This window comes from Mchenga conophoros, linkage group LG5, assembly GCF_057382185.1.
Source record: "Mchenga conophoros isolate Kocher_MC1m ecotype Shallow Benthic linkage group LG5, M_conophoros_male_GT1.1, whole genome shotgun sequence".
Taxonomy (NCBI): domain Eukaryota; kingdom Metazoa; phylum Chordata; class Actinopteri; order Cichliformes; family Cichlidae; genus Mchenga; species Mchenga conophoros.
The window spans coordinates 8732643-8865584 of record NC_140530.1 but is presented as its reverse complement, the minus strand read 5'-3'; the positions used below and the strand labels follow the sequence as shown (position 1 = coordinate 8865584).

General features: G+C 43.0%; 2 protein-coding genes across 3 annotated transcripts; one reads left to right on the top strand and one right to left on the bottom strand.

The window, feature by feature from the left end:
* Positions 1 to 2139: 2139 nt before the first annotated feature.
* ppp4r2b (protein phosphatase 4, regulatory subunit 2b) lies at positions 2140 to 9979 on the top strand. Its single transcript, XM_085273043.1, has 9 exons — positions 2140 to 2307; positions 2947 to 3028; positions 4804 to 4974; positions 5935 to 6028; positions 6110 to 6147; positions 6260 to 6334; positions 6424 to 6564; positions 6649 to 6950; positions 8537 to 9979. The coding sequence occupies exons 1-9, from the start codon at positions 2274 to 2276 to the stop codon at positions 8905 to 8907; spliced, it is 1308 nt and encodes a 435-aa protein (XP_085129169.1). The 5' UTR covers positions 2140 to 2273; the 3' UTR covers positions 8908 to 9979.
* A 16250-nt stretch (positions 9980 to 26229) lies between these two features.
* pdzrn3b (PDZ domain containing RING finger 3b) lies at positions 26230 to 126437 on the bottom strand. 2 transcript variants are annotated; one of them, XM_085273040.1, is made up of 10 exons: positions 125591 to 126437; positions 118744 to 118830; positions 116774 to 116881; positions 32478 to 32731; positions 31223 to 31307; positions 29618 to 29716; positions 29465 to 29527; positions 29260 to 29361; positions 28955 to 29071; positions 26230 to 28594 (listed from the first exon to the last, which is right to left on the bottom strand). In XM_085273040.1, the coding sequence occupies exons 1-10, from the start codon at positions 126302 to 126304 to the stop codon at positions 27089 to 27091; spliced, it is 3135 nt and encodes a 1044-aa protein (XP_085129166.1). In that variant the 5' UTR covers positions 126305 to 126437; the 3' UTR covers positions 26230 to 27088. The 2 variants fall into 2 exon arrangements, with proteins under 2 accessions (XP_085129166.1, XP_085129167.1); XM_085273041.1 differs by lacking the exon at positions 118744 to 118830.
* Positions 126438 to 132942: the final 6505 nt, after the last annotated feature.

The window sequence follows — 132942 nt, the reverse complement described above, 5'->3', positions numbered from 1 at the left end:
TATTATGGAGAGGAGACTTTCTCCTGCCAATCATTCCAAACAAACTCATTGCAGAAAAATTAGAAAAAAAAACTAAACAAGTGTTTTTTTCTAATTGTACTGCAATGAGCTTTAGTATTTAACATGCTAACTGAGGCCTGTAGAGATACAGCTTGGGTTTTTTTTAACTTCCTCCAAGCATTGCACATTCTGTTTTGGGGTGAATTTGGGATGTGCACTCAGTGGAAGACTGGTATTTGTAATGAATGTTTTCCACTGGTAAATAATCTTTCTTACAATTATTTGTAAATGGCCCCTTCCAAGACTGATGGAGAGCACCAATTGCTACTATAAGAACATTGCTGATCTCAGACCAGCAAACTGCCAAAACTTATATATAGGTTGCTGATGATCAATGATCAAATGCATTTCATTAGCAGCACCTGGCCACTAGAAAGCAGTAAGGGTGTCCTTAGTTTTTATACAGTGCGTCTACATTTTGGCCTTATTTTTGTTAATAACACGGTATAATAATATGTCATGTGTTGTTGTTCATCTCATTTTAAGACCTATTAAAGACCAGATAGTTTTAATTATGTCCTAATACAAATGTTTGTTGTTGCTTTTTTGTGTGTGTTTGTTTGTTTTCACCATGACTGCATAATAATCAATTGTGTTTTAATATGTTTGAAACAATAAACGGGGATGAATTATATTCTTTAAATGGTGACAGAGAGAGTACAGACGATGGTTACTGAAGATTTGTTTCAACAAGATCAGTAAGTATCTGATGTCAGTATATTTTGATCCAAATATGATAATACAGCCCAATCTTAGCGATTTGAAAGTGAAGCTAACACTCACCTAACTCTCTATCGTGTCTGTCAAACTCAAGGCCCGGAGACCTTTTAACCCACTTATCAGGGCTCCAGAAACCTGAAAAAAGTAGATTGTGATTTGTTGCTTATCATGTGCCTTTTTTCACACTTGAAGGCTATATTGAATATGTAAACAAGCGTCTACACGATGAAATATCTTTTTTCTTTTCTTTTTTAAAAGGCAGTTTCTCTTAAGAGTTGAGATGCCATGTCTGGGCCCTTAACAAATATGTAAAGAAATAAAGATTATTTTGTTTTTACATGAGGATATATTTCTTTACCTCCCATACTTTGTAAATGGTAACTGGTATTCTTGAATAAATCATATAATGGTAAGCAATATGTTGAAAATTATTTACAGAGGCCATTGTGTGCATAGACCAATTGGATGTAGGAAGAATATATGAGACAATAAACAATATTATCAAGGATTTCTTAAATTATGGACTTTTTCTCAGTCAGAGTATTGTTTCAAACCTTCCAGTGACTTATGAATCAGTAATCATCCAAGACCTCCCAGAATATGCAAAACATATTGCTGGAATATATTGTCATTGGCAGGGATGGTGTTAATTAAAGAATGTCAGCTGTCAAACTCACATATACACATCTGGTCCATGTGTTCACAGCTTCACAGTGGGTAAACCTAAATTTGACACCCCTCCTAAATTTAGTCTAAATTTAACTTAAGATACAAAATCTATATTTAGAATCGACATTTTAAATTGTCAGGTATCATAACTAATGATTCAGAAAAATATCTTTGTAAATATTCTCTGTATGCAAATGGTGATGAGTGCCTCTCAGTCCCAGATTGTATCTGTGCATAGCATCTTAATGTATCGATATTTCACATGCAGCATCTTTTTATGTTCAGTGTACTTTTATAGAAATCATTCTGATTCACTTGTTATTAAAAAATTATACAGCTGAGCTTGAATTTCCCACGTCTAAATGTGTATATCATAATGTTACATAACGCAAATAGATTGGCATTCAGCCAACCATGCCTTTTTTCACGAATAAAAAGAAATGCACATGCATTGTATTGGATAGCATAAATCCAAAACTTGTGCTGATAAAGACATTTAAATTACAAGTTTGGTTCACATTTTTCTGATATACTTTTTTATGTTTAAGATGAATTTGTTTTGGTATAAATTCTGTTTTAAGTCGATATTGTGTTAAAAGAATGTCTCATTTTCTCCGTCTGTTTGTGTAAATCCACCTCCATTCATAAGTGGAGCGCTTGTCTCCCCCCGTGTGTTTCAGCGAACAGGCAGTGACCTCACGGCGCCATATTAAAATGCTTCCTCCTCTTTGCCTGTCTGTGAGGTTGTAGCTTAGCAGCCGCAGCTAGCCGCCAGTCTGCTTTTTTTTTTTACATCTACAAGACTGACAGAGGGCAACGACGTGATGGAAATTGATTCGCTTCAAGAAGCTCTCAGAGGTTATACTCAGTTTATTCCTCTTGTTCTTTCATCGGCCGAGACCACACGATATTTGTGTCCGGCCCAGATTACTCTTTTGTAACAAATGATCGGATTGTATCTCTCACGCTAATGGCGCTAGCTAGCTGATACTCGAGGCTAGCGTTAGCTAAGGCTAGCATTATAAGCGGTTTCACGGAAATGGTTTAGTCATGAAAGAACGACGAGAAAATACAACTTATTCCTTTGGATTTACTGTAAAGTTCTTATGTATTTGCCCTCAGTAACTGATAATATTCTCACAGATATGTATTAAGTATATGACGACTGTCACCGGCTTTTTGTATAGTTATTTGCCGGCTATGGTCTTCTGGCTAACTTAACATGCTAAACTTAGGCTAGCCAGCGAATTAGCAACACTGGTTATGTAAATAGATAACTTTAACGAGATAGGGTGACTCCTCAGGGATCTGGTACCAGCTTTTTACGTGTCGGCTAGAGTAGATTATAACTGAAAGTAAACAAAATATCCAGGTTTATTGGCAGAGTTATCAAAACTGTTGGGAAAGCTGAGGTAAATCAAAGCCTGTGCACCTCCACTAGTTAAATGGTCATGTTAAGCCACTCAGGGTTTTTTATTTTATTTTTCATCTTAACAGATTTCGACAAGAAAGGAAAGAAGGAGCCATCTCCTCTACTGGAACAGTTTCTATGCCATATCGCCAAAACTGGCGATGCCATGTAGGTGAAAACTACAGACCTATTTATTGTATCCCTTTGCTCTCTCTCTCTCTCTCTCTCTCACGCACGCACACACACACACACACACACACAAATACACAAGTGTTATCATTTTAAATAGGCCCTGTATGATGACATTTTATAGACTTTTTGGACTTGAGATAACAGCCTAAAGTATGTGTGGCTCAAAGCTTTCATGACTATAAGTAATTTCAATTTGCTGTTATATTAGTTAACATGTGTTTTTATAATTGGATCATTTAAAATCATAAGGGTTTCTTACTGCAGTATCCTGTAGTAAGTACTGTTGAAATCTAAGTGAGTTATTCTTACATAAGGCATAAGATTAAAGAAAATGGGCCAAATAAACACGTGGGGTTGGGTGATTAAAAAGGAAATGGTAAACAGAACAATTATTAAAATATTGTAATGAGAAAAGTTTAAGGTACTAACAAAGACCTATGATGGGAATTCACCTGTATTTTGGGGATAGGAAGTGAGTTTGTTTGTGGTGGGTCAGCATTGACCTGCTACCAGAAATTCCACATGCTGGTGCAGACAGCAGCCCCTCAAGCCAGCAGGAGGAAACGGTGGAAAATGACAAGAGGTGTACACAAAATGACCACTAGCTTTCTTTTTGTAAGTGTTGTAAGAGCTTTTTCAAACGGAGGTGTCAGATGTCCAGGGCCCTCTGCAGGGATTTGAAGCAGCTAGTCAGTGTGTGTGGTTGTAGTTTTGGTGTCAAGCTAAAGATGTTTTGGAGTATCTAACTTTCATACATTTATAGTTAGTACAAACTGATTTGACACAACAGATAAACATCAACCACAGTGTTTGCCTAATGCCTTTTTTTTTTTTTTTTTTTTTTTTTTTTTTTTTGCAGCTAGACCTAACCTTGGAAAAATTGTACTACACACATAAACACATATTCAGTCTAGGGGTGACATGTTTTTAAGGCCATGTTAAAATTACTCTTTTCACAGAGTAATCAATAAAGTTTTGTTTTTTTTAACATTTTTTAAAATTGTTTATTTGACCCTTTTTTTTTTTTTGACCTTTTTTTTCCTTTTTTGGGCAGCACGGTGGCACGGTGGTTAGCACTGTTGCCTCACAGCAAGAAGGTCCTGAGTTCAATTCCACCATCAGGCCGGGGTCTTTCTGTGTGGAGTTTGCATGTTCTCTCCGTGTTTGCGTGGGTTCTCTCCGGGTACTCCGGCTTCCTCCCACCGTCCAAAGACATGCAGCTTGTGGGGATAGGTTAATTGGATAATCCAAATTGCCACTAGGTGTGAATGTGCGAGTGAATGTGAGTGTGAATGGTTGTCTGTCCCTATGTGTTAGCCCTGCGACAGACTGGCGACCTGTCCAGGGTGTACCCCGCCTTTCGCCCTATGACAGCTGGGATAGGCTCCAGCACCCCCTGCGACCCTGAAAAAGGATAAGCGGAAGCGAATGGATGGATGGATGGATGACCCTTTTTTTAATATTGCATTTGATTTCCAAAATGATTTGTGGTATCTGACATTACCTGGTCTTATTAGATAATCGCAAAAATACAAAAGTGTGGGGTAGATTTCAGACTGTAAAAATACAGTGGAAGGGTCCATTTCTTTCATATAGCATAGGTCTGTTAACTTTAACAACATTGCAGTTTCTAATTTATCTGCCATTTGTCACAGTGGTGGAAATGTTGAACTTTGACTTGTTTTAAGCTTCTAACATGTCTTCTGCCAGTGTGTTGACCTGTTTCTAATTATTCACTGTATTTCCTTTAGGGTTCAATGGTCTCAATTTAAGAACTACTTCCTGTTTAAATTGGAGAAAGTGATGGATGACTTCAGAGCCTCAGCACCTGAGCAAAGAGGTCCTGCAAATCCCAATGTGGAGTCAGTTCCATTTGAAGATATGAAAGAGAGAATTCTAAAGATTGTGAAGGGATACAATGGGTGGGTACTGAGCTGAAGTGGAACACGTGAGGCAGAAGTGGTATCAATAGAGAAGCCAAGCAAGGTTACCCTGTGTGTTATATGTGCACATATACACTTTTTCTTTCTTTTGTGTTTTTTTGCTTGTTGTGAAAGCATTTCCTATTGCCCAAGTCTTTTCAGGCCAGTCAGTTTGCACTTTCTTTCAGAATTTTGCATAATGTGTGTCAACAGTACTTTTATTCATCAATTTTGGATACATTTCAAGTTAATTTGTGGTTGGCAGCTTTAAATAAATGAGTGTACTGAGCAACTAGTTCAGTTATTTGCACAATTTTGCTGTTAAACCTATAGTTAAAGGAACCATGCTACTACTTATAACCTACTTTCAGAGTTGGGATTTAGCCCACCTCCAACCCTTCAGCACCATCTAGACCACATAAGACCAGTTCTAGATGAAAAACCATGCTGTAAAACTAGATTAAATTAGCAGAGTACAAAGATTGTTCAAAACCTGATTCAACTAGAGCTGTACCCAACTAAGTTTGTTTCTCTTCATCTCCTCTTCAACTGGTTGCCCAACTGGACCCTCTCTTAGCCTGGTTCTGCCACAGGTTTCTTCCTGTTTAAAGGGAGCTTTTCCTTCCTGCTGTTGCCATAAAACTTGCTCGTAAGGGGTTGCCTGATTGCTGGGGTTTTCTCTGTATTAGTGTAGGGTCTTTACTCTACAGTATGAAGCACCTTGAGGTGACTGTTGTGATTTGGGGGTATATCAATCAACACCGAGTTGAATCTCATTTCTTAAAGGGAGACTATTAGAGCTCAGAACAGTGTTTCTCAATATTATCTGTCCTTCCCTGTTGATTTTTATAACTGGTGACTTCCCACTTACGAACCACATAAAATAGATTCATGGACCTTCTGAAGGACACTTGTCCTGGTCACTGTATGGTGAATCTGTTGCTCTGCTTCCATTTGTAGAATCCCATTCACGATCCAGCGCCTGTGTGAGCTACTTACAGAACCTAAGAGGAACTATACAGGAACAGATAAGTTTCTTCGGGGGGTGGAGAAGGTAAGACGTGAACAGAAAAGTTAGGTATTTTTCAACTAATAATGTCTGTGATTAACTTTAGAAATTTTTATTTCCCTCTAGAACGTAATGGTGGTAAGCTGTGTCCATCCAATCTCAGAGTAAGTGATGTGTTCAAGTTTAGAGTTTAATAGAATATTTATCTGCATTCAGTGTCCATGCAGAGGGTTTTAATAATGCATTAATATTTTTTTCTCTTTCATGCTTTTGCAGAAAAAATGGATGCAGTGCTGTGAATAGAATGAATGGAGTAATGGCTCCTGGAAGCACATCTGCGTTTACAGAGAGGTTGTGTTGAGGACAGATTATTGACCTGATTTAAAAAAATAAATATGTATTTTCATTTATTTATTTGTTTTGGTTTGCTTTTGTGATAGGAAAGTGAATGGTCCAGGAACTCCACGACCACTGAACAGACCGAAAGTTTCTCTGGCCAGCTCACTAACAGCTAATGGTCTGCCAGACAGCACAGACAACAAAGACACTGACACGGACCCAGATGGCGACAAAGATTCCAGGTATGTCCGAATTCTTAACACACCAGGAGCGCAATCAAAGCTGCTGGTCTCACGTGTATCTCTGGTTTCTTATTTCATTTTTAGTGAGGTTTCGGCATCAGGCGGATCCCCGGGAAGCTCGGTAAAGAACAAACACGATGAAACAGAAGAGGACATGGAAGCTGAACAGCAAGAGGTGAAGAGACTTAAGTTCAGCAAGGATGAAGAGGAAGAAGATGAGGAGGAGGATGAAGAGGAGGAGCATGGGGTGGATGCATTGAGGCCTTCAGATGCCACCTGCCACTCAAAAGAAGCAGAAGCCATGGTCCAAGAAGAGGAAGAAGAAGAAAAGGTTGCATATAAGGAGGATGAAGCCTCTAGCAGTGCTGCTGCCACTGAAGACCAAGGTAGGTGTTCTTCAGTGCTGTTTGTTCATTGGTTGTGGACGTTAAGGCAATAAATTTAGTACTGAGCAGTTTGAGGCTACAAAGTCGAGCTGACTCTACAAACGTAGATAATGAAAAATACAAGCGATTGTGCAAATGTGCTGGCTGTATTGGCTGTTCAGGTTTCTAGCGTACTAAACCAACCCCAGTTAACAATCAGATTGCAGAGTTTAAAAACAGAAACAGCTCAGATGCTTTGTGATAGTTTACCTTGTTCAAAAACATGCTTCAGAACTTTACCATAGGGAACCTGGAGAACAAGTCGTGGTACGGCAAAACAGCTTGTCACTATTTTGGTTAAAAAGTAATTGTTTTTATGTTTTAAGAAAAGAAAAGCGAGACTACTCACTTTCTTACAAATGACATGCTTGCTCTGACTTTACACTGCAACATGAAGCATCAAAGTCAGAGTTGGCTTAAACTCTGACATATATAACTATAACACGTAAGGTGTGAACATCTGGTACTTTTTCTTTGATCTCAATAAAGGGACAACTTGTGGCTTTTAGATTTTCAAGGGTACTTTTCACAAACACGTTTTGGTGTCTCTTGTTGGTTGTTGAACAATTCAAGCAGTACTTTCTGTGTAAAGTGTGACTTTACTGCCCAATATTCAACATCATGACTGAGGAATTGATATAGATTGTAACCAGTTTCCAGTCCAGTTTCACAAATTGTCCCTACATTGATGTAAGCTGTAGTTTAACTAGTTAACTAAGGAATAGCGTTGAAAATAAAACTGACCCCATGTCCTATTAATACCATATAATTTGATGCACAGTGTGTGTAATTTGGGCAGCTGGCAGAAGAGAGGGACAGCCGAGCTGAGGGCCGAGTGGTGCTGGATTTGTTAACGATGAAGCAGGGATTACTCTGCACCCGCAAGTCTGCGAGTTCCACTGGTGTAAATGTCGTCATTACGCAGTTAGCAAAAGGATTCATGCAGACGTCTCTGTGCCTGTTGTTGTTGTTGTTGTTGTTTTTTTGTGGTGAACTTGCATTACAATCCAGGCATCGGACTTCAAGCAGATATCAAACGAGTATAATACGAATGACCACTTGGCCGTTGGGTCTCCAGCTGTATTCTCAGCACAATATAATCCAGGTTTAAGAGGCCAGGTCTGCTGATACCTGAAGATGCTGTCAGTACCTTTTACTGCAATGACAATGTGGTGGCTGTGGTTCTTGCATTACGTAGTTTAGACCAGAGTGGCCTACAAATACCTCTGCATGTGTACTCGTAGAGCAAGACCTGAACAGATGGTTAAGTAAAGTAAAAAGGAATTATTTGTAGGCACGAAAGGATAGTTTTAAATGATGTAAACCACATAAAGAGTTCATTTACTGATACAAAAGGTAACATTTCATTTATTATAATGCAGAAGCATTATTGGAGGTGAGAGTGAATTCTCAAGAATATATAATTTTCTTTCTGTAAATATCTTCATACTGTACTCGCCAGTGTAATGTTGGGATCGCGTGCATCCCTCCCCCTCTGGAGCTACTTTTGATTTAGTTTTTCCTCTGCTCTTTTTCACTTTTTACAGAACCAACTAGCAGCACGGCGGCCGATGCATGTGCAGACTCGGGCCAGGAGGCCGAGCAGGCCGAGAGGGAAGTGCCGTGTGGCTCAGAGGACGAGGGCAGCGACATGGATCAGACAGAGCAGCAGGCACCCACAGGCGACCTGGAAAGCCCCGAGACCAGCAGAGACAGTGAGGAGAGCAACAGTGACCCAGTCATCAGCAGCAGTAGCAGCAGCGATAGCAGCTGTAGCATAGAGGAGAGAGCAGAAGCGGCCAGTGAAGATGTAGCTCTCACTCCCTCCAGCAGTACAAGTGAACCTCCTACAGAGGGCGATATGGGAAGTGCCATCTTAAACACTGGGAACACCGAGGAGCCTATGGAGCAGGACTAGACTGAGAGCCTCCCCCTCCCTTTGCAGCCATGTGTGACCATAAACCAGCTTGTCCTTGACTCCAGCTTGACTGTCACTGGGAACGAGGACAGCACCTCAAACACAAGAAGAACGCCTCGTTACGCTTTGGACACTCCTCCAAAATGGCTACCTGGCACTGATGTGGGCATCCCAAAATTGTTTTTTTTTTTTTCCTTCTTTTTAACTGGAATATTTTATTGATCTTCCTCTCTTCTGTTTTTAAGTTTGCTTTTAAGTTTCCCCTAAAAGGGGTTGGTTTCTGCAGCTGTGTTTTTGTTTTTGTCTCTTTCACTGGGGTTGTTTGAGTTCTGTGGTGGTCTGGTTGTTTAATGCCACTCACTCCAGCCATTTTGACATTATTACAGGATTGGTAGTCTTTAACCGTAGTGTAGCACACTGCCAGGGTCAGAACAGAGCTGCATCAGATCTTCATTATTTAAGAATTTCACATGTAAGCTAAACAAACCAGCAAATCTGTTCCTGACCTAAACTATGGCAACCAACTAACCAACGTGTGTTCCACCAGAGATGTGAGATCCCCCCCCCCGTGTCCTGTTTAACCCACCCCACATTGATACACTACCAATCCTACTGAACAGTACTATGACGGTCTACCTTGTAGAGGCGTCCTTTGTAAAATGATATTTCGGATGCATAAAACCAACATAATTTATGATCATTTCAATGAGTTATTTTGACGTATATTTGTTTTTTGTTTAGTTTCGTCTGCCAGTTGTAGTTTCCAAATACCAGCTGTAAGTACAAAGATCAGATGCTTTCTTTGTATTGTGATGTCACCATGTTGTTTCACCAACCGATATCCAGAGCAGTTTTCTGGTTCCAGTTCTACACTTGTTTCTGCAGCTGTACTTTTTGATATTTAGAATTTTAAATTTCTGTAAAGTAGATTTTTTTGTAGATTGTAATACAGTATGTGTTCACTGCCTTTGTGAAACCATATCTAATTGTACAATTTCTGTGTATACTCTGAATGCTTTTGCTTTCAATGGGGTATTCAGAAACAGCAATAAATGTTAACATTTTTATGGTTGGTGGTCTTGCTCACTTAACCATTCATGTTGTGCATTAATTATTTAGGAATATGTAGATGATGTGAACAACAAGCATATATTTGATGGCTTTAGTTAATTTAGGGGCGAGTTCTTTCCAGGGTCCAGTTTGGGTGTGTGTGCGTGCTCATTTGTGAATGAGCAGGAAGTCCAGCCCACTAAATGGTTGTGTAATATTTGGACTTAACACTGTCCGTATATTATTTCTGTCTGAATCCTTGTCGGCTTTACAGCCCATTTAATAATGAAGTTGCTACCTATGGCTTAGATTGCCACAGAGTGTTGGTGATAAGTTGGTTAAGCAAATCCTGGCACATTTCCACTTGGGTTTTTTTTTTTTTTTTTTTTTTTTTTTTTTTCCCCCAAGCCTAGTTTTACTGGACATTTCTTCCTGGTAAAAGGGAGTTTTTCCTTCCCACTGTCACCAAGTGTAGTCATGTGATTGCTGATTTTCCTTTCCAATACTGTAGGTCAGGGGTGGGGGAACTCGGGCCTCAAGGGCCGGTGTCCTGCAGGTTTTAGATATGTCCCTGATCCAACACAGCAGATTTAAATGGCTAAATTAACTCTTCAACATGTTTTGAAGTTCACCAGAAGCCTGGTAATGAGCTAATCATCTGATTCCGGTGTCTTGATCCATGGTGAGATCTAAACTCTGCAGGACACCGGCCCTTGAGGCCTGGAGCTCCCCCACCCCTGCTGTAGGGTCTTTTCCCTACAATATAAAGTGCCTTGAGGCAAATGTTGTTCAGAATGTGTTTATACTTAAGATCAAAAAACAAAACAATTGTTTTTATACATAATATAAAAACACTTGATCAGACGTGTGGCCCTCGAACTAAAATGAGTGATGCACATGGATGCCTGGTTTTACAGTAGTTTCTGATTTGGAAATAATTTTCGTACCCTGGTTTTTCCTAGCCATACAAAGTTCTGCTGTACTCTAATTCTGCATCACACACACAATGGCATACCATAGTTCTAACACTAAAGGTAGGTGGATCAGTCCAGATGTTGATAGTTGGTTCCAACGGTGGTATTTGTATCAGATCGATACTTTCGTTCTGTCCTCTTATTTTATTTATAGCCTATATCACATTTAAACAACACAATGATCCAAACTGCTTTGGATCAGAACCCAGTTTTCAAAATATGTGGAAAGCTGAAAGGTGTGTTTTGTTGCGTTAACTAATTATTGAGGAAAGTCAAATTCATAAATCACAGCACACTCTCTCTACATAAGCTGCAATACTGGCCCTGTATTTACTTTGTATCAGATCAATACTAACTAAAGTATTACACAGCACTACTTAGTATTAAAGATAGTCATGTAATGATAACTTATGTAAATTCATCAGAACAAACGAGAAGAAAAAATCAAAATTGTTGTTTACCCTGCATTGTGACACAACTCTGTTCCCATTATTGCATGTTGACTGATGCAATTCAGCCTCAACACAGGCTGCACATGCAATAACATGCTGGGATCATGAAAAACAGCTGGTGCTAAGAACTTTAACAGAGCTTCTAATCCTTTTATGAGCCGAGGTAAAACGTGCCACGTAGCCTGCATGACAACAGCCTGTAATGAAATGCAGCTGTTCTGTTCCTCCAGCAGTTGCTTTGTTAGGTTTATTCCTCCGTTACATGCGCAGCGGTCGACTTTAATGTCCAGCTTTGATGCCATCATGCGCACATGGTGTACGAAGTGTAGTTTGTAGTTCTGTTAGGTTCCTCATAGGCCAAGTACAAGAATCATGTTTTCTGTTCACAGGTGTACCCTTCCTCTTTGCCCTGTGAGAGCAGGGACAGACTCCTGCCCCCACTGTAACGCTGAATTGGATAATGATGTTAAAAAATGGATGGAATTTTTCATTTTACATAAAAGAGGAAAAAAACATGATCTGTTTGACTTTGGAGATATTAAAGACATGTTTTCTGTTAAAGCTCACAAGCATTTCTGGGCCTATGGCTACAATGGAAATATAAAAAGGAGTAAACCTTTGACTTTTAAATAAAGATGACCTTTCACCTCTCTTTCTTCGGTAAACCCATAAGAATAAGAGATGCTTCTGCCTGTATGTCCATATTATCATCTTTTGCCGCTGCCTTCACTGCTGAAATTTACCCAGGCTCACAGAGGAAATAAAGAGCGGACTGCATTAATCTGTGCAGCTCTGATTAAACGGTGGGCTTTGAAGACTAGTCTCCAGGGAGACAAATGCCAGATCCGGAGGGATATTAAACACAGCTTTGACCCAAGATGATTTTTAATCTGACCCGAGATTCATGAATGGCAGGTGCTGTCCACAGAGGAAGATGGCAGTTTTCATAGGTTTTGTGGTTTTCATAACTACTCTTTAGTGCATATGTTATTCTCATAGACTGTATATAAATGTTGGAATAACCACCGTCATGTAACCCATTGGTTGTTGACAGTTTGAAACATCAATGTCAGCATTTTAAGATCTGCCGTTATGAGTTTTGGAGCTAAAAGTGAGACTGGAGCCTTTTATTGTTAGCAAATGCTGGTATTAGCAAATTGCATCAGTATTTATCTGGTAATTAATGTTAAGCAACACACTAATAAAATACTTGAACTTTACTCACCCCAAATGGCAACCTGCCCTTGAGCTCAGATATTAAGGGAATCATTTACCATGTTAAATTTCATGACAGTACAGAAAAATACAAAACAAGTACGGCTGCCAAGGGTTGCCAGCAGGAAGCGTCTTCTCCCCAGAGAATTTGGTCGCATGGTTTAAGCTTGCAAACTTGCATCTGAACAAGCCACAAGACCTCTGGAACAATACTGTCCGACCGTTGAGACTGAAGTGAAGCTGTTTGGTCATAATGAACAGCATCACATTTAGGATAAAGCAAAAGCATATCAACACAAAGACCTCATACCAACTGTCCTGCACGGTGGCGGAGGCCTGATGATTTGGGTTCATTTACTTGGGCGACTTGCAGTCATCGACTCAAACAAGAACTCCTCTGTATAACAAAGTATTCAAGTCAAATGTGAGGCCAAAAAACGATGAATGAAGATATAGCAGTCCAGCCCTTACTCTCAAATACTAGTGCTTCTACAGGCTATTGATTCATTTTATATGAATCACAAAGCCCCTGTAAAAACTTTGTCTCACATAATCAGCAATAATAGTCATAATAACAACAATAGTAGTAGTATTACCATTAGTGTTAGCATTATTTAAACTGCTGGAATAAAAGAAAAGAAAACACCTTTCAGATAAAAAATATATATTTCGAAACCCTTCGCATGGTGTAAATTGTCTCACTGCCGGCAGACTTGTTGTTAGCAAGTAATTATAAGAGTTTATGTAGAGGTTGGAGTGATAGGTGGAGCGAATAAAGTGGAGCCTTTGATCAAACTCCTCAGTAAAATAACTATGAAATTAAAATCCAACCCACTCTGCACCCCACTGGGGATTGGGGGTGTCTTTGGAAGTTTTTGTCAAATCATAATCGTTCCCTTGAGTCGTCATGTTAAGTGGAAGGAGTTCAGCGTTGGATACAGTCAGCGACAGAGACAGGATTAAAAGAAGAAATATACCGAGTCTTTTGAAAGTCATTATAACAGATTGGAGCATGCGAGTGGCTCAATAGGATTGAAAGTTCACAGATGGAGCAGCAGCAGTGTCAGCATCACTACGTCCTTCCTGACCAGTAAGAGACCGGCAGACGCAATCTCCGTCTCATCCAATAGAGGGTACTGTTTAGTTTCGCAGGCAGACCAAACATGCTTATATCCTCCTCTAAGATCAGAATGCAGCCCAGGTTTTCTTTCTCCCCCTCCTCCCCCTCGTCCTCTCGCTGCTGCTGCTCATGGTGACATAGTCAGTATGCCTCCTAATACACTGCCTTGAATCATCATGACCCCTTTCAGTTCCATCCAGTGCTGTCCGCACAATGAACCCTCGCCCGTCTAATTTTCTTTCTGTGGGTGCTCAGTCTGCGATTGCTTGTGAATGAAGATGACACAGCTGTCTTTTTCTTCACCGTCTAACAGCCAGACAGCGTGTTTGCTGCCTCCTTCTACCGATGCATTTATCACGCCTGTTTGAGAACCGCATCAGATCAACTCCCATGTGTTGATAGCAGCATATTCAAATATTTTATTTGAATATGCTGCTTGTAGCTAGTTCGGTGTCTTTTTGACTTTCTGTAAACAGTTAGTGTAGATTTTCTGGTCTGCAGGTTGGTGTCAATGTCAGGTTGCATTATTTGATGCACAGCAGGGTTTAACATTCTGAACCCCTCTGTCAAAACGGCATGCAGCAGCAGTGGTGGGACTCTGTTCAGTGTGTTGGCAGACTAGACAAGTCGCTGGGGAAAAAAAACATAAAGTCTCTCCGTATTTCAAGAACACGAGGCGTATCTAAAAATGGATTTGGTTCAACCACAGGAGGCCTCCAGACAGACTTCACAAGAAGCGCTTAGCAAAGTGCAGACACTGAGAAATACTATGTAATGTCCTGAATGGGTGTGCTGAAAAAGGTAGGGATTGATGCCCAGACTGGGGGTTTTTGCGGAGTGGAGTTTTATGCAACTCCTCGTGGAGGCGGTGCACTCTGAGGGCACCATCCTCAGGTGGCTGCTGTTTGAATTTCCACTTTGCTGTCAGAATGGCATCATCACAAAGCGACAGTATATGGGGTTAATGCTTTGATCTAGCCAGTCTATTTGTGTCAGCGCCTTTCAGCATCATCCTTCTGATCGGCTTCAAGTCCTGTCAAGAACGCCAAGGCAGGAAATTGTAGGACATTACACATTATGTGAAGTGGTGACATTTATGGCTGGTGATAAAATGCTGGCAGTGAGCCTGGCTGGGGAAAATCAGGTCAGTGTTAAAAAAGAGATTGTCGATTTGACTCGTACTGAAGCGCTTAACCTTATGTTTGAAAGCTGTGCGTCTTAGTCCCATAGACACTGCAATATTGAGAAATATTGAGCAACAATGATGCAGCTTCGCAAATCTTTTATGTAACACTTGAAACAGTCTGAAGGCCTGTGCCTGACGACCTGAGCTGTCTTCTACAATATTTGATAAGCAGTCCAGAGAGGCACTGCAGAGTAAGGTCACATGGGGTGTTACTGGCAAAAAGTCATAGAAACAAAACTGAAAACAATTTGTTGAAGAAAACTTGGGCCACTTGTTTAACTAAAGGGCGCCCTGGAGTGGCACAACCCCACAAAAAGACAGAAACATGGTGTGATGTATGGATGGTAAACCTTTCATGGGAAAAACGTTGGTCGTACACTGCAAGCTCACGAGAAGTCTACATAGAGGGGGCAACCCCCAAAACAGGAGTGGTTTTACAAGTGAAGGCCACTGACATGTCTTTGAATTCTGCCCTCTGTAGGTCGATCATTTTATTTTCTATTTGTTTGTTCCTAACACATTACTTAGTCTGTATATCAGTATATATATCCAGCATGACGTTTTTTCCTCATTCAGAGTGGATGTTTTCAAAGTTTTCCTTCACTTGCAACCAGGCTGTATTTTGTTAGCGCCATAACTACAAATCTATAATTTGCTTCCGTGCAACCACCATATTTGCTATGGGGCACCCATGTCTTATATGCATGTTTATAGAAGTGGAGGTCTGCCCACAATTAAAATCATCATCTAGGATGTGCTACATCCTGGTTAGATGGACATAGATAGAATTTTATGATTTTCTTATGACCCTGATGGGTTCTCGGTCCAATCTGTAGCACTTCAGCTAAGATGCCACCAGCTGACATCCAGTTCTTTACCTTAAAAAAGCATCACGGGCCATCCAGTGTAATAGAAAAAAGTTTCCTTGATAGCCTTTCTGCATGTGACACTCCTATGAAGTACACTTACTGACTTTACTCACCATGCTGGCAGCATAGGGCCTGCCTGCTTCCCTGAGCCACTCAGCCTAATGGCACTGGAGGGTCTTGTTTATAACAGTCCCGTGCTTTTAGAGGCCATTTCCAGAGATGCGACCTGCTCTTTGCGCCGGGTTGTAAAAAGTGTGAATGGGAGACTAATAAAGGTGCAATTATAGCGATTGTGTGTGTGTATGCGGTGATACTGCCTCTGAGTGGGTCTGTGCATGTGTGCGTCCTGTGGCTGAGGAGGCAGGTTGCCTGGATGCTTTATGAGGATGATAATGGATTGTTTGGCCACAGTGAAGAGGCACATGGGAGAGGATCTGCCTGAGATACCTGTCCATGCAAAAAAACAGACATATAGTAATTATTCTAATGGCCAAAAGCAAAAATAAGCAACAAACTGAGTGCGCGCTTCACTTCAGCTCTGAAAAATAAATACATTCAGCATTTCTCTGTCTGAAGCCTTCAAAAACAGCTAAATAACACAAGCTCCTCTGTTGTGGCCACTTAAGCTTTATTGCTTTAAGCTTCAGCTGGAAGAACATAAAGTTGAAATGTAGCTTGAGAGAACATGCTATGCATGGCTGAAAACTGCTGCTGTGGGAGGCCAGAAAAAAACAAAAATCCCGTGCCACAAGCAGCGTGCTTTCAACACAAGAATAGATCTCCTGTCACTATTTTAAATCAACAGGCAGGACTCACTGAGCTTGCTGGAAAGGTCTAGAGAGCTGCATTCTAACGTGTACGGGACATGAATTACTGAGACATGGCATATACATTATAAATGAATGCACAAGATGGAGGGTGCAAATATTAAAAGAATCAAACCTTTCTAAAGATGTGAACTTCAGGTTTACCTCATGCTTTCAGAGGAGATTAATAAAAGCTAACGGCCTATATAAGCAAACCACACACACACACACACACACACACACACACTTTTCTCTTTTTAGCTTATTTTCTGTTTGAGGTTGAATTTAAAATGTAAACTCAACAGTCTGAATTTAAAGTGATGTCTCGTCTCTCAATAACCACTCGTACCATGCTGAAATTCTTACTTGTTTTACTGCAGTGCTTCTTAATGTGGGAGGGGAAATGCTTTGAAAATGAAGAACAGATTAATTTTATTTTTTCCCGCCATTTCATTTAGTACAGTGGCGCTGTTGGTTTAGCTCGCAGATGTGCAGAATCAAAGCCAAATGCTAGCATAGTTCCTAAGAGAACAAAAACAACAGTGTTTAACGATGGAGAGTGGGGTGGATTTTAATTCCATCATTATTTCATCAATCATTTTGGGAGTTTGGAATATTTAAGGCTTTGTTTTTTCAAAGCTGTATGGTACTTGTGACTAAATTGTCTTTTGGCAAGACAAAGTTACTGTATCTGTGGACTCCTTCAAAGTGCACTTTCTGAACTGACCTGATCAAACAATGTTATTTGACATAACAAGACTGAAATTCTAAAGGCTTGCTAACAGCCTCTACAGACTACAGTGGCAAGACTGTGACACTGGAGTATTGGGGGTCTACTTTTCTACTTTTTAGTACAATAGACAGTGAAGTGGTTACACATCGATACCTACCCTGCTGAGCAATAGTTTGTACAGGGACAAACGTTTAGACAAACCTCCACCTGTAACCTGCATCAAACTGCTCGACCCAGGAGTAATATGAGGGCAGCTAGCTTAGCTAGCTTCATGAATAGCTGTTAGCTTAGCTAGCTTCATGAATAGCTGTTAGCTTAGCTAGTTTCATGAATCAGATTTGCTAATTTCTATTTCAGGGGCCGTAGCACTGCAAAGAATGTTAGTTCTTTGTAGAATTTTAGGAGGGTCGTATCTGAAGCTTTATAGCGCTCAAGAATAGCTGTTTAAATTAAATTTGGTTTTAAGGAAAATTGACAAAAATGAAAAAGAGTTTGCTGACTTTTGATAAATGCTTTTAGTTGTTTTTTTGGGTTTATTAGGGTTAGATGAAACTTTAAAGCCTCGGTGTCAAGTACAGAACTGCAGGGAGGTGGAACTGAGGCTAATTAGCTAGGTCAAGTTAAAAAAAAATACACTTACTGGCATCTCTAAACCTCACTAATTTGCACGTTCTTCCTTTTTTTCTTATCATTCAGGGCTAATCAGGTGTTCACCACCTGATGGCGAAAATGGCAAAAATGTCAACATTTCTCTATTGCAAATATAACTATTCCTAACTTCCTAACTATCACACAAAGTTTTTTGAACATCTAGAATGGAGTGGGGAGCATTAACACTTTAGTCACTGGACATTATACCCGCTTGTCCCCCATATAACATCAAGAACCACTGAAGAAGCTCCAGGGTCATGAAGAACCCCGGAGCTGCTGATGAATGATCTTGCATTTGTTACTACAATGTGCATGAAGATGATATCAGTAATGTTAGTGGGTGATAGAAGAAAAACACAAGTAGAGATTCTCTAACAAGTATGACTCAGGCAATGATCAAAAGCTCTGATTCCTTCCAAAGCCAAAACCTCACTGGCTGAGCCTGCAAACATCAGGCCCTGCTCAGGGGTGAGATGAGTCCTTCGGATCCAGTGGGTAATGTGGTGGACAGCTCGTCTTTCCCGTTCTTTCTCTTGATCCTTGCTCTTTTGCCGCCATCCTGTTGACCGAAGCCTATAATTTGGAATGTGTATAATGGATAAATTAGCTGTCAACCAATAAATCTGCAGAAAAGGGAGCCACAGAGGTTCATGCGATCTGACCCAGGAAACTGTGCGGAGAGAATAGTTTAGCGGCTGTGGGAGGACGGGCTGCAGTGAGTTACGGCTCTGCCGGGCCATAAACAAAACACAGGAAAAGGGGCCTTTGAAGCTAACAAGACCACGCAAGGGTCAAAAACGTACTCAGAGGAATTTAATGTGTCTTTAGTATTCAAAGAGTTGGCCCACATTTCGTATTCATTCAAAGGACAGAAGAGGAAAGGCTGTTAGATGGAAAGCAAAGATACATTTCACATTATAAAGCTCTCATTTGGCCAAAAGCTATAATACAGTGTTTCATTCTAAGTTCTGAATTTTTTCTTAAATGAAGAAATTATATTTCTAGGTTCATTGGCAACCCCTGATAGTAGATGTCACTTCTGAAAGTCAGTCCTGTTTCTGCCGGCCGTCTGTCTAATTAAAGAGAAGATTAGGTGGCACACCGGCTTTAGCAGACAGGGAACTTGCTGCCTTATTGCCCGTCCTGACCTTTTAGCAAAAGTGCAAAGAAATGACTTGAAGACAGAAGCAGGAGCAGCAGGCAGTGATGGTGCCACGGTGCAGCTGTATCAAACCCCGGTGAAGGTTTCTTAGAGTTAATTAAGAACCTTTCAAAATATTCTTCCTTCCCTCTTTGACTCAAACCATACAACTTACTTTTTATCTTTTCCTGTTTCTCTGCGAGTCTCTTGACAGCCCTGTCTTGCTGCTGGATTTTTATATAAGAATCCAGGGTTTTGCAAAATATTGCCTTCCATTCTCGTCAGCCTCTTTGACTTACTGTGTGAGTAAGTTAGTTTTCATTCCAAGCATGTAAAATTTATGGCTTTAAGTAATAGCAAGAGGATCTGTCACTCCTAAATCATTACATATGAACACTTGTTAATATATTTGTTTTTGGTAACACATTGGGTTAGTGTTATCTTTCCACATCCACTCTTCGTGCTGAGAAAGGAGCATATTTCAACCCAAACCACAATGTTTTCCTAAAGCTAACCAAGTAAAGTAAGAATTTGTTGAGGATTTTATACTAAACTAACATAATTTATATGTACAGACTTGGATGAAATTCCTTTGTCTTCACTGATGAATGCCTGGAGTCTGGAACCCATGGACATCCCAAAATGCTCCGTTTTCCATCCCTTGAGATGACCTGCTAAGGCTATAGCCACCTTCAGTTGCTGCTTGTTTATGGGACTTTCTGCATTGATTTTTGTCTTCAGTAGCTGGAAAGCATGCTGTACTGGGTTGAGATCAGGCGTCTGATTTGGTCATTGAAGAAAACCCATTTGTTTGCCTTGAGAAACTCCAGGTTGCTTTTACAGATTGCTTTGAATCAATATCCATCTACACTGTGACGCTGTGGCTGATCTGTTCTGCAGCATTTGGCTGAATCTGAGCAGAGTATAACTCTGTATACATCAGAATTCATCCTTCGATCTGTGTCATCCAGTTCCATGCAGCCATACATGACCAGTCCATAATAGTTTATTAACACCATGTTTGACAGATCATGTGTTGGGCCGTGAGTTGTTCCTTTCCTTTTCTACACATTTTCCCATCATTCTGGTACAAGATGACCTTGGTTTCATCCCTCCAAAGTATTTTTTTCATGACTGGATGGATTTGGTTTTCTGGCTAGATCTGATCTTATTTCCTAATCTTGAGTGTAACCAGCAGTTTGCAACTTGTTGCTCTTTTTAAGAAAGTACAACATTGCTGATTTGGCCACTTCTAACATTTTTGCTGTCTCTTTAGTAGGTTTATATTTTATTGTCTTATATTTTCAGTCTCAATACAGAGACAATTCCTTAGGTTTTCGTATGTAAAATAACACAAATTCAACAATTTGAACCAACTCCAGATTTATTATCTGCCCAGTTTGCCACTGAATGATGAGGGAGCTGGTCTCACCTGACCATGGAACTGCTTCTCTGTCAATTATCCAGGTCCCTTTGAGCCTCTAAAAGTGGGGGACTGCGATTCTTACTGCAGTGCTTTTCAACAGAGGTGGGTGGATCAATAAAACAAATATAGATAGATAATAAAATATAGATATGCATAGATAGGTTTATACTTTTTGTATGAACTTTTAGACACATTCTTTTGAACAAAACGAACATTTTATGTCACTTTAATGTAAATTTATTTTTTAAAGTCACATAATAAGAGATAAACCAATGATTACACTGGGAATAGATGATGTTTCTTCCAAATTCCCTACAAATGTCATTAGCATGGAGAACAAAAAGTGCATGTGTGTGTGGGAGTGATGGGGCGACTCACCTCACAGCTAGAAAATCCCGGGTTCAAAGAGCAGTTTGTGGGTTTTCTCTGGGTGCTCCAGTTTGTTAGGTTAATTGGTGATTCTAAATTGGCCATCAGTGTGGTTGTGAGCGTAAATGTTTGCCTATTTGCGTTTCCCCCGCAATGGATCGGCAACCTCTCCAGGGCGTCTTATAATTCAGTTTAATGAACTCATTATGAATTAACTTCACGTCTATGTTTGTAGTTAATAAAATGTAGGTGTTACTGCTTTGTGAGCACACATTCTAACATCCGTTCCCATATTTCAGTTCAGTTCCATTCAGTTTTATTCATATAGCGCCAGATCACAACAACGCTGACCTCAAAGCACTTTATATTGTAAAGTAAAGACCCTACACCATTACAGAGAAAACACAAGAATCAGACAGCTCTCTATGGCCAAGCTCTTGGCAACAGTGGGAAGGAAAAACTCCCTTTTAACCAGAGCCAGGCTCGGGGAGGGGGATGCATCTGCTGCCACCGGTTAGGGGTGAGGGGGGCAGGATACACTGTGGAAAAGAGCTCGAAATCAAACTGTCAGGTTCCTGGATGCTGTCTGAGCTCATATCCTGAGGAGGTAAATGACATACATCCTTGTGGATTTTATTATTCTTTTTATGTACCCGATCACTGTCCACCGTATGGAGAGTGATTCATCTCTCCTGACTGTCTCCTACTGCATGATTTCACAGCAGATGCGTTGCAGTGATAAAATGCATTTAAAAGCAACACACAAACACATGTCAAAAAAACTACATATGAGTTAATGGTAAAACAGGTCATTCCGTCAAAGTACATAGTAGCAATAACTAAAAAAGAACCCACATGAAACCATAAATCCACTTTTCTTAATATCTACCAGGGTTAGCGCGGTAATCTTAATGATCAGTCATGCAAGTCAAGGTCAGAACAATCGCTCTCAATACGGATGCCTACTTATTAATTTAAAAGAAAAGCACCAAAAAATGTTGCTGGGCTCCAGTTTCACATCTGCAGTACTTTTGGGGTTTTAGTTTTAAGTTTTATTGTGAAAAATCAAAGTCCCAGAGGGCACGATTCGACAATTGAGCGTTCCCTTTTTTCCACTGATGTTGAGACACAAACATGTGGTTCAGCGATTCTTCCTGTTTATCCAGCAGCTTGTTCTCTTTAATCCAACATGTGCAAACACAGTCTCAGCACATGCTGAACTCGCTGGAGCGATGCCGTGCCTCCGAGGATCGTCACACCGAGCAAAAAGATGGAAAAAGTTGGCCATGTTAATGTAGGTCAAGTACATGGTTTTTGTGTGTGTGTTCTTTTTTGGCAAGACGTGAATGAGATGAATTCTATTGTTATGTGTCAAATCTCATATAGAGGCAGTATCAGTCTGCTTGTAAATATTGGCAAGCTGAGGTGGAGTTTCCAGACTTATCGAGCAGGTATGACCATTTTCGTCTCCATAGTGAGACAGCATTGGGATCGGCAGCGCTCGCAGGAAGCAGAGGAGCTGCCTCCTTATCAGTTAATGGGTAAGTGCACTGGAATGTCGGCCTCTTCTCCACGCTGACATTTAAACTGATGAGTCCCTCAGTCCAAGCCAAACACTGGACTGTCAAACCATGTGGGGAGGGGAAGAGCAACACTTTCATCCCAACGATAATAAAAACACATGGAGGTAGCAAAACAGGTACGTGATCAGATAATCTCCAAGGAGTCTGTGATGCTGGTGGTGGGGCAACCCAGAATTGATGCTATATCTTATAGTTTGCCTTGCATGCCAGCCACATTGTTATCTCCTATTAAAAGAGTGTGCACGGAGATTTGTACCCAGACATAAATCACGAGGCTTGGGTTCGGTCAAGCGTAAAGAGCTTGGAGTCATCAATTATACTCTACCAGACACAGAGGGAGAGGCTGAGCTTGCACCCCTCATTATCATAATCATCCCTCATAAGTGATGCAGATAGAGAATGGAGACGAGAGAGATTCATGAACTATCCAGACTGACTAATAATACAAACTGAAGACAGCACTGCCAGTTCATAAAGGAATTTTAAGTCAGTCTTTTTGTGATAGGCTACAGAAGGGAGGAACATGTACACCGATAAGGCACAGCATTATGACCGCCTGTCTGCCCGCCCCTTTTTGCTGCCAAAACAACCCTGTAGCTGGCCTCCAAGATGATAGCAGTAAATCCTGTAAGTTGTGAGAGGGGCCTCTATGGATTGGACTCATTCGTCCAGCCCATCCCATCCCACAGAGGCTCGACTTGATTGAGATCTGGGGAATATGGAGGCCAAGTCAACACCTCAGGGTGAACTATCCTGCTGAAAGAGGCGACAACCATCAGGGAGTACCAATGGTAAATAGACTTGTTCCTTTATACTGCTTTTCTACTGTTCTCGAGCATTTCATACAAGCTTCATTCGCCCAATCCCTCCAAGCAATTTTTCTATACCTGAAGTCCTCACACACATTGATGCCTCCAATGAATGCATCAGAGAGCAACTTGTAGTTCAGTATCTTGCCCAAGTTTGGCGCTACTTTGGAGCTGCCAAGAATTGAACCACCAACCTTTGGTCCTTGTCAAACTTGTTCAAATCCTCACGTCTGCACATTTTTCTTGCTTTTAACATGAGATTTGAGGACAAAATGTTCATTTGCTCCCCCATATATTCCCCCACCTCCACCAACAGGGGTCATGATGTAGAGATAATCGGTATCATTAGGTTGTATCAGTATCACAGTGATGTGCATGTTTCTGTTAGCTTGACACACTGACTAAGCAGGGTTTGGCAGGACGTACTATGGGGTATATATGAAGTTTTGGAGCTTGACGAATATTTGATCCCCTAACAAAAAGAAGATATTACAACCTTTGTTTGCAGTTTTGAGCACTCTTTTATACATATTTGTTAAATCTCTTGGGACCAGCACAACAAGCTTAATGTTTGCATATCTAAACCCAAATGGAAGAAATTTCTTTAAGTTATTGTTTAGATGAAGTCTCCTCCAGCTGCTTTGACTGTGCCAGAGGTGTCATAGCTTTGGAAGAAACAGTGGCGAAAACACACATACTCAGTATTTTTTCTAAATCATGTAGTCTACGTTCATCAGACAAGACTGTATGTTTATTAGATACTTGCTGCACAAAACAGCTTACAACTGAATAAATATCTACATTTTAACAAAGCGAACAGAGTTCAAATGGCAGGAAAATGGGCTCTAGTATTCACTTTCAGACCCTACACAATAATTAATTGACCTGCTAAAGTAAAAATATCTACATATTGAATGTCCAAACCCTCAAATTGATCAGTCTTTAAATGGACTCATCTGTGAGTAAACACGTTAAATGCATGTTACTCCTGCCCTTGTTGTTGTCGTCTCATTAAAAAACAACGGTGCACTGAACAACTAAGGTGACGACAAAGTGGATCAGCAGAGGGTGAGCTGCTTTTGTCCTCGGTAACGAGGCGCTGAGCTGATAATTGAAGGATCATACGGGACTGAGGCGACAAGGTCTCTGTAACAGATGGTAGGAGTCCGGCGTCAGATAAATAAACCATCAGCCCAGCATGGGGACATCACCATAAGACAAAGCTTATTGCCAGCATTACAGACAGCGTGAAACGACCCATCAGATCTGAGCTACGAGCTGATGGACCACTTTTCTTTGGCTGAGGAAAAGATAATGGAGGGAAGCCACTGTGAGATATGTAGAAAAGGCTGTCAGTATGTAAATCTTTGTTGTCAACCTTGAGCCCTGTCAGACTTGGACAGCAGGGATCTCTACTGACTGGACTGTTTTATGTTAATGCCAGCCTGTCATGCTGTTGCCCTACTTGGGTTCTGATATGAAACGCAGACACAGCCAAAACACTTTTTGCCTCAGGACTTCTGCTATCATTACTACTGGCTGGCAGATGAATGGATGCTTCTGTGATACCAGTAAGACTTCATCCTAGATTGAAAAAAAAAATGTATTCCAAGAGAGGGAGGGTGCCTTTGATACCACATGCTAAAATCAAAAACGTGTTACTCGAGATATTGAAACGGACTAAGCAGCACAGCAAAGAAATCTATTTAAAGTTGGATTTGAACTGAATGAAATTCAGCAGCGTTGCAGCCTGAGAGATCTGATGGATTATTAAGCTCTCCAGCCTAAATGCACTGCTGTGTGCCGTGAAGTTGAAATGTCTCTGATACTCTTTGTATAAACATCAAAATGCTATCACTATCATCGCTAATATCACAAGGAAAAATGTAAATTACAGTTACTGACTAACAGACGCATTGTTCACAAATCATTAACAACTTTAGTGAAATAGCTACTCAAGCTTTTAGGAGCAGATTTGTAGCAACATCACTCTGTACTGGTGAGAAATTAGGTTGGGCTGAGATGTTTTAAATAAAATAAAAGTCATGTGCTGTTTAAACAAACTATTGTAGCCTTTGTAGGTTACAGTCTCCAAACCAAAAAACTCAACTAAACAAAGAACAAACGTAGTGCTGCCAGTCAGACTTCTAGCCGATGCATGTGTGGTATAAATCTGAAAATCCTACGTGACTTCCTTTAACACGATTTTTGGAAAATGCAACCTCTGACCTCGACGTCACTGAGATTCAAACCTGTCTGAGATTTTTAGTAGACTGATCTATGGTAGGATTTTCAAAATCCTACATCACCTTTTGTTGAGTTATTGTTTTCACAAACTTTGATCTCCACACCACCAACCTGTCCGCCCGTGTGGTGGGGTAACGACAATACCCCATCGGTAAAAACCTCAAAAACTAAAAAATAAATGAATAAAATTAACAAAACATTTCTTGTCAGAGTGTTTTTGCTATACGTTATTAATTAGTGGACCTTTTAATAAAGAATATCACCAAAACAAAAATTCTTTGCTTCCACAAAGAGAGCTGTGTAGAGAACTGGCTCTACACAGGAAAAAAAGAGGGGGAGACAAAAACGAGCATGAGGACGGGAACATCCAGGCTCTAGTTTGAGAAAAAAGATGCCTCGTTAATTTTTCCAAATGGTAACTTTTTATTGAAAGGCACCTGTAAGAGCCAGAAAGGGAGTAGCACGTACTGTTGTGTGGAAATGTCCCGTTTTCTTTCATGTCTTTGAACAAAAACACTTTCTGTGCATTTTCAAACTTGGTTCAAAAACCTTAATCGACATGAATATTTTGACTGGAGTCTTGCACCATCTACTTTGGTCCAACCTCCCCTTATTGAGTAAAAATACTTAAATGCTAAAATGCCAGAAGGAAATAAACAACATCTCTTATAAATGACAAAATTCTCACAAGTTTTCAAAGCTCGTCATATATAAAACAATAATTTATTATTTCTCTCATTTTACAAGACATCAAATTGGGTGGTTAACTAAAGATTTGCTTAAGCTGTTATTCTGACCAATACATGAAACCCTACCAAAGCAACTACAGTGTGTGCTTGAACAAACAGACATTTCAGTTTCAGCAACGTGAGAAATGTCTTTCTCTAAATATACGTACATACATGGTGATATCACGTTATGATGTTCTCTACATTATGTAACAGACGGTACATCGCTGGTGGCTTTAAACTTTGGGAGATCAGCACCATTCAAGGGAAAGCAAAACAACAAAGTGAATTTGATACAAAAGTTGGATTTTTTTTAATTTACAAAAAGTCCTTTTGAAAAGGTTAAGCGTTTCACCTCGCAGGAAAATATTGTTTTGGTAAAAGCATTACGTACACATTACAGCAAAAATACTGAAGAGATATATAGTACGAACAAAATAATGTAAAATAGTGTAAATGCTGGCTTTTTAATGTATGGCACACTGTCTTTACACACTTTCAAAACCTTCCAAAAAGTCAAATATTGTATTTGTGTTTCAAAAAAATCTTCAAAAAAGCAGGCACAAAGGTAGAAGAGATTATTGAATTATGCTTCCAAAATCTTCCTCATACACGGTCTCCTAATCCAACTCACTCGAGGTCTGTTTCAGGAGCCCTCTTTTCACTGCAGTGGGGAAAATGCTCACACAGAAAAGGTGTTTATTTCCTATTTACACGTGTTGCCACCTTGAACGAGGCAGGAATCTGTACCCCAGCTGTTAGAGTCCTATGTACAGACCATTACACTCAAGTCTCTTCTCCTCTAGCAGGCCTGAACAGGACTTAGACCGTAGTCACAGACAGGAGGGAGTTGTACACCCTCGTGCCATCTGGTGACTTGGTACCATGGGTGAGAAGTTCTTGAATGGTCATCCAGTTGTCAAATATTTTCTTATTCCTCTTTTTCATCATCTTTTTGTGGCTGAGTTCGATGATGTTCGGCTCCTTTTTGTCCTCCAGGGTGGCCTGCTCCTTCAGACAGTCGGCTCGGCTCTGCTTCATGAACTCGCGGCGCTGCCTCTGCTCCTTGGCACGCACCGCGTGCTGCTTCCTCTCTTCCTTGCTCCAGTAGCGGCCCATCTTCAGCTCGCTTATGGCGTCGTCATCTGTGGTCATACCGCTGCGCTCCTCGTGAATCCGGAGGGCGCGTTCCCTCAGCAGCTTGTCCCGGACGGGCCTCTTGGTGATGTAACGTGTGCCGTCGCTGCGGATCTTCACCTTCCACTCCATCTTAGGCTCCAGGTCGCTGGGGGTAATGGGATCCCGACACATGCTGACCAGGCTCATCTGGCTCTGAGCGTACTCTACGGCTGACTTCTGCTGGATCAGCTGCATGTAGCTCTGGTAGTGCTGGGCATGGGCGGGGATGTGAGCGTGCTTGTAAGGTGAGTGCGGCTGAGAGAAGCCTCGCCCGCTCTTACTAGACTCTCCGGGCTTTCTCTCTTTGCCCTCTGCCTGCAGTGCTCCATCTGGATCCTTGGATGAGCTTCTGCTCCGGCTCGGGCTGCAAGCTTCCTGCACAGGAGACAGGAGGGGCTTCAGCATCCTGCCGCTGGAGCCCGACGGCCCAGCTTGGTTTTCTGCTACTCTACGGAGCGAATTATCTGGAGACAGTTCCAGAGTCAGAGGGGTGCTGCGGCAGCTCTCACCAGTGTTATAGGCACTGGAGCTGTCCTTGTCAGACTTCTCTGGCAGCTCCGTGATGTCTGACAGCTCGTGGCGGCGAGCATCTATGCTAGTGTTATAGTTGCGGAAGCCGCTGTTGTGCAGCATCCAGGATTCACGGCACTGCTCCCTCAGCTGCTGCATCTTGTGGGCGCGGACGATGTTCAGGCACTCCAGCTCTATGGTGCGCAGCTCTTCATTGAGCATCTCAAGCTCCTTGTCCACACCCTCCTGGTCCTGACCCACCGCTCCACCGCCCTGCCCATAGAGGCCCTGGGCTCCACTGCTCCTCATCTGGCACTTGAGCTCCAGGAGTTCCCTGAAGCGCTCGCACTCGTCAACCGGAATGCCCAGGAAGTCGGCGTCGGCGTAGTCGACCGACATGAACGACTCGCTGCTGAAGGGCAGGTCGGTGCTACCGAGCGTGTCCTGGCTGTAGGTCAGCTTTCTGCAGCTGCCCAGCGTGTTGGAGGCCGTGGTCTGGTCATCGCCGAGGTTCTCCTGCTCAGAGCTCTCGTCGTTTCGCGTGCTCTCGTCCGTGCGGCCGACGCCGCTGTCCTTCTCGTGATGGTTAGAGAGCAGCGTGGCTGTATCTGTGGTGCCCCCATCCTCCTCGTGCTTCTTCTAAACAAAACAAGCAAACAGCCCGCACAGGGGGAAGAAATAAGCGTAACTGTTTCACAACTGTTTTTCACATTTGGACAAATATGTGCAAAACTGTTAATATCACATCTGCTTTAATTATGAGCATTCACTGCACTTTTAGTCACAAATGGACGAATAACAAAGGCTGTGTCGCTGAGCCTGAGGTTCTCCATAACAAAGACAATTTCTGTTAATGGAAAAAAACAGTTGGAAACCGCGGAGCATCTGTTCACCTCGCCAGAACGGGCTCGGCCGACATAATCTATTGATGGACATATGTGTTAGTGGAGATTGATTGTGCGTGCTCACGCTCTTCACGCTGCGCACATGTGCGCGTACCTGCTGCAGCATGCTGGCAGTGAACTGCATGGCCTGATGGTGCTGCTGCTCCAGCATATCCATGTGGAGGTCATCCAGGAAGTCGTTCCTGTCATCATCCATCCAGCCCTCATCCAGCTGAGACGCGGCGGAGAGAAGAGACGCCTCATTAGATGCAAAGTTTTACACACACACACAAAAAAGACCATCTGCTATTCAAAGTCCAAGTGCTGTTTTCAGATTTGAATCAATTTGATGTGAAATCACATTTGGTTCCAAACTAAAACCTTTATTGAGTTGACACCAATAACAGTTTGTGAAATTACCTGGATCTCTGGCCTGGCCACCAGCAGGGAGATGTTCTGGTTGCTCTCACTGGTTAGCAGTGCCACGGCATCCTCTCGATTTTGGATCTCAACACCGTTGATCTTATTGACACAGAAAGAGCCATTTAAATAAAAAAAAGCTGTTTTTGTTCACTGTCATGATATGAGATCACAGAAACATGCACACACACACACGAAATCATACCTGTATGATTTTGTCACCTTCTCTAATTCTGCCATCTTTTGCTGCAATGCTGTTTGGATCAATCTAAAGAGAGCACACATTACATTTGTGAGTTAAAGTGAGCGTTATTGACGCCGACAGGCAAAGAAATCGCTGTCCGCCTGCGCCACATACCTCACTAATGTAGATCCCAGCCTCATCCTCATCGTCAGTCCTGTAACAGATAGTCAGGCCGAGCTTGTCTTGAATGTTGTCTCTGTACAAATCCACCTCCTGGAAGGACACATGCACAGATTAATAACCTACATAGCTGGAATTATTTTGGCCCATAGAGCAGAGAAACACTGTATTTATACGTCTGTGTCCCAGGACTATCTAAATGGGATCAAAACTGGGACACCAGAGAAGGAGTGATCCATCAATCTCTGTAATGAATCTTTCAGCTGGAGGCAGCAAGGCCACAGGCTCCTGACAAAGCCCTCTGACAGAATGAGAGATGATGCAGTGGACTGCAGTTGCGGAGAGTGCCATTTTTCACTTGTCAACACGTGTAATCTCACAGATACAGATAAAGATATGAGCAGCGCTCGTTTTTGGGGGCAGAGGGCAGATTCTGAAAGGGGTTAGCACTCTAAAAAACTCGCAGCTAAAAAATGGAGACCATCTTTGAGGAAAAACCTCTGGAAAACACCAAGAATTAGATGACTATTCTTATTCAGTAAATATGATGCTATAGTGAGGTATGGTAAGCAGGGGTGATCCTCGTGAATGGCTGAAACCGACACTAGAAGTTTAGATTGTTGCTTCTAGCTGTTTGTAGCAGTCTTTCTTCTGGATTTATTAAATACCTGCAGCTTCTGCAGAGGTTTCTTCCTGTTTAAAGGGAGTTTTTCCTTCCCAATGTTGCCAAGCGCAACATAGTGGGTCGTATGACTGTTGGGGTCTTCATCTTACGATACAAAGTGCTTCGAGGTGACTGTTGCTGTGATTTAGTGCTAAATAAAACTGAACTGAATCACAGGGATACCTATAGGATTCATTAATTTGGATTATATTATACAGGATTCATAACACTGACTGTGTGAATCTATTATTTTAACTAGCAAAAAAACAACTAAACAAAACAATAAATATGATTTGGGAAGAAAAGTAAAGTAAACAAAAAAGCTTCTGGTATTAATATAAACAAATTAGCGGTCAACCTGTCGGATTTGATTTAATCGCTAATTTGCTGTTGTGTGAATTTAAACATTATGAAGCAGAGTCATTCTTCAAGAGCACCTCCACAGATATTATTAATATCAGGCAGGTGGTCCCTGAGGTTTAATAAGAGGGGGAGCGAGGGTTGGCAGAGGTCAACGAAGGTGCACGATGGAGGTTTGATCGTGGCCTCTTCCAGCCTCTGTTAGCATCGTCAGATTCATCACCGCAGCCCTATTATCTTGTGCCATCTAATTATCCGCTGGGCCTCATCTCCACTGCGTAGGAGCAGAGGAAGACTTATTAGGCCCTGTCACTAATAAGTAATGATGTCACCGTTGTGCATCTGCTGGAACAAACCAGCAACTCGATTCCTGTCTGGCATGCATCTCAGTGTCTCCGCATAGGGAGACTGCTCCATCAATAAGTGCAATATATCAGGGCTTGGGGTCGCTAACAAGGCCATTGGAGCGGAGACGCCGAGACGACCTCAGGTCTGCTTATGGAGCAATAATGCACTTCTGCCCAAAAGTAGAGCTTCATTGAGTGGACGACTAAGAACGGAGATGGTGTTTTTACCTCATATTCCAGCTCCTCCCGCTCTATGTCCTGCTGTATACCCTCAAGGAAATCAGGGTCAAAGTACACGTGCCCAGGAGGATGCCTGAGGAAAGGAAAAAAAGAGAATACGATAAATTGGAAAAGAGTGGAAGTCAAATTGAACACACACATTAGGAAAGGAAACAAGAAGTAGTGACGCGTTTGTCAATCTGGATTTAATTTTGCCCCAGAGTTGGAAAATTAAATGGAGAAGTAGTGGGAAAGTAATAAGAATTCAATGAAGAAATCACTCTTGAATCAGATTCATTGAAACTGCAGCCTGAAGCTAATCACAAATTAACGCCGTGTTATTAATTTGTCTCGGAAATCAATTAAATCGCTATTATTCATTAAAGGGCGACTCCTGCTGCCACAGAGTGGAAAGTATAGCCAGGCTCCAGGGCTCACACACACACACGGAGTCAGAAACAAAAGATGCATTTTGAGAATGTGCAAATGAGCACGGCCATCATTTTAATGTGGCTGCGTGCCCCGGAGGAGCTGTTATCTCCCGTGAGTGACAGGGACATTTTCCCTTCAAACTTCCACACTGGTGTTACACGATCGCAGCGGTGCATTCTGCAGAGCAAGATAAGCTCTTTCAATTAGCATTTGAGGTAAAACGTTGGACGGTGACCAAAACTGGCATGACCTTTCCAACACTGCCGAGTTCTAACAACAAAGATTTCGACACTCTTCTCCATTTGGCAAAAGGAATTTCTGAACAAGCAAGTTGTGAAAAAGGCGTGAGGGGTCTTTAGCAACTGAGGGTGAGTGTGCTTAACTGCAGCTGGCCTTGCTTTAAACTAAGGAAACAGGAGAAGCTTAAGAAGCTTTTAAGAAGATGAAGAAACGTGGTCCAGAAAGGCTGGCGACACATAAAGGCTTATGAGACCCTTTCAAATGTGTCCTTTTTTAAAACCACTGGTAGACGGTTTAATTAACCACCTCAAATTTGAGATTAGTTTAATGTGTAACTTGAACACTTTGAATCGGTGACAGGGGAAGAGATTGTTAGCAACACAGTTTCATTGACATGTACAGTTATTTAATGTTCAAATGTGTGTCCCACACATAATTTACAGAATAAACTGCCTTCTCTATATTTAAAACAAGAGTTCTCTGACTACTCTTGAAATAGTCTGCCTCCAGTTGTTCTTGTGCCGTTCTGTGCTCACTAACTTGCAAGGTTGAACTCCTTGAGTAAAAAAAAAAAAACCGAGCTGGTACTTACTCCTCTGGAAGCAGATACTCCTCCAGCTCTGAGATTGGGGGTGAAGAGGGGGGCAGATTGGTGAGGGCCATGATGTGCTGGAGGGTGATGTCCGTCTGGGTGCTGATGTCTGTGACTTGGGTGTCAACGGCAGGGTTGGCCACTTTGGGGTAAGGGGCCCGACGCAGAACCTGGACCACGATGGGCTCCTTGGCGGTGCGGAAGGCCTCCACCGCCTGGTCGTGTGTGGCCTTTGAGAGGTCCTTTCCATTGACCTGGAAGGAGGAAGGAGACACCAAGGTCAATAACCATGATAATAATGGAGAAGGTTATTTTTCTATTTGCTGAGCTCTCTCTGTGAAGCTCACGTCACACTATGCCCACACAAAATCAGAAGCAATGTTCTGTTTGAGAAATGACTCATTACCGCCTTCAGCTTGTTTTACAGGGTCACAGTTGGACCACGCAGAGTAAGACCTTAATTAGGAAGAGTCTCTCGTTAATTAATCGAGGTTATTATCCGTGGCTGCATGAAGAAGCCCTTGTTTAGCTAAGTAATTTCTTAGCAGAGGATAAATTTGACCTCCCGTCAGAGACAGTGGAGTGGGTGCCAGGCGCTAACCTGAGAAGATTAATTTGAGCAAAAAAGCTGCAGCGAGTCGCGAAGAAGAGGCTAATTAAGTGTGGCTGAGCCACTTAAAGTGTCTGAGTGCTGATGAGAGATGAGCACAGACCCTCAAAAGAACATGTCACCAGACCCAGTGTGACTTGCACGCAGATCTACGCTGTCCAAGAAGGTCACGGCTGGGTGTACAAATTAGATCCGTGGTTTATCGCTATAGGCTAAATCTTACAGGAAATTTACTGGAGGATCGACACTGGGAGCGAATCCAAAACAAGCGGCGGCTCGCTAAACTTTATTAACAGCTGAGGTTTCTTGCATGTAATCCGCAGCCTGGGTCAGTACACTTTATCGGGGTTTACACACAGCTGCCGTTCCGCTCTCAATCACCACGTCATGTGGAATTTTTTGGTCTGTGATTCCCGGATGTGTTGAGAGCTTTGATAGAATCTGAGCCTGAGGGTCTTCTCATTTCACAGGTCTCCTCCTCCTGCTTCTCTGCTGCGTTTGCACACACACGCACACACATGCTCATTTCTACCTAGAATGAAGGTACTTTCTCACATCAGTATCTAGTTTGCAGGTCATTAGGCATGTCATGAATCTCCAGCATCCCTTCTTCACTCTTCTTCACATCTGACACACGTGCAAGTCCCCGTCTGAGGATTAATTTTCTGATAAACATGTAGGTGGTTGCTGTGCCTGCCCCCAGCTATAGTAGTCTCATTCCAATTCATAGCACAGTTTGCAGACTTAACTGTAGTCCGACACATCAGAAGTAGCAGCAATATTAAAACACCTCCAGGGGGATAACGGTGGTATATACACACAACCCGACTTTGACCCACAGAACGTGAAAAGTGAAGGTATATTTTTATAAAAGGAGGACGTATACCAAAAAGCGCTAGGCTTGAGTATGTGCTGAAAGAGAAAGGCTGGAAAACGGAGGAAACGCTGTGGGGAGAGGCCATGTGCCTGCTAATAACCAGAGCAGATTAATGCTAATCCTGGGTTTGCAGGATAATTGGATCATCACAGTGGACTTTAAACTTTTTCTACATTAAAACTTGGCCAAAAAAAAATTTATAGCTAATTTGGGTTTGCTCGGAATAATTCAACAGTGAGAAAAGTTTTATCATAACAGAAAATGCTAATGTAAGAAATTCAATCAGTCCAGACCTGATGTCTGGACTGATCTTTGTTTCCCACAGCAGGCCACGATGTTGCACATCAGCTGAGGAAAACAAGCGCCTTTGTGCCTTCTCCCCTCTGCACGCAGGCTCCAGCAGTTAAACCTGGTTGCCAGGAATCCCGAGCCTACTTGAAGGCAGTGAACCAGAGACAAAGCCTTTAGTCCCCTTCTTGTTGTGCCTACAGCATTCTGCCTCAGTGCTCTCAATGGGGGAGGGGGGGGGGGGCAGAGTGTCCTCCCAACTGTGGAGGGGGTCCCACAGCCTCCATTCACTAGGCTCACCTCTGACACGGAGCGACCCTTTGCGGCACACTGGGAAAAAACCCACAACACTCTCCCGACACAATACACAATGCCTCGGCACCGCTGAGACCCCCAAACTGCGCCGTGTCAAGCCCCAACTCAGCCGCAGTTCAGAGCGCACAACTCCGTTTACACGCACAGCCAAACAAGCCAGACTTTAACAGGTTTAGCAGCTGCTCAGCTGCAACTGAAGGCCAAGTTCGCCTTGAGATGTGTTCTTCACGCTGACACCACGATGACTGACATGCAGAAATTACTCCGTCATCCTCCGGCGCATCCTCTGAGAGGCCTGGCTTAAATCCGTTTTAATGACAAGAGGGCGGCAAAGCCCCACTTAAAGGAATACTAATTAGTTTGAAATCAAACGACCGTTGCAGTGGTGGAATTTACACAGCTGTGGCTTTGTTATTCACCGATTTTCCTTCAATAAATGATCACATCTGAAGCAAAAGCAGAGCGGACGACCTGTATCACAGGACTTTCGTGCTCCGGAGCGCTCTTCCTCGGTGCTTCGTGTGGTAGCTGTGTCAGTCTTCAGCCTGCTGGGTAATAATAAGGGGCAGCAGGTGTGAGCCATCGAGCTCAGATGCTCTGGAAGGCAAATCAGGCTGGATTGAGATGTTGATGTGGGACTCTGTGTATTGTCTCTTCAGTGATTGGCAACCTGCTGCCAGAAATGCTTATCTGCCAGGCAGTGGGCTTCATCTCTTTGATTATTATATTCATATTACACTGCATGGAGCGAGGCGGCCTCTGTTTTCCATTTCTATTTAGTTTTTATTTAATCAGATATCCCCAGTGAAATCGAGCTTCTTTAAATACGAGAATGATTATGATGAAAAACAAGGGAAATAACTGTAATCAAGGATAATAAATGTAATAGACAGGACGGTTCTCTAAGCTCTGCTGTAACTCAAGCTTTTAGTTCATGCTTGCCACATGTGTACTGCACCACATCATCGCTCATAAGGTGAAATGGGTTATCTGCTAATTGAACGGTGGGTGCTTCTGCAGTCTAAGTGTTGCCGGGTAAGATACTAAACTCCAAACTTTCCCATATGCATCCATCAGTGAGGGGTGTGTGTGTGGGCTTAAAGACACAGAGTAAAAAGTGGCTTTATGAATTTTTGCTGTGGTGGAAAAAACATAAAGGGCACTCCACCGCAAATTATAGTCGTAGTTTTGAATCGGACACTGTTATCACTCATAATTTCAACTCGCCAATCATGTTGATGTGATGTCATAGCTCTGCAATTCAGGGAAAAGGCTGGAAAAATACTAAATGCTTGCTTGTCAGCGTTGCCTTCAGGGGTTTTCGCTTTAGGGGAGTCAGCTCAGGGAGTTTAAAGAGTGTCAAAGTTTGCATAAGGAAGAGGGCAAGGTGGATAAATATGTCAATAATAATATTAATGAGCAGCTTGCTCTAAGTGGCTGGTTGCAATGACATAAATACTGATGTTGTAGGAATGACACCAGTAGTGATGCTTTTTTTCCCCCTTCCTGCAGGCTCACATTACATTCAGCCGATTTGAGTTTGTATGTGGGAGGAGGAAATTGATATTATTATTATTTTTATTGCACAAAAGAACAGGAGTGTGATGCTAACTGCAACCTGCATCCAAGATAGAAACAACCGCATTAAGATGCTAACACGACTTTGGCTCTTTGCAAGCTTCTGCACAAACAGCATGCTAACACTTTGTTACTTTTAATAAAAGTAACAAGAAATGTATAATACATTACTTTTTTTGAATAATAATCCCAACACTGGACACCAGCATGGCAAAGTCTACTGCAGCTAATGATAAATGGAAACGCTATGCTAACAGTATGCTAACAGGAGCATTTTGAATCAGCTAAAATGAGACTAAACCAGCCCGATACACTACAATGCCAGTAAGACAGCCCCCCTCCCACCAGTTCTAATCATCATCATACAGGAAAGGCTTTGCAGGATATTAAGTGAATGTAGCATTAGTCTTTGATATGGCTATTGAATCACCACATAATCCTTTAATAAAGAGGACAGCCAGTGTTTCTGTTCCTCGGGGAGATGCGGCGAGGTGAGCAGAGTGGAAACTCTGCCAGACACACGGTGCCTTTGACAGTGTGGCAGAGGAAACCCTGGGAACTTCACTCTATAGTCGAGCATTTTCAAGCAGTTTGAAAGCCGGAGCACTCGTCTTTCTGGTTGGGTACACTTCTTAGACAAATTCTTCCAAATCTCTATTTCCCAACAGAAAGGAGCGCTGACATTATAGAGAGCATGAAGGCTTATATTCAGTGGGGCCTATGCTACGTTTGAGTGGCAGCCTGAATGTAGGTCATTCTACTCATAAAGCACAGCTAATTCCTCTTTTATTTCACTTTAAAGCATCTTCATAATAATAATAATAATAATAATAAATTTTATTTATGAGCGCCTTTCAAGTCACCCAAGGACACTTTACAATAGAATAAAACACTTAGTAAAACAATGGCAGAATTAGAACAATAAAATAAAGCACAAGATAAAATGAACAAACAGTGGATTCACAGTGAATATGCAGATTTGAACAGATGAGTTTTGAGTTGGGATTTAAACTGGGGGAGAGAACCAATATTTCTTATTTCAGGGGGCAGAGAGTTCCACAGCCTGGGAGCAGAGCAGCTGAAAGCTCTGCTTCCCATGGTGGTGAGGCGGAAGGAAGGTACAGTAAGCTGGACAGAAGAAGAAGAACGAAGTGAACGGGCAGAACAAGTGGTGGTTAACAGGTCAGAAAGGTAAGAAGGAGCGAGGTTATGAATGGCCTTGAAGGTGAGCAGGAGAAGTTTGAAAATTATCCGGAATTTCACAGGGAGCCAGTGAAGTTCCTGAAGAACAGGGGTGATGTGCTGGTAGGAGGGGGTTCTGGTGATAATGCGAGCAGCAGAGTTCTGAACCAGTTGAAGCTTATGGAGGGATTTTTGGGGGAGACCATGCAGAAGAGAATTGCAGTAGTTAATACGGGAGGTAACAAGACTATGTACAAGAATGGACGTAGACTGGGTGGAAAGAGAAGGAAGCAATCTGTTAATGTTACGTAGATGGAAGTAGGCAGAACGGGTGAGGTTATTGATGTGTGATTTATAAGAAAGTGTACTGTCTAGGATGACACCAAGGCTCTTAACCTGAGGAGAAGGGAAAACTGTGGAGTTATCGATGGTAAGTGAGAAATGGTTTGCCTTCAAAAGGTTGGATTTGGTGCCAATAAGGAGGATCTCAGTTTTATCCTCATTGAGCTTTAGAAAATTAGGGGTAAACCAGGATTTTAACTCGGATAGACATTCTGTAAGGGAAGAAGGTGGGAGGGAGGAATCAGGTTTGCAAGAGAGATATAACTGGGTGTCATCAGCAAAACAGTGAAACTGAAGATCAAATTTGCGGAAGATGGTACCTAGAGGGAGGATGTATATTATAAAGAGAAGAGGGCCTAAAACTGAACCTTGGGGTACACCAGAGGTGACGGGGAATAGGCGAGAGCGGAATGATCTTAGTTGAATAAACTGGGAACGGTCGAGGAGATATGATTGAAACCAGGCGAGGGGTGTGTCAGAGATGCCGAGAGAGGAAAGTCTGCTTAGAAGGACAGAGTGAGACATGGTGTCAAAGGCAGAGCTCAGATCTAAAAGGACGAGAATGGTGAGAAGACCAGAGTCAGCTCCGATTAAGAGATCGTTAGTGACTTTAAGTAGAGCAGGTTCGGTACTGTGACATGAGCGAAAACCAGATTGAAATCTCTCATAGATGTTATTATTAACCAGGTGTAAATGAAGTTGAGCTGCAACCACTTTTTCGAGTATCTTAGAAATGAAGGGTAGATTAACAACCTCCGTCCGATTTCCAAAGTTGTTAGGATCTAAAGAAGGTTTTTTCAGTATAGGAGTGACTAGAGCAGTCTTCAATAAGGAGGGAACGATACCGGTGGTGAGAGAAGAGTGAATGATAGCACAGATGAGTGGGAGTAAAGAAGAGAGGCGGGATTTCACAAGCCCCGTGGGCATGGGGTCAAGATGACATGTGGCAGGCTTTGATTTACATATTAACTCGGAAATATCAGATAAATCAGGAAGATGAAAAGTGGAAAACGGCTCAAAAAGGAGAAAAGGTTCTGGAGAGGGCGTAGACACAACATTCGATCTGAGTTGCTGGTGGATGTTATCGATTTTCGTAGTCCAGAACAGCATCAAGGAGTTGCATGTTTCAGAGGAATAGAAGTGCGGTGGTAAAGCGTTGGGGGGTTGAATTAGTTTGTTGAAAACTGAAAACAGAGTCCTAGCATTACCCTCACAAGAACTGATAATACCAGAGTAGAAGCTTTGTTTGGCCTTGTTAATGGAGTTTTTATACTGAAGTACATGGTATTTATAGATTTCTGAATCAACAGTTAAACCAGATTTCTTATATTTACGCTCTAGCTGCCGAGCTTTGGCCTTCAGAGCTCGGAGGTCAGAGGTAAACCAGGGAGCAGAGCGAGTGAAGGAAACAGAGTGGGTTTTTACAGGAGCCAGAGAATCAAGGACAGTGCGTAGACAATTATTATAATATAACAACAAATCATCAGGAGTAGAATAGAAGTCCGGAATCTGAACATTGTCCAAACTGGTAGTGAGAATGTCCATATCAATGTTCTTGATGTTGCGGAACGAGATGAGACGGGTTGGCTTGGTAGAAGAGCAGCAGAGAGTGAGGTTAAATGAAAGGAGGAAGTGGTCAGTTATGGGGATTTCAGTAGCAGAAAGATTCAAGGGAGTAAGACCAGAACAGCAGACCAAGTCCAGGGTGTGTCCTTTAGAGTGAGTGGGGAAGTCGATAAATTGTTTAAATTCAGAGCCTTCGAGACAGGAGGAAAAGTCTCTGGTGAGCAGAAGGTCATTATTGTCCATGTGAATGTTGAAATCTCCCACCAAGATCACATTTGGGGAGAGAGATGAAAGATGGGTTAGTAGATTAGCAAAGTCACTGAGGAAGACAGGGTTAGGTTTGGGGGGGCGGTATACAGTAGCTATGATAGTGGGAATGGGTCCAGTCAGCTCACATGCAAGGACATGACAGCTCACATGCAAGCACATGCAAGGACCTCTTCATGAGAGGAAAAACCTAAAAACTGAGAAGCAATTGATGATTTTTGTGCACACTTAGTTTTTTTTTTTTTTTTTTTTTTTTTTAAAGTCTTTAAAAATCTGCATTTTGTTTTTTAACTGACCAGGCAGGAAACTCTCCACAGCAGGAGGCTTAGAAACACAGCAGTCTTTATTTACAGCAGCCTGTGAGCTTACAGAGGATTACAGAACAAACAGCTAAAAACTTAATGCTGGCTGAAAGAGATACTGCTGTTTACTTTCACCTAATCTGATTGAAGCATGGGACATTGACTTCTTAACTGATCAGCTGTGGATAAAACAGATTACTTCAGTACGCTTTCTGCTCCCCATCTCAGGCCTAATGAGCCCAAATGAAGGTGTGATGTGTGTCTGATGGAGATGCTGAACTTCACCGCACTCCATTTGACTTCTGCTTTCAATCTCTTTATAATAAATTCTTTTCAAATAGACTATTAGACATAATTTTTTAAATAGCTTTTGCACGCCTGTATCTCCCACTGTGTGCTTGTGTAGCCCGGCCTGCCTGAGCAGAGTGTGGGGAACATCGCTCTCTGCCCCTCAGCACATGTATGAAATTACAGGTATAAGGCAAAGTGAAGGGTCAGGTTCACGGGGCTGCTCATATCAGCAGTCAGGTTGAAACCTAAGGATTGTGCCATGTTTCATTTACGCACTTATCTCACACCAGTGCCTCAGGCGCCCCCTAACTGTCCAGCTACACAGATGTCGACCCACACTATAAACACACACTTACCCCATCACAGCTCTTTGCCAGGGCCAAGTCTATTTGTCCATGGCAGCAAAGACATTTTTGCTCTTAGGGGAGAGGAGGGGGTGGGGGACAGAAAAGTAAATACGAAAAGCCACAATCTGCGTCGAGATAGGACATACTGGAGCCATCCACGGCCATAACTACATTATACTAGGACACTAAATCAGAAAAAGAGCTCTTAGTCAACGTCATGCTGGGAGAGGCCAGATAATGAAAAACACCCAGAAATCAAACATCTGCTTCCAAGGTCCTGGTGCTGGATACCAAGACACCTCCAGAGGATCTGCGTGACCCTGAGGGGATCAGAGCTGTTTTGGCTAACAGCATTAAGTGGGTATTAAGTGGGCAACAGTATTAACTGTTGTGGCTGAGTGCTGTATATAAGTACATGAATAAAGCTCTGCTTACAAGGTTCATGAACACTTATTATATAATCACCAATCTTTTAATCATGTACCCGCTGTGACAATCAGGGTGAAGCACTGCTGCTCCTATAAAACAACAGCTGAGTGAAACTAATTAGGAGACCTTTACTATGAGCACACACACCTAACTAATTAGAAGACAACCTATTCAAAGCTGACTAGGACCTATTCTATCGTCTTATAATGGCATCGGGTCTGTGGCTAGTGTTTGTCCATAACAATGACGACAGTTTAAGCCAGTTCAACTTGGTAGGTTTTACTTTAAGTCATTATTGAGTGAGCAAAGACAACAGTCATTTAAAAAAAAGAAAAAAATTACAAAATTGTTAAACTTTACCTGTTTGTCAAAGTCAGTATCAATTTTCTTTATAGAGCAAACGTCACTGTACTAAAACACAATGTGCTTGAAATATAAATCTATGTAGGTTTGTGTACTCTGTTATATTTTTATATAATGTGTATAGGTTATAGCTTTTAAGTACCATATGGAGTTATAGTTGTGAGGAATTTGTCGAAGCTTTTGGTAACTGGTCCTTGTCTTTTTAAATGAGAAGAAAAAAAACATCATGCCACTAAAAGAGAAGAGTATTTTTCTGCAATTACAAACTGTGTAAAAAATCTTTGTATCAAAATAAAGCCACACTTGTGAGACTTAATCAGAGGTGTAAATATTACAGAAGATGCTACTCTGTCAAAGTAACTGAGGATGGAAATAAGATTTTTCTTGCCTAACTTCTTTTTTTGGATTTTATAGCATAAAAACTCTTTGAAAATATGCTGCGGTAGACAGTAAACTCCAATAAAATTGTGAATCGACATATTTACACTATCTGTGCAAAGACTGATGCTGGTGAAGTGAAACACGGCAAAGTTGCAGTGAAGACATAGCCTGGTGTTTTGCACGACACTCGCAGTCAATCAGTCAATCTTTTAACTGTAACTGGGCAGAAAATGCTGATTTTCTGACAGGAAATAGATCTAAGCCATTGTGGGAGATGGGAGTTTTTCAGGAAATGAGACATAAGCGCGATTTTTAAAGTTTTGGAAGCCTTGCTACCCTGCTGTTCAAACCTTCTGTTTGCAAATGACAAACAAATAACGTATACTTGCTTTAAGGCATTCAGAAGGAAGCTAAAATGGGCTCGTGGCTGAAATGAGAGACTTCACCCTGACTGCAAATAAGATAAAAAAGGATTATTCTGAACTGTGAATCACACAAAGCCACTCTAGTAGGGGTTGGCAAAAGCATAAGAGCATGACTTTAATTAGTACTTACTTGTCAGTTATTTCCACTGGTGGAAAAGCTACATCAAAGTAATGATAGCTTTGTAGGGGATTAGCTTGTAGGTTCAGTTTCAGCTAAATCTGAAGTTGGCAGGCTAATACATCCCTTCTGGTTTATTCAGACCACCAAGAAATCAGCTAACATAACAACGATATCAGGTTAACCCAAGACTGTGCGTTTGTTGTGCTTCCTTTGACAATTGCACCTAAAAAACAAAAGAAAAATTGTTTCGGCAATTGTGTGGCAGAGACTGGTTGAGTTAATCTCTCAAGAAATATCTAACACCATCTCATGCTACACCTATTAAGTGTGCCAATATTCTGTCAAAGTCCATTAAAGGTCTGTTTGAGAGACTCGCAGCTGGCTCGCAGTGTTATACTGCTGTACTGTCAGCATCGTGTTATGTCTCTGTGATCCCTCTCTGCCATTTGCTTTAGGCTCACACTAAGTACACAGGCTCCTGTGAGCGCTCCACCGTGGCAGTCAGCCACCTGCTCCAGTGTGTAACAGATGTGACGGCACACCGGGACCGATCTTCGCCGTTATTAAAAGCCGGCCATGCTCAAGCGCTGGCGGTCCCTGCTTTGTCTCTGCACGCTGTCCGTGTCAGGCTTCGTTACGGGGTGCCAAGGAGCAGGCAGAGCTGGGTCTTTGAAGACAGAGGGGGTCTCTGACAGCGGGACAAGGGGGGCGGAGGACTGACTGGATGAAGAAAGTGTTTTGTACAAATATTTCCATCTCATTTTTTTGTCTGCTTGGTGGAGAAGATGTCGCACTGAGACCATCTGGCGCTATGACAACTTGGCTTCTTGAGCCGAGCGTGACATCTTAGCAGCGTTCAATCAGAAATGTGGCTAATTAGGCAGCGGTGCGTGGAAAGCTCCGGATAGGAAATGTTCCAGCGGACTCATTTGCAAACTTCTTTTGCTCAGCAGATCAGTCGCTTTTGGTTTAACATGCATGGAACAGAGGAAAATAAAAAAAATACAGAAAGCGAGAGCTAAGAAAGCAAAAGATTTAGCAGGAAAACAACAGTCCAGATCAGTTCAGCATGGATCTGAGCCACAGTGGGCAGTTTGTGCTGAGGCTCTAATTAAGCTCGGGTCTCATAAGAGCTGCTGCACGGCGCCACAGCCATTACGGAGCGCTTCTGAGAGATTAAGTGCCGTAGGACTGTCAAACAGAGTTTCCAAGGCCTCTACCTTCTAGTCTCTGACAAAAGCAGCTGAGCTTACATCTCCACACGGCGCTTACCTTGAAGCTTTGAAGAAAGGGGCCGAGGGTTCAGCGCTGTCAGAGGGGTCAAGTTGAAAAGGGAGCGCTGAGCCCACTGCAGCTCAGGCCTTTAATGATCGTGACGAAAAGGGAAAACACTTCTACAGACTGCAGCGTTGGCTGCGATTGATAGACCCTAACCGTGTTTGATCTCCAGAATGGCTCTATTGACAGTCAGCACTGTAAACAAAAAAAAAATATCTGCAATTCCTTGGAGACGGTAATGTATGCAGATCCTCTTAATGAATTCTTCCCAAACAGATTGCTCGAGTTACCAAGTCAACTGAGTGTTTCGAATCCTGCCAGGACTGCTTAAAAATGCCTCGAGGTAGGAAAAAACAAACAAACCAGCAGAAAAAAAAAGATGTGCAACTCTGCTGACTTTTATAGAACAGTGCAAAACCATATTTCTCATACTCCCAACATGGGATTTAGAGCTAAGGTGTTTAATGAACTGGAAAGATTTCAAGTGTTCATGGATTATTAAGTCCTTGGAGAGATGACGAGCAGAGTGGAGCGGGCGCCGTGCCAGGGCCGCTGATCAAGAGGATCTGCCTGTGTGTTATCAGTGAGGAGAGGGAGGAAAAAAACGGCTTCCCAGAATCGCCCCCAGAGGTACAAGCTGAGAATTTGCTCACATATAATATTTCACTCATCGCCTTCTACTGTACTATGAAAGAGCATGCAGCGCAAACATGCACTACATATTCATTTTACCGAATGGTTTATGCATGAGCGCCAGAGCTATGTGCCCGCCTTCAGTGAGACTAAGCTCTAATGAGCTCGCAGCCACCATCAGACTGCAGAGACAAAACATTCAGAAACCAGGCTTCAGTGCAATCTGCACACTTTACATCAAATATTGCAATAAATAAGTAAATAAATTGAAAAAAAGAAAAGAAAAATTAAACAAGTTGCACAGCAGATAATTATTTCAATCAAAAACAAAGTCCACTTGTGGTCTGATCCCGGTGGAGATGTTTACCAGAGGTATCATTACTCTGAGGAGAGGAGCTGAATCACTGAATCAATACCGAAGCAGTCTGAATCACTCGTTTTGACAGCTAGCGTTTCTCAGACCGCCTTTCGGAGCTCATCGTCTGTGACAGACGTAATTCTTCTCCGCCCGACAGATTTGACCCTCTCTTCATTTCTGCAGTAAAGGCGTTTCAAGAAGCTGTAAACTTGTTTTTATTAGCTGTGAATTGATTTACTCAGTGGAAGCAAAACAAGTCATACAAGCCTTCAGGAAAAAAGCTGCAGGTTGAAAGAGACAAACACAACACCATTTTAGGGCCTGAAACGCTCGCTTTTAGTCAACAGACTGAAAACACTCTGATACAGCGACACTCTCTCCTTCCAAAAGTGATATCTGATGTTGTAAACCTGACATTTTCTGGGCCTTTAAACCTAAGATGACACTAGATAATCTGATCTCACAGCGAAAGACGAAAATGGTTATTACAGGGACGCTGCAAGCATGAAATACCATTCCATTACCAGTCTATGCATCACGCTGGGTAGGTCTCATGAGACACTGTCACACTAATTGGACTGACACTAAAAACTAAAAAACACTGTTAACCACATGAGGTAACAAGTGACAAGTAAGCTTAAATTTACAATATGTTTTGAAGAAAACCAAAAAGGACAAAACAAGCCCCCCAAAAAAATCGTGCATTCTGACAGTTTAGGATTAGTGTGATGATCATTCATGCAGCAGATCATCACACTGATGCATATTTAATGATTTAACCCCTGCAATAGCCTGCAGTCAGGTAGCATGTGTCTCAGCTTGGCTATCATTAACTAATGCTAGAAGGAAAGTTAAAGACAGTGGATCCCCCCACGCCAGTAGGACACATGTAATGATTAAACACTAAATGTGTCGGGACGGGGGGGACGGGGGGTTGGACTAAGTCTGTCTGTACTGTAAATAAATACTTGACCCGATCACAATCGACTTTTCTTTAGTTTCAGGACAGACAAGCAATTCTTCTTAAAAGTTCCTTAAGTACTAATGATAGAGGTTAAAGCATTTACAGTCAGTGATTGTTTAAGCAATGTTGGCACTGTGAGACTTGGCTCTTTTTGTCTGTTGTAGGTGAAAATAAAACTAATATTTTTGACATTGGAGCCACTGGTGAGGCAACACGAAACACAAAAACATGTATTTTTTCCCCTTTTGTTTTAAAGTTGCAAACAACAGTAACCTGTAAAAAGCAAGCAAAGTCTCAGTACACCACAGAAAAAAGTATTCCTCACATTTTAAAATATGATGTACACCAGAAGAAGGAGAAAAAAGGTGAGATCTGTGCTGTCATGTGAGGCAGCCGATTGGCTTGTTAGAGGCACAGACGCCTCAGTGAAACAGAGATGATCTGTGCTGCTGAAGCCGGCACGCCGACTTTCTCCACAGACTGACTCACTGACATGAGAGCCGTGAGTCGGAAAGGTGGGTGAACGCTCTCCCGATCCGGAGCAACTTCCAAGCAAGATGACACAAGGATGGAAGTTAAAGAAGAGATAGAAGTGATGCACATTTCCATAAACTGTGTTTTTGGTTGGTGGGCTTTCTGACCTCAGTATTAGCACTCATAATCCATTTATTATACCCCTGAATACAACCCCCCCTCCTTCTTTTTCCTTTCAGAGAATCAAAACCTTTTAGTCTTTTTCCCCCCAGAACAGACCTGATCAAAGCCAAACTATTTGCAGGCACAATGTAAGACTCCCTCCTGTTATCTACCCTGGGAGCTTTTTTTTTTTAAAGAAAAAAAGAATTTAAAAAAAGGCGAGGATAATAAGTGAGATCCACAGAGAGCTTGATCATTACATTCATTTAAAGCAGCCGCTAGCCACCCGGCACCCTGTGCAGTAAATGGAGATGTAATTTGGTGTGATAGGAGGATAACACTTGGCTGGGCTCCATTATAGATGAAAAGACAGTCAGGGAGGGAGGAAGAAAAAAAACACAACAAAAAAGCAGATTTGAGTGTGTTACAGAAAGCAGCGCTCACAAAGATGTTCAACACAGTCTGTCAGAGTCGCGCACTGTCTGCTGTCAGATGGGTCAGTGTTTTCACTCATTAGAGCAGACTGACACTTGAATCCAAACGCTCTCACATGAATACACCAGCACTCTGGATGTGTCGTCTCAATTGAATTCGACACCGCAGGAAAGCTCGCGGGGATCAGAGAACGGCAACATGTTGTAGGGTTTTGTCCCGAAGCGTGAACAGCTTCTCTGCTCAAAGAACAAGCAAACACACTCACACGATACATCCGGCTAAATTTCACAACGGTACTGTTTTTGTTTTTGTTTGTTTTAATGCCGCAGACGAGCAGAATTGCTTAGATCACTTTCAACAAAAAAAAAAAAAAAGTTATGTTTCGCATACTTTTTCCACATGAACCCAAAAAACCAATAAAAGTTTAACACTACAAAAGCACTGAGGCAACTTTATTTTCTTCATCGATTCTTCCCTTTTCTCAGCCCAACAGCCAAAAAATAGATAATTTACAACATTATGAGATGGAATAAAAGTAGCATATGCTTATTTTTTTGGAAGTGATACTTAAGTGGGAAAATCCTGAGTATGTTAAGGAGCAACTTGGAGCCATAAAAAGTGCTAAAAAACAGACAAGTTCAGGGCTCTTGGGAGAAAATGCTCTCCCTGCTTGTTAATGATGCATCTGCCTGGTCCAGTTTCTTTGGTGGGAAGAAAAAATGCACAACAAGCACCCGAGTGTTAAACATAAACTTTAGTCAAAGTCAAACTGGGGTTAAAGCTCGGAAAGCTCCGAGTCAGCATTCAACTGACAATGAGGAGGTGGGTTAGCGTTCGACACACACTAGCAGACACACCGAGGGAGCCGTCGCCTCTTCGTCACCCCCTCCTCCTTTAAACCACAGCGCGCCACCTCTCACTGACCCCTGTGACCGGCGTTCAGGCTGCTCAGCTGCGAGAGCTCCGGCCGGCAACAGCTCAGCTCCACTCCACTCTCTTCCAACTCCCACTCAGCCAGTGACCTTCCCCCAGAGACGCAAACTAACTGAGCTGCACTTCAACAAAGTCTGGGAGCTACCAAACCAGACTGTGGCTCTTAAAGAAACTGCAAAAAACAACAAAACAAACTATAAAAAGAAAGAAAAAAAGAAGCAGCTCCTCCTGAGGCTTGCAGAAGCTTGGTCACAGTACCTGGCACACTTCGTAGAGTAGTTTATATTGCTCCTCGGGCTTCTGCAGGGTACAGAGGCTGCATCCCATGGTGGAGGAGATCACACCATCCACGCTCTCCCTCGAGCCAAGAAGAAGAGAAGCAGCAGTTATCTTGTTTCTTCTTCTTCTCCTCTCTGAACTCACTCCCACTCCAGTGCGATGTGTCTTTCTTCCACAGCCACACGACAACTTGGGCTGACAGGATTGACTTCCCCCTAGCTTGTGGCTCTATCTCGCCACTCAGCCTCGTCCTTCACACACACACACGCGCACACACCACACACACTCATGCACACACACATACACACTGACCGCCCCCCTTCCTTCTTGCTTCACATGTCTCCCTCCCACTCCGTCGCTCTCCAGCTTCCTGCTCAGCTTTTGGAGGCCAGCAACTGAGATCGGCTTTATACGACCCTCATGTTTATTAAGCAGCTGCTCATTGAATATTCATGAAGGGTGGGGCTAGTTCATGAATGTGAGGAGGGGAGTGGTGGTCATCAGGCTAGATAAAGTCTTAATTAATAAGCATAGTTGGATCCTTTGTGTAGAAACAAGCTGAGTGATGAAAAGCATTTTAATATCCCGGCAGGACAAATATACTAAAGAGACTCCAGGAGCTTCTTTCTAGCCAGATGTAGACTTTTAATTTGAAATTCAAAGCGCTTCGAGAAAGCCTTCATCTCTGACAGCAGGACGTACACATCCAGCGCTGCGCTTTGCAGCTTTTACCCTTTCTGTGCCCCTTGTTAAATTAGCACTTGGTGACCTCTGGTATACTAATCCAGCATTCTTTCCTCGTGTTTTTCTTTCCATATACACAAGGCCCACAGCCAGTGAAAACAAATAAACCAGATAAATATTTATGCTGGCCCTCTGTGGCGCGGTTGGACAAACTTTACCCAGCGGAGCATCTGAAGCGTAGCGACATACAGTTAGTTCTCGGGGTCCTTCACGGTGTCCGCTACCCTGCCAGCGCACGGCGGGTAACGGCTCCATAAGCCAGACCTGGCATCTGTCCTGCTGTTTGCTCGTGTGCCACGCAGCCAAGCACAGATAAATGCTCACAGGGGGCAGCAAGAGGGGCAACCAAAGCGTTCGAGTGTTATTTGCAGGCATCACAGTGGAGAAAAACATCATGCGTGTGATAAAAACGATCATTGCAGGACTTCACTGTATGATATCGTCACCTCTTCACGATCTGATCGCATGGTTGATGTGAATTTTCAAGGACTGAAGCGCTAAGCCGCAAGCCTGGATAGATTTCATGGCAGTAGTTAGGGTTTCTCCTGTAAGACCTACCACTAACTGCTGGCGGTTGAAGGCATTTCCTCCAGCCAGATGTGTCCTGTGATCTCTATCAGCTTCACCACTGCTCCAAAACCGCTGCAATACAAGTGAGCAGACGCTGGGCTTGTTTAAAAAAAGAAAGAAACAGAAAGTAGCTACTTTTTTTTTTATTTACCTCCTGGAGAAAGTAATTTGTTACAGTACTTGTTGCATTACTTTTGCAGATTTTACTTAGCAGCCTGTTTAGCACAAAGCAGATGAAAACCAGCCGATAGAGGCCGTCACACAAAATGCACTGTATGTCTCTGCTTCTGTTACCTGTAGAAAAAGCACGTTTTTGCTGCTTAGTTGTGGTTGGCATACACTGCATTTGAGATTCAATCTCTTTCCCTGCTGGCTTTGTGTTTGTAACATGCAGTAATTTGGATAGAGAAGAGGTTAACGTGGAAATACTGTTCCTGGACTGGGCAAAATTTGCTCTTTATCAAATACTTTTTCCATTTGTGCAATAATTCAGAAGTAGCAGTGTGGATATTGCCACACCTTCAAAATTTAGATTCTGCTCAACTTTTGTCTCGTCTCCCACATGTCACGCGACTTATTTTGGAAAAGTGTGCATACAAAGTAACATTGGATGATTTTTTTCTAATCCAGGCGTCCTGCAGATATAACAACATACACCTTGTCAGGCATAACAATATATCAGATTTGTTCGTCCAACGCGTCCCACAGATGTTCGACAGGATTGAGATCTGAAGAATTCGTAGGCGTTGTGAGCACCTCGCATTCGTTGTTGTGCTCCTCGCACCGTTCCTGAACCAGGTTGTGTTATCCTGCTGAAAGAGGCCACAGCCATCAGGGAGTACCGTTTCCATAAAAGGGTGGGCATGATCTGTAACAATGCCTAAGTAGGTGGTAAGTGTCAAAGTAACATCTACACGAATGGCAGGACGCAAGGTTTCCCTGCAGACGCAACACCGAACTTACATCCAGCTGAATGCTGCATTTTTTCCATCAACTAATACAAAAACTTTTCAAAACAATAAGAGCATGCAGCAGTTTTCAAGGTTTTCATCTTTGACAGTTTGTTGCTACAAGCAGACTCACTGTATTGTGTTAAATGGTACGACTGGTCTCGGCAAAACCGTCTCCAGCCAACCTCACATTTTTGTTTTTACAGAATTTCCCATTTTTATTCACTTCCTCTAATTTCTCATTTACATACGACCACTTGGAGGGGAATCTGACTAATAAGATTTGACTTATCCATTTAATCTCCGTGTTTGTATTCCTTTCCAGCGTCTTCCAAACAAAGCCTTGCGTTAGATAAATTCCTCTTTCCCACAATCTTAGCTGCACAGAACTCTGGACAACGTTAAAAGGAGTTCCTTAAGGCAAGAGACAAAAACTTGCCTCGGGCCAACCAAGAAGGTATCTGCGTAAATTTGACAATTGTTCATCATCACTGCAGGCTTTTGCTTGTCTGGGTGCTAAAGGCTCAAAACGTTGATCCAGAGAAGCATGAAAACTCATTCTACGCTCACATTAGCTGTACTGTTGTGCCTGGGGCTGGGATCAGTGGAGGGTTCAAGCCGGCGCTGTTGCCTGGATAATCTTTCTTTCACACTGAGATTATCCCATTCGCCAAGTCAAAACGAAGACAGCGCTCCGCGACGAACAACTGCGCTAAAGGTTGCGGCAGCTGGAGGAGAAATAAAAAATGTGCATATTAATAAACAATCAGCAGAGGTGAAATATAGAGTTGGGAAGTCAACTGAGAACCTGTTCAACCACAGCTGGCAGGAAAAGCGCCTGCACATCGTCTTTGTGTCTGAGATTTAATTTTGTCATTGCTGATTGAATTTCTCGCCCTCTCTGGCAACAAAGCCGTCCTCCATCCGTGTGCGGTGGTCTGATCAGTGGGCTCGGCAGGCAGACACACACATGCACGCGCACACTCTTCAGCTTTTATTCATTACTGGCCTAGACATGACACGGTATCAGAGGTTCTATCTCAGCGGGATCGAGACCAAACAATAATAATGTCATACGGTTTGTTATAATAAACATCAACATTTTTTCATGGCGACCAGAGGGCTCGAGGTTACCACATCCCCTTCCAATTACCAGCGTGCTGCTTTCATAGTGTGCGGATGCTGCTGTGCACTTGATCAATGCTCAGTTGAGTCATTCATATTCATAGAGGCTGCCTGGCAGTGTGTCCGCGTCCCACTGGGCCCAGTTTAAAAGTCATGACTTTAGCTGGAGCCACCGAGGGATCAGGTGGCGATCGCTGCAGCGTGCACCATCCCTATGTGCTTTATACCGTTCTAATGCGTCGTCTCCTCCTCCTCCTCCTCCTCCCCCGGGCCACTTTATTCAGCTCACATAACTTCAGAAACTGACAATTTTTCTTGAAGTCACAAACTAAAGCTTACACAGCTACAACTGCAACTGCTAGCATTTTAATGTAGCTTCACTAATAAACTCTATCCCTGCTACTGCCATTAAAATTACAATCCGATGACAACGACACATATGCGATTTGCACAGGCTGTCCTTTATCTTTGGTCTTGTGATGCACGTCTCACAGCGTTAATGAATTCTACCTCATCGTGTTATAACTGAAACCACACTCCTTTCCTGCAACTCGACCAAGTAGTGTCTGGAGAAAAACATAGTGCAAGTGAAGCTGAATATAAACCATGCTCAAGTCTTGTGATTTAAGCACCCACCACATCACCTGCTCTTAAAAAACCCATCAATTACAACTTTATTGTTGTCTTTTAGATGACTGTGTGATCAGAATGTAATGTGCAGTCTAGGGGGTCAGTAAATACTATATAAATCCAAGTACATTGCATTTAGATGCACTAAGCAGTATTCTTTAACCTCGTGCAATAATCCTTCAGATAATGTCCATAGATTAGTTCAGTCACGGTTACTATAAAGTGAAATGAATGACTGCTGACATTATTTCCTTGTTTAACCACAAAATCTAAGTAAATGGCAACTTATCATTAACTTTCTTCAAGCAAAACTAAAACTACTTTATGACCTTCATCTCATTTTTTAGACATTAGTACATAAACTAAAAGCCTAACGCAGCTTTGCACTTCGTATGACCAGAAGCTAAGCAATTTATGCAGTATGTAGTGAGTCAGACCTACTGCTGTACAAAAATGCACACTGTAGTTTTAACCTTTAATCCCTTTACTGTCTGAATATTTACTGTACACTGTAGTTGTCACACATGCACCTTGGTGCTGAACTTTTCACGACTTTAAACAAAGACATGCAGGTGACAACGTAAATGTCTGGTTTAAGTGGACATTAAACTGTTTCCTTGAGTGAGACAACGTCCAGACCTTTTCCGCTCAACGCCGTCTCAAGCTCATACGTAAAAACTGCATCTGACTGAGAAGTAACGGCACACAGTGTTTCGGTTCATATGCAGGTCCACTGCTGATCTATTTAAAATGTATGTAACCTGACCACATGTTTCAGCCTACCTCACCAAGCCAATTTATTGGCCATTTATCTTTCAGTCATCAGAGAAGAGAAAGGATTAAAGAAAAAAGAAAGAAAGTGGAGGTAAGAGGGTGCGGAGAGGAAATCTACAGAAGGTGACGACGTGGCAACATGCGAAGTAACTGGAAACTGATGGCTAGGAGTGATAACACAAAGGGAAAAGGCATAATAATGTCCAGGTCCTCTCACACGACTCTAATGTGCTGTCCAGACAGCAGGATGAGGGAAACAGAGAGAGAGAGGAGGGGTGGAAGACTGGGAATGATAGATTGATGGAGGGGAAAACTAGACTAACGTGGCTTTCTGTTGTATAAAGTGTCACTGTTCTGTGCGGCGATGGAGTCTGTACTAACGTCACTTCACGTCATGTTGCTCGAGGTCAGGCGAAGACTTTCCGCTGTCTGTAACTCCTCGTGTTTTTGTGGTGAGACGCCACAAATGCTGACTAACATAAACAGGAAGACACTCAAGTTTTCCAACAAGAGCGGATAATGAGCTGTTTGGGTTGCTTCTTACAGGACACCACTTTCTAATAAGCACACATTCAAATCCTTGTGCACACCAGACAAACCAGTACCGATTCATAAAGACATATTTTTATAAAAGCAGCAGTGGTCAACGATGCTGCACTGTACCTGATATGGGATATTTAAAACACCTGTTCTTTATACGGCAAATGGATTTTGCTTTAATTACCATGCAGCCCATCGACAGGGAAATTAAATTATATGAAGCAGTCGTATATCTAGTGGAGGGTTCAACAAGTGAAACTGAATCTGTGTTTCTCACACTGACTTAGCTGCACAGGTATGTTAACAGGGAACCGGCTGGACATTTTAGCATCAAAGTTGATGTTAGAAGCGGGAAAAGTGGGCATTGTGGACAATTTGAGCGAGTTTGACAAGGACCAAACAGTTATTACTGGAAGACTGGACAGAGCATCTCCAAAACTGCAGCTCTTGTGGGGTGTTCCTGGTCTGCAGTGGCATCTATCAAAGTGATCCAAGTAAAGAACAGCGGTGAACCAGGAACAGGGTCAGCAGCGGTCAAGATTCATTAATACAGGTGGGGAGTGAAGGCGGTCCGATTCAACAGATGAGCAGAGGTAGGTCAAACTGCTGAAAAATTTTAAATGGTTCAGGAATGGTTTGAGGAGCACAACAATGAGTTTGAGGTGCTCACTCAGACTCCAAATTCCCCGGATCTCAATCCAATCGAGCATCAGTGGCATGTGCTGGACAAACATGGACTTACAAACTTACAGGATCTATTATTCTCTTTGTGTCGGATACCACAGCACACCTTCAGGGAAACAGAGTTAACGATAAAAACCCTGAAACCATAAATTTCACACCCGAGCTTCCACTCTCGCGGCCCGGTACCAAACGACAGACCGGTCCATGGCCCAGGGGTTGGGGACCGCTGGTCTAGTGGAGTCCATACCTTGATGGCTAAGGGCTGTTCTGGGGGGACCACCACAACATTAGTCAGGTGTTCATGATATTATGGCTGATCAGAGTCGACGTCTGTGGGAAACACTGCTTACTCATCATAATTAGTGCTGCTCAACCAGTGAAAATACTTTTCTAACATCTTCCAGTCCTCTGGATAAACCGCAGCATGGCATGAGCATTCCCAGGTATGGCAGCGTCATAGAAAAGCTGCCATTTGATTGATTTTGCAGGATTACATGATTTTGTAACAATTCCCTTTTTTGAAAAGATTACTATGAATAAAGTTCAGGCAAACGCAAAACCATGTTATTAAAATTCTATACTGAACCATGAAATTTCTCTGTCAACAGGTTTGGCCCAGCATAGATGGACTCTACTCAGTGGATTTTGGCCACGGCTCTGTAGCCCACCCCCTCCACCCCCACACTCCATTTGGCTGCGGCCTGAGCCCTCATATCAGCCCTGTAATCTGCAGAGGATATGAGAGGAGAAGGGAGCTATAATACCACCGTGTTAATGGAGATGCCAGATGAGCAAACAGGAGCGCCAAGATGGAGCGAGAGCTAACACGAGGGACGCTAAAAGAAGGTGTGAAGAAGAGGAAGAAGACAGACACGCGAGACAGAATCCACAGAGGAGGGGCAGAAACAAACTAAATGTGTGGAGGAGTTTAATGAGTCTCCAGATCCTCTCAACAGTACCGCTGGGGCCTAAGCATGCGAGGATCAGTGTGTGTGTGGGTGCAAGAGTGTGTGTGTGTGTGTCTGCACCTCTGAAACACAGGGCTGTGCATAATTTATCAGACAGCTGTCAGCTTTGTACTCCTATTTACTTTGCGAGCCAGATCCCGTGCCAACAGGGACCCGAGCCAGCGGGAATGACAGCCACCGAAACGATTTAATTGGAGACTTAAACAATTAATAATGCCATCACTATCTCTTCAGAGTAATTACTTAAGTATGGAGGGGATGTTAACAAGACTGATATGCTAAAATGCTATGATAATGCCCCTTTCATACACAAACAGCCGTGACACTGGATGTTTTTAGGATACAGTTTTTTCCCCTCCTTCTCTTTTTTTTTTGTTAACAGAAGATATAAATCTGTAAACCTGGTGTCTTCTTTCCAGGCTGCCCAAGGCGGTTTCCCATTATCAACAACTCGACAGTAAAATGCACATAATTTTGCTCCAGGTTGGTTAAAGTCACCTTCACTTTCCAGGGTTTGGAAAACAGCTTCAGGCAGGCATTCGTTGGTGCGCTGCACTCACTGAGATGGTTTGAACAAACATTGCGCCACAAAAGCAATTATCAGTTTTTTTTGTGTGGCATCGCTGGAGTGCGACAAGTGTGAAAGAATCCACGTTTTCCCAAAAAGATTTCTGTCGAGCTATCCCACAAACAACTCTGGCAAAAAAAAAAAAGAGAGCAAAGAACAGCTTTCTGGTTCTCTGAGCAAACAAGTGCCAAGTGGATGCAGGCATGGATTTGAGTGTAAATTAATTGGTCTCAGTGCAGGCAGTGAATCTCTTGGCTTGGTCCCCTCCCAGCTGACTGGCCTGTAAGCTACCACCACCACCACCAATGAGAGACCTGTACTTGGCTCCACAAGAAGGCTAGTAAAATTACCGCCTAACCTTTGCCACTATAAAAACGTCTCCACCGCTGTGTTATAGCAGGGTATCACAAAATTCTATTTACGTGCTAATTATCCAAATGCCACGACATTCCTGCAGAAGGTAACTCATGGCGCTTGTCAACACAGTTATTAGGTGGGATATTAAAAGGAGTTCATATTTCATCCCCCTCTCCTGCAGAGAGAGCAGGGCTTTGCGGCGACGTGACTCCGCTCTGAGGCTCCCTGAAGGGCTCTGCCAGCTCGGCGGTCCTCACAGAGTTCCTGTCACCAGCTAATTCCCCCCCAAGCCTTCATCACTCCTGGCTGTTCCAGCATGTTGGCAGCCAAAGTCACCAACAAAGGCCTCCAGCTAAACCGGGTGCAGAGTGAGACAGTGTGGGCAAACACAGCGAGGATACAGTAGGCAGAGCTGGGAAGCTGACAGTGAGTGGATTGGTTCTGGACTGAGGTTCAAAAGAGACAAGCGGATGAGTTGGACAAAAAACCCCAAAAAAAACGTGTCCGTGCAGATTTAACAGCCTTTCCCTTTGGAGATCAGTTTCACAGCATCAGAACTGGATTTGACAGCTGAGTTTCTCCAGTAACACATTACAGTTGGCGCTTAAAAGGCTGAGGAGATCCTCCGTTACCTGCCAGGGCTGGCAGGTAGATCATGTGTCCACAGCTGTTGCTGATGGTTAGGTCAGTGTTGTAACTCATAGCAATGAGATGCAAGCTGCAAAACACTTTGGATAAGGGATATAGAAACACAATCGAGCCTTAGGGGATTGAAAACTTCTTCCTCGTGTGCTTACAATCACAAGCTCTGAATCTGAGAAGTGCTTTATTCAGCAAGAAAATGATTGGCAATGGGAATAATAGTGCCCACTCTCACATTGTTTACACGTGACAGTAAATGTGTTTGGGTTCCTGTACAGGAAAGGGGGAATAAATCAGCCTCTCTTAGTGAAAGGTTCTGAAAAGTGACTTACAGCCTACGGCCTTATCTCATTACATTACAGTGCTCTCCCAAATGAAAGGCTCTGAGTGGGAGCTGAGGTCACTGAGAGGTAAGTGACTGACATGTTGCTTGACATCACTCACATGTCTCAATACCCAGAAGGACAGCTGAGTTTAACAGCCTGAAGCCTGCTGTGATAAATGAGTCCACTACCCTGGAGGGGAAAATATTAGGTTTTACACACACTGCAGTCTTTAGCAGTAGAAGGAAATTGAATGAAACTACGAGTGATGCTAACTGGATGTCTTGGCCAGTCGGTAAATCTCTTTACAACGTGACCTGTGGCCCATTAGTCAGGCCGAGGCAGTGACCTCTAAGGCCTTGGGGGGGAAGCGACTCGCAGCCTCCCCGATGTTTTCGCCGAACGAGTGAGCAATTTCAAAGTGAGACGTCTGCTCCTCCTCAGTGTCAAGCTCCACTGGCTGCCTGATGGCACATCTTAAACATCACTTTGACTGATGGTTAGCGCTTCACATGTGGCTGAATAAACCTTTCTATAAAAAGGTAATACACAGGAGAAGAACAGTTTCTTATGTTACAAAAGAAGAAGAAACACCCGGGGCCATTTAATTCCTGGGCCTTTCAATAACAGAACACATTTCCCATCCCACAGAAAGACACGGAAATAATTATATACAGTAAAAGTGGGCAACTTTAATGTGATGGCAGGCACACTATGGCTTAAATGGGCACTGTCTCTTTAACCATTTTAGAATTTTCAAGTGGTGTGAAATGACAGTGAATGTTGTACACTGAAGATCATCATTAACGAAGAAATCCCACAGGGTCTCTGAGACAATCTGGTTTAATGATGAAGGCTGACCTTTTGGATTAGATGAACTACAAGATTCATTTTCTTCGTCATGGCTACTTTGAAAGTTAAAACGTCTTTGAGAAGCACATTTACTACAGACACGGTGAATTCTGCTCTTTATCGTTTATCCTATCCGTACGGCCGTATAGTTATCCAGGTTATCCAAAAGGCCGATTCCACAGCTTTGCCTGCAACTGCTTATAAATGAAGGAAATGTTTAAATCTGTCAATTATAGAACATTTTAAAGATAACCAAATCCTAGCTCAATGTTACCGGTTTTATCAAAATCAGTTTAACAGCAAACTTGTAAAACATACTAAATATCTGGTTAAGGACTGAAGATGACACAATTTCAATGTTACAGGATTTTCCATCTCTAATTATGTAAAACAGTCATGAGCAGTGCTTGAGGCTTCCCATCACACATCTGCTCATGACAATACAAACCAGGTTTGCCCAAAGTTAATTTGATTATCAACTTCTGAGATTTCCAAGTGTGAACAATGCCCTGATTCTCCACTGCTTCCTTGGTGATTACCCAAAACAGTGAGGCTTTTAACAAAGGAAATGCTAATGCCATTAGCACTAATGGAGGTTTCATTTGTGACACGTGTCAATTAATGTACTAAAAGGATTGTGTGGAAGGGTTTCGTCAGCGCAAAAAATGTGCATTTAAAGCGTTGGTATAATGCTTAGCAAGTGTCCTAATGCTGTGCAACGCATGCAGAGTTAGAAATTAAAATGAAACATGAATGGAAACTGCAAAAAAAGAGGCCTGTGTGTCATTTTCCTGTCTATTTTCCACATAAACAAAGCTATTAGCACCATTATTAACCAATTCAATGGATCAACATGATGCCCTTTCTTAGTGTGTGCTTGTTCAAAAATGCATTGGAAAATGGGCCCATAGTGCAGGTTTGTCTTTCATGCTGAAAGCATCATTAACCCAAATATAATTTCTTGAGCAGTGTTTCCACTAAAACATCTTTAGAACGAGTGCATTTGATTGCAAATAACAAAACCTCTCTGAAAATTCAGCCTCCTGCCCCCAACCCTTCACCGCCATCCCCATTTACACCCCATCCCCTTCCAAATGGAAGGGAAGAAAAGAATGCTTTTAAGGAACCGAAGCCTGTAATTTCCATCTAGCTCCAACTTCATTTGCGCTGAAGTACCCCGCAAACGCTGCCTTTACTGAACATAGTGCTATGGTGATGCTGAGAGGACCTAGTCCATTAAGGAAGACGGGCAGACAGAAGCATGCTCTCTTTTAAGAGGACCAGAGAAGTGGAGAGGGACAAAAGAGCAACAGACAGAGGGGAATGGTGGACAGCGACAAAGCAGGAGCTGGGGCTGGAATCACGTAGAAAAGGAGGGATAAAGACAAGGCTGTAGTTTAATGAGGAGACAGTGACTTTAGGAGCAAGCAGGGGGATGGTTTGATCTCTGACCTCTCAAATCCCTCGGTGTGTGTGTGACAGGCCTGAGCTCAGACGGCGGATTAAGGTAATCAAGGGTAGTAATAAAAACAGAGCACACATTCATGAGAGCGGATACTCCCTGAAAGCAACAATTATGCACCTCATTCCCCCGTCTACTCCTAGACGGACAGACGGTGTGTCCTTATACCTACACACTGATGTTGCCTGCAGTGTCTTTGTACCGTGTGACAGAAGGGGGCCAACTACAGACAGATACAGATGTGTGAAAAACGCCCAAGGAAATCCATCCGCACATTAATGGGATACGCAGCCTTTGTCCCACTTTGCAAGAACATTTCTTTCTTCTACCATCGTACAGACAGCACTTCAACCAAGCTGTTTGAACAAAAATGCAAACTTGAAAACAACAACGTGGCAGCTTTTTTTGGTTTCAGTGGAAATATTGTATCTAAAATTAGACAATAATAAACTGTAAGAGATGGTATGACTCAAATCTACATGGAATTGTGACGCGTGTTGATCTGGGATGCTGGGCTTTCAACCATATTGCTGAGTAATATCATAAACAGTTCCAAGTTCAGAGTGGAACTGTCAAAATAGGTGAAAAAAGAAGACTGGCTACATACTAGCTAGCTTATATCCATCTGTTTACTTTATCTGAGTTGAATGTAAGGATAAATAAAAAAACAACAAGGTATCTCCTCCATAAAAATGTACGAGCTAGTAAGAAGACACTGTAGTCCTGTTTCCCAGCAGACACCCTGACAAGGCCAAGAGGGAACTTAAAAGGTTCTGCTCTGTCTGCAGCAGACTGCTGGAACATGACTTCATTTTGAGGTCAACACAATCCCCTTCAACCGTATCAAAGAGCCCGGCTCCACTCTTAACACCTTAACAAAGAGATGTTTAAGTCCTCATAATGAGGATGCCACATGCCGATATCATCTTTCACAGGCTCTGACTGTTGCTCCTGTTGGATGGAGTCACGTTCACTGGTGCAAATCCCTGCCTTTTTTTAATCACATGTTTTCAATTACTTTGAGAGTGCACAGAACCAACTTGTCCTGTAATTCAATGAGGACACAAAGAGGCAGGTCAGGCGGGTGGGGCAGCCCAGCATTGTCCTGTGACAGCTGAGTGGCAGGGGTGAGTTTAGGACCTATGAGCACACAGTGGTTACTTTGTACCTGCCAGTCAAGCTGTGACACAGACAGCCTGCTGGGGGATGCCTCAAGAGGCGAGTGAGGTGAGAGGTCCTCAACCAAAGGGCAATCCCCCTCTAGCAGGTGACTCCCACCCGCTGTTTTTGAAAGAAAGAAAAAAAAAGAAGGCTCACAATGACAAAACGAAGGGCAGAGCTTCTGGCTCCTTTAACGCAACAGCTCAATGTGTACGGAAAAACACATTATAGAAACTGAGGTTATGAAATATGTCAGAACTCTTAAACTCCAATCTATTTTCTTACTCCTCCAGTTCAATCAGTTCCATATAGGCCTCTTAACACCGCTGCCATTCGCAGCATCCAAATGCACAACTCGATGATAGAGTCTGAGCTTTTCTTTCCACCAAAGTTCACACTCTTTCAGCCCCATCTATCTCAGTCAAAGCCTCTCACTACAAAGCACTCCCTCCTCAGTCCTCCACTGACTACTTCCTTATCTGCGAGCCAACACACCATCATTCAGACTGCTTCCGAGCCAGTGGACGTTCCAGGCTCGGAAAAAAAAAAGACTGATTTTTGCAGCTGAGTGGTAGAGGTGAGGAGGTATTATGTGCCAGTCACGGTTGGCTGTGCTGCCAGCTGAGTGAATGCCTGTGGACAGCTGATCACAAGAAGTATTTTATATATAACCTCCACAAAAAGAAAAGAAACCCAAATCAAAGCATGCTAATCAAAAAAAGATACCCCACCACTGTCCTCTCTCCCCCCTCCCAGCAGGCTATCATTAGCTATCCCAGGGTAATACTCCCCCCCTTCCCTCCGACAGTGAGCCACAGGTTGACATGGTGCCTCACTAACACCTCTGCTTTGATGCTGCCCGTCTGACCACAGACAGGCTCCTAATGGGAGAACCAGGTGAGCAGGGAAAAACATTAGCCGACCTCAGTATTGGCATCTTGAAAGACAGATGGAAATAAGTAAAGAAAGGCTGGCTAGTTTTAAACTAATAACAGAACAAAACATGGTACTGCAGCAGGCTGGTAATGGTGCTGCAGTTTGGTTTTTGGTTCGAACACCTCTCTGCCTGTGTGTGACTGTGAGCAAGGCTGCATATGAGAGGACGGTAACAATGAAGCTAATGCGCACGCTGGGCAGGACCTTCAGTCACCAAGGAAACAACCTGTTTCCGACTGTCACCATGGCAACCTTTATCCAAAAAGTGGTGAAGGCTCCCTCTGAGGGATGACGTCCTGTTGGTGAAGATTCCTCTCCAGAGGCTACAGTACAAAACTCAAACATGCTAGGATTATTATTGTTATTATTTGCAGTAATTGGGTGAATGAAAGAGACTGAACCAGCCTTCCGAGGTCATAATCTGCATTCACTTTTTACCCAAAAGAACAAGGGAATGATTCAAATGTGCCAACAAATGTTAGATAACTGTTTCTGCTCCTAAAGTCATGCTGAGATCTTTTAGCCAATAAAGTACAACCCTGCCTACGTTAGCGGCTTGGCCAAAAGCTCTAGTTCTGGTGATGGTTCAACCAGTACGGCTACGCAGAGCCATGTTATGCAACCTGAGCCGGGTCAGGAATGTGATTTCGCCATCCATTGGGCTCTAATGCTGCTCTTGATGTGTAATGAGTATGAGGGTTCAGGTGAATTGGAGGCTTTTGCTCTCTTGCTTTGGTAATGGGATTAGCAGTTCAGCTGGGAGTTAAAGGGGCTGAAGGATGGCAGAGCTGCAGATGCATGGAATGTGTGTGGGTGTATTTCAAAGGTGGGGCGGGGGGGTGCATGCACGCCCGAGTTGCCATGCATGCCCCTGTGGGGCTGATCAGCAAGCAGCAGGGTAGAGATTAACTCCTGATTACATCACAAATTTGCTCCAAGCTCCTGTCCGCTGCCAGTGGACGTAACACGGAGATTTGGACCGTGGAGTCCACCTCCCATGGCACACATAGCCAACACACACACACGCGTGCACATTCTCTTACACTTCCTGATCGATGGGGAAATAACAAACCGCTTCCCCGAGCAAAACATTCTTGCAGATAGAGAAGGAAGTGAGCCTACTGAGACTTCAGCCACAGTCCAGACCAAATAACTCTCACAGAGCTGTGATCTAGGCTACAGAGAGGGACCGATAGAAAACCACCTCAGGGTTATATCCACAAGGTCAGACCTTTAACAGACAGGAAAAAAAAAAAAGAGGAGAAAACTGTGGCAAATAATGACAGTAACATCCCCTTCACAGGCTGATTCCCTGAGCCTGGTTCTGCCTGACGATTCTTAGTTTTTCCTTCCCACTGTCGCCAAGTGCTCGCTCTGATTGTTGGGCTCTCTGTTTTTATTGTAGGGACTTTACTTTACAACATAAAGTACCTTGAGGCAACTGTTGTTGTGATTTGGCGCTATATAAAAGATCTGAACTGAACTGAATACAGGAGTCTTTCTCAAACATATTTGACTTGAAATGTTTATCTTGAAATAGATTCTAAAATACCAAAAAAGTGATCCGCCTTGAATATCCAGTGAGGCAAAAACCTTATTCTCCCATCAGTGCAGTTAACCCACTGATGTAAATAAGCTACGTTTTTGAGAAATCTGCTGTAAATATAACCGTGCAAGCAATCTTGGCAGGAACAATCTTCTTTTGTTCCTGCCTAAAAGGGAGCAAACCATCATTCATCCTTCCTGCATTATTTGAGGGTGAGATTCCCTAAGCATTGTACATGCCCCACTATCGAATACATATTCATGTGTCTCGTTAAAAGTAGACGGCTCAAAGAGTCAGAAAAAAAGGAAAGCGGTTTGAAACCTCCAGGTTCCTTTCTTACGGGGGAAAAAAAAAAAAAAAAAAATCACACTGCAGTAACGAGACATTGTTTTGCTGAAGGGATGTGGGATCAAATAAGGCCATGTAGGAGAGGTTATTTATTTAGGAGATCTCTGAGGCAGCTTTTAAAGAGTCATATCACCACCTACTGGTGATATTTAAAAGGCCATGAACATAGTGATGCTGAGGAGCAAAGGAGCTGCACGTTCAAAGCACAGAAACACTGCAATGACTTTCTCAGGTGTCGAGCAGGAAATGAAAAAAAAAAAAAGAAAGGTCGGTAAATAAATAAATGAAAAAACATGTAAACAAGCTGAGACAAATGAAGGGGTGGTACAAGAGAGAGTGAGCGTGACGTTTAGCAAACAGGAAACCTCTTTCAACAAGTGGCTTAATCCCAGAGAAGCTCTGTGTGGGGGAAGAGGAGCCACACTGGTGTTTACCTGCTAGATTCTACAGCAGCTCATCAATCTCAGTGTGGGCCTCTCGCACCGGCTGCCCCTGTTCCTTCTGCCATTTCATCACTCCTCCCTCCCTCTGTCCTCCCATCAAGCACCTCTCCCAAAATGTGTTGGGTTATATGTGTGTGTTTGGATGCATCAGGAGCCCAGCTGGTTGTGTCAACAGTGGGAGGAGAGTGAAGAGGGAGAGGAGCTTAAGGAGCCAGAGCTGTGGCTCCAGTCTAGCATGACTCAGTCCGGGTGTATTCATTGCCTTGGGGGGAAAACACAAAGCATGTACCAAACACGGCTCTCCCCTCTCCTCGCCCTCTGTAATCAGAACGTTCAGATGCTCACTTTCCCCCATTTAACGAGCTCTTCTGTGTCTCTTAGCCCAGCTGTTTTGGAGTAATAACAACCGAGACAGGAGGGCGATTGGAAAAGCATTAGTCTGTTTAGGCTTCCCTGTGTGAGGTTGTTGCCCTGCGCCGTGGACTGATGAAAGCAACGGCCCGAGCTGGACAACACGAGAGGATGCTGGAGCCTTTATATCCCTGGGGCTGTGGGGGAGGCGGCTCGCACACCTGTTCAAACAGCCAGAGCTATCCTGAGGAAATGAAGAAATGAAAACTTCCATTTCTGCAGAGCTGTGCAGACCCTGCACACCAAATCCCTTTCACTTCCTCTCCAGCTCGCTCGCTGTCTTCTGTTTCCACAGCTGGCTGCAGGAGTGTCTCTCCCCCACCTATCTGCACATCTAGACCCAACACACAACCAAATAATACATATCTTAAAAAAAAAAAAAAAACAAACAAAAAATACCTCTGTGGATTCAACTGAAAAATGAAGGTCATGAATGTCACTGCTTTGTTTCCTCCTTCCTTTTTTTTCTGAATGCCTGTATGTCTGCAACAGTCGGGCTATGTGAAGAAAACTTAAAAGTGGCTGTCTGTTTCAGTGAGTCTGTAATTATTCACCAGTCCCCTTCACCCAGAAGGACACTGAAGCTTTGAACTGGCTGAACCTCGGCGAGTGCTAAAGAGCACCATGCATGAGTGGCAGCCAAGGGGGACAGAAACAAACGTGAGCAGGTCTCACGCTGAAGTGAGGGATGACTCCTAAGGTCAAAGCTGGGTATGATCCATCTTACCTTAAAGTATTGCTCTCTATTTAGACAGCCAAGAAAAAGGTTATGCATAAACAGAGAGGAAAAATGTGCACATACATGATGATTTGTGACTTGACAGTATTGCGCACCGTGTTCATGCAGTGAACTAGTTCATAAGTGTGGAAGTACAGTAATTTGCCCTGCTGCCGTTTGTCCAACAGCCTAACAAAGCTGCTCTTGCACAACATTAGCCTAAAGCAAAAGCAAACGTCTCCCAGACTGTGCACATTAACCTTGAGTCTGTCTCTTCCCAGCCAGTCTCGCTCCTTATCAGCAGATGCAGACTCCTGGCGTCGTACGAGGGAGACTGCTGTACCTGGAAATAAACACCACCTTAACTGCACCCAACACTATGGCTGTACCCTAAGGGAGGAGGGCCAATGAAATGCTTGACAATGAAGAGGAAAAACCTGCAAGCAAGAGCCATCTTTTTTTTTCTCCTTTTTTTAAATTTATGAGCAGCTAATGTACTTTCATGCCTGTGTCAGGGCTGCCCATTATTACCTTTGTACACCTAGACTCATCTGATGACTCATGCTACAGAGCACAAGGAAGGTGAAGAAGAAGAGTTGTAATTAATGTATTCTGTTGCCGCTTCTCTTCACCACAGGTTGGAAAACCTGAACGTCTGTGTGGGGGAAGAGGGTGCAAACAATCACAGCTCCGTCTCTGCATGATATGACAGTTGAGAGATATCCAGTGGGGTTTTTTTCCTGAGCTCCCACCTTAAATTACAGCTTTTGGAGGAGTCATAAATCAGAGTTTGCTGGTCTGTCTTAAGCGTGACAGGAGAGTCTGCTCACAAACAAAGACAACGAATGCAACTGCAGTGGAGACTACCTGTGACGTGCTCCCCTCGCTGTGGCTCCACAGCTGGCTCTGAAGAGGGGGAGAATATTTCTGGACCTGTAGGTGCACACGGCAGCCACCAGGGGTCGCTCCATCCCTCCACTGTTTCACAGATTAGGGCAAGGGCAGCTAAATGAAAGCCTTTATAGAAATGAGCCCCTGTCCAGATTCAAAACCCAGGCTGCAGCTCCTGCAGTTTGACCTGCGCTCTTTACACAGACAACAGCTCCAGTTACATGTAAAACGCAGATTTTGGGGGGAGCGTATAAAAATACTTTATGGAGCTGCCACAGCTGCCACTAAATCTTGTAAATCCTTTCTCATTTGGGAAAATATCTGCCAAAGTATTCCTTTGTCTTGGGATTAAGACTGGAGTGCACCTCTAGAACTCCTTTGGAGAGCAGTACACAAGTAAAGCAAACAGAATAACACGCTGTCAGGCTAAATTAGTGTTTGAGTATGAAATCTGCTTGTTTTGCCAGTGTAACAGGCCACACCTGAGAGGGGGGGTGCATAAGAGGAGAATTGTAAAGCTCTTTGCTTAGGATTTAAGTCTCTCTGCAGATGTTATATTACAAGAGATTGAGAACAGCAGAAACAGAGGGAGCTCAGGCAGTGGAAGACTGGAAAAAACAGTAGGATGTTTAAAGCCTTTCTGCTGGTCCCACAGGGCACCGTAGGAGCAGCAACAGCACAAGGCTCACGGCTGACTCGGCCTATCACGTGGTTATTCGTACTTTTCCAGCAGGCAGACAGGAAGCACCTGGGTCCGAGGGCCAGAGAACGGCAGGGGCCACCGGCTCCACCCAACAACACCTCATCACTCCGAGCCCGGGGGTCCTGCGCAGCCTCGGTGGCTCTAAACTGGACTGCCAGAGAGTAAACAAGCATCCTCTCTCTGTGCGTGGCACCGGGGGGAGCTCTTTCATTCTACGTCAACCCTCAGGCGCAGAAAACGCAGAGGAAAGCAGCATGTGGTAGAACTGTTGGCTCGGAGACCTGCCTCTTTACACTAAACCATTCAATAAATTAAATGCTTTTCCCTCAGCTGGGCTGGAAATGCAAACTGTAGTGAGCTGCCACTGGAAAGGAGGAGGAAAGGGCTTATACTGGGAACATGACTGATGGAGTTCTGTGGCTTTAGGGGCGGAGCGTGCGTGGCTGGGCGGGAGCCTGGGTGTGCTGGGCACTGGTCACATTTTGGTGACTGTGCAATTGCTCCCACTGTGCTCGGTGGTGAGGGGGGCGCAGCCCACACCAGCCAGAGGCAAGTGGCCAAATGTAAACAGCTCATTCTGGCGGTGAGACCAAGAAGCTGCTGTAGTTTTTGCTGGTCATGAGATGATGAATAGAGATTTAGAGAAAGGGAGGAGAAGAAGCAGCAGACCAGGAGGGAGGGAAACAGGGCCATGAGGGCTGGAGCAAAGGGCCGGGGTGGGGTGGGGGGCAGGTTTCCAACCCTCACATCGATCTTTATCTATCACATATTCCCAGGGAAAGAACGCCCGGGGCAGGGAGCGGAGTTCACACCAGCGGTGCACTCTCAAGTCAAACCCTTCTTGTTACATTCTCCATTTCAGAGGCCCTTGGCAAATCATCTCCAATGCTACTGAGAGCCAGAGAGCTGAAAATGAAGTTAGAGGAAATTCATTTTCCTCTTACAATGGAATTGCATTAAAAAGAAGAAGGAGAAGAAGAAATCTTATCCAAGTTTTATCTGCTGATCTCTCTGCCTGTGACCTGAAGTGCCTGAAAGAAAGCTCCGTGTGGGCTTATGGCTCATACCTCTTCAAGTATTCCCCATGCTAACCTCAGGAAAATAAAACATCTCTGGAAGGCAATGGAAATATGTTCCCGTTAACATTAAAGCTTTGTGGGCTAGCCTGAAAAAAAGTACACCGACGTTTGCACTTCTTCTGTTGTTGTTGATTTTTTGTTGATGTCCTCCTTCGCACACAACAAAGGCTTTTTAACGAACCCGACTACACCAACCAATTAGCGCCTACTTTTTTCCCCCCTTCATGAGCATGCAAACCTTGACCTGAAGTGAGAAACCAGTGAAAACCACTCAGGGGGGCTATTATTTTTGAAGGGCGCCTCTGCAGCAGTGGATAGATGTTACTCTTTAACTCCAAGTACAACTTCTGTGTAAATGATACAAGAAGCCCTCTGTCAAACATTTCTCTGAGTGAAGAAGTTAAAAAACAACACAAATTGCCTCGCTATTGTGCCAAACGTTTAGTCTAGAAAAGCCCGAGATGGTGTTTGGCTCAGGATAACTGACAAGTCACATTCACGGGTTTTGGTATATTTTTAGCAAATGTTTTGTCCTTTTTCAAACAATCTGAGTAAATGTGCGTCTCTCTCTGCCACATATGCCCTCACGCACAGGTCAGAGGTACTGACTCCCCCTGTAACTAACATCTACTCTGACTCATCCTCTGATCCCTGCCAGGCCTTCCCTCTGACCCGGCTCCAATTAACAAATTAACGAGCTCGGGAATTTATCCAGGCTTCGGGCAATGGTGCACGAGTACATGACCCGACTTTCTTAGGATTAAGGCTCCTTTATACCCAGATTATGCAACACTTAGCTCCAGTGGTGGGGACGGGGTCGGGGGTAGGTAACAGTGATTCAGGGGAGATTGTGGGTTTGAGGGGAGGGGTGTCAGGTGTGCCGCTTCAGATTAGTGCAAAGCTTCGGGTAATGAAAGAAAGGATGACTGCCACTTCCCGTGCTGCCTTTGAAGTCTGATCGGACTACGGGAATGAAAAGCAACTCTCTAACTTCGCAAAGAAGAGACTCTTAAAAGATTAACACACACACACACACACACACACACACACACACACACACACACACACACACACACACACACACAGATAAGGAAGACCTGGATTGGAAACATCTGACCTTGATTTCTCTCTTCCCTTATGTCACTCAGTCATATACAGAATTCCCGCCTTTATGCCAGCTAACCTCATCTGATTTCTCATATCGGAGCAAAAAGAAAAAGGTCAATAATGGCATGGAAGGTCTTGTTCTTTACCTTCTTTGCTCTTCGTTGAGGTTTCTGATTGCAAAAAGGTCAGCTTAGACCACTGGGGTTTCTCAGCAGTGCTGAAGGAAATAAAAGCACTCGGGGTGTGTGAGAGGAAAAGATTCAAACTTGAGCTGGATTCGTCATTTTTGTCAGTTATAGCAAAACGGGAAGAGAAGGTCAGGAAAGGAGCTCCCGCTGCATGCTCACAGGCATTAAATAAGCATTTTTTAAAAAAGGAAAAAGACACCTGTGAAGGCTTTGTGAACCCGGGGATGCTTTATAATCAAGTTTACCTCGCAAGGCAAAGACGAGGGGCCAGGACACAGAGCGAGAGGCAAGACTGTGAAGATGGGAAACTCGGAAGGTAATTGAAAAGAAAACGCCTAAGGCAAAGAGACAAGGAGATGGGGGTGAGGAGGTAAACATGGAGAGGAGGGTGAAACGTGCGCCAGAGTTGTGGCTTGGGGCGTACCCACTGAGCGGCGAGGGATGCTACTGATGGACGTGTCTGACATTGCACTAACAAGCAGCCCTGAGAGTGCACAGTGCACTTATATATAAAATCACATGTGAAAACATATTGCACAGCACACAAACAATTGACTGTATTTATATCTCTGTGAGAACCCTACACTGCACGCAGTCTGGAGTCAGCTTGATTTGGTCAGTTGAACAGTTGTGATCAAACCGGGCCTGTGGAAGCTTCAGGATGACAATTTGACAACCTTCTGTGTTTGAACCGGTCCTGTTGTGCTCAGTTCTAACTCCTTATGTTTAGCATGTGACTCTTCTAGGGTAGCTTTGCATGATTTACAGCCAAAAATAATCTTTACTTGACTTAAACTGAACCCTCACTTCATCTGCTATTTGAAAACAAACAGCTTCTATTTCAGCCTTGCCGTTGTTTAAAGTCGTTTTGGCTTTTTGTGCATCTGTTAATTTTTGTAAGTGGCTGGCGAGGCTGGATTAAAGAGTGGGTTGGTCTCCAAACTAATTTCAGTGATAGAGTGAGTCCAGGACCTCTGTTGGATGTTTAAACAGCATATGGGTGAGGCTTCTGTCCTCGCAGCCAGCGGCATGAAGGATACCCCTTTTTAATGTCATCACATAGAGCGAGCAGTAACAAAACATATACATGAAGAACGAGCTGCTGCTGCAGTCTGAAGCCTCAGCATTTTGCTCACAGGGATTGCATGTACAAACTCTGACCTCATTTGAAAGTTTGGCCATGTTTAATAGAAGTATTCACCAGCATAATAACCCACTTTAATGCTTTGATCAGAAAATTACCAACAGCAGTCCAGACAGGGAGGGTTTTTTGTTTTTTCTTTCAGTTTTCATCTTTCCATCTGGTTCTAATAAAGACAGGCAGCGAAAGAAATACAGAAACCAAGAGATTTTTCTCTCAGAGCAACTTCTACCTGACTCAAAGCTTGCATCAACTCGAACATCAAGGGCTTCAATAGGGTAAAGGATCGTCCAGCCAATCGCTATCCTGGTTAAAGCAGGAATACACCACGGTGTGCGAGCCACTCTGGAGGGGGTTTATGCAGTGTACGAGCAGAGGATTTGTATCCAGTGAACGGGGTTCCCCCTTCAGCTGTGCAGAAGTCCAGTGGGGTTAAACTGAGAGAAAGCTACACAGCGCTCTGTGTTGGCACGCTTGTTAAACTCAGGATCTCCCAACAACCTGGCTCGTTTCTGAAGTGGTCGTATCCCTGATAAATGTCAGTGACCCCCAAATTCATTTCCATCAGGCTTTAACGAGTGACACGTCACGGGCTCCTGAAGCTGGATCTGGAAGTTTTTGAAGGGTAAAGTGGCATTTTAGCCAGTAAATGTCATCGTGCTGCCAGCCAGTTACAACATGCCGTCATTTCACCCCCCCCAAGAAGCGCTGATGCCAAGGCTCTGCCATCATTCTCCCTGATAAGCTGGAGCTGCTAGCTCATCATGTGCCAGAGCTACAAGTCATGTACTCATGACCCCCGGGGAAAGTCATCAGCTGATCTCAAACCCTCTTCACTGCCTCCATCTGCAGATTGCATCCCAAATGAGGCCTTTTTTTGAGAGAGAGAGACGGATAATAAAAAGGAAGAAAAAGAACACAATAGGTGAAAAGAGGGAAGCTGATGAAGAACACATGCTCACAGAGATGACCCAGAGGAGAGAGGAAGGGCTGCCAGCCACTTAGTCAGTGGTAATGTAGATGAAGCGCAATCAGAGCAGCAGATGGCACTGATAGCATGGCAGCGATGGGGACATGGGGGGTGTGGAACAGTAAGACAAAGCTTATTTGCACCTCTCTGCATCACATCACCCACTACCCTTCCACCTCTCGCATCACCATCTAATAACAAACAGTGACTTGCTCCCCATGTACGGCCCCACTGTGAGCAGAATGGATCTCTAACGCCAGCGAGGAAGACATTGTTGTGTCTTTTATCTGAAAGTGAATACTCCCATCTGTTTCTGACTTTACACAGCATTCGCATCATAAGGAAATCTAAGACATCAGCAGGATCTCTGTTCGTGCCCTTGACAGGCACTTTCATTCTCTGCACAGAAGGGCCCAAAACAGGCCCCGGATATATCAGTGGTAGAAGAGCCCGGTTGCTCTCTACCGACTGCCCACATGATCCATTACGGCTGCAGCGGCAGCCCTTTGTAACCTCCTGCTCAACCCCATCCACTCTGCATTTCCACTGGCAGCCCAGCCAACAGCAAACCGCATAAACAGCACGAGTTCAGAACACGCTGTGCAAATTCAATGTACTTGTCAGACGTGTTTCTGTTGACCTTCTTAGAAATATACTAATTTCAGATCTTTTCATTGAGCAAATGCGATCGGTGTTTATAAATACTGAGGGGTACCTCAAGCTCAGCTCGGTTGTAAACCCTAAATGCGACTGAGGGTAGTTAGCAGCCAAGCGAGGCTGAATGTGATCCCTATCTGAGGTCGTGACTGTGTGGTTGTGTGTTCAGGGAGAATATGAGCAACCCAGCAGAACTATCGACGTTTAAGGATGTGTGGTCTGGCCAAAGTGGATGAAGGTTTGGAAGGGAAATGAGGTTGAATGTGAAACTGCACAACGCGCTCCGTTCCCCAGCCCCGGCGTTCGGCTTGGCTGCCTGCGCGAGGAACCCGAGTTCAAATGTTCTTTTTAACCGAGGAACCGAAATACACCCTCAACACGGTCTCTGGGTGACGCAGCTGTTTCTTCTCAAGAAACGCGAAGCTAATGGGCAAAACAGTGATGATGTCAGTTATTGGAGGCAATGCAAGGATAGGGTTTGATCGTGAGGAGAGGTCAGCGGGTTTGAAATGTGGTGAAAATCAGAGGTTAAAGCGATGGATCTCGAAGGGTTCTTTACAGCACAAGTGCACTGCTGCTGCTCCTGTACTTGGCACCCTAAAGACGTGTATAGCCAAGCCGTAATTTCCACTTCTGCTCTTGAGGTTTAAGCGACACACCTCCACGTCACTACTGTGCACCGCAAACTTTTTTTAATGCCAGTTTCCTAACGGATTCTTTTTCACTCTTGTCCTCTGAAGACACGCTACTGCACTGAACAAAACTTCAACTGAGAATAACATCTGTGTAATATACGGACATCTTTACAATCATCCTCTGTTTTGTTTTTTTGCTTCCCATTTTCTTTAACAGCGATTCGAGCCGTCGATAAAAACACAGCAGCAAAAAAAGCATTAAAAAAAAGAAAAAAGAAAAATCTATTGTTGACTTTGTTCATTCTACGTGATCAGTGTGTCTACAACTTCCCTACAAAGTTAGAGTAAACACTCTTATCTTTAACAGCCCCCACCTCCGTCTTACACCCCTCCTCCACTCCCTGTTGCTCCCAGGATGTGGCTGAGGTCAAGGAAAGGCAGGTGGGTTATGTAAGCAGGAGCCATGGGCTTAAGAAGAAGTGTGTACCTGTGAGTGTTTATGTGTTTGCGTGGGAGGCTTGTTTGAGTCTAAGATTCTCCGCGGTCCAGTATCGCGAAACTCCCACGCCCTCCCCTCGAGACTCCCTTTCCACTCCATCCTTCTCTTTTTTCTTTTAGATATTCTTGCAGATATTCTCTTTCGTCTAGAGGAGGGATGTCAAACTCATTTTGCAACGTGGGCCACATACGGCCCACTTTGATCTTAAGTGGGCCAGACCAGTGAAACTCCCCTTTCTGTCAGTGTAAAGAAGTTTAACTACACATTGAATCCCTGAGATATCTAATTAGAAGGAAAGGAGGTGCAATCTCAACAGTATGTCTCAGTTTTTCTACACGATAAAGAAATGCTGATGTAGTAAATGAAAGAAGTCAGCATGACTCCTTCAGCTTAAACTGTAACAAATAAACTTGTAAAATCACAGAAAAAGGTCTGTTGGCTTACTCCTGTAATTATAAAACAGGACGTTTTGTCAATTAACAAAAAGAGTCCTATTTCTTCACTGTGGATCTATTTTAAAAGGCATAAATTTCGATAGTAGATTAAAAAAAAAAAGTGTTACTTAGTTACTTTGAAGCTGTATCAATAGCCATGGGGAGGTCTTTATCAGTAAACAAATAAGCAATGAAAGTTATAAAAATACAGTTGAAAGTCCAAAAATGTACGCCCTCCTTTACATTTCACAAGACCGCCCAGTGGAGCCGGATTGGAGTCTTTGCCAGTCCAATTATGGCCCCTGGGCCCTATGTTTGAAACCCCCCGTCTAGAGTAATGCTCACCATTAGCTTTTTGAAGAAGTGACCAAATGTCGCTCATCTGTTCAAATTGCCACTTGCGACCGGAACTTACTCTCGTAGTGCTGGGATTATGCAAAGGACTGAGTCAATACAGGTTAAGTCGCTATTATCACACAGCCAATACTCTCCCTCCTGGCGCTGAACGGCCAACAGTAAGTGGCTCCTTTTGTGGCGCCTGCACTGTAGTAGAAGGGAGAGAGATAGCATCGGCTCACGCCTGCAATCAGCGGCCAGGTTTGACTGACGCGCTGCATTATTAGCATGACACAGGCTACAGGAATGAGAGCTCCCAGATCACAATTTATGCATTATCTTCTAACGCTGCTCAAGTCAAGAGCCTGTCACAACAATAGGTACCCTGGGGATATCTCTCACACACACACACACACACACACACACACACACACACACACACACACACACACACACACACACACACCAAATAAAGATGCATCCAGGAAAGGGATGTCAGGAAGTAGGCAGGGGAGAAAGGATAGAGAACCTAAAATTGTTGGCTTTCTTTTTTACTTACTTGGCAGATCACAAAGGTTTCTGTAGCACTGAAAAATCTTTCTTACCTGCAGAGAGAAAGAAAAAAAAGAGACAGAGACAGATCATGTTTAGTGGATTTCTTTAGCACAGAGGGTTCATGTCACTTGTTGGCCAGTTGGATTGGGTTCATTCCTCTTTCCCCTCACAGAGACAGAGGATGACTGGATGTCCATATTTGGCCACGTGGGCGCTCTCCTAGACGGTCTCTGTTTAATAATACAGTGCCTGGTCTCAGCTGGTTGGGGTGATGGGCACAACCCCCCCCCCCCCGCCACTCTCTCCACTCTCATCTTCAACAAAGCTGTCCACGCAGTCACCACAGGCCACAGAAGCATAATAAACACAAATAAAAACTGCTGTCAAACACTATTGTTGCTACTAAAGTGATGGTTACCCATAATGCTTTTTGACACCACTACTGTCATAAAACCACTGCACCACAACAATTACACTGATACTGCCAACATTATGACTTCAATCACTTCTATTCCTGCTCTTGTTATCCACAGAGAATTACTACTAATAGTTTTCTACGGGTAGTAATGCACTATTTGAAAGGACAGATATTGCTCCTATCGCTTACATCCTCCATTCTAGTTACATTAAAGGTCATTAAAGACTGCCTGCTACGCTCACTTCTAACTCCATGTACTGTAAGTCTTTCTCTGAGCAGAGTTTATCTGTCTGAAGTCTATTTTCCATTACCATTGACTGGGCTTGGCTCTACTCAGTTTTTAGGGTTTCCTATTAGGGGGTAATATCTGGTACCAGGTACTTTTATAGTCCCGACTCGGCCGATGTTTCAAGCGAGCTGAGTCAAACCAAAAACTGTGACGTCAGACTCCATGCCATTGACTGGCTAGGGCAGGGGTGGGCAATTCCAGGCCCTGAGGGCCAGTGTCCCTGCAGGTTTTAGATGTGTCCTTGAACCAACACAGCTGATTTAAATGGCTAAATTAGCTCCTGCAGTTCTCCAGAGGCCTGGTAACGAACTAATCATGTGATTCAGGTGTGTTGACCCAAGGTGACATTAAAACCTGCAGGACACCGGCCCTCGGGACCTGGAATTGCCCACCCCTGGGCTAGGGACTCGACAACAAGGGAAAGAGCAGCACACAAACTTTTTTTTTTTAACCTCAAGTCTGACAAAAAGCTATAGACCGAGTAGCAGGTTGCTTTAATGTCCTCTATTGTTGTGTTGTGTTGCATACATGGCTTTCGGTCCACCTTGCTATAACGACCACACCCATATTGAGGTGGTATACAGTTGAAATAGAGTAGAGTAGAGTAGAGCTGGGTAGGTGCTGGTGGAAAAGAGGACTAAACCAGCTGGTGCACGTCTCTTTAAGCCAGTTTTTTGGGTAACTGGTTGATTCTCATAAAGAGAAGGTAGGCGGGGCTTGTGCTCTGTGTGGTGCAGTTTTCTAGTCTACTTGAACACTCAAAGCTTTGTATCACACATTCACACATATATTCACACCCTGATGAACACAGTGTTCAGTCTGCTTGCCCAAGGATACTCGAGCAGGCAGACTGGAACAGCTGGGGATCCGAACCACCAGCCTTCCGATTAGCAGACGACCTGCTCTACCTCCTGAGCCACAGCCACCGGAAATGACATGTGTAATGAAGCCGAAATTATGACATTATTAGTTTTTTGTTTTTCAGCAAACAAGCTCTGCGACACTAACCGAGCCACTGCAGATGTAGTAGCTGCGAGAGTAAGCAGCTGTCTCTGAGGACTTGTTGAGAGACCTGAGCATGACTTGAAAGGAGAGCAAAGATTGAACATGTGGTCAATATCAAATTTTATAGGGCGATAAAATGTCAATTCTGTGTTTACGGCTTCTTCCGTTGACTCCCTTTGCCAAAAAAACCAATTATGTTGCTAAGACACCACCATTTTCTCCTTTAATTCAACATTACGAATGCAAAATGGTAAAAACAATTCCACAAAAACACAGCAGGCGGTTTCCAATGCAGCAGGCGTACAATTCATGAGAGAAACAGAGCAAGGGGCTGGGCTTCCTCTTAATTCCCTGTCTAATTACTCGTCCCCGGCTCACCCCCGGTCAAAGACACTGCAGGTCCCACTCTAATCCGTCTCCTCGGCCCACTTCAAAGGGCCCTGATTACAGGGAGGAGAAGAATGAAGCAAGAGAGAGCGAATGAGAGAGCGAGAGAGAAACAGGATAAACGGAAAGACAGAGGGATAAAAAGAAGGAAGGAGGGAAGGAAGGTGGACAGAGCCAGAGTGGAAAGTAGGGCTGTGCAGTACTTATTTACTCGCTGATACCGATACTTTTAACCTATAAAGGCAGCCCATGTAGGGGAGCTTCCGGGGATCTGCTCATCTTCCGACTGGTGCTTCTTCACCGACTTAGCTCAGCCCTTTAAAGTGCAAACCATGTGAAACTGTGCTCAAATGTCTCGCCTTTGAGGCTACGAGCATATACACTCAAAGCCCTTTTTCCATCATAACATGAGCAGCAGACTGATTCTCAACGTGGCAATAAAACCACGCAGACAAATGTAGCATAATAGAAGCACTGTTTCAGCGAACATCTGCCTTTCTGAGCATTTTCCAGTCCTCCACCAAGACTGTCTCAACTCTTCCATCTATTACATGATTTGAAGAGCCGGTGAGTTCAGAGAAGCGATAAGGAGAAGCAGCACAAGCACATGAGGGACCATGAAACAGATCAACAGACCGCTATTATTATAACCCTGAAGAAGTTTGTGTCTACTTACCCAGCAGAATAAAAGCTAAAAAGCCTGATTGTTGGATTTTCTTTAGATGTCATCATAGATTGTTTTAGAATGACAGAAACAGCAACTGTGAGATTATCCACTGGTTTCTGGACAGGACATATCAAACTGTTGCAAAGCGCCAAAAACATTAAAGAAGTGGTCTAGTTCTGTGACACAAATTAGCAGAGGTGGAAGCCTAGCATGCAATTACAGTAGGGGTTGCAAGTGTACACCCCAGCAAAACTGCCAGCTAGTAAAGCTGTTCCGCTAATTTTAATGCTCATCAATATACAAATATTTGGGTTCTGAAAATATTCACTTACTGTACAGTGATTATAAATGCTTAATCTAGCTATAGAGAGCAAAGTTTGATTTGACCAGTCCTTAAATGTGTTAATTTATACTTTTAAGTTGGCCGTTTTAGCATGGTAGCTTATGGGGATTGACTCACTTCTCGAGCCGGCCCCAAGTGGTCATCAGAGGAATTGCAGCTTTCACCAAATCTAACTTGGCTTCATTTTTCAGCCCTTGTAGTTTTTCCAAACGTGTACCAGTCTATTTGCTCTCCAGGCACAGTGTCAAACACTTCTGCCTCTTCCTCGTTTTATTTACTTCTGTTCCAGACAAACCAATTGTTGAGTTAAACACTATAAAAACACACCACTTCCAGTGCAGTTTAAACTGGGAACATCACATCATTTCCCTGTACCCATCACAACAAAGAAAAACAGCTTTGCTTCAAATTAAATCGCTCTGGTGTCACATCCATCAGTAGCTGAAAGAAGCCAGATGTGACCGTTGGAGAATTTTGTGAATAATTAATTAAACCTGACAAGTTTTCAAAGCAAAAAGAAAAGTCCAGAAGGGACTGAATAGCAAGCGAAGCCTGTCGGTTCCACTATATTTCACCTCAGCGATGCTTTAAGTACTCTGATATATATACACAAGTGTCTCACCCACTGGTAGAGGGTCGGTGAGGTTAGAGATATTGTAAGGTATCGTATCAAAGCAGGAGTTTAAAGAAAGTAGAAGAAAAAACAGATGAAGGAGGTGAAGGAGACCAGGGCAGGGAGTGAGAGGTGTGGGAAGACGGACTTAAAAGGCCTGAGGTCGTCTCTCTCTCTCTCTGTCTTTGTCTCTCCGTGATCAGTGGCTGGAATGAGGCTGGCTGCTGGCTAGACTCGTCTGTCCACAGGTTTAAATTTAGGCTGGATCAGACGTGACGCCTCGGCCCTCGCAGCCAGCCAGCCAACGAGGAACTTGTGGAAGTTCCATCGCCGACCGCACTGCCGTCCCCCCGCCGCCTCACCTCTTGCTGAGAAAGATACGACCACCCAACATTAAACTTGACTGGGTGCATGAAAAACAAACCTCGGGAATTAAAGAGTTCTATTCATAAGTCGGTGCATTGATGTTACAACGCAATAGTTCCCACCTCTAAATCCAAAACCTTAGCCTCCTGTATGCATTCCACTCTAAAATTCCACCTTGTGGAAAACAGTGGCTCATTTTTTATTGTTATTGTTTTTACTTTGACAACAATAAAAACAAAGTTTTTAAAAAGAAATGAGCGACTCACTCTCAACTTGAGGCAGTGATCGTAGTGAGATGTCCTATCAGCGCTTCTGATATTCGGATATTCGAATCAGCAAATAAGGCATAATTGCGGACAGTCTCATTCTCTGAGGTGCGCCATCTTTTCCCATCAAAAGTGCGCCGGCAGGAGAGGATCTGTTTACAAGCTATTACTCACTTCCTTTCTCTTTCCTGCTCCTTGTCCCGGCCGTGTTATCGTTTCTGTAATTGTGCCTCATTTTGCTGGCGCGATAAGGGGATGATGAAACAGGGACACCGCCTCTCATGTAAACATTTGGATGTGATTTTTGCCCCGTGCTATCTTGGCTGTTTTCTCTTGGTGTCTAATGCCTGTGTGTGTGTGTGTGTGTGTGTGTGTGTGTGTGTGTGTGTGTGTGTGTGTCAGGGGGGTGTAAAATTGTGACGGAAGAAGAGCCGCCGTGGCCTTCTCCACAACAACTGAGGGGAACAGACAGCACGGAGTCTGTGCAGCTGTTTCTGCGCGGCCACAGAGGGGGAGCTTTTAATTGAACGTGAATGCAAGTTGCCAAGGCTTTTAATTTGGCCTTGAGAGACGCGCAGACCCGAGGCAGGTGGAGGGGTTGTGGGTGGGTGCAGGGGGGGAGGATTGTCAGGGGGGGTTCATCCTTACCCACCTCACCTAACATCCACTCCTTTTCCATACCTCAGGCCTTTAAAATCTCTACACCGGGAAAAAACAGCAATGACCTATAGCAGCAGCTGAAAATCAAATTAGAGAGCCGAGGCAATAAGGAGGATAAAAAAAGAAAAGAAAAGCTGTGCACAGCTGTATGCTTGTGCAATGAGTAGAGGGGTGTACACATGATCGCTACGATGAGCTGGGACTGAGGTCAGGGCATGGCGGCTACATTACAAGGCCTGTCTATGTGTTTAAAAAGCTATTATTGTGCGATAACTCCGTCGGGCTGCACGGGGGGAGTGGTGACGTGGAGCAGACGACCAGGGGCCTCCGCTCCTCTGTCTGTCTCCCCCACCACGCCCACCCTCATCTGAGTGGGAAACATTGCATGAGGAATAGATAGGTCTGTTGTTTTTTTTTTTGAGATTCGGTAAGTCACACTGCCTGTTCGATTGGCATATGGGTTTCATTCTGAGCTCTGCTGTAGGTAAAAAGACAAAAGGAAGCTGGAGACTTGCCTGACACAACTAAGCTCCCGTCACCGATCTTTGATTCTGGATTGAGTGTCCTTGCACGGTGGGGGAGGAGGGTTGTTTTTAATTTTTCTGACTTGCAAACGCAACAGCCAGTCCTGTTTGACTTCTTCCTAAAATACGGGGACTGTTTAATGTCACGATGAGCCCAGTTTGTTGTTGGAGCATGCATAACCAAACAAACACAAGCAGACAAGTTAGGGGTGGAAGGGAATTGGAGGGGGGGGACGTGAGCCTTGTGTATCCATCCATGAAAAGCACACATAGACAGCGCCTCTCCACACCGCTGGGCCCTGAAACAGAGCACCTTTTCAACACAGCACTAACTCATGGGTTTTGCAGTTAAACTGCCCCGGGCCATGGCAGTGGTGCGAGGGCCAAAGGCATGTAAACACCAGACAACAATGAGCAGACTGACCAGAGTGCACGCTTCTGTCATTCAAAGCCTCTTTACAGCCCTGTTCCCACAAGCCGCAGAGCTACGCTGGAAAACAATACACTGACTTTGCATCACTCACATTTTGTCAGGTTTGTGCTCACTAGGACCTGAAGGGATAGTAGAGTCCAAAACTGGAGGAAGGGGGAAGAGAGAGGGGGAGAAAAAACTCCTGAACTCAGTGGAATGCTGCCCTGCTCCACAAAGACGAGCCATTGAGAAGTTCTGGGGTTTTTCGGTGTCAGGAAAACAAAAAAAAAGGAGCAAATTTACTGTAAAGATTATCTCTAAAACATGATGCATTGGTCTGCTACAAGGAGGAAAAATATCATCTTTAAAGCATCACGAGGCATTTGTTTGGACTCCTTTCAAATTACATCTGGAGACGTTTAAATGTCATTAAAATATGCGCTGGCTGAACGGAGCCGGGCTCAAATTACAGCCCCGAAATGGCTGGAGAAACAAGCGAGTCAAGCATCTCTCCTCCTCGTCGCAAACTTCTCCCAATCGTTCAGACTTCGTGAGCGCATTCGGCGATTATCAGCAAAATACTCAGGCTCCGCAGGTGTGAAAACTGGTTTGGAGGCAAAGCTGATAGATAAAAATAAATACATGAATAAATAAATAAGGCCACGCTTCCTTGTACGTTGCAGATGAGGAACAGAGGTGGAGGGAGGGAGCCGGGGAACGACGGTGGGGTTGAAATTGTTGGGGAGACTCGGTTCTGAGAGTGTCTGTTTGCAGCTCTTGCCAAGAAAAACAAGGCCGGAGCGACGCTGGGATCTGATTTCAGCATTGGAGGCATGGCAGGAAACTGGTTCCTCTGGGGTGAAGGGGGGGGTTAAACATCAGAAATGGAAAGAGGACAGTCATCCGAGCTAGGATGGCTGACGTGTAGATGGATCTAGCTGTTCCGCGTCACCTTTTGCAGCGTTCACAGAGGTGGGCACGAGCCCCTGATGCATATCCTTAATGCCACACGGGGGTCAGCTCAGTTCAGTGATTTGTATCTGCATCTGCATCACAGCTCGGCTGGGGAGCTGGAGGGATACTACTCAGAGCACATGTGCAGGGAATTAGCTCTGGATACGGAGCGTTCAGAGGCTTAAAAACCCTTTGTTACTTAGCCTCCATGTAACACGCTACTCTGCACATGCACAACTGTCTTGATCTTATTTGTCACTGGCTCGGTTTTTCTACTGCTTCTAGGCAGCTTCGCAGTGACATCGACTTCCAATGCGCTCTGCGGTAGCAGCAAGCTGCTGGCACTTCACTGCGAGGGTCGAGTTCAGCTGTAAGTGGAGGTGGGGGGGGGGGGAGAGATGATGGAAAATAAAGCTTTTTTGTGTCTCAGAGGGTGTGAGCTATGATGAGGTTTTCTTAGAAATGGAGAAACTTGTGTGAGGGGGAACGAGAAGCCAGTGTCAAAGGAAAGTCATTTCCTACATAAACAAAACAAGTAGTCTCTTGCTTTTGTTAGTCTTGCACCACGTTTCATGTAAATGTGCTCACAGAGAGCTGCCACGGCACAAGAACCGTTCTCACTATAAAGAAAAATTAAAACAAAACACACAGACACACAAAATGCACCATTAAGGCTGTAAAAGGTTTTGCAATACTAGTTGCAATTTGACAGCAGTTACATTCAACACGTAACAAAAAGAGTTTCATACTGGGAAGAGATAATGGATTAAGGATGGATTTCTATAACAAAAGCCTTTTGTTCGTTTCACAAGGAAACCGAGCTTCTCAAACGCTAAATGTCTAAACAACATGAGACCAATAAAGAAAATAAAGAACTGGAATGACAAATTGTCCCAGTATCACACATGTTCATGCCATGTGTTTGTGTAAGAAGGTATAGTCCCCGCTCTTTGTTGTACCTACCTCAGAATTAAGTGAATATCAATGCCAATGACCATGCTCCAGTCATTTTTAATCAACATTAACAGCATATTGGATGTTTGTCCAAACATAACATCAATCGTTCTGTTTGTGCATATTATGAATTTGAGTAGAACTCACAAAAGGATCAGTTAAAAATATAAAAAACATGAAACAATCCTACAGATCCAGTGGATACTCACTGAAGTCTAAACGATGGTAATATTCGGGTAAGAAGTTATCTCTTCGTTAAAGAGGGTTTGTGCCTAGATTAAGGTAAAAGCTAAAGCACATTCTGACCAGAACTTTCATTTGTTTCATTGAAGCCTTTAAAACTTGGCAGTTTTCAATACTACAGAAACATTTTGGCACACACCAAATATCTTCTGATGTCCACTAACCAGTCCTACCTACTGCAGCTGCGGGTATCTACTGTGGACTAATAGGACGTTTTGCATTATTTTCACCAAATTGGCAATTCCCCCCCCCAAACACACTGTGTGTATGAGACCTCAGGAAGAGATGCATGTGAGTGTGAGGAAACTTGTGGCCCAGTCTGCTGGAAAATCCTCGAGGGCACGGAAGGCAAAAACAAACAAGGGGGGACCAGCCAGCAAACACAATCAGAGCCATGTTGCTTTTAGCTAAAGCCTTACATCCAGTGCCATGCCCCTGTGTGGGTCTAACCCTAACTCCCCTTTCCCTGCTCCCCACCGGACAGCACAAAGGTGGAAGTAATGACGCCAGATGCGACCAATCAGGCTGATAAAGAGCAGGGTCTGCTGTGGACCGACGCACAGCTGTAGGTGCAGCTGTGCATGGCTGTCAGGCCAGCTTGCTTGCTCACAGAGAGAGAAAGTGAGAGAGGAGGGGAGCTGGGGGAAAAAAGAAGAGTTGGAGAAGGAGGGAGATGAAAAAGCCATACTGTCCTAAAATGATCACCCGACAGATTCATCTTCCACCCTCCTCTAATGCTGAACCCAGTAAAGACTTTCCCACTGGGTCTCAAGTCTCCTTTTTTGTTGTGTTCTCCTTCTTTTTCCTGTCCCTTTCTCCCTCCTGCTCGCTCTCTATTGTGCCAGGACTGGGCCTGCTCAACACATTAGCAAGATATCCCGTTCTGACAGCAGCTTTACCCAAATCCAGCCATCATGAAGAGTTATGCCATCACAGAGAGCTGTGCATTTGGGAGACGTAATACAACTCAAACCTAGAGGGACCTGGTGGGGGTGATGGAGGAGGAGGAGAAAAAAAAGCTACTACTCATAAAAACAGCAACAAAAAGATGGAAAATTTGGAGGCACGGTGTACGACGTGTCGACTGCATTTGCGTGCATTTGATCTCGATCTGATTAAACGGCGAGGCGACATTTTTTCTGAATAATACATAAGTTCGTGGGAAATATGCACGCGGTATGAACTGCGACAGTGTTTCTCAGAGTTATTATTTTGACATTCACTCCCTCTTACTTTGTAAATCTTTGCGAAAAGGTCAAATAATTCCCTCGCCACGTATTTCAGGGATTCTCTGGCACCTAGGGAGCTTGAAACCAGGCAGAGGAAGCCAAACGACTTCAGTTGTATTAAGAAAATGTCACTTGACTCAAATAAGTTTGCAGTTTGGTGGAATTTTATTTTTAATCCCCCTCCCCTGCCCCAACTCTCTAAAGGCAGCTCTTTTCACTTGTTTTGTTTTGTAACTTTCTCGCAGAGGGCTCATATCTTCCCTTGGCCTTCGAAATGGAAAAGTAGCACAGACGGCTTGCTTACTTTTCCTCCCGTGTTTATTTTCCTCTTGCCTTTGTCCATCCGTCTCCCCCTGCCGCTTTCCCTTCCCCGGCCATCTTAAGAGCAATCTGACCAAATTAAGATAGAGCTGCGGCAGACTGACACAGCGGCACGTTGCCAGACAGTTTAGATAAAATGATGTGATGTTTCCTCAGGCAAAAGGAGATGCAGAACAGAAAAGATATTAAATATCGCCCTACTTTATTTAGGTCAGCCAAAAAACAAAAAAAAAAAACAAAAAACTTATGCTACTTCCTGGACGAGATGAGCCGAGTGTACCTATATGGACGATTCTGCACTCTCTCAACTTGTACTCCAGCCAAAAACGGTGGATATTTAAACCAGTGTGTTTGCTACAGTGTAGGGCTGGGCGATATGACCCAAAATTCATATCTCGATATTTTTTAGCTGGATGGCGATATAAGATATATATCTCGATATTTTTTTTTAAGCCATAAAGTAAGAACAAAAAGAGAGTTCTTAGTCAAAGCTGTGTCCCAGATGTCACACAGGCACTTTTATTAACATACAGCACAGATGTACATGAAAAATTACTCAAAATTAAATTATGAGCATTCATTAAATAATCATGCTCCATAAATAAAAGAAAACAAGGTTGTTTTTGTGCTAAACAAAGAGCTCACAATTGTGCAGTCAAAATGTAAACTAAAAGACGCTGATCGTAATAACAAAGACAGATTTCACAGCTGCTCTGTTCCCAAGTTTTGCTGTGTGACTGACAGCCTGGAGTTTGAAATCCGCTTCATAACCACGTCTCTTACAGGTGCCATTTATGGTCCTTATACACACACAATACGGTAATATTACGTTGATGCACAGTACGTATCACTCCGCGAAGCTCCTCGGTAGCCGTAATGCGCCGACAACCTATCAAGCGGTGCAGCTCCGTAGCTTACCAAAGTCGTACTCAAACATTTTGACAGATTGCTGAGCGCCATGTACCACATAAAATCGGTTCGCGGCCATCAAGCACAACCAGAATTCATACATAAGGCGCGCTATCAACTTTTGAGAGAATGAAAGGATTTTAGGGTTAGCGCTGTTAGCTCGTTAGCACGTTGACGCCGTCCAGCCCCACGCATGGGGCGATGCGCAGTAACTCGTTAACGGAGATTTGCCGTGTCCGTCTTGTCGCTGCCTGCACGTGAAGCGATGGGGGAGGAGGGGGAGTTGTCTTCAGTGAAGGCGAGGCGGAGTAACGTTGCGTAGAGACAAAAGTGGACGAAAGAGAGGCAAACTTGCGGCTCCACAACTATAATTATAACGTAACATAGACTATATCGATATAAAGGATATTGTCACATCTTATATCTCGTATAAAAATATATCGATATGTTTTAAAAACTCGATATATCGCCCAGCTCTACTACAGTGCACTGTTTTCACTGTGTCGTTCTCCCAGTGAATTAGAGAGTGGGTATGTACCTCTACTTCAAGGCAATTATGGTAAGACTGTCGCGTCGGTTCTTTAATCCAAGTAAAATCCACCTGATTAAAACATCTCATTTCGACAACATTTTTCCTGTGTAATAATTACATAATAACATTTATTCATTTTTTTCATGTTGCATTTTTTTTGGACAACACAGTAAGTAGAGACGACAAACAACTCTGCTGTGAGAAATCAGTCTCGCCAACGCAAGGGAGAAGCAGTGATCGATGGCGCATACGGGTGAGAGCTGCAGCAGCTTTTTGGCTTCTTTAAAAACTTGAAATAAAAAATTAAATGCTGTCACAACCTAATCGATGGCAGTAATGACCAGCACTGCATGACCGCAAGTGTAACGAGCTATGCACCTTCTTTTGTCTGTAAGGAGGAAGAGTAGGTAGGGAGGGATTTTGGCTACAATGGGAAGTTTTTAATAGCTGACCAAAGCACTTAATAAACAAACATTGCTACTTTGCTCGAGGCTGTTGGGCCAAATCTGTGCAAACGTCACTCAGACCCACTGTGATCGACTTGGTATCATCGCACTCCGGGCTTTGGGGTGGACTAATTCTTGCAGAGAGAAATTGGAGTCTTGACAGAGGCCATTTTTTAACGTCTCTCCCCAAAGGAGCTGACGCAGCTTCAGACCTATCACACAACAGGCACTCTGTTGTGCACTTGGCCAGCTCCTGGCCACCACTGAGCCTGTCTGGATGAATGTGGACCTTTAAAAGTAAACCAACCACACACACACACACACACACACACACACACACAGGAATGAATGGAGGCAGAGAGGCACACACTCTGTTTGGAAGAGGAGGAAGAAGAAAAAAATGACAGCTACGACTTTTCATAATTAAAACCCCGTGTCACACGGAAGATGTTTGAATGTGCGGGCAGCACGCCGCTCATGAGGAACACATAAACAAGCAACGCAAGCAGAACCTGAGCCGTGATGGGAGAGAGCAACCACACGCCGCGACTCCAACTGGAAGGCGGCGTGGAAGAGAGAAACACTTCAAACGCTTAGACAGAGGCCTCTCTCACTTTGAGCCACGCCGCTAAAAGCGGGCCTCCGAGGTGTAAGGATACAAATGACCTAATCCAGGATAAACATATAGCTGGGAGGTAGAGAAGAAAGTTTATATGTCTGCTCTACGGGGCGAACAGCAAGCTAGTGTTTTAGGAGGCAACACTACCCAGAATACCTCCTGGTTGCTCCAGCCCAATTACACTGCAAATACCTGAAAGGCCTGCCTATTAATAAAGACCGTTTATGAGCCGTTGCACAGCCTCTTGGATATGTGTTTTTTATGCACTCAGCACTAGTTTATGCAGGTAGTTATCAGCGTAAATCCACACGAAGGCATGTGCAGGCTGGAGGATGAAGTTACACGGCTGCGTGCTCATCAGTGCTATTAGTTTCCATCAATGCTGATTGCTTTGACACTCTGTGCCGTCCAAGCGTGGCGTTAAACGCAGATCAGTTTCTCTCGTGCCAAATTAAAGGCTGATATACAGCTACTCGTTCGACGTGAAGTATCGGTGCTCGCCTCAGAGCGTGCGAACCAGCCGCAGACATGTAACTTCAGGATCCGAGGGAGATAAAGCTGATGTCTTGACGGCGGCGAAACCGCACCCAGGGCCTGATAGGGTGCTCTGCAGTAACATGCAAGGCTGGTCACGATGGAGCGAGAGCACGCTGAGAATAGCAGCCGCACCTGTTGGTGGGTGGGGGCAAATTCTGTGTCGTTCCCCCAACCAAAAGGCCTCGACCAAAAACGGAACAAGCTTCCATGCCTCGTGATAATGTGACACTTTAACTGCTTTAAGCCGCCTTTCAAAGATCACAGACGCTTTAAATGAGAGAGCTTTCCAAAGTGGCTAATGTTTAGATAGATACCACTCAATGTCCAGGGACTACAGGTGCTGGTGTTAGGCTATCATTCTCTAAATTGCTGTTTTGAGCCCTGAGTGCTTGTTTTTCACACATCATCTTGTATTTTGTTTTTTTGAAGATTAGCTTAATAAAAAAAAACAAATAAAAGAAGTGCATTCAGTCCCGCAGCCAGGATGACTGCCAACTAGAGCAGGCATACCAAACACGAAGCTGCACTAATCAATATTTTTACATCAACAGTGGATCAAATGGCCGTGTGTAACGTGAAAGGTGAGAAGCCCTCAGAGAATTATCGCCAAACTCTGTAACTGTGTGGGGCTTTTTAGTCATATTTAGACTCTCTTGCAGCATGCAACAGTCCAGACAAACCCACCATCCACCCCGCCACCCTCAGCAACAACACAGAGCTTGATATTTCACCCAGGAGTTGGTGGAATGAATATCGGGCTTAGGCAGATGTGAAAATGTTCCAAGTTTCAAACAGGATGGTTTTAACTTCAGAGGAAAATTGTACTTTAAAGTAGGAGCCCATCATTTTTTTTTCTTATAGTCGTGTTTCAAAATCCTTCACTGACACTCTGAGAGTCCAGATTTGTATAAAGCAGCAAAGTGTGCTGGTTTTATGTTTGGTGTAACGAGCATAATTTGAAGGGACGGCTGGAGAAACACTAGAAAGAGATTTAGGTCATTGCTAACAATCGCTCTCCCTAATCCGACTGATGATGCCTAACTTCAACAATGTGACCACACGGGGCAGCGAGCTATTAACAATGTCTGTAAATACACCTCTGCCTAGTGTAGTCCCACACATGCACGCACACACAAACACATCATCTGCTTCTTTACTCAGACCTGAGTCAGACCAAGGGGATGAGCTCAGCTCCAGCTGGATGCTGAGGCAAGCTTTAACTCAGTCAGCCATTCCCTGAGCCCAGCGCAGCTCAGCGCAGGCCTTTACTGCCAAGTTTAACATGGCTGCCTGCTACAGTACGTAAAGCAGAAGCCCTCTAAATCAGCTCCCGAGAAGATGCAATAATTCACTGCATGTTGAGTCCAGCGGGATGGGCAAACGGAGGGGGAAAACTGAGGCTTTATATGCAGTCTGCTAATGAAATTAGAAAGGTTCATCTGTGTGGACGTGAACACAGCTACAGTGCACGGATCTCGGCGAGCTGCCCGTGCTCTGACTGGGCCGGTTTTAAGCAGATTTATGGTCTCCAGAGGGGGAACAGGGGGATTTTTGGTCCGGACCTAAATCATGACTGAAGCTACGAGGAGCTAATTAGGAGAGCGGTGGAGCAGCAGCCTGGGGACTGTGTGGTTTTCAGTAGGTCCACCACCACTCAGCATTGTGCCTCATACGACAAACCTCTCCCTGCCATGATTGGTAGCTAGCAGCAGTGCAAAGCGTGCCGAAATCCACGCTGAGCTTGGTTTGGAACATGAGTGCAGACTCGACTCCAAGTCAAATTCTTCTGGTGATAGTGAAGTAGCCATCTGGGCAAATTTCACTAGGCACAGCGCTACCCGGAGAGCTCTGAGCTACTATTTGTTCATGGTTTCGACAAATGTGTGATGTGAACTGGGACTCATGTGTGCATAATGTTAAATGGCAGTTCTGCTATGCTACTGAGAGCAGCAGAAAAGTGTTTTCATCCGCACTGCGGCAGAATGAAGGAGGCACTGATTTTCAGAGGAAAGAAATCTATCAGCCAATAATTATCTTTCACTCTAGTTTATTGAGGCGAGGCATGTTTATTTGTTTAGCAATTTTCATCTACAAGGAAACAAAGATTTAGAAGGCATGTCAAAGAAGTGACATTAAAAAAAAAGGAAATCAAAGACGATACATAAATCAGTTCAAGTTACAGTGTGTAAAGTTTTTACCGCTGGATCTCAGATTGCAGTCAAATGAGTTATTTTTTCTATGGTGGTTCCTACAGGACAAACTTGTTTTAGTCACCCATGAGAGAACTGAAAACCTTTTGTTTTAGACTGTACCGCTAACGGCCATGCCTGGCCGGCATGTTTCTGCTACTCTTTGCATCAGATCTGCACCAGAGTTTTTTTTCCTGTCTGTTGAAGGCTGTCAGTCCACTGTTGACCTCAGCTGTCAATAACGGGTGAGAAACGTCTGTTTATTTACTCTGAAAATAGACTGTAAAACTTTGTGAAAGAGTCCAGTACAGCTTAAGGAGTCAAAGAGGCTCTTTCTGACTGAAGGCTATGGTGCTGAGGTGAGCTGCTGAGGATATGTTGAATTTTCCTCTCAGTAAGAGCTGCTGCTTTTGCTGCTTTTAAGTCTGTGTTAGTTGCTGTTAGCTGGTGTTTATGAAACTGTGTTTGAGGCTGTCTTTTTTGGTGACTGGCGCTTTGTAAATAAGCTCTCATACAATGAAGTATGAGTTTTATAACAATCAAGCATTATAAAAAACACACAAATACCTTTTTTCTTTTTTAAAGATGAAGATGTAAGATATGAATAAAAACTTGTTTTACTTTACAAATTTGTTTTACTTAAAAACAGAAAGAAACAAAGAAAACTAAAGCCCTGTTCTTTAAAACAACCAACTTTGGAGCCCAACTGACTGCTGCTTCTCCAGGATGTTTGTCTTGACACCAGGGATTGTCAGAGTTCCGGTTGGCTCATAACTGAACAGCAAATCAGAAATTAAGTTTAACCCTAGAGTTTAAAAGAAAAGAAAAAGAAAGAAAAGACAGATAACGAAATACAGTCCCACCCTGCAGAACACACATTAGTCAGTCAGTCTACATCTCCGGCACTAAGCTCAGGCCCACAACCTACATTAACCAGGCAGCATGTGTGGGTAATTTGCAAGCAGTTGATGTTGATTAGCTAGGTTATGACACCCTGCAACCTTGGCTCTAGCCAAGCACACAAACGCACAGTCTCCAATTAGCCCTGTAGCGTTTGGCTATCAGGCATTACAGGGGCCATAAGAGGGGGTGATGTGTAAAGTCTACAGGGCTTCACTCAGGCCCACACACACAACACACACAACACACACACACACGAGCAGGAATAGACAGTTGCACATGTAAAATTAATGTGCAGAATAAGTAATGCTGTGATCTCTCCTGTCATTTGCATTGCTGAATGTAAGCAGCAACTCTACTTAAATTCGGAATTTCACTGAAAAACTCCATCCACACAGCTAATGATGTGTACAGCATAATGAGTGTACAGCGTTCCTCTTTTATTACACCGCTCCCCACTGAACTGCTCTTATCCCCTACATAAATGAAATATGAACTCATAACAGCAAAATTGTTCTGAGGGAACCTTATTTTTCCAGGCACGCTGTTGCTGGGAGGGTGAAGTAATTCAATCTGCCAGTCAGAGTAGTGGTGTGAAAAACAACAAGAACACAAGGCTAAGCAGTACCTGATACCCCTGCTTCACAGCTTAACTAACTTTTCATTGCGTGGTAGCGATTATGCTCCAATTTGGTGAATGTTAAAACATCTTCGGAAAAAATGTCTGCAGTGTGGAAACACAACTGAGTCACACAATTAAAAAAAACAACAACTGCTTAGTAAGTGTGTAGGTCAGCACATCTCCGGTAACGAGTTGTGGTTTGATATTGATAAGCCTTTGGGTCCTGCGGGTAGCAGGGCTTGCACCTCTGTGGTTATTGCTTATTATCACGTATCCCACAGCTGCCTAGTCGGGTTTCGATGTTTGGAGGCTGGGTCAGCATCCTTTGTCATGTTTACTGCCATCACAGGGTTGCCACGGCCACAAATCGAATCAATTTATAATTCTAATTATGATAGTTTTATGTGTCAAAAGTAACAAGATGCCACAGGAAACCCAAGCTTTCCAATCAGAACATTGCATTTTAACAAGATATTCAATGCTGATTCATTTATAATGAAACTTATTGATTCATCCAGGTTCATGTTGATCATCCTAATAGTTTCACAATGTGCCATTATTTTTGTATTAATTTCATGACATTGCCATGCCTGTGGTTCTATAAGCTTGTATTTAGACAGAGGAGGCATAGGTGAGCTGATAAAGCTATTTTCGGTTACTCCCTTTCCCCTGCAGGGAACAAAAGTTACTACAACTCATCAAATTCTAGGGGTGACCAAAGTCGGTAGGACATATCGTCTGTGAATCCTGGATGTCTATACAGATTCACTTTGTAAAGCTTGTGGCATTTCACTGGGTAAATGACAAATCTGACCTGCCAGTAGCACTGGATGAGAAGGCACTCTCATCAATAAAGCTATTAGAATTCATCTTGTGGGAGTCAATCAATAGCCATCTAAACATTCAATTGAATTCCATTAATAAGACTCTCTCAGACCAAAGGCTGGTCTGACTGAGCAGGAAACAAAGTGGAATTTCCATCCTCACAGTCAAAGAGCTAGTGAGCTTGCAGCTTAAAACGTTAGCCACGGTTTTGCCAGAATGTTTTATTCTGATTGAGTCGGGATAATCCAGCTGGAGTTTTTCTCGAGATATCTGGTGAGGCCAAGAAAAAAAAAATACAAGCAGATAATATTTGCTAGCATGTGTTGAGATAGCTACCAGATCAGATTAGCCAATCAAACCTTATAGTCAGGGCCACCAGCAGTAGACTCCCTACCTCGATTAACATCCTCGAAATGACTCCATTACCTTTAAGGAGGGTAATAATCTAGCAAAGCAAGCTCAGTGCTTTCTTGGCATGCTCTGCAGACAAATGACAGATTTAGTGCTGTTCTTGGATCCTGTGCGGCTGAAATGGCTTAATAAAGTGAAGTTGACATTTTGAGTAGAGAAGTGGAAGCCCGAAGTTGAGGGGTTGGAGCAGAGATGCCTCGGCTGTTTCCTATTCAGTCAGACGTGTTTGAGAGTCTCAGAGCTGCTTAAACCACCGGCTCTGATCTACAATTACAGATGAAGCAATTGTCAGGACCCCTCTTCTAATGGACGGGGACGGAGCTGTTACTATGGAGACGATCTTGGCAGCCAGTACAGAGTTCTCCAGCGAGCTTCCAGTGCGGGAAAGCCCGGGGCGACCAGAGAAACCAAATTAAAGATGGGATCGTTGTCCACAGGAGCCACCTCAACCCAACTGGAACCTCAAGTTTTCATCATGATGCAAGAGCTTGCTCGTCGGGGGTTGACATTAACCTTGAAAGCTGTTAAATGTACGCTTGAAAACAATACTTATCGAGTTCATTTCCATTTCTGTGGTAAAACTGCATGTAAATGAAGTCCTGAACCAAAGGATTAGTTCTAAAATAGGAAAATGTTGGGAGTGGGAACCGGCCAAAATGACTTCACTTCATAAAACTCCAACTCAAAAAAACAGGACTAAAGCTCAAACTGGCTCTCAAAGATATGGAAAGACAGGAACACACACACATGACTGAAAGCACAGCAGTAACAGACACACAAACGGACCAGTGAAACAACACTGAGCCAGTCCTGTGAGTCTCCTGAGCTCACCGACAGGCTAGGCTAGTTTGTGTGTATGAGATACCACCACTCCACCCCCTCTTTTGTCCCCACTACTCTCTCCCTCCTCGACATGCTCTGATGGAGAGATAAGTTGAAGGTCATCCCGAGAGAACAGAGACTCCGCTCAGGAATGTGAGGAATGACACTCGTTCTGTGGACAAAAAGCACACAGAGGCACATATGGGAGCATATGGGCCCGTGTCATCACTGCGGTCTCTGAGAATCTGAGACTGATGTCTCGATTATGCAGAGCATGGAGGGTGACACACACATTCTGCACCTACTAACAAACCAAAATTTCCTTTGATTATCCCGTTTTGCTTTAGCGTCCTATGAGAACAATTTCAAGAAATACGTGAGATAAGCCTGAGTCTGAGGTTGGGATTACTGGACTGGCAAAGCTTCAGTCTGAAAGTTAAATAATTTTAAAGGGGTTGTTGTGGTGCTGAAAACAAAGCGATGCTGCTAGTAAATAAACTGGAGTGAAAAACTTGGGCTGAAGTTCTGAAAACAGATCTCTTTAAAGAATCTTGTAAAAATGAAGCGCCTTAAACTCCCTGCCAAGCTGCTTCTTTTCCAAAAATGCAAATTCCAGATCCTGATATCACATGAACTTATCAAGAACAGCTGACATCAAACTGATGAAATATGAACAGACTGCAGCATATCTAGTATGAAATCTGATGTTTAGATAGGCAACAGAACTTGATGCCCCCCCCCCCCACAACAACATCCATTAATCTCAGGGCCATTACTCAAAACTATAAAGAGATCCAGCTGATACATCAAGGATATGGACACAGTGATAACTGAGATCTCCATTGGCAATGTGAGTTTTGCTCTGCTTGTACACATTAATAATGTGTTTGGGGCATGTGAGCCTCCCAGCTGCTCCCATCCAGAGCTGTGGAGGCTGGATGAGTCAGCATGTGTGCTGGAGGAAAATGAATATGGCTGTGGATCTGTAACAGAGCATGAGAGTAACCTTGCCAAGTACACTGCTGACATATTAAGATCCAATAACCACCAAAAAGTACAAGCATGGACATTATTATGGAAATCAGGTATGGATGGCTTCAGGCGTAGGAATTAAACATGATATGTCATAGATTATCTACAATGTTTCCATTAGCAAGGATGATCTACTTTCCTGCAGTTTCAACTTTGATTTACAATAAGATGGCTTTACTTTAATGACTTTTTAATATTCTCTAGTGTGGCTTCAATGAACCAAGTTAAATCTTCGATCACTAGGGGTGCAATATGAAAACAAATGAATATGCAGATGACATGATTTGTAGACCTGGCCAGTGTGGTGCAATCTTCCCATAAAATACGGGAAATAATAAACAATAACCCTTACATTAAGTGCTCTGAAAAAGTCTTAAGCCAGCCCTCATTTATTTACATTTTGCTTTGCCTTTGCTTTGCTAAGGAGCCAGACTTTCTTCATATTTTAAGGGGTCTTGAGCAATAGTTCTCCAGGCTTTGTCAAGACCTCTTTTCTGTGGGCATTGGCTGCTTTTTTCCTCATTTTCAGTCCAGCCATTGCACCTGACAATTTTCAGTGAAATTATTTAAGCCACCTAACACTGACCAATGAATCATTAAAGCATAATAGATGAACCAGTATTGTGTCTACATATAACAGACAACTTAGCAAAGAACCAGTTTTAAGTTGGATCTTTGTTACTAGCACACTGTCGCAAAAACTCATTTCCCCATTTCTTTGCCAAAGACATCACAGTTTGTTGGTGCACAAATACTGCTTTATGCCTGTCAATGTTATTTCCATTCTGGGACATTCTGGGAGGAGTATAAAAAAATAAGTTGTAGGCCCAAGTAAATCCAATTATTTCAAGTTGTCCTCAATATATATGGCACATGTCCGGCGAAGGAGTATAACAGAGCTACAATAGCATTTAAAACATGGTGGAGGCTCTATCATGGTTTGGGGCTGCACTTCAGTGGAATTTTGAACTCAGAAAAGTACTGTCAGATTTTAATCAAACATGAAACACCATCTGGAACATGTCTAATTGGCAATGTTTTCATTTTTCCACATGGCAACAATCCCAAAGACACTGCCAATGCAGTAAAAGCATATCTGGATACAAAAACGAACAATGGAACACAATCAGTCATGGATTGGCGTTTACAGAACCCCGACCGCAACATTATTGACGCAGCGTGGGATTATCTTGACACAGAACAGAACAAATAGCAGCAAATATCCAAAGAAGAGCTTTGAATGTCCTTCAAGAAGCTTGGACAACTGAACTTTCCTATTTCCAAACCTTGAAAATCCAGGGCAGTATAATTTCCCACAGTTGTTGTAGCTCTGTAGCAAACAGCAATCGTCCACTTTGTGGTTGAGGCGAGGGAGCTGACTGTATAGAGTGTGCAGGAGGCAGCTTGCCTGATAGCCACTCCCAAGCAGTAAATGCACTGGAATATTAGCTGCACTAATTGCGGATTGGTACTATCAGATATCCAGTAACAGACTTTGTCTCAGGGGGCTGGTAGGTTAAAGACAAGCTAATGTCAGATCGCATTGCATCTGAGATTTGTGTTCTCACATTCCCCTCTGCAGGGCGATGTTTGGAAAAGTTCATTGCTGCAGTGGTCATTAGTCTGTCTTCAGCAGGTCACGACAAGAACCGGAGACTCAATGTTTACACATGTGACTTTTAGTGGTGCTCTCAAAATCCCAAACTACAGCGTGGTATCAGATACACTGGATTACATTCATGAAATCATGACGGGTCCCCATTAGCTGGAGAGAGTAACAAGATTTGTTTTGGGTGTTTTTTGGTTGTACTTACACATGATATACGATATCTGACCAGAACATACGAAGCATAATCGAGGTAGATATTTTTTGCTAATAAATGCTGACTGAAAAAACAGAAAAACTGTTAAGTGCACCTTTCAGTTTATCCAGCACTAGTGGAAACCCGCATATTAAGGCGAAGAGGAAGACAGAGGACAATGTTCAATATTGTCACATTTGGTTTTAGGTGCAGGCCTGCTGACACAAGCCATAAGGCTTTTCTATCACTTTGGTGGTCTCTGTGCTGCCAGTTCTTTAACCACACTCACAATGGACCACACATCCAGCTCAAAGGAGGAAACATCAGGCCTGAAAGTGAGCAGCGGGTCAAAAACTGGACCAGGCTGGATGTGCTTAGATAAGCGGAACCGGAGGGGATCTGCCCCTTAGAGCAATACAGCATAGCCGGGTGCCCAGCAGACAGCCCCGAAGAAACGCAGCTTTTGAATTGACCAGCTGGAACTGGAAGAGTTTTAATTCCACTCCCTTCTTTGTCTCCTTCATATTTTCTTTCGCCAATATGGTTCTGCAGTCTTTTTCCAGATGGGAACCTGTGCAGGAATGTTTTCTCAAGCCTTCTCTACGGTGACCAGACATACACTATCCCCTCCTTTGTGCCTTCTTGTTTTACAGTGTACAAAGCTCCTTTCAGTGCTTCAACACAATCTTTGTCCACGCTTGACAGGAGAGTGATGTCACACTTGCTAATCAGTGTACAACTTTGTGCAATCTTTCACAGCAGAAATGTTGCACCTTTAAAAAAAACGAAAAAGGGAACAGAAATGAACATGTTAACAAGTTGGCTCTTTCCAGTCATCAAAACGCTATCAGCCCTATTTTTCATTTGCCAAAACCCAAGTCAATGTATATTCTTTGTTTAACCTTTTAATCAGATCTTTAAGATTATCTAAAGAAACAAGACTCCAGTGGATCTACAAGCAAGCAGTCCATGTTTTACACCAACAAATCCTAAAAAGCCGAACAAAGAGCACAAACTTCTGTATTCTGTACTTCTCAAAAAGATTGTGACAAAGTTTATCTTACTAATAACTTCAGAAATCTCGGTTCATCTGTCCATCTGTTCTTTGCCTGTTTTGACAACTGCTTATTGGATCTGCTTTAGACTTGGCAAGTGTGATGTTGGGGACCCAACATCACAGCGCCATGCAGCGCCAAGTTTGAGGTTGTTTGGATGAGCAATGCTTATATTTTGGCTAAAAGTTGCTCTCTGTTGCCAGTGTTTCCCCTAGAGTAACTACTACCTGCTCCACTATATATGTAAATGGAGGGAGGCATTATATATACACATATACATGTTACAAATATGAGTTCCCAAACCTCTTACCCCTACAGTTTTACCATTAAAGCTAAGAGCCAGAACCTTATACTCACTTAAACCTAATTCAAAGTCTTTGTAGGGTGTAAAAATCATGAGGGCTGGTGAAAAAATTCAAATTTTTAGAACCAAATCATCCCTAATTTTATTTATGTTTTAAACCTAATTTTAATCATTCTTGCGTTTTTGGTTTCCTGTGACTAATAACATCAGTTACTCACTCGCTCATGTTGTTTGGACGAGTGGTTCTTGAGAAAGCCGCAAGCCACAATCACACTGTTCTGAACAGCCATGTTTTAAACAGGCACACACACATTCATTGAGTACACCCTTCTAGATATCCTCTTTTCAAAACAGTAATTTCTTGATTGTCTGCATGTGACCATATATTACAAACTGAAGCTATGAAAAATGAAGCCGGGCTACACTCTCCCACAATGGCTTCTGCACCAGTGCATTATATGCAGGGAGCACAGTGAATGTTATGTGGCAAAGGAAAGGAAAGAAGAAACAGGTTTGTGTTCTTACTCATTTGCTTGAATATTAATTTTATGACTATAATTATTCTCAGGTGCTGCTGGATCTTTGCTGAAACCCCTTCAGCTCCTTGATCACTTCCTCCTGACATGCCTCATTCCTTTGCAAGGTTATTGCTCTTCTCCTTCAAGACACGCTTGTTTACGATTTACAGATTAACCTCTGGAATGAAGTGCACAAAGGCTGGATATTTTCTCGGAGGTATAAAAAGCTTTGTTGAGCGAACAGGCTAATTGACTAAAGCGAATCATGTGTTTGCGGGCGAGCGTTCCTCCTCCGGTTCCAGCTGGATGACTCTTGTTCTTGTGATGAGGGGAGTGCAGTTTTTCCTCTGCGTGTTGACTTTTCCTCTCTTGTGTAGGAGCTGGACAAACAGCTCAGTCAGCTGTGAAAGCTCGTCTAGCGGTTTCCTCGGGAGACACGACAACAGCGAAGTGACACTATAGCCAGGTGATGCGGGTTGAAGCTTACGGTAACCCCTGCTTAAGGGAATGCAAATGACATGCAGCACACAAGCCGGGTGTCTCCCCAAATGAACTCTGCCTTTGGAACTTGAATCTCGAGTTGGCTTTTCTTTCCCACAATATGTAAAAAAGTGAAATTCATGGAGCGTTGTGAGGTACTAGCCCAAGCAACTCCAATGTAAGATTACAGTGCCATCATTTACGGTTAACACTCCAAAGTGATGACACTCACACACCCCCACCGTGAAGTCCAGACTTAATATTTAGCCGTAAACATTCCATATTTGGACTCTGACACAAACTAAGGCATCAAAACCACCGAGTTGCATATTTTCCTCGACGAGTCATACTTGATTAATCAGAGGTTGTTGGGGGGTGGGAATAAATGTGTGCTCAAGATGAGGAGTGAACCATCTGAGAAAACATTTAAAGAGACACTAAAGGCTGGAGGAGAGAGAGAGAGAGAGAGAGCACGAGGCTCTCAAAAGCAGCCACTTGTCATTTCAGCAAGATGGCAGAGAATCCTGCTAGAAAAGGCAGACCAGGAGAGTTATTTCGCCGCCCCAGTCACCGCTGAGTGAGTGGAGTCTCCAGTCTGGCCCCCTAGAGTTTCTGCATCATGTAATTTCATTCATGGGCTGTGAAACACAAGCCCGAGTGAGGCTCAAACAGGACCGAGAGAGTCATAACCGCAGCGCCTGTTCACAAACGGCGGTGATTTTCTGCTTTTACTGCCAGACAAATGGGTGCAAAAATATTGGAGGAAACATTTCCAGGGATTCTAATAGTGAAGTTAATCCCTTTCCTAGTCTATAAACATGGGTTTCTAGAATATGAGCTGCAACTACGGCTTGCGGTGAGAGCTTATATTTAGGCTGTGCCATACCTGTACCAGCGGTGGCCGTTTTTATAGCCCTCGACTTCATCAGGTTGGCATGCTCGTTCTCAACGCAAAATGGTGAAGGATTTGTTTCATCCTACCCGTTTTAATGGCGTTATAGTTACAGAAAAATAGCTCAAAGACAGCTTTGACAAACTACAGCTATCTAGATGAATCATTTATTTAGAAGCATGTGATGGCCACACGGACAAACACAGTTGGAAATGTGAGCAGAGCCAAATGTCCTCTATGGATTTGAACGTTTCAATCCTGCCAACAGTCTTTGTCCCTTGTTATGTTCTAAACACTGAAAGGAATTTAACTTCTGTCACTGCAATGTGTCACGGTGAAGTGAAATGTCGAGGACGGTCAAGCTGAACTGGAAAATCTTGCGAGGATCATGTCGGGACATTGTCTGCAGCTATCTTTTCTCACACGCGGCAGTTCTCAGGTCTGAAAATACTCTGTTTGGTTTAAAGTCCCGACACAGTTGTGCATTTGTAGTCTGTAGGTGTTACAAAGTGAAAATAAGTTGAACTGGCAAATGTGGGCTGCTATTGTTCATTTTTCTGCTGGAGTTGGCTCTTTAAGCTTAGCTCTTTCCTTGATGAAAACCTAATTCACCATACATAAAGAATATCTTTGTAGTGAAGTAAAACTGACGAACATCAGTCCCACATTAAGCAACGATGCTGTCTGGAATAGACCACGGAGGAGGGCAGGACTCGTGACACCCACTCAGTTCTGTGAAATCTCTGAACAATTGTTCCTTGGCTGCAATCAGACATCACATGAATTTTGTACCGAGAAGCTGGCAAATTGAAAACAGTTAAATGTCCCAATTCAATTGCCATTGGATCACATGCACTTCTGCTGGCTCATGTCTAGAAAAGTTCAAAAGGTACAGTAAGTACTATTTAGGTTATTTAACAGAAAACAATATTGTTGTACTCATAAACATATATTGAGTAGAGCAGGGGCGGGCAACTCCAGGCTTCGAGGGTCCTGCAGGTTTTAGATATCACTGTGGGTCAACACACCTGAATCACATGATTAGTTCTTTACCAGGCCTCTGGAGAACTTCAAGACATGTTGAGGAGGTCATTTAGCCATTTGAATCAGCTGTATTGGCTCAAGGACACATCTGCAGGACACCGGCCCTTGAGGCCTGGAGTTGCCCCACCCTTGGAGTGGAGTCTAATTAACCCTTCAAACAAACTGATAGATATCAGTTTATCATAAACTTTGAATTGATTCATTAAAAATTCTTAGGAGTGGGCACCTGTTTGTTATGTCACCTACTGTTCGACTTAAGTGTCCTAAAAATCATACTTTGGTGTCAAAGTCCAGCAATGTTAGCAGAGGCTAACAGCTGCTAACAGAAGCTAACGGCAGCTAACAGGGACTAACAGACTAACAGCAGCTAACAGGGACTAACAGCAGCTAACAGCCTCAAAAACAGTGGGCACTTACCGAAAGAAAAGTTTGGTAAGTATATCTCAACAACTCACCTCAGTATCAATGTCACCAGACAGAAATGAGCATCACTGACTCACTTACTCTTTTCAGACCACAGCCTCCTTAATAAATAGACGTGGAGACCTGGCTGTGGTAAACAGCTGACTGACAGCCTACACTCACTGCAAATAAATGGTGGCCAGAGTTGGCAGTAGCCACAATAGCAAGAATTGAGCACTTGAATTGCTCAGGAGTAAAACAACAGAATTCAGCTGCAGTCTACAGAATCTAAGCAGTTATATCTCTATGTTGTATCGTTATAGTCTACAATGCATTTGGTTCCCTAAGGCAAGCCAATGATGGTAATAGTAGTGGAAAGGGGTGGGTACATGCAAAAAAAAAAAAAAAAGTTAGCATGAAGTTCACTTTCCTAGCAAACACCCAGAGCACTCCTGATTACCCTCAGCCTGGTTAAAGGCTTCTGTGAGTCTCGTCAGAGGAAGGTCGCAGATGAAAGATGTTTGATCAGAGATCCGTCTGTCTCCCTTAAATGTACACTCTTACATAAATATTGACAAGGTTTTTTTTTCCTTTTTGAAAGGGCCAAGTAATTTGTCGAGTGGTAGAAAACTGCTGGGATAGCTGAAGCATGTTTGGTAAATTCCTCTAGGCTTTAAACATGTTTGAAAAGTGTTGACTTTCACCAGTTGATGAATTACTCACTCTCCAAAGAAACCCCCTCCCCCCAATTTAACGAACCAAATTTGTCCACTTGAATGGCAGCGTACATGCCGATGTCCGCTAGTTCCATGCAGCTGCGGGCAACATCAAAAAAACTAAATCCACTTACTCAACACTTGTAAATGCCCAGTGATCGATGACAAAGGCATTTGTCTGGACGCATTTTGAAGGAGCCTTCAAATGTTGGCTCAAGTAAGGATTTGTATATTTGTCTAAAAACCTGCCTGATAACTCCCTGACAAATAGCGACGGCACATAAATGTCAGTGTGGAGAAAGCCAGGTTTGTGTGCGGCACCATTCTCAATGTTGAGACAGTTTTTGGACAGAGAAAAGTTTGGAAGGAGAGCGACTGTGGGGGGAAAACATACAAAACAAAAATGCCTATTGTTGCTCACAGTCAGCTACTCTGCACAGTCAATTTTTCAACAAAGTTCACAAAGTGCAGCACATTTGGTTCAGATCAGTAAGGTCGTGACCCACATAGGGTTTATTTGGACCTTTGCACTAAAATAATCACACTGTGCTGACTTCTGCTGTGACAGACATTAAAAGTCTGGAACCACTTCTCTTTCTAACCAAGCCCTAAATGAAAATGTGAACGTGGGGGGGGGGTGGGTGGTTGCCTGAATTGTGTGAATTCTGGACGTGGAAATGTTTCTCACAGGAGCTGAAATGCTTTCCTGGGGACGAATGACAGAGTTAAGAGCTGCAGTTGTGGTCCCTTACCTCAAAGAAGCTGACTCGCAAGATAGAGATTTTTTTGGTGAGGGGGTGTTCATTTGAGACAGAGGAGCTTTTAGTTTACCTTTATGTGCAAAATGCAGACAGACATGCGGTTCTTATTTTCACAGCACCAGGCAATAATGTTTGAAAAATATTACACCAACCATCAAATCTGGTAGGAACGTGGAAAAAAAAAAAAAAAGTTGCTGCATGCCAAAAAAACAAAAGTGAGGACAGCAAAATGCTGACAGAGAAACTACAGATGCTCGGGGAGTTTTGTCTTGGGAGGCCGTCCCTGCGGCATTCGCCCTGTATTGTGCAAGCCTGTTGTCTCTGAACAGGCCGAGTGCTCAAACAGCACCAACTCTCCAAAAATCAGATAAAGGCCTTGTCTAGATGTGCCAAGGGACAGCTGGAGGAGGGCTTACATTTCTTTGGCTCCGATTCAAGGAATTTGAGTTGAGGAGCACAACGCATAGCCTTTACCTGAGATACCTTGTTTGAATCTCAAACTCCAGGCTACGACAGCAGCTATGCAGCACAGCATAACCTGTCATGTTGAACATGAACAAATGCTTTTTTTATTTCTTCTACCGAGTCCGGGATCGAGCTGGGCCTCTGTGTGTGTGTGTGTGCTTTTTCTAACTCATAAGCCCAAAAATAAAGGGCCTTGTGTAAGATCCGCTGTGTATGGAAGCCAAGCTCCAGCAGCCAGCATGCCTTTGCTGAGAGACAGCAGCTGTTGGCCTGATATAGCATGGCTAGAGAGGAAAGAGGCCACGGTGCTACAACCAGCCTTGTTCGTTCACAGGCTTGCCCTCCCTTTCCCTTCAAGGGTCTTCTTTAACGACAACAGCAGAAAAAAAGTTAGCTAGCACATTTGGCGTACAACCAAAAAATAAATAAATAAATAAAACTAATTAAAAAATGATTTCTTATTTCCATGCAACGATTTCAAAGCCAAGTAAAGTGAGGCAGTTTCCCCCTTAATGTGGCCCAATTCTGCTTTATCTACATCAGTCCTGCTTCTGATGGCTGGATTCCTGAGCTCTCATATTTTCCTTTTTTTTTTTTCTTCTGTTATCGCCCAAAGTGCATGCCCTGGCAGAATAAGGCTTGATGATGCTGTACGATATGAAAACAAAAGAGGAATAGATATCTGGTATAAATCTAAGCTGTGTCTGAGATATGGCGGGTCCTTATGCTTAGTAAAGCTAGAGAGAATTAAAATTCCCTTGCAGACATGCACTCCCTTAATCTGACAATATGTGAACATATCTATTCCGTATACAAATGCACTCATGCGGTATTTTTCCATAACCCTGGACAGCCATCTTGCCAGGTCAGACCGAGTGTCTGCATGTGTCTCTCCTTTGTCCTGAGTTGGTCATATTGTTAAAGTCCATGTTTTTTCCCCCTTACACAAAGGATATGTATATTTGTCATTTTCTACACTTCAGTATCATCGCTGGTCACACAAAATGCCGAGACATCTTTCAAGTATCATTCACTGAGCTCTTATAATTTCACACTGATAAATCAAAATGCCCATAACATATAAACTATACTAAACCACACCACCACAATATTCACAGTGTCTCTGACAGGCTACACTAATGAAGTTTACCAGTAAAGACAAGTTGAGTGTTGACAAAATGTTAAAAACCTGAAGTTTGTTCACCGCTTCCGTCATCGTTTCTGAGTTTACAGCAGCATTATTCATAAATGGCAGTTTCCAGCAGGGTTATCCAAAAACTTTACTCGATATACTAAAGTCTACTTTTGGCTGCTGCCTTATTCACAACGTGTCACCACAGCAGGTAGCTCCAGGAGTTGTATTTGGCTGATTTTTTTTTCCATGCTGGATGCCGCTCCTGACACAATCCCAAAGGAATTGAACTGTGGATCTTTGCCTGCTGGGTGAATGTGTAAACCACTATACCATTAAGCTAACCAGCACTAAAAATCACTCCTGGATTAGATCACTACGATTTGCAGCGGTACAATACCAACAGTGCCGTGTTCATCCCCTCCAGCTGACATATAACTTCACACATCAGTGCTGCAGACAGGCAGTCACACGGCCCCTCCCCTCACTAGTAGCTGAACACATTAACAGTAGCTGACAACACTGAGCAACATGTTATAAGGAATTCTGAGAGTTCAGTAAAGCTCCCGTTCAACAACACTAAAACATTTAAAGCATTAACATAAATGATAACACTGCTGGTGCATACGTTAGCATTAGCCATTTAACTATTAGCATTTACCCTTCTATTAAGTTCTCATTAATGTAGCAAGAACTGGATATAGCTAATGGCTAACAGTGTTAATGTGGAAGCTAGGCTGCAAATGCTATCAGTCCGACCTGTCATTAACAAAGTCAGTAATTTAACACGATAACACAGTTAAGTGCAACTAACAATGTTTGTTTTTACATGCACTTAAGTCCCAGATCTTGTCACTGGTTGACTTTTATAAAAATGAATAATGACTCTTTTTTTTTTTAACGATTTTTTTCTCCTACGGGTATCAGTATCGAGTTTCAAACATCATCAATTGCTTTTAACAAATGATCCCTGACAATGACAAAGGATAAATGAATCTCTAACAGTTATTTTATATTCTTCATTTGAGAAAGGTGAGCTCTTAAAATCTACAATTCCTAAACTGTGTATGGATCCACTGTCATGACTACATATGTGCGTAGTCTCTCTAACTGTGTGAGTAACTTAACCAACGAGTACTGTGGCTCTTTCCATTAGTTTTGTGGAAATGCTGTTAGGCAAGTTGCACTTAACCTTTGCATAGATTAAAATGCTAAAGACTTCTTAGAGAAAAACTAACATTCTGAGTAGTAGACATAAGCGATTCAGTCTTCTTCTGAAGCATATCCAAAGATCCTGTGGCCTCTTTAAGAAAATACTATCTAAAGTAAAACATGATTTCATCCCTGCTCAATGTTCTGGACTCACTGATGTACACATAGACCTAAATACTTCAGAACACTGCAGACAAAAACAATGTCTGCCTTACCCTGCAATAGTTTTCCATCTTCCCTCTTGGCACATGCAGCCTCCTTCCATTTATTTTCAGGGTAAACCTTCACAGATGGAGCAAATGTGGAAACTGTAGTGACAAAAGGCTTAATATCCCAGTATTTAAAAGTAAGCCCAAGGCAGCTGGGCTTATGGTGTTATGAGTGTTAAAAGAGCCTACAATGGACTTACAGAGGCCTATTGTCCAAGCAGAATTGGCATGACGTTAGAGACATTACACATTAAATTACACTTCTTTTTCCTTTCTTGGTCTTTCTGACTTTCTGCTGTGAGACTACTGTTTTCATAAGATGGTTTAAGAGGGAAAACATTCCCTTTCAAGTTAGCTGGGAATTCTTACCCAGGGGAATATGCTTTACCACCTGCATATATCAATCACACAGCGAGAATATGGAGGGAAGAAGAGGGGGAAAAAAAAAAAAAACTGCTTGGATCTCTCTCCAACAAGCAGACAAAATGGCTGCGACTGCACGTCTTCTGGCATGTGGCAAATGCAACATATTCTCGCGGAGGTTCTAATCAAAGAAGCGCTCTGTTAACACGGAGTAAAGGTATTTTATTGATATCTTGGCGTTGACCTTGGCACGGGGCTCTGAGCTCTCAGTCGGTGGTCCGGGCCTTCTCCTGAGCTTGCCGGTGATTTTCTCTGCCTCAGAGCTATCGTATGTCATAATCTACAGGAATTTGTGGATACAATCTATTCAGCCCCAGATACACGGTGCACCGTTTTCAGGAGAGCACAGAATCCGTAGTGGATCAGGGTTAACAGAAGAGACGAGTTATTAAACATATGCTTTTAATAAAGAAGAATAACAGAAGTGCCAACTCAAGCCAACCCAAATTCCTTTTTTTTCCCTCCCCCAACTACATAACTAAACACCTTTTCACAGATGAGCTTTGAACATTGTGACTAAGTTAAATGTGCTTTTTTTAAGCCATCACTAGAAATATATTACTCTGTGATACAGAACATGTGGGATATATATTACAGCATAAACACAGGTGGAATCAGAGCACAGAGAATTGTGCACTTGGAGGGAGAGCACCTGTACTTTCTCAGAGAAAAGGGGAGTATCAAGAGAGAGCACACTGTACTTCCCGCTATAGAATAACTCATCCTCTTGAGAGCAGGGAAGAAGTAAGACATAAGCAGGGATGTGTGAGGGAGGCGCCTGCAGAACATCTCTCTCTCCCCATTTCTCCACGTCCCTGAAAAGCTTGCTCAATGAGCCGGTTCCGACCATTCCTCCGGGCTGTTTGTCAAAAAAGGAAAGAGGAAGTCTTGAATGAGACAGAGAGGTAACACTTGAAAGGGAACATCTCTCTCAGGGGAACAAGAGAAAGGCCAGAGCAAAGCGGCGTAACTGAGATGGAGAGCCACGCCGATGAACAATGCTTTCTATTTGCACACATTTGCATAAGAAAAGGCAGCACAGCAGCCACCAGTTCCCCTATTCGGCTGGTGAAAGGATGGGCACGCTAGACCTTCTAAAGAGGAGCTGGGGAGAATGGGAGTGGTGAAAGTGGGGCGTGTTGTCAGGATTAGCTGGTAGAGTGAAGAAAACATTTTGATAAGGGACGCCAGGCTTCCACTTCTCAACTACTGTTGTGAGTCTAACTGAAGGCATGTTGTACCACAACAAACTGCTGAACACCTCACACTGAGGGGAGGTGCCAAACATGTTGAAGTTTAAACAGGTGTAGGTGTAATGCTAATGTTGCACTGCATGACTGCTGTGCGCAAAAATGTTATGGTAGGTATTTGCTATTAATTCTGTTAAAGAGAAAAATGATTCCACCTAAAGTTTCATGCTTACACTCTTGGATGAGAATAAATTGCAACCATTCAGTCCATCCTCTGTGTGAAGCAAGCCATTTTAGCTTCCTTCACTCTCGTTTTAAACCAACCATCTTGCAATTGGCTGCCCCTCGTAATCAAGTTTTAATCAGGAGGTGGGTGGGGCTTCTAGGCTCCAGAGCAGAGTTCCTGAGATGGCCATATTAGGGATATATCCTTTCAAATAATCCCTGGGATTATTAGCTCATTACTTGAAACTCAAATAATGTTCAACATGAGCCTCCACTTTCATAACAGTACATATGTGACAAAGTATAGGGGGGGGAAAAACAAAACAAAACAGACAATAGGTCTCTCTTTAAGTTGGCATGTGTTGTTATATCCCAATTAGCCCAGATATTACAGAACATCTGTCTGTACAGGAGGGACAATTATGCACAGTGATGTCAACCTTGTGTGTTTTGCATCTGTTAAATCCTAATGGAGCCTCAAAAAAAGAAAAAAAGGAACCTAACATCTGCTGGCAGTGCTATCAACGGCCCCTAGTGCCGCAGCAGTGTGCAGTGCCTGATTAGGCTCACTTCAAAACAGCTTCAGACAAAGTTGTTGTCATTATGCAAGGAAATGTTATGTAGTGTGACTAATGTTGGAGTGACTGAGTCGATCTGGTGGGTTAATTAAAATGTAAGCAAATTTTCGATGCAATTTGGAACATGAGAATAGAAGTCGTGAATATGGCACAATATGAGAACTGTTAAAAAATAAATAAATAAAATCACACACTGCAAGCTTACTCTGACATGCTCCTGAATACATACTTTAATTATTGGCAAATGCAATGGTTTAATCCAATCACATTTGATCTGGAATACCAAGACTGACAGCACGACTGACGCACTTGATACAGTGCAGGCGTGGACTACAGCTCGCCACGCTACATTCATCATGCGCTGCTGGCCGTTATCGGTTGAATGGGCAGCCACCTAAGGCACGTCCCTCTCACCTCGCCAAGAATGTAAAGTCTCAGAAAGCCAGGAGGCTTAATGCTAAAATCAATACCTCTGACCCTGGACTCCTCCTGTGTTGTCCTTGCTGATGGTCAGTCGTGGACCTTTTAAGTTCTGGGGAACCATTAAGTTTAATGATTTCAGGAGTTAAGAAGAGATGAAGTGTTTCAGAACATAGGGAGATCTTAAAGGCAGGCAGACTTGGAGACGCATGAAAAACATCTCTGATGTCACCACACAGAGGGAAGTGAGCATGATTAACAAGCAAGTTGAGATTAGAGTCCTACAGAGCTGTGGGAAAAGAAATGAAGTCCGCTTCATCATCTCGCTGGAACGATGACTGTAATCCTTCCATATGAGAGGAAGACAAGCATACTCTGGCACTTTGATTGATGAGCAAAATCTATAGCCTATAATCTGCAGGAGGACCGACGCTGGATCACACGGTGCCACACAAACCATGTTTAAATCACTGTCAGTAGCAATTTCCATAGAAACAAATATACAGAGTGTCTGCCGCCAACAAACAAGGGATGGAATCCATGTCATAAAACAGGAAAGTCCCTGTGTATCAACGCACCGGTCGTAAAAAACAGACTTGTGTCAGGCAAGAAACAACTGCAGGCACCGTTTGGCTCAATTTCTACTCTACAAAATGGAACAAACAAAAGCTGCATGCATAGGAACACCTTACCATGTATTCTTAAGTTTGCTGCCGGAGCTCAGCAGCCTGTTTCTCCACTTAATTGATTTCCCTGCAAGGAGTACTCCCTCCCTCGCCAGTCCCCGTTTATTTTATTATTTATTTGCCGTAATGCTCCTATCACAGTTCACTGGAGTTGACTATAGAGGCCTAATGTTACATGTTACAGTAAGTACTTTCAGTCTTTTTTTTGTCAAAGACTTCAAGACTTCTGGCTTCTTTGCAGCAGAAACCAAGCAGAGAGATTTACAACTTCTTAAAAGTACTAACAGTAAGTTTTTAAACTGTGGTCTGCACAATGAAGAATAAATCTGCTGACGACTGTCATCGCTTTCATTAGGCTGATGGTTTTAGGACTGTGCCACTGTTTCAGATCTGCTCTCTTGTGAGATCCCTGCTGTGATCATGTCAAATATTGAGAAAGCTACGCTGACGCGTGGCGCTATTTTTGGTGCAGCTGAATGGATGACGGGAGGACTGAAGTTTGAAGTGGCAATGTGCGTACTAAACTGTGGTCTTGCAGTCTCCCCGGGGAAGGAGTTACATGTTTTCTTGAACTGACTGACTATTTCCAGTTTGGAGGGGGAGCGCTGCTGTTTGATATGCAATAGAAATGATTAAATTGTCGTGCTCCAAAAGGGAAGAAAAAGGCAAATCACAAAAAAAAAAAAAAAGAAAAGTGTGTCGTTATGGTATAATTACTGTGACTCGTGTGCCTTTTTGTTGCTATTTAACAAGGCAATTTCATTGATAGTCTCTACTATGGTAGAATGCGAGCGTGAGAGAGAGACATTGGCAGGAACGGTGAGAGGGAGTGGGCGGTGATTAACATGCTAGAGTCAGGATGCATTTCAGAGGGGCACTGGGAGGAAACGACGGGCCATTACAGCACAACTAAGGGTCTGTTAATCAGCCTATTAGGGTTTAATTGAGGGTAGTTAATTAGGAGTCGGTGGGCAGTCTGTGCTCGGGGGTCAGGGGCTGACATGAGAAGCAGCTGACAGAGCAACCGGAGCTGATTGTTGCTGATGTATTTGCACAACGCCAGTGATTGATTGACAGGAAAATTGGTCTAAATTGCACCTATCTGTCCCTACCCGTTCTTAAACCTTTTAGGAACCATAAATTAAGCCCACTGTAGCTGTGAGCGAGGGAGCCAGTCGGGACTGTGTCGGAGCAGAGTGAGCGCGTTTACAGTGTGCCCCAGACTGTATGTCTCCACAAAAAATCATCACGCGCCCGCTCGCCTTTAAGGGCAGAAGCTGTTTAAAGTAAGTGGAAAATACAATTAATAAAAAAAATAAAATATAAAAAAAAAAAGCACACAAAGGGAGCAGCTTTCTGGCTACAGTGAAGTTTAAGCACACCTCACATTAACGCTACACTGACATGACTCCACATCTTAAAATCTAATTTTTTTCCCTCTCCCCCAATAGTGGGGGAGTAGTGGAAACAAAGATGTGCTTGTCCTTGTTTCTTAAAGCCAGCTCTGCATAGGGCACTGGCTACTACCAGAAGCTGATTATGGACTCTTTTAAAGTTAGATTTGATTTAATGTCCTGCTCTTGCCTCAGCTGGACCACGGGGGCACAGGAATGCGGCCCACTGCTAGGATTGGCCCACGTAGCCTGTGGTGGATTCATCCTGTCCAGGGCCAGTCAGGAGCAACAGAGCAGGGCCACATTCAGCTCGCCTATCTGGGGAATAAACACGTCGTTCCCGCACAGGGGCCCAAAATCCAATAAAGGGCCGGACAAAGGCCCGTTTCTTGCCTCAGAATGCCAAACAACATGTGATCCCCTTAAGGGAAATAACTATGTCTGCTCCTCATAGGCCTCCGGGTCAGAAATAACGCCTGGGGAACTTCTTAACACATGTCCTGTTAGAGAGGCCATGTGCAGTTTCAACTGGTTAGAGACAATAAGGGACAAGCCAATCATACCGGTCTGTCATAAGATGGCATTTAAAAAAAATAAATCCAGACATGAGCAACAAGCCAACAAATCCCACAATTTTAATCGCCTACTACATCAACTCCAATGAAACCAAGCTTTGCCAGCAAACAGTATCTGAAGGGAAACGAATGACAGGGTCGATGACAAAAGGCAGCATTTTGCTTTTGCTGGTCCTCACACCAAGGAGGAATAAAGGGCCATTGACAACCGTGCTTCGAACTCACCTCCAACAGAGCTCACTTCACATTTCATGTCAGTCACTGCTAAATGCTATCTGGCTGGGTTTTATGCTCTCTCTGACCTGGTGACTTGATACTCAAGGAGCTGCGGGGAGGCTTTAGGTGTTTAATGCTCGACTGTGGGCAAGCACACAACTCATACAGTGTCAAGGCTTAAAGCAAGGAGTGTTTCTGTGGCTGAGATATATTTGTGGTGCTGGTGGTGGTCAGGGTATAAAACAAAGACGTTTTTCTTTCAGACACTGTGTGCACAACAGAATGTGACTGAATGCTTGAATAAATAAATAAATCAGAGTTGAGGTTTTGGAAAAAAATATAATTTGCTTTCACTCAATTAAAATAAACCAGTTGACACATATTACAAATATGTTAAAATTGTCTTTATAATTGTAAAGAACATCACAAAATGAAGACCAGTGCTGATTTTTTTTTTTGTAGATTTCAGTTTATTGTTCTCTTTAGTGTCCTCTGCTTTGAAAAATTTGCTCAAAGCACCTACTGGTGTCAAAGATTCATTCATTCACTTTTAAACTTGCACACTTTGATAGCTGCAGAGTGTTTCTGTGAGATTTCTGGACTCGTTCCAAACTATCAAGTCGCATCTCTTCGTCTTGGGTGAGTTTTTAATGGAACAATTTTATCTCAACCTCCTTACTGAAGCCAACCAGAAAAAAAGGGCGCATAGCCTGTTAGTTTAATTAGTAAGCTATCAACGAGACTTCTAATCTAACAAACCCCTACTGGGTCATGGCCTACTTGGTCTCGAGACTATAAGATAAATGATCCTGCTCCACCTTCAACCTAATCGCTCGGTTACTCTTGAGTGATAATAGGAAAGTAAACTGAACTGAATTTTTTCACATTCGGTGACAGACTGCAAGTAGTTATGGTTGCCCAGAGATTGAGCGTGCGACATCATCACCATGTGGGCAACCACGTTCGATTGCAAGGTGACTGGGCTGGTCCAAACAGTCACGGTCTGACCTGACTGACTGTAATCACTCTGGTGAAGGTTTGCAAATAATCGCTGACTAATTTATAACCACAGACAGATTGAGTGGAACGCGTTGGCAAAGAGACAGTCTGCAATAACGAGCGCAACTCATCTGTGACGTGTCTTCTTGCAATAGGGGACTACGCTCCACAGGTTGCAAACTGTTTGGGTTGCTATCGAAAACCCAGGTTGCTAAGAGCGTCTGTAATTTAGCAGTTAAATTGTGGTTGTCACCATTTCTTTATTAAGAATTTATTTTTATTTTTTAAATATGGATGGACTCTGAATGTAAGCAGTTAAGTGAGTTTGTATTTTATGTATGTAGACAGTAAACAGATTATCAATTTTTGCTGCACAAACAACGTAATTGCTAACTTGAGCTCATTCAGCTGCAAACTTGTAACGGACCGACTCAATCCTTATCGCCGTCCCGACACACCAAAATCACTTTGAAGACAGAAACTGACTGCAATTTGTCACAGAACTGGACCCATTTTGGAAACAACCATTAACAACGGCAACAAGATTACAAGTTCATCATATATGATGACAGTAATGTTGGTGTAAAGGTGTGGGAGCTGGAGGTGTGGATGTTTTGATCGTTAGACCTAAGCATCAGACTAATATTGTGTTAGCTGTTCCTCTCCAGCTAACACAATATTTATATGAATGTGTAGAAGCTTTGCTTTGAGCTTCTGGTGCCTTTTGGATCATATTGTGTTTATTTTCTAGTGAGTGACACTCTAATGTTTTATTAATCTGTTACTAAGACTACAGTAATTAGCCGCCAGTTTATGACTTCTCCATCCGTCCACCTCCACTCTCTCTTCTGGTCTTTTTTAATGTTATTTTTATTTGTTTTAAACAGGACTTTATAATTTTCACAAAATAAAGACTTCCTGTTTTTATACATAGACAAACAGCCATAGCATAGCTGTGGGAAAGTTAAAAAAACATAACCAAGATTTACCATAGAAATAATGATCTACAGTCATATATTATACAACCCAGTGCCAGAATTCTGGCAAAGTGTAGGAGACCTTTGAGCCCTGCAGCTAGTACCAAGTAAGAAGCTGCAGATGTGCTGCCTTAATAAGCACTACAGTTCTATATTCTAAATATTGAACTGAAATTAATTCTTCAAGCTGTAGCATCTACGATGCAGTTAACTTCAGCTCCAAGGCCAAAGCCCATCGATTAGTCCAACCTGAAGTAACATAAGCTTGTGTTGAACATAATAAATATGATACGGGTGTTTTAGGACTAGTGCTCAAGTTTACACATTGTTACACATTCATATAAATATTGTGTTAGCTGGGACACATTCCTGCAGGCTAGCCACTGCTCTGATCAAAAACACAACAGGCGTAACACGTAGAGGCGGATATGTCCTAGTGTAGGGCTGTGCGATATGACCAAAATCTCATATCCCGATATAAGAATTCTATCGTCCCGATAACGATATAAATCACAAAAATGTAACATTTTCTGTAAATTCTGTGAATCTCGTGCAGCTCTACTTGCGGGAAGTGTTTCCAGCTGCGCGTCCTTTACCCGGAGTCGAGTGTTTTAACCGATGCATGAAACTATACATTTTTAGACATAAGTTGTAACGGCCGCCGTTTTCTTTGTGAGTATTTATTACACGGAGTTACACGGCATCCGATATATATCGTTATATCGAACAACCCTATCCTAGTGTCTGTTTATTTTAAAGTAACTGTTTCTGTTCACCTTCTGACCTAAACAAACAAACAAACAAAAAAAGCCTTGCTGAGGTTTTACAAGGTGACATTTACAACAGCAGCCCAGGCGTCTCCGTTCTCTTCCTAGCTTCACACTTTGGAGCCTACACAGAAAACATCCCGTTCACCCTGAGAGCTCAGGGGCAGCCATCCTGGGATTGTGACACTGGCTTAGTCACGTTGAATAGCAAAGAGGCTTGAAGAGAGTGGAAGTTCATTTATGTAGGAAAACGCACAGCAGCAAGAGGCTCTTTATCTGTGTGAAGTGAGGCTGAAGACAAAATGCTGGGATTACATTTACACGAGAAAAACATTCTTAATCAGATCTAAAAAGTCAACTCATGCCCGAAGACATGATTAGGGAAGTCGGGTACCAGTGCGAGGTTCAATCAGAACTTATTTATCAAATCCTGGCACAATCCCAGCAGATCCTGACCAGAGTGCTAAGATTCTGCAGCTTGCAGAGAGGTGAGCCAAAGCAAACACAACTCAAGGTTGTTTTTTTTTAAAAAAGAAAAAAAAAAAAAAGAAGTGTCTGAACAAGAAGGTACTCGTGTGCTGATTCATACCAGCCTGCAGCTCGGTTAGAGGACAGCCATCTGCTGTCGCACTCCCCCGCTAAGAGCCTGTTATAGCAGGACAAGCCACGAATCATCAGGTACATGTTACATCCATATAGATTTACTGGAACTAACACTTCTACTACAGGTAGAGAAAAACAGCGGGGCTGATGACAGCACTGCCTCCACAGGTGCACGAGCATTTCACTGCTCCGTAATGTGATTGGTCCTTTACAGAGCAGTTGAGCCCCCATGGCAGGATTTTGAAGGGCTGTCAAAACGATCCCATCTATAGGCTTGCAAATCAGATTTCATGAGTTAGGATAAAAAAAACCCAAAAAACCCCCCAAAAAGCTATTTTTTTTCCCATTTCCACTATAATGGAAAATGAGGGCACTGATGCTAAAAATAAAGGATTCCACATTTATTAATTATTTCTTATTAAAGCTGTATTAATCAATATTTTTTCCCCTCTTAGGGCAGAGGAAATGTGCAAAGGTGCATTATGAAAAATCGTTTATAGTTACAACCCACTGAGAATGACTGAGGCTTTTTAGAACCTCTTATAGCCCAGAGTTTTGATATTCAAACTCCAGTACTTTGTTTTGCAAGTAGCTTATCAGACTCGCAAACAACACATGAGAGTGTTGGTTTGTTGATGAACACAGCAGAGCATCAAGCAGTTAAAAAGACCGATGGCAGAATTAAAAGGAAAGCAAATGTGAGACTTATATTCTTAAGGCTCAGCCAATTAGAGTAAAAAATAGGACGGCAGCCTCCTTTTGAAATAAATTAGCGGTTGCCTGGTGACTGGGCTAATTTGCTTTTTGCTGCTCTCGCCGACTGAGAGCCAACCTGCCTCTAAACAACACATCCCAACTCAGAGTAAGTGCAATCGCTCTCAGACAGATTGGTGACGGTTTGCAATCAATCTGAGTCAGATTCTTGTTACATTCCTCTGTAAAAGTAATGTTGTTGAGCGTCATCGTTTTGCAGACATGTAGCCATCCTCTTCTCTCTTATTCCATTTCAAATCTATGAGGTGCTGCTTGGACTGTGAATGAAAAAGTTAATGTCAATTTCTGTATGTGGGCACAGCAACAGGTTTCCATCAGATGGCAACAGGCAGCTTTTACCAGTTTATCACAGTTAGTTACCGTGTTAACACAAACAGATTGCGTCTCACTGCCAACTTGATTCTATTCAATTACAAATACACAGCAGAACGATAGACAGACTCATTCTTATTGTTGTTCCGTTGCCATCGTCATGCATCAAAACGTGCTTTGATGCAAAGTTATCCTTGGACCACTTCAGTCAAAAAAAAGATTGTTAGTTTGTCGTCTGCTTTTCACTTTTCCATCTACTTGTCTAAGAAAAACGAGCTAATTTCAGAAGTAAGAACATGGATTTAAAAACCAATCTGAAGATATCACCTTGGCCTCGGGGAACGTTCGGGCAGGCAGGAGGATTAAAAAGATAAACTGGAAAATTACTCGTAAAAATTGAGCGCCGATGATTAGCTGTGGGCCTAATCAGAAAAGGAAACCTCACACCCTGCCTGATATTTACACATCCTGCAACCATACTGAAAAGCAGCACAGATAAAATTAAACAAAGGTCTTAAGCAAGCATGATTTCCACTACTACTACTACTACTACAAAAAAGGATAACACAGCAGTCACGGATATCATATTTTATGTGCATGAAAAACAATCTCTGGTAAAACATGAGATAAACCAGGTTTGACTGTTCCTGCAATTCCAGCATACATCACAGGATGCTAAACAGGACACAGTTACAGGCTGCTTGGTTTCTACCAAACACCGTGAAACTGCCTTCAGGCACTTGGGCTTCATCGTCTTTGATTCTTGACAGCGAACAAACAAAGTTCACAGACCCAGTCACCTCAGGTCCAGAATAAAAGCTGTGCAACAGCAAATTGTGTTTTGAGGTCACATTTCTTATTGTGGTCCAGGAATCCGTGACATTGTACTTTCTTGCTTCAACCAGTCAACCAAAAAAAAAAAAAAAAAAAAAAAAAAAAAAAAAAAAAAGCAGCCTTGGAAATATAAGCTGCCTCGCTCTCAGGTTTCCCTTCCGATGAATGGCGTAAATGTGAAGTATCGGCCTTTAACGGTCTATTAAATCTGATGATTTATTTGCTGGGTATTGTATGGCAATCCCTCACTTCTCGTCAAGAAAAGGTTACTTTATAGGAACCTGTGCTACCTCCTTAGGCCTTTCCTGCACTGGAGAGATTCTGTGGCTTCACCTACAATAGCGCGAAAACAATATGAAAAACACGAGGGAAGCATTATCCTATAGCAAATTCCGTCCTCTCCGCTCCGGATTGGCTATCACAGCATTAAACCCCATAGATACACCTTCTCAAGTAACCAAATACAGCGACATCTGGCCCATTAACGCATGCATCCTGTGCTTACACGCGCCCAGGCAAACATGTGCACGCAAACTCATAAAGCCAAGCAGGGCAGATGCTCGCAAAGACACACACTTGTACACGTTCGTGTGACATATGAGCTAATCTCCCCACACATCAGCTAGCAGCCCACAGCAAGTCCCTTTAGGTCTCGAGTCGCTGATCTCTGAGTGGCTTTTTTGGTTCAACCGGCCCTCGTTACGAGGTCTTAAGTTGCAGAGAGCACCAAGACACTTGACTGTGTTAGCTCAGGAGGTCTAAACCAAAGACAAGCACATCATAACCTCTCAGTCACGACGTCGCCAGATTTACAACCATATTATTTGGAACAACAGCGTGAGGCTTTCTCCAGAGGACTTGTGGCATTTTTTTTGCAAGTAGTTAGCATTCGACTGCATAAATGACAGGATAGAGCGATCAGCGGAGTCCAGATGTTGGGAGTCTTCTTTTTTTCGTGTGTGTAAACACTTTCCACAAGCGTCTCTGTGAGCAATGAGCTGGTCAAAAATGCTCCGGGGGCAATTTCACTGAGGTTTAACAATAAAGCCAGCGACAAGCCATATTTGTCATCTTGCGGCCGGCGGTAATACACACTTGCAATTGACATAAACGACTCATTTCAAAGCAGCCGTTGTGAGCGATTCTGGTTGACAACCATTCTATAAAAGCAACCTTTGTGATGCTGAGTTTTTCAATGGATCCCTCAAGTTGACCTCAGGGTGAGCTGGCCTTTCCACATCAAGTTCTGTTTAGAGACGAAAGGGGGACGCTTCATGGCTGCTCTGTCGAAAGGGATTTATTTGCTGGGACGAGAGAAGTAAAAGACATCTTTTCCTCTCCCTCGCTATCAGCCAGCAACAGTAAAGACAGACAGCCTCGCCTCAGGTTTATCTCGGCCTATCTGCAATGATGCCCTACTTGACATCGCCAATGTCGACTGGTAGAATCGTATCAGAGACGTTCACCGTCTGCAGGATTGACTTTCGGGAGCGCCAACAAAAGGCCAAGATGCTAATTCAGGTTCCATACGTCACGCATTGCGTTCAGCTTGAGCTCAGAGCTCAAACATACACAAAGATGGAGTGATTCTTTGGTGTTTCTCCCTCTTTATGGTGCAGACAGTCATTACATCAGTAGTCCCCCCCCCCCCCCATTTACATGAAGCATTACAGAGGAGGACACACATACCTCTATTATTCTGTCGTGGATCTGAAGGCCTCCCTCTTTGTCTGCTGGACCTTTCTCCACGATCTTGGACACAAAGATTCCTTCATTCGAAGTGCTGTCGTTGTCGTCCTGCGGGAATAAATTGCAGGCATGTTCAGCGGATTAATGGAAGCACAGCGCTCACAGGGCTCGTTAAGGAAAGGAAAGCCTATAGAAGTCTCAATAAATCGCGCAATAAAAGTACTTTTAAAAAACACTGGAAACACTGGGTTTGGTTGTTGTGGGCAAAACCACATGAGCGTCTGTACAACGCTTTGCAAGCCTACAAAGTTGAAGGTTTAGTTCACCCAAATAACAAAGAAAAAAAAAAATCCCAAGCAAACTATTGCTGCCACCCCTATAAATGACACAAACAACATTTAGTTTGGCCTTGAGATTTAAGGGAGATTTCCAGTGAATCCACAAAATTTTACTGCCAGCAGTTTCTTTTACTGGCAGCAGTAATTTCCAGGCAGATATCTCAAATCAGGGCACACAGAAAACAAAAATATCTGGAAGGCTCAACAGCAACAAGACTAAGTGAAAAAATATGGCTTTTTGCAATTTCTGTGAAATGCCCTTTTAACCCTACCCTTGAGTGTGGACTTAGGGATAAGCTTTAACTTCACATGCTTCCCAGGCCTTAAAGGGTTGACCCTGGTCTACAGAAGGGCCTAAATGTTGACACGCGGACATGCTGTAGGGGCATGAAGTAGCCTACATCCGACTCTGTGGCCGTGACCCCGGAGTCAGAGCTAAGTCTGGGTTAACAGCTATGTTAGTACTCTCTTTAAAACCACATGTAAATGTGTACCACACTCCTGCTGGGCTCTGTGACACAACTACATTTTACTAGGTACTTAAAGAAACCCCAGAAGTTACAGAACAGATGCTAATTAATAATTTCTGGTCTGCTTCCTCTTTCAGGGACATCGTGTACAGTGTTAACACTGCAGTGCTTTTGCTGCAAGTTCCACAACATGCCTACTACTACTTTGCCTCACCGCTATCACATGAGCTGCAGACAAACAAGCTCATCTAGGAGACCACAAATCCTGGCAGTTGATTGCGCTCACCATGCCATACCAGTATAACAGCCACATGAAACACACATGTCAAAGGCTGCTAGGATATTAGCCACTTCCAATTCTAATGAGTAGCTTCTTACACCACCTGATGATTTGAGGCTCACTAGGAAAGCAAAAGCCAAGTATTATCTCCGCTGTCGTACAAGTTTGATGCATGGCTCTGTCACAGCAACTCCACGAGCAAATCTACGGTTAAATGTCGATCTTTTTATAGCTTCCTGCTATAAAAAGTTTTACTGCGATAATCTATGTCACTGCTGAAAAGTGCGTCACTGTGGCTGTGGAAAACCAAGTCTGCAACAGTGGAAGTGAAACAGATACGGCGTTTCAATAAGACCTCGGCTGCAGAAAGAAGCTCCGTGTATGGGAGATGCCAGCGTTGAGATATTTTCCAACCCTTCACTCGGCAGAGCGCGTGGCATCATTAATGACTTTAACTTCAGGGGCCTCGAGGCAGAAAGCGGCTGAGAAAAGTTCAGTCTGGGTTTAAAAGACCCTTTCCTCTCCTCTGTGTTTACCTCACCACCAAAATCCCCTCAATTAGAGACAAAACAACTGTGGTGGAAGCCATAATCCCAGATTTAACTCCCATAAAAGTAATTATAGTTTTTTTTAATCTGTAATGCCAAATCCGCTAAACCAGACCAATATATAAACACAATAAAACTTGATAGATGCGGTCCATCTATCCACAGTCAAAAAAAAAACCAAAAAAAAAAAAAACCATGCACGACTGTCTAAGTTGCGGCAGTCAGCACAGAGGAGGCTTGTGGTACTTCCACTATTTGCCATTTGACACTTGGCTGATCACCGGGGAGGGGGTGGGGGAGACGGAACCTCCAAGTTGCTCAGCTTTCAACCTACCACGCATGGCCTTCCTCCTATGATGTTAAAACCCAGAGAGCCGCCCTCACGAAGAAGGACAACGGTCACGCTTTTAGTCTCGCCTTCCTACAAACAGACAGGAGAGACACACGTGAGCAAAGAGATGGCAGGAAGTTATTCAACATAGACAACAACTCAATATTAATCTTAATTAATCTTTTTATTCTTTTAAATTCAAAGAGTGAAACTTTCAAAACACAGGGGCTATATTGTACTCATATTTTGATAGCATCTGTCTAACTTTCAGGTTGTATTCACCAGCTACAACTGCTGCAAGCAAACAGATGTTCCTAATTCTCTGTGGTAGCCCAACAACAAAATAAGAAACTATTGACTGCTCTATTGTCAATAAACTCTCTTCATGCCGTGTTTGTCATTAACATCCAGCCAAACATGGTTTCTTCAAAAGAAAATATCACTTGCTGCTCAAAATGGCCAAATACTCACTACATAGCAGAAAGCAAACAAACACTGTTAGCTTAGTAGCCAGATCTTTTCAGCAGTTCCTTGAATCTTTTGGTTAGACATCTTTGTATATTATGGTACTGCTTCTGCTGTGTAACTATTAAAGGAAATCTTACGTGTAAAAAGTTCAGCACATGACCAAAAGAACCGGGCTGTCAACACATTACACCATGAAGCTCCCAGCGCACCATTTGTGTGCTGGTGTTAATGACTCACCAACCTCGCTCTGTAATTTTACATAGTCTGCCACAGCTGCTGGAATATGCATGTCCATCAATCTGCATGTCAAAGTACCCTGAACCTCAAGCTGCCCCCAATGTGCCATCAAAGTGTGAGTGTCTGCATGAATCTTAGGCTACATCCACACTAGCCCTCCGCTATCTTTGTTTAATTGGTCACATGACTGCATCACATGACTAAAACGTGTCATCGTTTTCGAAAAGGCTCCGGGTTCACTGTCACTGCAACGCCAAAACGGCGTTTTCAAATGTATCTGCTTTGGAGAGCGTTTGAAAACGCTGCGTTTTCCTTGACCGAAAACGCTGTCTCAGTGTGGACGGAAGGCCAAACCGGAGAGAAAAAGATGCGTTTTCAAATGAAAACGTATTAGTGTGGACATGGCTTCAGGCAAAGCACTTATGTGTATGTATATGTGTGAATGAGTGAATAAAGACTTGTACTAGAAAATGCTTTGAGTGCTCAGCTAGAGTAGAAGCACTTCACAAGTACCAGTCCGTTTACAAATTAAGCTAGTCATTATTCAAGTTAACTCTGAATTACTTATCATAAATGATTTGATTACAAGTAACAGTTGTGCATAACTAAAAACAGACAACTTCAGTCTCAGGCCCACAACCATTTTTAAAAAAAATGCCAATCCAGTGCTAGCCAGTGTTGGTGTAACATATGAACTACAGCATCCATGTATATAGATTACTTGTTCGTTGCAACTTTAAAGTCAAAAGGTCAGCTTTGTAATTCAAATACTGTTATTTTATTCCAATGAAGGAACTGGTTGCTATTGAAGTGTTCCAACATTTCCCTGCTCCTTTTGTTGTGCAGAGTGGAATCTGGCCATTGAGCCGGTCAGCATGTGAAGGTCATTTAGTGAGATGACAAAGAGATTTGCAGTTACACAGTTGGAGCATTCGCATTGTCCTGACCCAGGGTGATAATAAGAGTCTGTCAGCTGCTACAAAGCTCAATTCCTCTTGTTGAAGAAGTACCTGCAAGCTAAGCACAGCTCCACAACGTCGCTGCTGGGGAGGACTAAGATGCTGGTGCTACAGTTCAGAACTGCAAAACTAGCAAAAGCGAGTTTCTTTCTAGTTAGGTGGTGGACAAACTGCTGCCTATATCAACCTGTTATGCAGTGAGCTAAAGTGGACAAACTCGGGTAAATTTACAGTGGGTTACACACCTTCTGGACAATATAAATGAGCACAGGATGGTACAAATTTTTCGCTACAACATAACAGCTGGTATGTAGTTTCTAATGGCCGGAATCTTGTAATGTAACAAGTTACTTTAGCTTCTTCAAATTTCACCATTCTCCAGGGCTTAGCCAGCACACCCAGCCTGAAATGATGACCAGGTCAAAGAAGAGAACCGCTCTCTCACGAACCGTTGTCCTATGTAAATGAATACACCAGCGGGCCTCTTGACTCAGAAGCTACATGACATGAAAACCTCTGGGAAACTCGCAGAGTCAGCCCTTAATCTGTTTTTTTAAGGAGGACTTAGAGGGGAGCTATGAGGTAACATAATTTCAGCTGCCGCTCCAGTATTCTGCGAAACACTGAGACTAAATATAAAGCAGATATTACTGGCATGTACAGCATCCTGACTGCCATATAGCCTAAAAACACCAGCATGTGCAAGTCTGGCCCTGCAGGAATGTGCGCTTCTGTCACGACAGCATTAGTGGCACATGCTTCCGAATTATAGTGAACTACAGCCGTCGCTGTCAACAAGAAGACAGTTGGGCATTATGCTTGTTGAGACAAAGTGGAATTAATATGACAAATGAAAAAAAGGTACAAAGCAATTGGCTTTTCCATCCTCTTCACTTATGCTGAATGTGTCACAGGCCTCAAAACAAACTAGTCTTCAAATTTCATCCACAAGAACCATTAAAATGAACAATTATGAAGCTTTTCTCCCCCCCCCCTTCCCCTCTCTTCCCTTCTCACCACATCTGCAAACACTCTAACAATGATCCAACCCCCCAAAAATGAAGTAAACGTCTTCAGGATGAGGTTGCAAATTTACTAAAAACATCAGGTGTGCTTGAGTTATATTAAAGACTAAAAAGAAAAACTGATGTGCTAAACACCACCAAAACAAAACCGTGGAGACACAATGACATGGGCGCTACAGCAAGTAAACAAAAGCTCCGTGGGGAGAAAAAAAAACAACAACAAAACTTTGTTGGTGAGGTAAGAAATGGCACGCTGGCAGTGAAACTTTAGTCTGCTGCTCACTTGTGACTTGGCACACTCACGGTGAGCCTTCACCTCAGCACTCGTCACACTTTCCGAGTCTGTCCTCCATCAAGCTGCCTTCCCCCTGTCTAACTCTTAATATAGTTCACCTAATTATAGTGTAGGTACTGTAATACAGAACAAAAAGGGAACATATTGATTTATAAACTACTGGCATGTGGTCAAGAGACAGAAACTCAGTGACCTTGTAAATGTAGGGCAGTTTACCCCATTAATGAGGTAGTGAAGTCTATTTCAAATCAATGACAAGGATTATCACTCAATGCTAATGTATATACACAAAGGAACCAGCAGCCTAATGCATTTTTATTAGACGAAATGGGCATCTTCAATGAATACATGATGGCTTTTATTAATGTGATCTGTCATGTTCAATTGATAGCCACGCTTGTGAAATAACTAATAGCTTCCTTTGTTCTGTTAAGCTATCTCACAGAGCCCTGCTTTAAAAAAAAAAGTCCACAATTAGCCTAATCAGTTTGAGGTCACAATTACTCCAATCAAATTCAATGCAGGATCGATCAGTTTGATGTCTTGTGATTTTAAAAGACACTTGTTATTAGATCAAGAACCTTTAATGCTGTCATCTGCAGCCAAAGGGGATCTTGGTTCAAAAACACAGATCCAATCTTTTATGGAGAGTGTGACAACACTTCTAACAGCCCTGCAATGAACCACAGTAAAGATCTGAGCTTTTTGTTCATTGATTTTCCATCAGTTTTATTTGTCTTTCTTGCATTTAGTATTAAATAATCTTTCTTTTAAATACCAGTCAGTTACTCCTCATCTCCCAGTTTTTGGCATTAAAAGACATTGAAGTTGAGGAGTGGTGGAATCTCTAAACTAAAGTAAGTTGCCAGTCAGCTGTAACAATGGACTTGCATTCATCCTTTGGTAGTGATCTGATGATCAGTACTGAGCAAAGGTTTTGAGCCAACACTCTGTTTGCTAGGACACTGGGAAATAGGAGGCAGCGATTTATTGAAACATGTGCAAACATACAGGAAAACACAGTTTATAAGGCAAGCACAGAGTTTGCGCAATTCTAACGAGCTTGAAAACTCGAATTTGCTAAGACCACCTTTATTCTTCAGCACACCCTGAACTAGTTCTCCAGGCTCCCTGAACAACATTCAGAGCTCTTCTTTGGATGTTGGCTGCCTTTTGTCCTGTTCTCTGTCAAGATGCTTCAGTAATGTTGATGTCTGGGCTTTGGGGTAGCCAATCCATGACTGACAGTGTTCCACAGTATGTTTTTCTATCCAGGTATGTGTTTGGGAACACTGTCATACTGAAAAATTAAGTTGTTGCCAATCAGATGTTTTCCAGGTGGTATTGCATGGTTGATCAAAATCTGACTGTACTTTTTGGAGTTCATAATTCCATCAATTTTGACAAGATCTCCAACACCACCAGCTGAGATGCAGCCCAAACGATGACGGAGCCCCCAGCGTGTTTTACAGGTAACTACCGGCACTCACTGTTATACCTCTTTCCTGACCTTTTATTTTTGGTTCAATAATTTGAAACAAAATTTTCAAATCTGAATTCCACAGCCCAGAAGATGATTTTCAGCTTTTCAGTTGTGTAATTTAGCATACTTCAGTCTTTCGTCCCCGTTTCCCTTCCTTAAGAATGCCACCCTCCACTGAGACCATTTCTGATGAGGGTTCAATGAACAGCAGATGGGTTAACTGCAGGGCCAGATGCATCTCTCAGGTCCCGTGTCAGGACTTGTTATATGTTTAATATTTTTTTAAGGACATGATTTTCAGCTGCTGCTTGGTTAGTTTAACAGGCTTCCCACTTCTCCCTTTGTCTACTTTCAAAATCTCTGAAAATGGTCAAGTGCAGAGTTGAAAACGAGTGAAAATACCACAAATATCCAAAGAAAACTTTACAAAGCCTGGACAGTGCCAAAAACTGCTTTAAAAAAGAAGAATGCCACAAAGGTTGCAAGAAAGTCTGGCTTCTTTAATATAACCTAAAATATAAAGAAATATCAGGTAGCCTGAGACTTCTGCATAGTACTGCATGTCATAAAACTGCATTAAAACCTTTTTCCCCCAATGATCTTTTGAATTGTGAAATGCACCTCCCATTGGATGCACTCCATTTAGCGCGTTCCAGGTCCGTGGTATTGTGAATGCTGGCTCACTAGCATGGCTTCAAAGGAGTAGGTCCATCAGACAAGTCATTACCTGGGCTTTTGCTGCTTTGGCATGTCAAAATATCCCTTTTCGGAAATTACCAATAACACACTGATGTAATTAGGCTCTTGATTACTGAAATCATGAGAAAGAAAAAAAAAGGGAGCAAAGATTTTGGACAGACTGCCTCTAACAGCTAATCCCAGTTCGTATTCACATTTGTGAGAGAACCTCATTCCTGTTCACTGCTTGACTGGATCCAATGAAAGGCCTTTCGAGATAGAAAGAAATAAAGAAACCTCTTCTAACGAGTTGCAATATCACCCACAGATATTAAATCTCATCCTCAGAAAAGTTCTCAACCATTCCTGTATCTCATACATATGTTCAAAGCATGCCTCAAGTGCAGACGTTATTCCTTCTGTTTTTACGTTAGAACAGCCACAATGGCAATAACACACTTAATGTAGAGCTCAATGGCAGGACTGAGATGCCGCTGTCAAATGAGCTATGATAACTTGCTGCGCTACAGGCCCAGGAAGCTTCTTTATACCAGCATGAGCGATTTCCCGATTTGCCTGCATCGGTGCTTTTGATGCGCAATTTACCAGTCTACTAGAACACATTTTACTGGGAGCTGAGCCCGTAATGAACAAATGAAAGCACCCAGCAAAAGCAGGGGGAGGAAAAGAGAGTGAAATCTTTGATAGGTGATTTATTAAAGAACTTCTGGGACATAAAAAGGGTGTAATTTTTTTTTTTTTTTAAAGGCACATCCCATTCATCCATATTTCTACTAATAATTATTTCTCCTCTAAAACAAAACCCTGACCACTCCCATTTGCTAATCCCAGCAGCAGTGCAAGCACCATACACTAATTCAATTCATTACCAGATTTATGAACTCCTGCATCCTTTATGATGTTGATAATGGGCCACTGGGTTTATAAATTTGAACCATAAAACATCCTTACATCAGCTCTTCCTCAGCCCCCCCCCCCACCTCGCAGGGGCCTTGCACAGATCAAGCTTTACTGTTTTTAAGGCCTTTTGGGACCTCATAAGCCCTTACTAGCTCATTCAACTTTGGTGCCAGCAACTCTGCTGCAGCCCTGATTCTAATTTGTTATGATGGTCTCGGGGGAAAGGGCGAACATCCGATGACAAAAAGCCTCAAACAAGCATGCTGTGAGGGGGTGAGGCATTATAACTGGAACCTGGTTCTTGTTGTGTACAGAACTGCAGTAAATATTTAGCCCTCCCCCCACCCCACATTTACTGCCAGCTGGCCAAGAGGCACAGCTGACATCCATGTCTCAAAGCAGGCAGCCAAGGCACGAAGTTCTCCTGGAAACACCAGGGGGAAAAAAGAAAAAAGCAGAATCGCCAACAACATTGACTTCCTTTTCCAGTTGGGTTGAAGTTAAACAAAAAGGCAGCCACCCAAACAACAAGGAGGCCCAGTTAAAGTAACATTTTAAGAACTCCCATAGTGCCGACAAAAACATGCTGAGGAAGATATTTTACAGCCTATAAAAGTTGGCCTTAAGGCAATTGCCTTATGCGCAGTGCATGTCAGGATCAACTTTAAGTTGCAGTGGAATTATTTTATTCTCACAGAACACAGATTTTCCAGGCGTCACACTGTGGATGACAGCAGGGAGAAGCTACTGGGAATCACTCAGAGCAAAAACTTTTCCTGCTTACCTTGCAGGAGAAAGCCACGGTCTTGGTGAGGGAGTCGATCCTCTCGCTGTATTCTGTGAATTTCTTCTGATACTTGAGCGCTGTCATCTGCAGCTCGCTGTGCACGGCGGAAAGTTGTGCCAGGAGAGCCTTCTCCCTCTTGTTTGCTTCTATGGTCTGCTTCTTGAACTCCCTATCCAGGATGATCATTCTGCACTGCAGCGCGCTGTTGTGCGCCTTCAGGGCTCTCAGGCAGCAGTGGCTATTTGATTTCTGCTCCTTTTGGGTGAGCATCAGCCCGCAGCCGCTCTCGCAAACCTCCACCGGTCTGTAGTCGCACGTCTCCCGCATGTGAGCATCCACGTCCCGCAGGTTGAGCACCTCGCTGCATCCTCTGTTCCTGCACTTCGCCGGGGAGTAGTCGCACATCTCGGCGTGCTCGGCCAGATGCTGCAGCTTCACCACGGCATCGCAGCCCCTCGTATGGTTATCGCATTTAATCTCCAGCTTCAGGATGAGGTTCTTTAGAGGCAGGACGTGGTTCAGCTCTTTGGTGGAGATCCGCTGACATTTGACCGGGCAGCTGCTCTGCTGGACGACCCAGGGCAGCACGCAGCCAGAGCAAAAGACGTGACCGCACGGAGTCGTCAGCGGGTCCTCCAGGACTTTATTGCACAAGTTGCATTTGAAATCCGGGTCCACAGTCCCCTTGAAGCGGTCCAACTCGAATCCCATGGTTTCCCTAAATCCAGAGACAAACTTGTGGACTCCCCACCCCCGCAGATCTAAGTCGGAGGAGCAGTGGGGCGTTTTTCTCTTAGCTGGTCATTGGTGGAGCGTTCGCCGAGACCTACTTGCTCCGAGCTCTCCTCACTGTCTAAACTCTACTAATTGACCGAGACTTTTTGGTGCCTTCAGGAGCGCCTCGTACGCGAACTCTCTAAAGTTAGAAGTTAGAAGTTTTTCACCCTGAAAAATAGATATATTTCGTTTCCTTTGCACGCAAAAATATGTTTTTTGTAACTGCAAAGGAAAAGGTGAAATCAGGAAAAGGTGACAATTTTTAGGGCCGTTTATGACACGTAAAAGCAACAATTTCTGAACCAAAGTGTGAGAAACGGCAAACTTCTTTTATTCCGTCACAATTCAGCCTTTATTTCTACATTTGGAGCAAGTTACAGGTGATCAGTGCATGAAAAACATCAAATTCGAACGCATCTTCACTTCGTTTGCGTGACTTCAGCTTTTAAAATCTACACTTCTGATAGTCAGTGAAGGCGACATTCCGAAAGTTTTCTGCCGTAACTACTCTACTAACGGCGCACAGAGTACTCAGCCACTGGGATAAAAAGTAGCTTGCGCATTTCTTTTCAAATAGAAGAATGAAATAAAGATGAGATGTCATTTGTTTATCCATGTAACCAGTGAAAATGTTTTTTTTCTTATTTATTTCTATTTATTTCTGCAAAAAATAGAGTCTGACTAATAGTTTTGGGAACTAAAACTAAAGTTTTCAAAGTTTTATTGTCATATGCACAGTAAAGAAACATGTTTTCCTATACGATTACATTCTTCCTTTGATATCCGTGACGCTAAACAGCAAAAGAAATCCCATATAAAATAGGTAAATAGAATAAATGATCATTTAAAACAATACAAAGAATTATAAAGAACTATAATGAGTAACTGTGCGGTTATGAGTTCACCTACCAATGCCTTTAGGTTTTTTTTTAGGTTTTTTTTTACTTATATACAAAGTCTGAATTGTTTAAAAAAGAAAAAAACAAACAGAATATATCATTCAAATGTTATATAAAAACAAGGATACAATGCTTTATAAAATCCCATAAACCTATAAAGTCTACGGCTGTATATTTAGAGGATAAACAGCCATTTCATTTCATAAATGTTAGTTTATGAATGTTACTCACCACACAGAGGGTGAGCGTTCAGGCATGCACAACACTTGTGAAAACAAGCATCTTTGGAAGGACATTACCCAGTACAACCACAAGAGAGACTTCAAGTTACAACACACTTTAAGAGGGGGTGAGATCAGGTAAAAGTTGGGGAAATCAACACAGATCACAATGCGAGGTATGACAATGAATATCTGAGGCGCCGCCGAAGGATTCGTGTTTGAACACACCCCTCACCAGAGGCCTTACCTAAAGAAAGCGTGTTTTACCACTTTGACACTCTGATCTGAGTCCACTTCCAATACCAGCAGGAGGGCATGTAGCTCTGAATGCGTTTGAATTTTAACGTAAACTCCAGTGGACACACTGGTTTCGCCCTAGAGAAGGAAAATAATAGCCTCTGTTGCTAAAGCAGACAGTCTGTGTCGGACCTGACCCTGCCGTGATTAGATACCCATTCCTACTGGTTGCCTCCTCTTTCGGAAATCCAGTTTTATGCAATGCCATGCTCAATAAAACCTTTCCATATGTGCGTTATCCAGAACTAAAAACACGGGCTTATCAAAGACTTCATGGACAACGCGTGATAGAGAGAGTCTGAGCTCGTGGGTAATCCTACACTGATGTTATGGGATGGCTTAGATGGAGTGGAATAAAAACTCCCTGTGCAGAACACCTCGAAGATTCTTGTACTGCATATACTACAGCATGTGATTATATTATATATTTCTTAGCCAGTATTCTTCAGGTCATGACTTCATTTTTTTTTAAAAAGATCATCTTTTTTTTTGATTATTTTATTTTAAATTTCCAAAATATAACACAGAAACAAAAACAAAAACAACCTCCCCCCCCAAAAAAAAGAAAGAAAAAAAAAATATATATACACACACACACACATCTACACATATATATACATATATACATACATACACATACACAAAAACCTGAAATTAATGAAAGTTTACAAATCTAGTTTAGCCCAGTCTGGCTTTTGCAAAGTGTTCCAAAAAGGGGTTCCGGACAGTCAGAAAAGAGTCTTTTGAGTATTTACTGAACCTTTCCATATGTATTATGAACATCATGTCTGTTACCCACAACTGAAAGGAAGGAGGGGTGGGGGACTTCCATTCCCTCAGTATTATTCTCTTGGCAACAATAAGGCCTAGTTCCAGTGGCCCCTGCAATCTAACCGGAAGTAGCTCTGACGTCGGAGAACATCCAAAAATTGCAAGTTCAGGTTCAGGCTGTAAAGGTTTCATATATGCCTTGGAGTACCAGTCAAATATTTTAAACCAAAAGCCTCTTAATGAGGGACAAGACCAAAAGGCATGAAACAACGTACCTTCTGCTCGTCTACACCTGTCACACATTGGGGAAATAGAAGGATAAAACTTGTGCAGTCTGATCTTAGAATAGTATAACCGGTGGAGGATTTTAAATTGAATTAATTGATGTCTACTGTTTATAGAGCAGGAATGAATTTTGGACAGACGCTTACTCCACATAGATTCGGGCACCCTCATGCCCGATTCTTTCTCCCAAGCCTGCCTAATCTCAACGGTATGCACTACAATAGAGTCGCCAAATAATTGTACAATTTTTGTGATAAGATGTCTGGAATCAGGTTGGCTCTTGAGTATTTCATAGATTCATAGAAAAAAGATCATCTTTAATACACTTAATGCGTTTTGAGTTAAGAAATGTTTAGACAGATGTGGAAAAATGAATGGATGAGAAATGAAAAATAGAGGGCTGGGGTTTTACTTTAGCACCTGTTTCTTTAGCAAGTTTTCACAGAATAATTGGATTTTTTTCCCATGCTGTTACACATCAGCTGTATAAAGCCATATATTATTTCACAGTTCGGAGCTTGAGGTTGCTATTAAATCTTGTGCTCGGAACTCTGCAGAATTTAACCAGCAACCTGCCGGCCACGCTCGGGGTTTTCAACCTGTGGTCCAAACTACAGGCTGTGATTTATTATTTCAGTCCGGGAACAAACAACCTGCCCGTCTGTGCGTGGATGTTTACTGTGAGAGGTTGTTTGGTCTGCCTCACTGGCAGGAATGTTTGCTCTCAAAATGGAGTGAGAATAAATTAACAGTTGTTTGTATGGGCTTTTGTCGGAGCCGGGGCAAGCTCAACTTCTGGAATTTTCATGGTACAGTATGTTAAAGAAGCTGCTATCTGGAGGACTTGTCCGCTAAGGAATGCTTGTGAATGTGAAGTGGCAACAGGGGCGGTTTAAACGAGTCCATGTTAGGCTGCGCCAAAAGACAGACCTCATCCCTGTGGAGATAAGAGTTAATCCCACTCCTCCAAGCTAAACTGTGAGTGAAGCATCAGGACAGACTGGGCCTGAATGCTCCCACCAGGCCTCCAGGTTAAAATAGTGCTGGGAGATAAAACCCAAGCTTACACTTGCTTGCCTCTATTGTGACCCTAATTCCTATATAAAGAAATAGTTTTTGAAACATACTCATTCTTATGAGAATAAGAAAATAAGCAGGCAGCAACTTTTTTCATGCAACTCTGGGCTAAGCTACAGCTAAGAGTCAGGTTAGCTTAGCAAAAAGACAGGAAGCAGGGAACCTTTCTAATTTAGCCAAAACAAACAAACAAAAAAAAACAACAACAACCAAAAAAAGCATGGAAGTTCAAACAAAGATAGAAATCAATAAATGTACATCAGCAGAAATAAGATAAGGGTTTATACAGCAAACAAGACAAAAATACAACAATAAGTAATCAGAATACTTATGGTAGAGTTAAAAGAACATTAACTAGCATAATAGGAAAGCTTTCACTCACCTTTGAAGCTGAAACAACACAATACACTTATACAGTGTGTAGACACACACAATACATTAGACTGCGGTTACTTTTCAGGTTCTTATTGTTTTTATGTTAAACAATAACTTAATGTGTAAAGATTTTATATGTAATGTTTTAGCTAACTACTTAGCAGGCTAGCTGTTCTTACAGTCCTTAGGCTAAACTAAATGATTGCTAGCTGTAGCTCCAAATTTAGCTGCTATTAACTATTAGCTCTCAGCAACCAAGGGAATAACGCTACTTCTGAAGATGACATTGGGCAGCACTCACAATGGTCGTGGCAGTTTTTTTGTGTGTGTTGTGTATTAATATTTCTCATTGTTTATGTTAGCAATGATATATGTGTACATTGTAGATTTGTATTTAGTGTACAAACATGAGGCAGCAGCAATATTGCCAACTGCCGTCAGGATAACAATAAGCCCCAAATGTCAAATTAGTAACTTAAAATAATGTCACCACAGTTTTGTTCACAAAAAGCCACAAATAGTCTGAGCGGGGAAATAAATAAAAAAAAGTGTACAGAGTAATGCACACTCTGAGTGCCGTGAAGAGTTGTCCTGGTGTCATTGTTAATCCTCTGTACTCGAAGCCTTTGTTGTAAAGCAACAGAGGCATGTAGGTTTTAGCATGTGAGATGAGGGTGTTTTGTGTGTGCTTGGGCTTTGGAGCCGGGCCATTTAGTAATCATCACCACTCTCCCCTAGATACGTCAAAGACATGAGGGCCATGTGGGAGACTGCAAAGATGAGTTATTGCACTTCGGGATGCCTTTTCATGTTGCACTGAAACATGATGTTCCTACAAAAGGAATACACTATCCATCTCGCTGTGGTTTCATATATGCCTCCAACTCCCCCGGGAGTCGGTAATATTGTCAAAACTGAGTGTAACCTCCAAATGATTTATACATCAATAGTATGGTTTGTTTTTCTTACAAACATCAGCAACGTATTGAGCTTTTTGCAAGGGTTTGCTGGAGCTTTGTGGCCCCTGCACATTGAGTGGATTAGTAACTTTAAAGGCTGTTGGAAGAGGTCTCACGGTGACCCCATGAGTAGGCTGGGCTTGTGGCTGGGAACCAACAAGGCTACAGTTGCCTCCACTTCTGACAGATGGCATGAACCAAACAACAACTCTAGCCCCGTCGAACTGTTATGACAGAGAACAGCAGCTCAACCGTCACAACATCCTCGCAGGCATAAACATGTAAATGTGCGAATGATTGCACAACACAGGTGTCAGCGGCAGGGTGGTTGAAGTTAACTCGGAGCAGTACGCGGACACGGCGCTCCCGATTGATTGTTTACACGTCATGCCACATGGCCAACTTTTGGCCAAGCTAAATCGATCGTGAAATGGGGAAAAAAGGCTAAACAGATCTACAGTAGAGATAACAATGTGCAAAATATTTGCTGTTGCTAAGAAGATCTTTATCACAGATGGTTATGTGTAAATGAAGAAAAGCCAATAAATGCTTTGCTTCGCTTCTCACAGCTGCCTGTTTTGAATTCTCTCAAGGAGGTTAGAAACAGGATGTGGGTCAGTGGAACCCAGATTTACACAAAAGCAAAACTGCACAAGGAGAGGAAAAAAAATCCCCATTTTATATGACCTCAGTCAAACTGCCAAACTAAATCTGCTTTCACATACAGTAGCTAATTAAAATGTCATGGCAAAGACGTGCAGATAAAGTATAAAGACTCTGTGGCTTTGCCCTTTGTGGCTCGACTTATCTTTTGGACCAAATAAAAATAATAATTTTCTTTATCACACGATGTATTGGCTGCCAATATGGCAGATGCTGCTATTATTATTATAATCATTGTGAGAAAACCTGCCCCCCTACACCTCGGTTTATGCATGAATGAACATGTAGGTTTCTTTATCACCGTGTAGGTGCTGTTGGTTGGCGCTTTGTTATAGTTGGTTTCCCAAAGACTAATTTGACTGCATGAAAGGTAACATTGCTAAACAACAGATTTTCCCAGGATGGGGAAAAAACCAAGAGAAAGAAAAGTAAAGGGGGCTTGATAAAGAGCAGCAATTCATCATTTTACTGCTAGTTCTCACACAATCTATCTTTACTCTGTTTGTCTCTGCACCCAGAAATATTCAGTCAAATGTTAACGGTATTTTAAAGGTTTACTGGGTTCACGGAAAAAAAAATCTACATGGAAAATGGCGTATAATATACAGATGTTACATTTAGCATGCAAATAGAGAACTATAGGACAAATGTGCCCCTAAAGTCAGATTTAAAAAAATAAAAATAAATACTTTGAATAAATACAGCCTTGAGACTTGTACTACTAATGTCACGTAAAGAGAAGCACTCAGACAAAGGGTTCTGTGGCCTTTACCACAGAAGGGCCAAAAAAAAAAATCATCCTTAAAATTCTGACCAAGTTTTGATTTGCTCCTGTAAGTCTGTTAACCTAAGGTTACTAAGAAAAACGGTGTCTGCCCAAGGGTAAGACTTTATAACTTACTCTTGAAAGAGCCATACTTTCTAAGCTCATGTAAAATGTGTGGCCATCAATGAATAATGTGAATTGAATAGCTATCCCTTATGTAGCATCAGAGCGCATACACTCAAGGACCGAGAACGTGTAA

Bases quoted from the DNA above. Each gene is read 5' to 3' on its own strand.
- ppp4r2b (XM_085273043.1), top strand. From the start codon at position 2,274: ATGGAAATTGATTCGCTTCAAGAAGCTCTCAGAG. The intron at 3,029-4,803 runs GTAGGTGAAAAC...TATTTCCTTTAG, and splicing joins GCCAAAACTGGCGATGCCAT to GGTTCAATGGTCTCAATTTA. The intron at 6,335-6,423 runs GTTGTGTTGAGG...CTTTTGTGATAG, and splicing joins ACATCTGCGTTTACAGAGAG to GAAAGTGAATGGTCCAGGAA.
- pdzrn3b (XM_085273040.1), bottom strand. From the start codon at position 126,304: ATGGGATTCGAGTTGGACCGCTTCAAGGGGACTGTGGACCCGGATTTC. The intron at 32,732-116,773 runs GTATGTGTGTCC...TCCTCCTTCCAG, and splicing joins TCCACGACAGAATAATAGAG to GTCAATGGAAAGGACCTCTC. The intron at 29,528-29,617 runs GTATGTGGCGCA...TGCTCTCTTTAG, and splicing joins CTGGGATCTACATTAGTGAG to ATTGATCCAAACAGCATTGC.